At 36.8% G+C, this 143,082-nt stretch overlaps 12 protein-coding genes, 3 long non-coding RNA genes and 1 other non-coding gene across 32 annotated transcripts in view; 9 read left to right on the forward strand and 7 right to left on the reverse strand.

Moving 5' to 3' along the window:
* The first annotated feature begins 1,556 nt into the window (after positions 1-1,556).
* On the forward strand, positions 1,557-6,770 carry PPP1R15 (Protein phosphatase 1 regulatory subunit 15). The gene is made up of 4 exons (XM_033476645.2): positions 1,557-1,839; positions 2,597-2,664; positions 2,745-4,185; positions 4,261-6,770. Exons 3-4 carry the CDS (start codon positions 2,755-2,757, stop codon positions 4,468-4,470), a joined length of 1,641 nt encoding a protein of 546 aa, XP_033332536.2. The 5' UTR covers positions 1,557-1,839; positions 2,597-2,664; positions 2,745-2,754; the 3' UTR covers positions 4,471-6,770.
* Positions 6,771-7,823: 1,053 nt separating this feature from the next.
* Positions 7,824-13,108, reverse strand: LOC117223989 (uncharacterized). Its single transcript, XR_004491072.2, has 2 exons — positions 12,995-13,108; positions 7,824-12,080 (listed from the first exon to the last, which is right to left on the reverse strand). It is a non-coding gene; the product is annotated as an uncharacterized LOC117223989 (long non-coding RNA).
* A 5,385-nt stretch (positions 13,109-18,493) lies between these two features.
* Positions 18,494-28,672, forward strand: LOC117223966 (uncharacterized). Its single transcript, XM_033476581.2, has 2 exons — positions 18,494-18,736; positions 27,393-28,672. The coding sequence occupies exons 1-2, from the start codon at positions 18,622-18,624 to the stop codon at positions 27,734-27,736; spliced, it is 459 nt and encodes a 152-aa protein (XP_033332472.1). The 5' UTR covers positions 18,494-18,621; the 3' UTR covers positions 27,737-28,672.
* Positions 28,673-29,688: 1,016 nt separating this feature from the next.
* LOC117223938 (myotrophin) lies at positions 29,689-31,444 on the forward strand. The gene is made up of 3 exons (XM_033476535.2): positions 29,689-29,889; positions 30,138-30,248; positions 30,571-31,444. Exons 1-3 carry the CDS (start codon positions 29,821-29,823, stop codon positions 30,745-30,747), a joined length of 357 nt encoding a protein of 118 aa, XP_033332426.1. The 5' UTR covers positions 29,689-29,820; the 3' UTR covers positions 30,748-31,444.
* Positions 31,445-31,857: 413 nt separating this feature from the next.
* Positions 31,858-37,710, reverse strand: egg (SET domain bifurcated histone lysine methyltransferase eggless). Of its 2 annotated transcripts, none has more exons than XM_033476579.2 (14): positions 36,945-37,710; positions 36,231-36,462; positions 36,007-36,136; positions 35,775-35,918; positions 35,330-35,691; positions 35,018-35,247; positions 34,535-34,943; positions 34,215-34,451; positions 33,794-34,138; positions 33,543-33,710; positions 33,139-33,447; positions 32,790-33,055; positions 32,393-32,711; positions 31,858-32,224 (listed from the first exon to the last, which is right to left on the reverse strand). In XM_033476579.2, exons 2-14 carry the CDS (start codon positions 36,459-36,461, stop codon positions 32,018-32,020), a joined length of 3,357 nt encoding a protein of 1,118 aa, XP_033332470.1. In that variant the 5' UTR covers position 36,462; positions 36,945-37,710; the 3' UTR covers positions 31,858-32,017. The 2 variants fall into 2 exon arrangements, with proteins under 2 accessions (XP_033332470.1, XP_033332471.1); XM_033476580.2 differs by having other exon boundaries at positions 36,231-36,488.
* A 151-nt stretch (positions 37,711-37,861) lies between these two features.
* On the reverse strand, positions 37,862-46,824 carry LOC117223964 (serine/threonine-protein kinase SIK3). 2 transcript variants are annotated; one of them, XM_076521831.1, is made up of 13 exons: positions 46,631-46,824; positions 45,588-45,884; positions 45,315-45,485; positions 45,102-45,225; positions 44,904-45,024; positions 44,596-44,833; positions 44,200-44,524; positions 43,992-44,125; positions 43,763-43,922; positions 42,970-43,101; positions 42,365-42,583; positions 42,075-42,271; positions 37,862-41,310 (listed from the first exon to the last, which is right to left on the reverse strand). In XM_076521831.1, exons 1-13 carry the CDS (start codon positions 46,781-46,783, stop codon positions 40,807-40,809), a joined length of 2,775 nt encoding a protein of 924 aa, XP_076377946.1. In that variant the 5' UTR covers positions 46,784-46,824; the 3' UTR covers positions 37,862-40,806. The 2 variants fall into 2 exon arrangements, with proteins under 2 accessions (XP_076377946.1, XP_033332468.2); XM_033476577.2 differs by having other exon boundaries at positions 42,365-42,586.
* A 1,086-nt stretch (positions 46,825-47,910) lies between these two features.
* Zip102B (Zinc/iron regulated transporter-related protein 102B) lies at positions 47,911-50,830 on the forward strand. 2 transcript variants are annotated; one of them, XM_033476534.2, is made up of 5 exons: positions 47,911-48,754; positions 48,907-49,033; positions 49,411-49,637; positions 49,741-49,875; positions 49,948-50,830. In XM_033476534.2, the coding sequence occupies exons 1-5, from the start codon at positions 48,659-48,661 to the stop codon at positions 50,194-50,196; spliced, it is 834 nt and encodes a 277-aa protein (XP_033332425.1). In that variant the 5' UTR covers positions 47,911-48,658; the 3' UTR covers positions 50,197-50,830. The 2 variants fall into 2 exon arrangements, with proteins under 2 accessions (XP_033332425.1, XP_076377949.1); XM_076521834.1 differs by having other exon boundaries at positions 47,913-48,754; positions 48,852-49,033.
* A 779-nt stretch (positions 50,831-51,609) lies between these two features.
* Lkb1 (Lkb1/serine/threonine kinase 11) lies at positions 51,610-58,977 on the forward strand. Of its 2 annotated transcripts, none has more exons than XM_076521832.1 (6): positions 51,610-52,107; positions 52,935-53,055; positions 54,037-54,222; positions 54,303-54,439; positions 54,523-54,866; positions 55,930-58,977. In XM_076521832.1, the coding sequence occupies exons 1-6, from the start codon at positions 51,764-51,766 to the stop codon at positions 56,088-56,090; spliced, it is 1,293 nt and encodes a 430-aa protein (XP_076377947.1). In that variant the 5' UTR covers positions 51,610-51,763; the 3' UTR covers positions 56,091-58,977. The 2 variants fall into 2 exon arrangements, with proteins under 2 accessions (XP_076377947.1, XP_076377948.1); XM_076521833.1 differs by lacking the exon at positions 55,930-58,977 and adding an exon at positions 55,467-55,592 and having other exon boundaries at positions 51,612-52,107.
* A 133-nt stretch (positions 58,978-59,110) lies between these two features.
* Positions 59,111-64,709, reverse strand: LOC117223934 (vesicle-fusing ATPase 1). The gene is made up of 10 exons (XM_033476529.2): positions 64,597-64,709; positions 64,283-64,371; positions 63,455-63,679; positions 62,750-63,377; positions 62,442-62,666; positions 62,062-62,361; positions 61,688-61,978; positions 61,420-61,604; positions 61,195-61,353; positions 59,111-61,113 (listed from the first exon to the last, which is right to left on the reverse strand). Exons 1-10 carry the CDS (start codon positions 64,606-64,608, stop codon positions 60,996-60,998), a joined length of 2,232 nt encoding a protein of 743 aa, XP_033332420.1. The 5' UTR covers positions 64,609-64,709; the 3' UTR covers positions 59,111-60,995.
* Positions 64,710-65,148: 439 nt separating this feature from the next.
* LOC117223933 (WD repeat domain phosphoinositide-interacting protein 4) lies at positions 65,149-67,312 on the forward strand. Its single transcript, XM_033476527.2, has 7 exons — positions 65,149-65,366; positions 65,746-66,013; positions 66,098-66,338; positions 66,428-66,576; positions 66,672-66,773; positions 66,849-66,967; positions 67,078-67,312. The coding sequence occupies exons 1-7, from the start codon at positions 65,318-65,320 to the stop codon at positions 67,185-67,187; spliced, it is 1,038 nt and encodes a 345-aa protein (XP_033332418.1). The 5' UTR covers positions 65,149-65,317; the 3' UTR covers positions 67,188-67,312.
* Positions 67,017-67,565, reverse strand: LOC143259471 (uncharacterized). Its single transcript, XR_013033396.1, has 3 exons — positions 67,518-67,565; positions 67,345-67,437; positions 67,017-67,271 (listed from the first exon to the last, which is right to left on the reverse strand). It is a non-coding gene; the product is annotated as an uncharacterized LOC143259471 (long non-coding RNA).
* Positions 67,566-68,160: 595 nt separating this feature from the next.
* Positions 68,161-70,666, forward strand: PIG-U (phosphatidylinositol glycan anchor biosynthesis class U). The gene is made up of 4 exons (XM_033476526.2): positions 68,161-69,110; positions 69,313-69,515; positions 69,601-70,306; positions 70,384-70,666. The coding sequence occupies exons 1-4, from the start codon at positions 68,981-68,983 to the stop codon at positions 70,635-70,637; spliced, it is 1,293 nt and encodes a 430-aa protein (XP_033332417.1). The 5' UTR covers positions 68,161-68,980; the 3' UTR covers positions 70,638-70,666.
* On the forward strand, positions 68,173-68,279 carry LOC117224009 (U6 spliceosomal RNA). Its single transcript, XR_004491084.1, has one exon. It is a non-coding gene; the product is annotated as a U6 spliceosomal RNA (small nuclear RNA).
* LOC117223956 (putative helicase mov-10-B.1) lies at positions 70,655-74,163 on the reverse strand. Its single transcript, XM_076521835.1, has 11 exons — positions 73,896-74,163; positions 73,666-73,737; positions 73,101-73,544; positions 72,865-73,029; positions 72,610-72,778; positions 72,410-72,546; positions 72,228-72,350; positions 71,936-72,150; positions 71,540-71,816; positions 71,178-71,472; positions 70,655-71,105 (listed from the first exon to the last, which is right to left on the reverse strand). Exons 2-11 carry the CDS (start codon positions 73,716-73,718, stop codon positions 70,965-70,967), a joined length of 2,019 nt encoding a protein of 672 aa, XP_076377950.1. The 5' UTR covers positions 73,719-73,737; positions 73,896-74,163; the 3' UTR covers positions 70,655-70,964.
* Positions 74,164-76,326: 2,163 nt separating this feature from the next.
* Positions 76,327-143,082, reverse strand: part of LOC117223970 (discs large 1) — a 950,943-nt gene continuing 884,187 nt past the window's right edge. For 7 of the 13 annotated variants that reach the window (XM_076522026.1, XM_076522020.1, XM_076522022.1 and 4 more), the window contains 13 exons: positions 120,470-120,496; positions 95,816-96,029; positions 95,038-95,195; positions 93,815-94,064; positions 92,623-92,725; positions 91,882-91,920; positions 87,950-87,991; positions 86,819-86,917; positions 83,765-83,914; positions 82,303-82,475; positions 81,878-81,987; positions 81,294-81,385; positions 76,327-80,303 (listed from right to left, as the gene is read on the reverse strand). In XM_076522026.1, coding sequence (XP_076378141.1) covers positions 80,194-80,303; positions 81,294-81,385; positions 81,878-81,987; positions 82,303-82,475; positions 83,765-83,914; positions 86,819-86,917; positions 87,950-87,991; positions 91,882-91,920; positions 92,623-92,725; positions 93,815-94,064; positions 95,038-95,195; positions 95,816-96,029; positions 120,470-120,496 — 1,567 coding nt within the window. In that variant the 3' untranslated portion in view covers positions 76,327-80,193. The remainder of the gene's footprint in view (positions 80,304-81,293; positions 81,386-81,877; positions 81,988-82,302; positions 82,476-83,764; positions 83,915-86,818; positions 86,918-87,949; positions 87,992-91,881; positions 91,921-92,622; positions 92,726-93,814; positions 94,065-95,037; positions 95,196-95,815; positions 96,030-120,469; positions 120,497-143,082) is intronic. The other 6 variants (XM_076522017.1, XM_076522021.1, XM_076522019.1 and 3 more) reach the window with 5 other exon arrangements.
* On the forward strand, positions 93,097-94,962 carry LOC143259502 (uncharacterized). The gene is made up of 2 exons (XR_013033444.1): positions 93,097-93,557; positions 93,630-94,962. It is a non-coding gene; the product is annotated as an uncharacterized LOC143259502 (long non-coding RNA).

Raw genomic sequence — 143,082 nt, forward strand, 5'->3', positions numbered from 1 at the left:
CCAGCGTATTTGGGAACGTCTTGAAACGACGATCATTTTTACAATTATTAAAATGTTCGAAAACCCGTAAGCTACATTTTAGCTAATGGTTTCTACTTTATGAATCATCAAATTTTTTTTTTAATTCATCCATCACAGTACTTTTTAACTGAGACGATCAGCAATCAATATTCTACTGTACGAGAAGAAGTTTCGAAAGCAACGAATAATTTCGTAATTTTATACGATTTTTACTGTTAAAAATTTGAAAAACGAAGCTGAAACTTGCATCCATATCCTCTTACAGAGACTACATATTTAATGTAGTAATTACCTACAAAAAAATTCTCAAACTCAGAGTTTTATAGAATTAGAGTTAAGAATTATTTATTAAGTATATTACAATTATTGAAATTTTTTTATTAAAATATTGCTAATGATTTTTAGTTTACGAATCTATAGAATTTTTTAAATTCAGCCATCCCGGTCAACACAGTCACTATTATACTTTACGTGAATGAGGCTAGAATGAATTTGAGGCACTGAAAAGGGCCAGAAATTTTCGACAAAAATGAGGTATTGCGTGAAAAGTAAAAAAATTAGAAAGTTCTAGTGTAATCCGTCTTAGAAGATAGAGGAGAGTTTTTATGAAAAGTTCTTTGTCCAGCACGAAAATTTCTGAAAAATTCTATAGACATTTCTGAAGAAGAAACGACTTGATAGAAGTGTTGGTACGATTTACATTTTGAGCAGGTAAAGAAAATGCTTTCCAGGTATCAAGGACAAAGTAGGGTTCGATTGCTTGAAAGGTCTCATTCACGTGTTTTTCGTCAATTTTACGATTCGTCTTAATGACTTGTCTTCTCTCCCTCGTTGCGGGTCCGGTACCTTTTCTTTCATCCATTCTTATTTCGATCAATGCATGCTAATTGACCCATTCACTTTTACGACTTGTCCATTTTCTATTTTACCGAGACCTACAAACAACGTTTTATTATATTCCTAGTTTCGTTTATAGCTTCGATATATACGAAATTATCTGTTGCTTACGAAGCTCTTTCTCGTAGAATATAATATTGACTGTTGGCCGGGATGGCTGAATTAAAAAAATTTTGTTGATTCATACAGTAGAAATCATTAGTTAAAATGTAGCTTACGGGTTTTCCAAAATTTTAATAATTGTAGAAATGATCGTCGTTTCAAGACGTTCGCAAATACGCTGGACTGTGTGGTCGAGAATCCTATAAGGCGAAAAATGCAAGTCGAATATCGCGTCACGTGTTTTAGATGGAGCATCAGACATATGGATGCGCGAAAAGAGTGAGAACGCAAGCATGATAAATCGAGACGGCCTACGTTTCTCGTGTGGACACTCACACATAGAATCCGTCTCATTCTGTCATTTGTTTCATTCTGTCTCTCTCGATCATCCCCCACTCTCTTTTTAAAGCAACTGCGCGAACCTGGATGCGCAGTGAAATGGTGGGGATAGAAACGCTTCCTACGGTGAAGCAAAATTGCTCGCTAAGGTGAGCTTTGACTGATCATACGTGCGGGAAGGTTGGCTACAACAGCGCCACAATCGCGTGAATCACAAGTATTCTGTGCATCAACCAGATTAAAATGGCCGCTTGAAAGTTGTTCTCGAAATGTGTGCTGCGATACTCTGTCATTTTACAATGGAATCCTTTGAAATTATTGAAGAATCTAAACGAAGCATTGTGTCCGACGTAACGAGATTTATCGAAAATTCTTTGATTGAAGACAACAAGTGCATTACATCGAAGAATCAGTCGTTAAACTGCGAGCAGGATTGTCTACGTGATTGTGGTTGTCACGGTTGTGGGGGCTATCTTTGTTGTATGTATGCGTAAAAAAACTTATTATCATTGGATCATTGCATTCCCGTGTGTAGTAGTAGGTCATAATAACAGCTTCACATATGCGAAAACGAAAGTAACAGTAAAGCTTTGGTTACTCTATTTGGAATATGCATGATTCGTCCGTGGCGTGGACTGCACTGCAATTGTAAATTTTTACATTGATTCGCGAATGTTTTCAGAAATATAAAAATGCTGCTGCATTTAATCTGAATGTTTATATGATTTAGAAATGTTTAAATTATGCAGTTATTACTGAGCAAAAACAATATATGTAGAAAACAAAAGTATTATTACCAGGAAATATGTAGGAACGTCACAAGTACAGTCAGTGAAACAAAATTATGTGCAACAGAATGCCATTGTAAACGTAATGATCTTCCTAATAAATATAAAACATATGTCATTAGCTTGCATATAAAAATTAGGGATATGTTTTAATGTATAATTTTTCTCAACATACTTGTAATTGATTTATATCTTTATAAGTGTTTTTTTTTATACATTTCATGGTATAGGATATGTTTATCCTGTGATCTGCTCAAATTTTACAATGTATATTAAACAGTAAACAATACAAGTAACGTTTAATAGATATAATTGGATTGACCATTTCAAGATTCTTTAATTGGTTTTATCAATGTGTCAATATTAAGAAACCTTAACTTTGCCTTATAAATAGACTTTTGTTATTATTAGATGAAAGATGACATTAATTTTTAACATTTTGTTTATAGTGCAACAAAGAAGATTTATGAGGACTAAGAGAGGTGGTCAGGGAGTCTTAGTCTGCTGAATAAGATATGTAAGTAAATTAAACATAAACAATTTATTTAAATTCTTCATGTGATATTATTTCTACATTTGATGACATGTTTTGTGCAGTGTATTAACAATGGAAAAAATGTATTCGATGAACGATACATTGAACAGAGGAAGTAAAATGTCAAGTCCAAAACGAGAAAACATGTTTAATAGTGTGTTCAGTGCTTTGAATCTGATATGGGACAGAGTTACCAAAGTTCATGCATCATTTATGGCAGGCATTAATTACCCATTATCAGTAACAGTTGTGCATAATGAAGGTATAATTCCTCATGAATTTTTTAAAGATTTGACAACTAAAAGGGATGGATTGAGCACTGATAATGTGTACATTCATAATACTTCGATGAAAGAGTCTTTAAATATCATGCAGAATCTTCATCATAGTATATTGGAAGATCAGGAATTGTACATGGGTGATGTTTTTAATGAGAATACGATGGAGAATTTCAAATTCAATTGTAATTACATCAACATTAGTAACAAAACTATTGAGAAAGACCCAGTTGTTAAGGAGAATTTAAATCATTTATCACCAATTGAAACATCAAACAAGGAAAGTATACAAGGATTGTTTGAACACATTTATCTAGATAGCACAGAAAACATGAACAATGTACATAACTATGAATATACCAATGGTATGAGTATTCCCAATAAGAAACAGTCTTCTGATTGCATAGAGAATAATGTTAGTGACAAAATAATCGCAGACAAGGAACAATTTTTATCTACGACTAGGGCAGATTTAGAGAATGAACAAGAAATTAAGCAAACCTCTGTACGTAATGTATTGGCAAATGTGTGGCAAGTGGTTTATGGAAATATGGCAGATCGTTTTAATAGAACTGACTCACTTCAAATAGACACACTAACGAAACGATCACTCTCGCCAAAGCAACGAAGGAAACATAACATTATAGCAAAGGGCAGAGGTCGTGGTCGTGCAAGATCGCAGCTTAGGCGTTCTGGAGTAAGTCAAACTTGGCACAGAAAGGAACGCACTAAGCACGATCTTGCCGCAGATATCCAAAATGATTTCGAAAATTGGCAAGAAGAAGACTATTACAGCTTAGAGGATGACGTAGTAGACGGATTAGATACTTCAATAACAGTTAATAGTCATGAAGCGTTTACATTTGCTGATGTAGAACAAAAATTGCAAAAACCGAAATCGCATAAGACTTATAATCATGGAGTCCCAAAATTGTCTGTAAGAATGAGATGCATACCTGAGTACATAGATTTTTGTAAAGAAGACTATATTGAGGATGAATACCATTGGCACAGAAGTACATTCCGACCGCGTTTGGTATCAGAGAGTTCTGTTGATTCAGAAGATAGTTGTGGTATAGTTTTTGAAACAGAATCTGAAATAACTTGGAGAAGTAATATTGAAGACACAGATGATAGCGATACAGATCAAACTAGTGATGATGACGAAGACGAAGACGAAGATCAGACATTGAATCTTAAGAAACTTATTTCTCCAGTTCAAAAAGTAAATAGTCATTTGGTAGTTAGAATTATTTATCTAAATCCTTATGTACTAAAGAGAATGAAATTTTAATTGTAGGTAAAATTTAATTTGAATCCAATTGTTCATGTCATGGTTCAGTGGGATTATGCCTATCGTGCTGCTCGTAAGGGTCCATGGGAAGAAATGGCCAGAGACAGAGTGCGATTTAAAGGTCGTATTAATTGTATAGGACGCGTTCTTAATCCAATATTAAGTACTCAACATCGACTTCGCATTTGGCAGGAAAGATTTGCACTTGTTGATTAGAAAGTCTGTTCACTGTCCTTCTAAGGTAATTCTTTGATTAAGGTCTAAGTGCTGCGAAATGTAGTAGAAGAAGAGATGATGTGTTACAATAAAAAGAAATATGTATAATAAGTCTTCCAGAACAATAAAATAGGCTGTGAATAAATAGTGTAGAACATCCGTTTGAAAAGACATTGTTTTTCAAATTACAGTACATGAATAAATTGTTTGCTATTTATGCTACATTATTGTCTGCTACATGCTAAATAATTGTTTTCATTTAATATTTATAAAACTATAGGGTTTAAATTCTTGCCTGTAGCTAGTCCAATATTTGTAGGCATATCAAATACCAGTAGAGCTTATGTTATGTACTGCACGAATTATGTTGGGTGATAGACATAATTGTAAAAAGATGAAGTGCGTTTTATAATCATAGAAAGACATGATAACATAGGCAATAAATAATTTGATAACATTTTATAAATGAAAGATAAGATATTCTTATTATGTCACCCAACATGATTTTAGTAATAAATATTGATGTACATAAGAAAATATTAATATAGAAACACTTAACTTATGCAAGCGGAAATACAATGTTTATTAATGTATTTAAAAATTCATCTCTTTGAACGAGATGCATATATATTATAGGGAAATATACATATGTATATAAATAATAGAGAAATATAGCCAAATCTTAGCAAGTTATAAAGTTTAATAGTAAGAATTATGATTCTTGCAGAGAAATTTTATTTTCAACAAAGATTGTGCATGGTTTGGTAAGAGGTATGTCTGTTGGTCCTGGCTTAGCAGATTTTGTTACATAATGCAACTAAATTTTCTATTTGCTTTAAATTTTCAATTCTATCATTGATAGTATCAATCCTTATCTTTAGCATATTTGGTACACATCTATGTAAATAATATTTTTAATGTCAATATTTTTAGTTAAATTATCTCATTTTACCTAAATAAGGTACCAAAAATAGACATTATTATTAATGCATTAGTCAATAACGATGTATAAATTATCATTTTTTTTAATATATGAGAAAGAATTTATTGGAAGACGTTAATTAGCCATATTTCTATTTTTCAATATATATCATCATCTCTTCTACATAAGCATTTTTGCACAGAATCGATCTATTTTATCAGACACATTTAGTAAACAAATATTTTTCAAATTCGAGGGTTGAAATTATATTATGTGATTCAGACTACTTCAGTTTACAACACCATTGTATGTGAAACATATGTTAGATTTTGTATGGAACGATGCAACTTAGAAATTTTACATTATGCTTGTACAGTTGGGAATAAAAAATAAATGGACATAAGCATTACTAATGTTTTGTAACAAAGAAACGTCGTTTAATAAAATTATTGCTCTGCTTTAACCTTTCACAGTATGCACATATTAATGATTTAAAAATTGTATTGCACAAACTGATTACATTATTTCAATTATATTAGTAATACAGAAATGTTCATTTATTTTGTTTATATATGGTTGTTCTACTATAAATTGCAATCTAGATTGTTTAATAAATTTCCTATAAAATTTATTAATATTCTATGGAACAAATCATTGATAAGGTACACATTCTATAAAAGTGTTCAGGTTGTTTCACGTGTTTCTGAAAAGGTTTATTACTGTAAAAATTGACATCAACATTGCTACTGCACCAATGATAAAGAAATTTTTCAACGAGGTCTGAGAAATACGATCTTATTGTTGGATGTATAAATTATGTTCAAATGCGTGTTGTCAATAAAATAAAAATTACAATTAAAATGGAGGTTCATAATCATCAGTAAATATGTTTGTTATTAGCCTACTTAGTTATGATACAGTAAATATTATTCAGAAGTAGCAAATTTTAAGTCAAAACTTGATTTTTATTTTAATCTATACAAATATTATGTATTTTATTTTCTAATTATCCAATAATTAATTTCATTTTGTTTAGCATAAATTTTGTATAAACGATAAGAATGTAAAATATAAGAAGTTAATGTATGTATATATTATAATGAATAATCGATAAAAATCATATAAATACATTATCATAATTTAAATTCTGTAGAAATATTTAATGATAATTTTTCCATTTACATCTTAAATGTGCTTTAATTTGTAATGTCTGAAAGCGTTAAGTAATTCCTACATTTCGTATCAGTTTTAGTTTTCATTAGGGGTACCTTGGAAAATAGATTAATATTATGTATGTATTTAAAATATAAAAATATACAATATATGTGTATATATTCAATTAAATAAACAAGTTAATCTGTTTTGTAATTGATTATAATTTGTGTTAATGTTTATTTAAATTCTGTGATTTCTGTTCAAGTAACTCTCCTGTATTTATACTGTGCAGGAAAAAAGTTTATAATTGTGAATATGGTGAAATATCATCGACTCCTGAAAATTTTAATATATCGCCATTTATTACAAGTAGCGCCGCCTGTGGCAAAACGCTGTAACCGTTAACCAAAATGAATTGCTGGTAATTTTGCCTACCAGTTTCAGCGTTTTGCCACTACTTGTAATGGCGCTATTTTTATATTTTCTGGAACAGATGATTCATGCCGGATTTTACACTATATTTTTTGGAAAATATGGCAAAAATCATCCGTCCTCGATATTTGCAATAATAAATAAACTATTTTCGCATGATATAGATGCAGGGCAGTCTCCTGAACGTTTCTGTACCCTTAGAGTATTCTTTAACCGTGAAATTTCTTCGATAAATGAGATTCGGATAAATGGAGTAGTATTCCGACTGTCCGGCATTATCTCACTTCGAGGAAAGTGAGGTGTCAAGTCTAAGTCGACTGTTCTCCTAAATGACTACTACTTAATAAAGCTAATAAAATATTGTATCAGATCGTTAATTGTATGAGAATATCAGTTGAATCGTGGATCTACTGTGATTCTAACTATTAATTTGCCTGTCATGAGTAACTTGAGAAGTTTCTCAGAACACAACAATGAAGTAATAATACAATTCGAATTATGCCAAGGGCAAGTTACATGATTGTAAGTGCTTGATTGGTGTTCAGAAAACTAACGTTTGCAGTTACGGTTCCTGCTCCTTAATTGCGCACCAGCGGCTTCATTTTGAAGAACAATATTCTTTCGACACAACGTTGTCTTCTGATTGCAAGAGACCGAACGCTGGTTCCGTCGGTGAAAAGTCTTCGAATTACTAACAGAGTAATTTGTATTTATGTATTAATCTCTGTTGCGAAACCATTCGCACTTCACTACGTGATATTCACAAGACGATTATTGCGATTGGCTACGATAATTCACGATTAAATTCTAGCTCTAGAGAAAGTTAGAGTAAAGAACGCATTCATTTTCAATATTTAACATTTACATATTTTTATTTATCTCGCAAAATGTAATGTACCTGATTAAAATTGATTTAGACACTTTTATAAGGTCATCTCGTAACTGGAATACGATCAATGATTAAAACAGTAATAAACCTTTGCACTCGTTTCCTTTTTATCTCTACAACGTAATACGTATTGAAAATCTGTTCCGTTAAACGGGATTATTTAGTTGTGAGCTTGTATAACATCAGCAGTCCTCTTATATTTAAATGATTCATACCGCTAGCGCGGCCTCGGCATAGGGAAAAATATAACAATTGTTACGCGCGTTCCTGACATTGAAGCTCAGAAAAACATCTCGTGGGAAATTTTCATCGACATTCACGCGATTCTATGAAAGATCACTCGACTGCGATCAAATATACACATTATTTCCGATCGACTTCTTCCGATCTCAGATCGAAGCGCACGCTTAAACGATAACTATGATACGTTTAAATTATTCATCCGAGTGATTCATATTGAGTCACTTACGTTCTAATTGTCTACTCGTACAGATGCCGCGTTAATTAAAAATCCGTTTGAAATATTGCGATCAACAATTCGATAAGTTAATTGTCTTTAACTTGATCGACAGCGTTGATGACAACTCTTTGACAAATCGAAAACGAAAATGATGCACCCGATTGTACTGATTGCTATCTCATCGGCAATGTCTACAAAAGAGTTATCGCTATTTCGAGTAATTGCACCTCGCGTATCTCATTACTGTCGATTGCATATAAATGCATGGATTTATCGTCGAGTCACAATTCAGTTCTCCTGGGGAATAATTTGTGCAATTAAGTTAATGCATACTTTCTGAATTGCTGGAAATTCGCGTACCCGTCTGTTTGGCGTTTATGGTCTTGGTGCAACTTCATCAATTTTTCTAGCGTATCTTTAATTACGTCTGTCTCCATTTACTTTTAACAACCAACTTTTCTATCGCGGTTTTAATAATATGTATTTCCTTTCGGCCACAATCCTTTAAATCGTCGTTCGATTTTATAAAAAAAAAAGAAACATCGACCGTATTGAAATCTCGAAAAATATGACCCTTAGAGTACTCTGGTATTATGAATCGTACACATTATTATCTCAGAGAAATCGTCCGACACGTATCGAAGGACAACTCTAACAACTCTTGAAGCCGGTTGCAAAATTGTTTTCTCGGTCGTGATTTCACGAGGCGCGGCGCTTTATGACCGATGATTGTAAGGGGGACACAGAGAAGGAGAAAAAAAAGCAACATATCGTAGCATCTATTCGAGGATCATAACCGTGCGATCTGCTTTCACCTTTTCACGATCGTCTGGATCACGGGGGAGGAGCAAAGGAGGAACCGTGAAGCGTCGCGTGACATTCCGTGCGAAAGATAACAGTCTAGGAAGTCCGGCCAGAGATAATGTAGAGCGTTCTCCCAATTTGGAACTTTACGTAGAAGATAAGGTCTTGTTGGATAATATATCCTTGCACAAGCGACCCGCGTTAAAAACGTCTTTGAAAAGTTTCACTCGACGGAATTGATCAAAATAAGAGGAGAAGTTAGCAGGGCAGATAAAACTGTCCAGAACCTTCGAATACCATAATTAAATATTTCTTTTGATGTATTTCAGGTTTTCGATGATGAATATGAATGGCAGAAATCCGATATTCTGCACCGGAGGAATCAGTTGCGGTGACTTCTTAGCACCTGCTCGACTGCTTCGGAGCGATCCGAATGTTCTGGAAAAGACAGACGTGCTTTTACTTTTACTCGCAGGATCCTTCGCTCGATCTTGCATACAGTTGTAACTGTTAATTGCTGTTCAGATAAATGTCACATGGCCGTCCGTCCGTTTGAAATATTACCGATGCCCGTTTGCTATTCGTAGCGGAATTACATAATATTAGCTTATCTAACTGCACTGGACGGACGACGTTCGATTCGCTCTGGAACTTTTTTCATGATCAATGGGATTCCTGTGCAGTCTTGACAAGCTGAAACTTTTCTGAGGCGTCAGCGTCGAGCAATTAATATCTTGTTGATACTTTATCGGGATATTTTCAAAACATGCAGATAGGAGAGATATAAGCGAATATTTGCGCAACTGCAAGTCGGCGAACGGACGCGATAAACCGTAGAATCCGGGGCGAATTTGTATAAATTTCAGAAACCACGGGTTATAAATCTCGAGCCTGGTCTCCTTTCACTTTCGAATTTTTGGCATATGATAGTGTCGGTACATGCATAATTTAGGCGGATCGCGAAGCTGCACGCGCGGATCCGATAGCGATGGCTCCAAAAAATTACTTCGCGAGTACGAGAGCGACTGTAACACGGTTAGGGATATCTGCAGGTTTTGTAATGCTTAACAGAAGCAGAACTGATTCAGTTCCACTTGTTGATCCGTCTCGAGATTGTTCTAGAAGCTGGTAGCGTTCGAACGAAGAGCTCACCCTGAGCATCAGCATCTTCAATAAACGACGAGCAGGCTTCATCAGCAGAATCTCGAGAGGTAAACGTCGGTTCTCGAGATAACGTGCAATGACACCTATTCGATAATGTGCTAAGGCGACGCATTCCGTGATTCATGCGTTCGTTTCATAGGCTTTATGTCGAGTTGCAAGATTGTAAGCGTTCCGTTTCTCCCTGATTGCAAATCATAAATGAAAAATGGAGAGGTCTAATGATTTATGACCAACTGCAATAAATCATCGAAAGGGTTTCGGCAGATTTACAGCGTTCCTTTTTCTGACCCATCGGTTAATTGCATCGTCCTCGTCAAGTATGTCTTGACTCTAATCGGAGCCCCTTTTCTGGAACACAGGGATTTTTGTCGATGTTGTTGGCCTGCGCAACCGTTGCAACTTCGGTCGAATTCGATATTACGGATTAGCTACAATAATATCTGCCATGTGGCACACCGATGACGGTTCACCTATAAAGTAAAGTGGACCCGTTATAAGCTCAAGCAGAATGTAATTGAGTGTAATTGCATTAACCCTCGCAGCATCGGCGGTTGCGAATTCCCATGATTAGCTCCAAACAGACCCGTGACCTTATGTACGCGAACATTTTGAACTAAAATCTTGTTGCCATTATCGTCATTATTATTACTATTATATTGCCGTACTTCTTTTAAAAACTTTAAGCAGGGTTGTACTAATCATATAATATTGAGCAATACAAGAGTATAAATAAACGAAACGAATATAAATAATTCGCTCTAACATATTAGGGTGTCCCATAAGTTCTTTCCGTAGTTCTTTCCGAGTACGTTTCGTTGGCAACAAAGTTCCCTATAAAATTTTTTCTGCGCCGTTCGCCAGAATTGGCGATCCGACGCGGCGTCGTTTTTCATCAAGACAACGCAAAACCGCGTGTTGCGTTGGTCGTAAGACAAAAATTATAGCAGCTTCATTGGGACGTTCTACCTCATCCTCCGTACTCCCCAGTCATTGTTCCATCCGATTATTGCTTGTTCTTCTCGTTAAAAAATTCTCTCCGTGAAAAACGGTTTAAATTCGTAAGCGAAATAAAAACGCACCTTGATCAATATTTTGCAAATAAGCCTCAAAGTCGGCATAATGAGGCCTCCTGAAAGATGGAAGAAGGTAATATCACAGAATGGTTCGTATATAACTCCATAAATCAGTCTTAAACAACAAATATCGTGTAATCGTTTCGCATCAGAAAAAAGGAAGGAACTTAAGGAACACCCTAATAAATAAACGGTCAAGGCAGGCCTCGAGTTCTGGATCCGAAAAGATCCGGGAATGGTACGGCGAAGGTTAAATTATGGGATACTTTTATCACGAGACGAGCCTTTGTGTTGCTACCCCGTCGCTTATTGGCAGAGTAACCCGACCTTCTTCATTCGTCGTAAAATAAAAATACAAGTTCCCGATCAATCTTGAACAAAACATATGCGATCATCCCTTAGTCTATTCAGAAGAAACGCGGAAGTTCCATCGAATGCGAAGATCTTCGTTGCATTCTCGATGATCCGAGCTTTCGTGCACCTGGGGAACACAGTCGAGAAGCGATGTCCCCATGTTGCCGTCGCCGCTGGACAAACTTCTCGTTGGAAAGTGGCAAGGGCTCGAAGAATGTCGTCCCGTCCGCTCCGCGTGCGGAGTCATCCGCGAGGCCTGTCTTCCGCCACGCGGATAAGGTCGAAACAAGCGACCCCGTCATTTTCATCATCGGGAGCCGGTCGGGGGAGAGTCGTCCGAAGAGAAAGCGGAAGGAGCTGCGAGAGAGAAGCTTTGTTACGGGCAAAGTCGTGTTCGCGCGGCCGCAAAGATTAAGAGGAATCCATTTCGAAGGTGCACAAAATCGGTAAACGTTACGACGCCGAAGGCAGAGGAGGCAGACGAACGTTTGGCTGATCGGATCCGGAGAAACAGGATCGGCAGCACAAGGTCACTACGAATACGTGGGTGGAGAGGCAAAGATGGCGGGACGATGACCTAGAAATGGACCAGTCGGCTGGAAGACTCGAAATCGGAGCTGAAGAGAGGCTTCTTAGTCGGACACATTAGGTCCGGTATCGTTAAACTTCGTGCTTCGATTTGCCGTTCGTCATTAAACTGTCGCAATGAATTCATGCACCGAGGATATAGTAAATCCTTCAATTAACCCCTTGCCATACTTTGACGAGTGCGACGCGTGATGGAGATTTCTAGCAATAATCTGTTAAACATGAATGTTTTTCCGTTCTTTTTTGTTCGAATAAAATTCTGTTTTTTTTGTCATCACTATTTAAACATTTACGTAAACGTTGAGACGCAATAAATATAAATTATCTTTTTTCTTCTTAGAAATTATTACAATCGAAAAACTTCTAATCATTGTAACCACGAAGAAAATGATACGGCAAGGGGTTAAATAAATTAAATAAATACTTAGATTGTCACAAGACATTGCGTTGAAATACAGAATTATTATTATAAAAGCAGTTTAACGGAAACAGAGACTTTCTGGGATGATTTAACACTAAACCTAGTAAGCCGGCCAAAATGGCCGGCTCCACATTTCGTATTTCAAGATTGCTGAAATTCTATAGACTCTTTCGTAGCAAATGTTCGAATAAATTTCTTAACTCAAGTATTTACTGTAATGAAAATTGTGGTATAAATGTAGTCGATGTAAATTCAGTCTTACCATTCTTACACAGCAACACACATTCGTCACTTTCAATGCACGTGCAGTTTTAATGTTAACGCTTCGAGAAGACAACTAAAATTGAAGTGAAACTCGAGGCGGAGATAGTAGCAGATAAAAGGTTAGTTAGGTTAATTAGGAGCTAAGATGAAGACTTCGAAGTGTGCTGCCGATGTTGCAAGCCGAAGCTTCTGAACGTCGTAGAAGCATCGAGTTAAACGCAAGCGTCACGTAATTACAATTCGAAAGTTCATTACGGGGAGAATATCGATTCGTGTGCTGCCATTTCCACCGAAATTCTGCTTTGCTTGAAAAGAATATGCTTTCGCGCAGCATCTGCGCGAATTAACCGTCGTCCAGGAGGATGCCGGGCTGTTACGCTTGAAATTCCACGAACTTGCTCCGTGCCGGTGATTCAGAAGGTTACAGTCTCTTCACCTGGGATAAGGACGCCGATGGGCAACTTTCCCTTTCTCCTTCGCTTTCCTATCTCTCGCGATTTGATGCCACGGGCCGCGCTTCTCCGTTTCGTCTTGATAATTAATTTCCGTGCGAGCAGAAAATATATTCCTCCCGTCGGCCTCTCTTTTTACCTTTTATTGCCCCGCGAACAGAACATTCTAATAAAGAAACGGCCGATCTTGCTCGCAAAAAAAGGCAAATGGAAAGTGCAGCGCGGTAGAATTTATTTTCGCGAGCAAAGGATAACGGCGCTCGGGAATCAATGCGACACGGGTCATGCACAATGGGATAACTACTTTGTGTCCAGTATTCGCTGTTCTCTTTTTTCCCCGGCGATAAACATTGCGGCTCTTTGCATATTCTTTGTTTTTCGCTTCTCGATCAAATTATTCCGAGCGCGTTTGTTGCTGCCACGTGGACCGTGGATTTTTTTGCTTTGCTAGATCTCGTGCAGTAAGATCGAGCGAGCGTCGCTTGCTATTCTAGAAAACGACTGGGAATATCGTCGAACGGGTTGCTATTCTTCCGACATGCTTTTCAACAATGCACAGATCCCGTGTTTTACTTTTACCGTGTAAAACTGAACGATGCATCGATCTCTATCGGCTCGAAGTTCCGCGCCCGCCGAGTCCGCAGGATGAAGTTTCGGTTCTCCTCGTTCCGGACACCGGTGAAACGTTTCCGTTAGTTTTTCATCATACTCCGCGAGCACGGTGCTCGATGCTACCGTTAAAGTTTCTCATAAATTAGATGAACTTGTTGCGCAACGGTTATTGACCGTACACCGACACCGGCTCTCGAATCCTTCCTACACTTGTTGCTCCGAACGGACAGGAAGAAACTCTCAAAGCCATCGGTTGCCCGTGTACTTGCACGTCGGACAATGATTTTTCATACGGGACACATGCGCCCGGTATGCATGTAGTCGCATGCAAAGCTACCCGAAGAGAAGCTATTTCAACGAAATAGCGAAAGTTCGCCGCTGAGCGTGGCCTAAGCACGCTGTGGAAACACATCGACATTATTGCATTGAACCGTAAACCGCTTCCGGTCTCCATTATTTAATTTCTTTACGGGCTATCCTTCCAATCCAGTTTCTCGCAGAGTCATTAGCGGACTTATTATCCGACGATCCGTTAAAAAATTCCAATTACCTCGCCGGTATTCCGGTCAGGTTCGTGGGATTCGTGATTGTCATTCCGTTACTGGAAATCCGATGGTAAAACAATTTATTAAAAACAATATTACTATTATTATTATAAATATTATTATTATTTATTTATTTAATCGTTCTTCAGGGATCAGTCTATAACAATTTGCCAAGATATTCTTGCCTGTTACAATATTAGATAAAACTAGGTTTTATTAAATAAAAGTGGGTCACGTTTGTGTCGGAGTGTATTCTTACATTTACATATTAACCTAAGTTTTTAACTAACACTCAGTTTTTATAATTATATTATAAATAAAATATTAATTATATTATATTGTATTATACCTTATCCGTTAAGTATAAAGGACTGTATTTTAACACTAGATTTACGGAGCACAAAAAACAGTATATTAGTTTATAAAAGTAACAATAAGATATTTATTCTGATTCTTAACAAGTGTTATTGTAACACTTGGCGTAAGTAACGTATAAATTGTATAAATAACTCATAAGCGTATCTTTACGATATGATTAATCGTAATTTGACGGGATTAATCGTAATTTGACCCGCCATTTTGACGGGTTCCGTAAATCTAGTGTTAAGACTATTTACAACAAAATAAAAGATTTTCTATAACATAATGAGTCTATAATAGGTCTATAACATAATAAGATAATACAAATAGGATAAAATCATATATAATCAGCATTTACGAACAATACATCTTATGATTCTTGCCATTCTCCTCGCGCGCAGTCCGGGCCCGATGCGGCCCGAATCATTAGAGCTTCGCGAACGCGGGTCTCCTAATTGAGTCTAATTAGGCTCGCGGGCGACGATACGCTTTTACAGCCGTTCGTAATCAGGATTTCACGAGAGAGGCGCGACGGCCACGGAGAGATTCAGTTATATTCTTCGGCGAGCGCGTCACGTGCAAACACGACGAGACGAGGAACGAAAGGGAAACGAGTTCGCCCAGGCTCTCTTCCTTGTGCAATACGTTTCGAGTCGCGTGACGCGGCCACGAATGTCGTCAGTCGCCTTTGTTTGCCCGCCATAAGAGAGCCTCCGTTATCCGAACGGATACGAGGACGAACAACAGATCCTTATCGAACGAGACCACTTCGCGGCTCGGTACCACTTCTTCGACTGTTCGACTTCCTCTATCCGAGCTACGGATCTTTCTATGTAAATTCACGTTTTTATGAATCATCTCGTAGACGCGAAAATGACGCGACGAAACCGCCGTTCCGTCGGTGCCGAGATATAGAACAAATGTTGCTAGTCGCTCCGCGGCTGGAACGGTTCGTTTAGTTCGGCGTGTATTTATGAAAATCGTGGAAAGACGTATAATTCACAGATTTAGCGACACGCGTAAAACTTTCTTCAGGAAAGTAGAAACGTCCACGGTATTTGTTCGTGGAAACTGAATTTTAGACGTTTGTTGAATAATCCTCGGTGTACGGTAAATTCCCCCTAATTACATACATTGTACAGTAATTTCTCCCTAATTGACGCTCAGATTGTACAGTAAGTTCTCCCTAAGCGATAGGTGTCCTCTCGTAGATCAAGCTTTCTTGATACAGAGAAATTAATTTTTACAAAGTGTCTTAGAATATCTTCTTTAGAAAAAGATAACTTCATGTGCAATCTATACAGGATGTCCCAAAATTATGTTACTTCCGGGAAATGAGGGTTTCCTGAGGTCATTTGAAGTAACTTCTTCCTTTATAAAAATTTTCTCCGAGGCATCGTTAACGAGCTATTAACGAAAAACAGTGACCAATGAGAGGCGAGCTCGGCTAGCGCGAAGCGGCAGAGCCAATGAGCGGACGAAGACCAATTCCGCTGGCCCTGTCGCGCCAGTCGAGCTCGCCTCTCATTGGCCAGTGTTTTTCATTAATAACTCGTAAACAAAGCCGTGGATTGCATTTTCGCTGAGGGAAAAGTTACTTCGAATTACCTCAGGAACCCCTCATTTTCCGAAAGTACCATAATTTTGGGACATCCTGTATAGTGATGAAGTAAAAATAACGATGCAGTCTGGTTGCTATATTGTTCATTATAACTAAAAAACTGAGGATTCAAAGCATTTACGATCAAAATGAGTGTCGTTCGAGGAATTGAAAAATATCTTTTCGACGTACCAAAATTAATTGAAGAAGAAAATTTGTGTCCATTTCATTTCTGTTCCTGGCCATTCCCCTAGGAGGTTTTTATTTTGCACGAAGATCTAATTAAAAATCTAACAAAATTTGAAGAACCTTTTCCCCCTAATTGTACTTCTTCGTCGATTTTCGTTCCCCAGACTCTCGTCTGGTTATCTTCGTTCCGTTTCAATTGCATTGTCACAGAGAGTATTCTCTAACTAGCAGCTCGTTATCATTCTCGAATTTTTAAAGCAGTTTTGGTGAAAGGCGGAGCGCTGCCCGACATGTGCACGGAGAGAGAGAGAGAGAGAGAGAGAGCCACCGAGTTACATAAAAATAAAACAATCTAGCGAGATTGCCTCACGAGCCAGAGTACCCCACATCACAATTTGCATTTTCTCTAGAGCAACCAGGTGTCCGGTGACTTATGGACGCTGGTGTACACTCGACGTACAGATTGCTTCATAGCTCGGATAGCACTGAAAGCATGGTTTTCAGGAATCGTTCGGCTGCTTGGCTCGCGATTAGGACGCGTGCTTTGCACATTTTTATACAGCGAGAAAGAAGCCGATACACCGAGGAGAAAGTCCCATTAGCTCCTCATAAATTACACAAAAAGAATTATATCATTGAAGTACATAATCAACGGCGAAATTACGAACCGTCCCTCCCAACGATTCTCTTGTGTCTCCGTAAAACGCGAACAAAATTTTCCTACGGAAAGGTTCGATCAACCAGACAAGTCGTGTGTACAACTTTACATAACCGATCGAGATTCCCTCGCTAATTATTAGGTTATTATCATTATTATTATTACTATTATTTTATTATCATTATTATTTATTATTATTATTTTATTATCATTATTATTTATTATTATTATTTTATTATCATTATTATTTATTATTATTATTTTATTATCATTATTATTTATTATTATTATTATTATTAGTCATTAGTCCGATTTTTCATCGAAGATTATTTTATATTTTTTTATTTATCTTTTTGTTTTTTATTTCAATTATTTCGAACCCTTATCCGTTCAGTGAAAGCAAAAACTCGTTTGTCCCGGTGACTCATGGTGGGTAGAGACGAACAATAGATTCTACCTAGCTGCATCCGAAGTTATTCATGACTCGACCGAACAGCTCACAGTCTCCGGCGATTCCAATCGACGAATAAAAAAAGGCTATCCCGATTATAACATTATAACGCGACCATTACGACACCCGTGGAAAAAAGAAGGTGTACGCTGAAGGTGACCGAAACTTTCCTACGGTCCGAGCGATTCAATTAATGGGGCCTCGGGAGGGCTAGACGTGGCAGGACCAAAAAAAGAGAACGAAGGAAACCCATACACACCGAATGGTAACCCACTTTGTCATTGTATGTGTCGCGGGGACAAGCCGAATGCATTGGTCGTGGATTCGATACGATTTCCATAGTTCATCCGTGTGCGCGTGTGCCTGATCGGCGAGTATGCATGTACTCCAGGGCCAGGCCGTAGGACCCGAATGATTCGTGCCGATGATCCCGTGCCGCGGCGGGGACCGTCCGGCAGGAATCATCGCCTCCGCTTGCCGTGCATGTATGCGCGCGTGGCCGACGACGATCTAGCTTCGGACGGGAACGATTCTTTGGTGACTGGTGGTTCAAGAGGTGAGAGACCATAATGTCTGGTGGGGACCACAGAACCCCGCCCCGTGGGCAGCTATAAAATGCCGGCAAGAGAATCGGGCCCAACCAGTCTTAATCGGTACACGAGGACTCTAGATATTTTTTCCTTTTTTTCTGTCATCTCTTCCTCCTTCTTCGATCTTCGCCGGTGTCGATCCTCCTCCACTTGCAACCAACTGTCGCCATGAAGCTGTTGCCGGTCTTGTTGCTCGTCGCCGCGGTCGTCTACGCCGCTGAAGAGAAGGAGGAAGAACGACCAAAAACGTACAGGAGGCTGATACCTGCCGACGTTCTTCGCGGTAAGTCTTCCAAAAGTCTCCTTCGGAGACCCGCGAAATCTGACTCCCTTCGCGACCCTTGCCATTCTTGCGCCTGCACGAGCATATTATCTGGCTACCTGTTCGACCGGCGAGCATCTTCTTCAGCATTCTTGATCGGTGGAACACGTTTTCGAAGATCGGTCAATTCGCTCCGAAATAAAAGCGCGCATTTTAAACATTTTTTTTTTTGGAGATATTGCACTGCGAGACCACGTTTAATGACAGCCGGATCTGGGGATAAGATTCACATGTTTACAGTTCCTTGACCCATATACACGTGCCATAACATATGGAAGCGGACGATGACAGGTGTTCGTACGCTGATCTTCTTTTCAACGTCGTCTTCGTGCTTCGACGAACCTTCGAATTATCTTCGAGATTTGTCTTCGACGATTGTCTCGATCGAGTAGAATAATCAGATCGAATAGAAGTGGACCGTGTTATAATTAGACTGCGGATCTTCTTGCGAAGCAGAAATTGTCTGGGTCAATTTTAAGGAACAGTATTCGAATAAAAATCTATTTCTTGTTTCGATGATTTCAATAAATGGAGAAGAATGTAGGAATTTGTTTAATGTCTTTGTTAATTCTTTGAATTTGTTTAATTTCTTCATTGCTTGGAATTTTACCTTAGCCTTTTTGATCATAAATGATCATAAATCCGTAGTTTGGTTACGACACACCATGGACAAGTTAGCAAGATTTTAAGCACGAAGTTAATGAATCTGTAATTGAAAAGCACCTGCTATTTGAAAAGATCGTTTATCGTTATTCTCGAAGAAGCCATTTTCTTTCTCTATATTCTTGGTGGTTCTAATTTTGAACGTGTTCACGCCGAGGTAGAGTTTTATTGTATGCAAAATCCAGCTGAATTAATTTAGCGTGCACTAGATTTCGAAAAGAAATTTTATTTCTCCCGAATTTTCCTTCAACTTGTAAACAAAAGTGAACAATTTGAGAAGAGGAGATTTGATTATTCGAGCCTCGCGACTCAGTTTTATAATTACCGATTGTCGACGATTATAAAAACGAGGTGCAAAGCTCGAATAATCGTATCTTCTCTTCCGAAATTATCCATTTTTGTTAATTATCGTCCACTTTAGAAAATCGCGTTGACCAACGCGCAGAAAAATCCACGGATTCTATCGCGTTTATCTAAGGATAAACCGGAACGATCGAAAACCGGTCGGACGTAGCCTTGCGCCCGATAAATAGATTCATTTATTCCACGTTTGAGATCAAGTCGACTTCTTGTTTCCCACTTTCTTCTTCCGTGTTTTGCGCTTCGTACGATTTATTGTTAACGGCGTAACCGACGGAGACTCCCTTTCTTCTGCAAAAACACCGGGACGGATCGAGTCGCGAGAAACGCGCACGCTTGTCTCGAGAGCGAAACGATTCTCGCCAGTCGGAGCGTGAAAATAATAGAGTTTCTCGAAACGACAGCTCATTGATTTACGAGATTGAGCTATTCCACTAAGTGGAAGACCAGGATAAACGTTCGGGAACTGTAAAATCCAAAACTAAAGTATCAACTAATATTAAACGTAAAAAAGTATTAAACTAATACTAAATCAGTTGCCTGGAAATGTAAGCCAATGCATTCGTCGATTTGCTTGAAAATATTAGTACGAGAAATATTAATATAGAGCAGGCAATTACGAAACTTTTGTATAAGATTTATTTTTATTTAGTTATTTATTTTTATTTATTTTAATCCCTCCTTTCGGCTTAGGATGGCCTCTGGCTGACAACTTTCTTTTGTTACATATTACCTAATACTTAATACTAAATTGCATTGACCTAGACTAAGTTATACTATCTTTCTATAAAACTATAAAAGTAATCAATTCTTCTCTTTTTTTCTGTACATTTTTTTTCTTTGTATTCTGTATAAAGTCACTGTCTCTTCGAATTTTATTTTGGCTTTGAGCCTGTGAGTTTTCTATCTCTTTGTCTTGTTCTTCCTTTTTCTTCTCTCTCTCTCTCTCTCTCTCTCTCTCTCTCTCTCTCTCACCACTCTCCTTATCAGTTCAATTCCTACCCCCGTATCGCTCGGGAACTCCTATCGAATTTTTTTATAAGATTCTTAATGACGTAAAATCGAGGGGCTGACTTTCGAACGAATCGGCTTAGATGTCGCGCAAGGGTTGACAATGACTGCAGAAAAACGCTGACGAGACTCGGCTTCGTCGACTCTGTTAACCACTCCCGACTCCCAAGCTTTCCATTCACAATTAATCGCGGTCCTTGAAAACGGACTCTCGTCGGCTCGCCATTGTGTTCAGACGTCGTTCATCACGTTGCCCGCCGAACCGTAACTGCACCGTGCAAAGGCAAACGTTCCCTTCCACCGAAGAAAAGAATTACGATTGTCCAGGAACAAACAGGCGCGGCCCTGGATTCTTGATTCACCGTTACCGCGAAAGCACGATTTCGGCCGTGCTGCTAAATAGGAAACGTCATCTCGAGATCGACAAACCGTGAAAGTTCCGTCACGTCGCGCGACACGGGTTCCTCTTGACCATATCCCGAGATCTCGGTCTTTTCTCCTGATTCTACTTTATTAGGCGCCTCGCGGACAGGTGAGCCGACCGACGGGGCCCCCAAGGTGAATTACCTTTTACGGGATAGAGAACGATTAATTGTACCGGCGCAGCGGATCATTAGAATGCGGATTTTCTGCGCTCGAAAACGGAGCGAGTTTATTCAAATTCTTAGCTCTTCGTTCGAAATGAGGAAACAAACGGTGCGAACTTATTCAAATTCTTAATTCTTTATTCGAAATGAGGAAGTAAACGGAGCGAACTTACTCAAATTCTTAATTATTCATTCAAAATGAGGAAGTAAACGGAGCGAACTTATTCAAATTCTTAATTCTTTATTCGAAATGAGGAAGCAAACGGTGCGAACTTATTCAAATTCTTAATTATTCATTCAAAATGAGGAAGCAAACGGCGCGAACGTATTCAAATTCTTAATTCAAAAGTTAAACTGATATGAAATGTGCTAAAAAATTGGCAGAAACGCTGGGAATAGAATAATTGTATATTAAATGATCTACTATGTGCAAACATAGAAACATCTGCGAATGATAGAGTAGAATTGAATATTGCAAGGAACAAAGACATGTGGAGGACACCGAATGCGTTACAGTTTCCGAGGTCCTCTTCAAACGTTTTAACCATGCAATGTACAGTAAAGTCTCCCTAATTTTCCTTCAGCTTGGGAACAAAAATGGACAATTTGGGAAAAAGAGATACAACCATCCGGAAAATCGTTTCGAATAATCGTACCTCTTCTTTCCAAATTGTCCATTTTTGTTCCCAAGCGTCAATTAGGGAAAATTTACTGTACTTCACCGCGAATCGAATTTCACACCATCTTAGACACTTTTCACAGTCAAAATTATCTTTCAACAATTTCCACCCAAGTGTAAAGAGTAGACGCAAGAGCAGACAATTTGTAAAAAACGAGTGTTACATCAGAATTCATGTATTTTCTACACGTAGCGTTCAGAATGATCGATATCAGAAAGCAGAAAGTATGTTTGCGTTTTCGACAGATAACCCGCCGACGACCTTTTTCATGAAATCTTTGAAAAGACGGTTTCGGAAGCCGATGCTCTCTTATCCCTGAAACTGTTTACTGCAGCGTAAAGTTCAACCGAGAAATTGAAGTTGTAGGAGATCGCGTACACGAAAAGGATGCTTTGACATTTGTGCGTCGAGTACTGGAATTGCAAGGAGTGTCGTAGACCTGATGAGATATTGCACACTAAGTGCCATAAGAGGGAGATAGATAGATTAGAGAGAGAGAGAGAGAGAGAGAGAGGGACGTCGATCGGTATCGTGATCATCGATTCCACGATTCGAGGGCCGGAGGTTCTGAGACGCGTCCTTGCCAATTCTGGGTAGAAGATATCGTAGATCGGTCCGGGGCACCCTGGCCCAGATACTCCACATTTCTCGCTCCAGGCCTGGATTCCGATGAATGATCGAATCAGCCTAGTTGCTCCGGGCCCGAACACGGCGTCGCTTACATTTATGTACGGTGTCGCGTGTCTCGGACACGCTGAGGACACGCTATTTATACGCGCGCGGAATAAGGATAATGAGATTAGACCGCGTTACGAAACTTTTACCGTAAAGTGCACACAACGCTGCGTATCCCTTTTGTAATCGGAGATCCGCGTTTAGAGAAGAAGCGACCGATGAGATAGCGATCTCGATCCGTACACACAGATTCTTGCAGCAGTAGAGACACCGAGATCGAGACACTCGGCTGTCGCTGCAGTTTTGAACACGAGCTTTACGAGCTCTGTGAGGTCACAGAGGTTGGGACGTTTATATTTTAGAACCTAAATCGGGTCGCGATCAACGCTCGTTTCTAGAAAGGATCTAATTCTGAACTCATGGGCAATACATACAAATTGACACTAAATCTACCACGACCAAAATGGCCGATTTCTAATTTTACGATATTACAAATTTTTGAGACTTCTTCGTGGGAAATGATCGAATAAGTTACGTTATTGGAGCAAGTTTTGTAATTAAAACTCCACGAATTCTATCTTTTCACTCTTATGACTTAATGCACATCAGTCGCCATTATCGCTCGGTGTTAACGAACAAGTGAGAAAAATTGCGATTAAGCGGTTTGGTTTCGTAACAATTGCATGTTCGGCTCGAATCGTCTCAAAACGCAGGTGTCTCGGGTAACATCTCAGAACAATTTGGAACTTTTCCTACAAACCGATGTCTTGAATTGTTGAATAACAGTGCACCATAGCGTAAACGTGCGTGGCTCTTCGAGTACCCGTCAAATGAATTCAGCTGAAACGGTTCTGCCCGAATGGTCCCACTTTTGGGCATTCCATGCGAACAGCCGATCGATTCGAATGGTAAAATCCTCGTCGGAGTTAAGTTTCTCGATCACGAACTATACGTGTACCCGTTCCGATCGAGAATCGTCGCGGAAAGTAGGCCCGTGGGTTGGGTCGCGCCGAAAGTGGGACCCGAATGGGAATCCGCGAAACACGGTCCCGCGTCCTCAATTAAAGAAACGCCGGTGGACAATCGTTTACCCTTCGATTACCCGGTGCAACCGACGGTTGCACGACCGGCTGCTCGCCGTCTGAGAAACTTTCGAAAGGCGGCGCGCGTTGTTGAGCCTTCACGAAATAACACATCATTACGAGGAAATGTCACGTATTCATCGGAAAGACAACTCGCGGATTCGTTAAATGAATAGATACACGGCCGGGGATATAATTACCGCGATTGCCTGGCTTATCGCTTGCTTACTTAACTAGTACGGTGAATTCTCCTTAATTTTCCTTCGGCTTGTAAGCGAAAATGGACAATTCGGGGAGAGGAGATACGATTATTCGAGCCTTGCAGCTCGTTTTAAAATGAGCCGCGAGCCTCGAATAATCGTATCGCCTCTTCCCAAATTGTCCATTTTCGTTTACAAGTTGAAGGAAAATTAGGGAGAATTTATTGCAACTGACTGCAACTCGGAATTCGAAGAACAGGCACGCACTTGATATTTGGATGCTGAAGACATACTTTCATGACTACAGTACCATGGTATTAAATTTCTCCATTTATTATTGCCCGAAGAAGAAAGTTCGTCTGCACCGTCCTTAAATTATTTTATTCGGTACAAATGAAAGTTGCTTGTCGCTAGTGCGTCACTGCTCGACACTGTGCATTTATGAAAAAAATGGATAGGTGAAATGGTAAATGCAACTAAGAACGTTGATGTACTAATTTCAACTTGTTAAAATGATTTAAGGAAGGAAAAATATTGCACATGGCCCCTGTGTCTTGAAATTGTCGCAGACAATTCTTATTTTGCATAAACATCCGCAACCTGCTCGTCGCTGTGTTCAATGTTAAACGTTCCGGAAGCTGGAACTATGAGCTAGAAACCCGACTGTGCAAGCAAGAGGAAGCTGAAGTCCACGAATGTAACGTTACACCCGCTGACACGAAAGCTGACCCACGGTAGCAGACGAGTCTTACCAGTTTTAATGTCGGTGAAAGTCTTAGGTGATCGAGAATCATATTTCACCGCTTCCTTAAACACTCTCCGTCTCGAATAATGATCCGTAAGAATTACGATTCACTTGACGACGACCATTTCTAATTCCCCGTCGCTTTCGGATTCGTCGGCGCGAGCATTGTAAGATAACGGAACATCGGGCATTATTGCTGCAATTTCTGCATTATCTTGTTAAAGAATCGAAATTTCTCGCTGCCGCGAAATGTAAACACCGTGTTCGGAACATGATGAAATCGCGCACGGACAATTTTTGAAAGTTCCCGCGATGCCGTACAAGTTTCATTTAAAATCGATGGCAAATGATTGGGATCAGGTTTACGCATTTTTAAGAGAATTTAGAGGGAAGTAATTACCCGACTAGCAGACTTTTATGCAAATTCTCATTTTCTATACGATTATCCATGGTAAAAAGAACAGAGAAGTGGTGTTAGATCCAATTTATACGTTAACTTATACGTTTTCTTGCATTTTCGAAAATCTGCTCGTGCCATGTAAATGCGCAAAGATCCGCATTCCAGCAACAACGAAAGAATAGATGCATTCAATGAAAAGGCAATTGAGTTCGACAGGCAGAAAACCGATCTCGTGACACGAGACCCGCCGATACGCGCGTGATTCAGGTGTCCCACGAGAACCGGTGCTATAGCTTATGGCACCATGGCGCGACGTGGGCGTCCGTCACGCGAAACCTTCGATGGTAACGGTGGCATTGAGAAAACGGTAACAGACACGTCATTGTTTAAATAAATCAGGTTCGCCAAAGTAGGCGAGCGCTGTGCGGTATCTCGCCTTATTTTCAACTTCTCGCTTCTTCCTCGCCGCTTCGACGCCTGTTTCGTACGTGTGATTCAATTAGTGCTCGCGAAAATTACAGGGCACGGTGTACAGAGCGACAGTGAAAGTGTTCCTCCTTGAAATTTCTAACGGGCGAATTACCGGCGACAAAACATTATCGTCCTGTCGACGATACATAAACCGCGTGGTCACCGTAGAGTCGGCATGTTCCTGTCGCGAGGCTATGATGCCATAAGTCTTGCAGCGTAAGTTCGGAAAAAAAAATTGCCGCGAGAAACGCGCGACACCGGATGCACGGACAAAGTAAACGAACGCCTCCTCGTTCTCTGTCAGTAGGATGGAGACAATCGAATTGAGTCATTCAGAAAGTTCCTCAGGGCTCTAACTGTTCGCCTGGAAAGATATAAAAACTCTTCGAACGAAAGCTCAGCAATTTTCTGTTTCAGCTGCTGCAAAATTAATTTCACATTTTCGTTTAAAATATGACATCGTGACGATCGCAGAATAATTAAGGGCTTCGCAGTGTCTGAAGCAGAACACGAGAAGCTCGCGAGGATCAAGGAGATTGTTTTCATTGAAATGTTCCATTTTGTTTTAATATTATTGTCTAACGAATCAATAATATATATATAATATATAATATATATATTATAATATAAGACCGTAAAAACTTTCGATATCCATCACGCGATATACGTACCGCCATTTTGTCGGCGCAACCCCTGCGGTATGGGTCCCATCGGGCGCTGCTGATGGCAAGACAGCGCGGTTTAGCGTCAAAAGGCGTGACGAGAGGCTCGTTAAAATGATTTGTCTTGCACACGCACATGCATTAGAAAGTAACGACACCTTTCACAGTTAGCCCGGGGCCCTAGCTATCCGTGTAATGCCCGCGTCTATCCATCGTGCACACTCCGGCGACGACATTCTCAAAGAAATGCAATCTTCGCGAGCCGTTGCTCATATACGATGAGATTTTACTTTTACCGGTGAAAATGCGGCCGGTGACTTACTCGGAATGCCAAGCGTTTTCGAAATTCCCTCGCACCGGTGCAACGCAAACAGAACATTGAACTTCGTTAACCCCTTGAGTCCCCTCCAAAATTCTCGTTTCGCGAGCACTATCGGGTCGAGCTGTTGACTATCTTGGAGATAACAAGAGAATCGTTAATCCTATAATAATTACAATATTATATTATAATATATAATTATTAAATATATCATATATATAATATTATATTATAATATATAATTATTAAATATATCATATATATAATATTATATTATAATAACTATTATATTTTAAAGAACCGCGAATCGATCGAATAGTATCAACGCCTTTCTTTCCTCGAAATTAGAATCCCAGTAACCTGTCTACCGCGCAAGGAACACCGTCGCATTGCGCAAGACAATTTAGTGCTCCGGTAAACGGAACGCATCATTCAAAACCTTTCTTTATGCAATATAATTTATGTAATTCCGGAACACGCATGTATTCCACGATTTACGAACTGCCGACAATGAAACCGCCGCTAGTGTTACGACGTACCTATTGGGGTAACATTAACCCGTTGTTTACGTAACAGGACAAACGTGAATTTCTTAGGCATCTCGCTTAGGCTTGCGAGGCTTTCGGAAAACGTAATTTACGAGCCTTGCGTAAAATATTCGCACGGTCTTCGGTAAAAAAAAAGAAGTAAAACGATCGTGTTCCGTGTTTTACAATTATCGAACTATAGTTTGGTCATCTAAAAATCTGTCTGTTCCCGTAGATTTCCCGGGCATGTGCTTCGCCTCGACAAGATGCGCCACCATTGAACCAACGAAATCATGGGATCTGACACCATTCTGCGGCCGTTCGACCTGCGTGCCAGCCGATGACAATTCTGGCCGTTTGTTCGAGTTGGTCGAAGATTGTGGACCGCTGCCGAAGGCCAACCCGAAGTGCAAACTGTCCGAGAAGACGAACAAGACCGCGCCGTTCCCCGACTGCTGTCCCATCTTCGAATGCGAGGAAGGAGCGAAACTGGAGTACCCGGAGATCCCAACTCTGCCGCCGCCCACGCAGATCGTGGAAGACGAGAAAGCGTCGGAGCCTGCACCAGCGAAGGCTTAAAATGCCCGGCGAAAAAACATGTGGCCCCCGCGAGCTTGAAAAGCATCCATCGCTTTCCCTGTCCTCCGGCTTTCGTTTCGTCTCCTCCGGATCGCTGCCCGCTTCCATTGTACACCCCGAATCATGATCACAGTGTGTCGCCTGAGAAAAAAAAAACACAATTAGAATAATCGAAGCTGCTCCAGAATCCGGAGCTTATCATTTGATTTAGGGCATCGCGAGTGCATTCACTCGTGGCAAATTTTATAATTATTTTCAGCGACGCCGGATGTCGCTGTCCGAATGAGAAAGATTCGACGGAAGACGTGTTCGGGTTCGCAGAAAGATCGGTTCCGGCAGCTAAATTGTCCGCGAAAATGAAATCGGAATGCAATTGCAGGAGATCGTTGAGGAGAAAAAAAAAGCATTAGGACAGAAACGCATAGTTGCATACAAGGAGGAACGTTACTTTCGTCGTCGCGCCTCGATGCGCACCCGTTTCGTCACGAGGAGGCCACATCGCAACTTCCTGTTACCCTTCGACGCGATTCAACTTCACGCGAGGCTATTATTACATTGTATATAATTATTCTCTATGCACTTCCATGTTTCTTCGTTTTATTATTATTTTTTTCCTATTTTTTTCCTTTTTTAATGATCGAGTACGAAATTCCACGGAAAGCATTGGAACCGTTATGAAAAAGAAATTCAACGGCAGGATTATCGTTGATCGTTGCGTGAATGGCGTCGTCTTCACAGTATCGTGTCTGTTCAGTCTCCTAGTCCCGGAAATGAGATTCAGATGCACACCGTTCGTTCTTAATTCCAGCTGTAACCATCGTCCCGTAGAGTAACAATTATCTTGTCTTTTCTGGAAGTAGAAAGCTCTGCGTATATAATGTAAAAACATGTGTGATTGTAACTATATGTGATTAAATTAATACCTATTTAATTCAACAGTGGTCTACAGCCTTTCATTTCCTCGTCAACGTAATCGTTCCGGTGCGATTTGCAATTGACTTTGAATAAGATCGCGTTGTTCCCTCGGGAAAATTCGAAATTAATTATCGTATTGCTAAAATTTCAGTCGCTCGAACTGCAATTTAGGTGAAAATTTGAAATATGGATTATAAGAATGACATGTGCGTTCAAATGAAAATAATAACTGTCAATGTCACGGACGAATTTAGATTATAAAACGGTCAGATTCGAATTCAAACTCAAACGTGCAACATGAAGTTAGCAGATTTACGAGTTCAGTTGATCTCACTTTCGTACTCGAATGATAAAGATCTTGGAATTATTGTATTCCGTGAAGTTAAACGATTTCGTATTAAAGCTGAAACAGATATATTTGCAAATAATATATCATTAACAACGTTTGGAAAAAAAAGGAGAAACTTTACACAGTTTTTATTGAAACAATCAGTACCGAGACAATATGATAATTCGTTTTACATGTCAATTCAGCAACTATTGAAACATTTAATTAAGATTTGTTAACATAGTAACTGTTAGTACGTAATTTCCGCGTCTTTTGAAAGTTCCCTCAACTCGCACTAAAGTAATTTATACAGAATTTGCAAAATTTGCAAAAATAGACTTAATTTTTTTTAACTAACTAAGGAAATGTTAAACGAAATATTTGGACATACACAATTCTGGAACAATTAATAATAAATTTACAACAATGCAACTTTTGCTGTAACGAAAGTGTTCGAAAGCCTTCTTGATAGTATCATTATAGATTTGTTGAACGACCAAAAAAAATTTTATAAAGGATGAAGTTGAAATGAAAAGAACATTACAGCTTTAATTATCAGACAAATTTTTATATTTAAATGTTACAATTGGTTCAAAAATTTCGAAAGAATTATGAAATTCTCTTGTGCAGTGCCTGATGTTGGTACCGTGTTCGTGGACGCGTTACGAGTTTCGTTTTCTTGCCATATATGTTGGCAACGCGCAAAAATTGTTTCAGCGAAATTCGCTATTTAACCAAATTTAATGGACGTGAGAGCGAGCGTGAACTTATTAGAATAAACGTGGACGTTCGAGAGACTGTGCGTTCTAATCGGTGAATCTTCCAATAACCCGTAACGAAAATGAGTGAACTCGTTTGGGGTATAAAAAATGGTGATTTGGAGCAAGTGCGGGATATCGTTGAGAATAAGGCAAATAGAAGACGTTCAATTTCCTTTCGCTTTGCTTTTGACTGTCGGCTAATCGGAAATGTCATAATGATACATTACTTATAGCTTCTTTTTAAATTCGTTACACATTTTAGAATTTACTGTGTATAAAAAATTGAGCGTAACAAAAGAATGGCTGTAAAAATTATCCGTATTTTCTTTTTACATATCGAATATGCTTTTTTTTTTTTTAATTAATGTAAATTTTATAAGTACATTTCTGTTAACAGAATATTGACGTTAATCAAATGATTGATGGGAGGACACCACTGCATTATGCAGCTGATTATGGTCAGAGTGAAGTCGTCAGATACCTCTTGGAAAAGGGTGCAAATGCAAATGTAAATATGTTTTAAAAGTTTAGATTGATATGTGTGATAGAAGGGTAAGAGTGGGGTTCATATGAAATTTGTTGAGTGGACTACAAAATATAGAGGTTCAACTTCTTTCACACATGTCATATATCTTATGTATATTTGTATATACATACATACTTAATTTATTAAGTTGCACATATAGGATAGAAATATGAATCTTTTTATAAAATCTATCTAATTATTTTATTATACTTTTTTTATATCGAAAAAATGCGATACAAAAAAATTTGTACCAATGAAAGCAATATATATATATAATATTACAGTAATGTACGTTTATTTATAGGCTACAGACAAGCATGGTATAACAACATTATTAGCAGCAATTTGGGAAGGACATACAAATTGTGTAAAATTGTTATTAGAAAAAGGAGCTAAACCAGATGGTCTAACACCAGATGGAATGAGTTATTTGGATGCTGCCGAGAAAGATGAGATTAAACAGCTGCTTAATCTTCACTAGCACAAAGCCGACCAAAACACAGAGCGATAATTTTGTTATTTTAGTATTTTAATGTTCCTCATAGGAGTATCACCATTGCTTTCTCTTAATTTTCTTGCATATGACTAGACTATCGTATTTATGCACTTTGAATTAAAAGATATAGGTACACAAATGTAGTTTTATAATAATATATCGCACATTTGGAGTGTATAATCATGAACTCATAGTCTTACACAGTTATACTTAGGAATTTCGAAGTATATATAATTTCAGCTTTAAAGTAGTATATTGTACTAGTTTTTTTTTTTTTATGAAACTAACACAAGAACAAATTTATTTTTTAAAACATCTAATCACATATAGCAGAAGATATTTTGATACATTCATAAGATGCAGCATCGTATTTTAAATATTTGTTATTAATTTATGAATGTTATGAATTTCTTTTTATACATTCTTTCGTAATCTACTATCAAAATAATAATTCCAGTTTAGTTTAATACCTTTGCGAGAAAGAGTACATATAAAATACTATAAATGCTCTATTTGAGATATATACATACATAATTTAAATGAGTTCGAGGAAAGACATGTATAAATTATAGAATGAGATTAAAGAGCTATCTTTATGGTACTAATTACTTAACATGTCTGAAAAGGTTTTAAAAGGTGTACAATAATCAAAAATAATAAGCCAATGCATCATTGTTATGTATACAGTTGTACTTTATTATTAAACCCACATTCATCGTTTATTTATCATTGGATATTGATAACAATATATATTAATGAAATTTTCAGAATACTATTAGAAGTCATCCTATATATAACACGTATATATATATAAAATTTTCTTTATCTAATGTCAATTATTAAAAATGCAAAGACTGTATTATCTTTGATAGTCATAAAATATATTATAGATATATCTTTTCAGAAATATTACGTTCATTAGAATTATAAAAAATCTGTATTGTAATAGCATATTAAAATTAACTCAGGAAGAAACATTACAATTTGTAAAATGCATACAATTTGTTCTATACAACAGGTCTACTTTATTTTGTAAACTAAGTTACATTTTAAAGGATAATAAATATACTAAAAAAAGAACATAATCTTTGCATATATTTTCTACTCACAACTTTATTGTTCATTTAATCTTCTGTACAATTGAATACTGTAAATACATAACTTAAATAATAGAAAAAAACGAAGAAAAAAATTTAAATAAATCCAGATGAAAAATTTTAAACTTTTTTCTTCCTATTATCAAATATTGCATACATTACAAAAGTCGCCCTCTACAATTAGATGCCCCACACTTACATATGATAACTTTACCCGGTATACTTCCGACGTCGTAGCTATAGTTCCACGTTAATTCTTGACCTGCCCTTATGTAATTTAAAGCAAAAAATGCTACCCACGGAAATCTGACATCGTGTGTATCAACAAATACGTTTTGAACAAAGACATTGGGATCGCAAGAATGCTGAAATCATCAAACAAATATGTTTTTATTGCGCATATGCATAATGCATCCTACTACAATGATTTGTATCATTCTGAACCTAAAGTTCTTAACTGCGAATGTACAAGTATAATAATGGTAGTAAATGTAAAACAAGAGTCACTGTAGGGTAACACGTATTTTACTTACATTTAAGTAACGTCCAATATTTCCCGTCGTTTTAGCATCCATTATATAAACAGCCTCTTCCTCTCCGAAGAAATCTCTCACTGATTTAAATTTAGGCCTTTCTAATTGCGCTGGCTCAACTGTAGGATCAAATCGACTTGGCTCACGTCTACCACTTCTGTTCTCTTCTTCATCGCTTATTGTGATCGCCTCTTGGTTTTCACTCGCTGATGATTTTGATAGAACATCAGAATTTTTATTATTAATTCCATCTTCACTGTTCTCTTCAGATCCATCCTGAATATTGGTCTCTCCTCGCTTTCGTTTCCTAAGTCGTTTCCTAAATTGATATACAATAACACTATTAAAATCTCGTATAGAAATTATATCGAGTTATAGAATTTTATTCTTTATTTACCTGATTGATGAAGCACCTGATGAATCTACATTAAAGTTCGCATATTTACTAATGTCAAAGTCTTCGTCCGAATCATTTGTATTTGATCTTCCATAATCTTCATCGTCGCTTGTTATAGACTTCTTTTTATCATCTGGAGCAGATAATGGCATCTCTGGCTCAAGAACATCGCTTTCATAACCTTCTTTAATTCCTTCAACTACTTCAACGTAATCTAATTCTGCTAAATATTCGTCCCCATAATTTTTACCGCCTTCATTGGCCCCCTACAATATATAACTAACATTAAAGTGTTTCTTTTACTTAACATTATTTCTAATAATTTCAATTAATATCTATTATAAATTACCTGTTCCGTAAGCAATCTACCAGCATAAATACAAATAAAAGATCCCAAAGGAATATCATTTAGGCATCTAATGCCCCAACCCCGAGGAGCTGTTTTGAATACTTGTAATTTCAATGTTAAGGGATGTTGCACTACCCTATTCAGACAAGTTTTTACAGCACATTTACATCTTGAGTTACACTCGTAGATCCCAGTAGTCACTGGTTCTGGAAGACGTTTATACACATAACCAACAGATGTATTTGGAACTCTCCCTCCAAGAGTTGCACCTTGTATTGTTAATTGCCAGCACTGACACTTTGTCTTATCCTGTTCAATAAAAGATAACATCGTACATTTAAATGCAGAGACTGATTAAATGCAACCAACATCAATAAAAAACTGTTTTGATATAATTAACATACTTGACAATCATCTTCACAATCACAGCTGCATAGAAAATTTGGATCTAAGTTAAGATTGACACCTTCTGTGGGTTCTCTTTGAGTACTATAACGAATAGTATCTGGTTGAGTGTGGTCTAATTCATTGACACATGGTATTGGTACATTTTCTACTCCATAACTGAGATCCTAGAAATAGAATTCACAATTTAGTTGTGTTAAGAAAATGACCTAAATTCAATAATCTTAACACTCATTAATGATGCACTTACTTTTATATTAATAAAACATTTGTCTAAAACAAATTCTGCTAGACAATGTACCCAATAGTCAAAATCAAATAGATCAACAGACATTGGACTACCCGTTTTGCGGAGATATTGATGTAACTCTTCCATATTCCGTAATCTGACGCCACATGGAGCTTGATATAATGTGATCTTTTTACCTTTCGGATATTTACAAAGTTGACGATTCCAACCGCAGAGCAACGGTATTGAAAGAGGTGAATAGCCTCTTAAATCGTCAGGTGTAAAGGATATACCCTGAACACATTGTGGACCACACTTATGTGGAACAAATTTCTTTGTTTGAATCTTATTTTGTGTTTGATAATACTGAAACAAAATAAATTTTTGATATTTATTTGTCATTTGCTTGATTTATTTATATTACTTTGTTCAATATACTTACAACTATACTATGTGAGGGTTTCGTTTCGGTAGTAGGAGTATACGTATTTGTATCAACAATGGTTTGTTTTTTAGCGGTGCTCTTTCTGGCAACAGCTCGCGCCTGTTGTGGAGCAGTGGGTGTAGTCACAGTTGTGATTTCACTGACCACAGGACTTGGAGCTTTTTCTATTTGAGTAATTCTATCTTCTTCAGGTTCTACATTAGACGTATATTCTACATAAGGTAAATTGTTTTTCTGGAATATGAATAAACTCAGCTTTAGCAATTAGTGTATACGGAAAAAAGAAAACAAGTGATTTTAACTACTAGTAAACGTACACTAGTGATAGAAGGAAGTCTATGTCGAGTTGGTGTGTTAACGGAAGCATGATGCCCTTGCTGTCTAGCATTAGCCTTTAAGAGTTCAAGATACAGAGGTCCTAATCTGGCAGATCCTCTGTAAATCCACTCAGTTCTTCCATCAGCATCAAAATGCATTTGCACTAAACTTGCATCAACTTGTACTACCCTGGCAATCCACCATTTGCCATTCCATTCCGTTTTCACTACTTGTCCTGTTTGTAATTTTACCATTGGCCTTTCAGGATATGTTTCGATGTATTTCTTCACAAAATCTCGAGATTCGTGAGGTATATCTTCCCATACCTTGAGAGAAGATTCAGCAACCAAATAAATATGCCTGTGCTCAACATACTGTGCATATCCATCATCAAAGAATATCAAATACCTAAATCGTTGAAAGAAAATTGCATTAGGAAAATATTTAATTTGTAAAATCCTGTATTTAGTCAGCAGGTATACCTGTATTTGTTTGTAGCTTTTGGTGTTTCAGCTATCACACCACTGTAAAAGTTACTAGATGTAACATCTCGAAAGACTGCAACTACTCTAGTACCAACTGGAATTATTACTTGACTAATTACAGCAGGTGCAACTTGTTTGCCAAAAACAGATTTTACAATCGAATTGTACTTTTTTTGCAGTAATTTCACACGACAGTGTAGTGGACTTTTTGCAACTACGAATTGCACCTAATAAATTTCAATAGAACAACGTTTGAATGTCAATATGAAGTTATTCCAACAAAATTTATAGAACAGTTAATTCACAAACCTTTGCTCTACTCCATGGCATAAGCGGATGCTTCATAACATACACAATACTATCCACCTCTGGTACTGGCCTCACAAGAGGACCAGGGGGAGGTAAATCCAAAGCTACAACTTGTCTATTGTCTTGATCAATAGGTAATATCTCTGGTTGATTATCTTGTAATAATGCAGCTGACACTTTTACTTGTGTAACTTTCTTTGTTGCCACCAATGGATACAAAGCACTGTCAGAAATTCCATCATCTATTTGAAGCTCTTGTAACATTTGAATTTGTGGCCTGAATTCATTGTATAAATCATTACGTAATGTGTCCATGGTATTCATTAAATTACTGACTGTTTTGTCCAAAATGTCATTCTCTTCTGTTTTAAAAAATTATATCATATGATCTTATACATGTATAATGAATATATGTAGCTATAAATTCTGCAAAATAATGGTGTACCATCTATTTTATCCCACTGCATTTTTAGTATATCATGAGATTCCTTGATTTGATAATCAATATCATATTTTGTAATAATATTTTTTAGAGTACTCTCTAACATGTCCTCAACACTCTCAAGTAGTTCCTCTGGTAGATATTTATCTGCAATAGAGTACAACAGTAATCAATATTTCTATCAATTCAGTTTAAATTCAATTTATCTTAATGAAAGTATTCGTAATCATCTCACCTTCATCACTTATATCTCTCCTTCTTTCATCATCTGATTCATCACTATCAGATATTTCTACTTCCATTGTATGATCCGGAAATTCACATTTTAGCAGTGGTTTATGATCGACTAGAGCTGCAACTAATTGCTATGAAGATCAATATAATGATATTAATATCAAGTAAAATATTTTGTTCACTGTATAATTTTTTATATAGAGTAATATTTGTATATAATCATACCTTTTGGTGATCTAGTGCTGCATTAAAACACTTTTTACATATCATACGTATTTTCTTCTTTTCTGTGTTCACACCATAGTAAGCACATGCAAACGATGGAGCTGTTTTCATGTCTATCCCAGATGAACATTGAAAATTTATACAGTTGCTATTATAACTTTTAGAACTCTTACTTTCCTTTATACTATCATCTGCAATTTCTTCATCCGAGACAAGTTCGATTACTTCCATTCTATATAGAAGTAATGATAATGTTTTCTTGTAGTTACATAAAAACAAAATGGGAAAATAAATTTATATTGTTCATTTATAAATAGACTGTGGACCTTTATACATACGTATGTATTAGGATGCTACTCAATAAAATCCAATAAAAGACAATTTTAATCAAATTGAACATAGACTTAACATTCTTTTTTAATTATTGAACAATTTATTGAGATAATAAGCTGTTAGATAATTCACAGTTTTATCAAATATAAACAATAAAATTCATGAAATTATAAGTTCATATAAAAGTCCATAGTATGTCTAAAAGTAAACAACAACACTGAAAGAATAGGTTATGTTAATAAGTTTAGAGTTAATCGAAATGTAATATATGTAATACTATTTATTAAACCTTTAGTTTATTAGCGCTAAATTGAGCTAATTGCTTTCTATAAATTAGTTAATGTATTACTCTAAATGTATATATTCTACATGTATTCTTACCTGGTAGTTGTTTTGAAATTCGTTCGATTTCAATGTATCTACAGTATATATCAGTATGTATGTCACTAGCTCCAACACCTACACGAATGTACACGACACTGGGCCACAGATTGCCAAACAGTCGAAGATGGGAACAGAAATTGTTTTGCTCTCATTGGCGAACAATTCAACGCTAAAATAGCATTCACTGCGGTTTGGATATGCAGTAAAATGGTGGGGATACAAGTGTTTGCTTAGAGAGAAAGAGTTGAAGTGTATTGTATGTACAGATTACAGTGGTACTGTACATATCCTAATTGTATGAAACATAGTCCTAAATATGTTCAATATTCTATGTATGTATAATTTTTTACGCTATGTATATAGTGTTAAATGATTCTAAATATATTAAAAAACACGATCTTATCTAAGTTCATTTACGTCGGACCAATTGTAGTTAACCGGTGAAATCGATGCTTCCTAGCGAAACTATTGTAATGCGGAAAAATAAGTTTCATAAATGTCAATGGATGAGCATACACATCGACTTATAGTACTAATATTGTATTTATAATGATATTAAACAATTTAATGATGAAACTCTCAGGTTACATAATTATTAATAATTACATTCTGGCATAAAATCATATTGTTATTGAAAATTGACAATTGTAAATAATAACTATTGTTGTCAGGCTTATACAATAGTTTATTTTAATTTTCACAATAAGGTCCTCAATTTATCTAATTTGTTTACCATAATTATGAGTAAAAATTAATGTTCTGTAAAATTTACTATCAGTGATATACTAATAGGTGATAGAAATTTGTTATTATAAGGGGCATTCTAATAGCACATTATTTAAATGATAACAAGAGTTGTAATTTTATACCTCTGAAATAGTACATACTAGATAGAAACATTAAAAACGCCTATGTCTTGAATATTTCTTTTATTTTTATTTTACCATATTCAATCAATATGTATCGTATCTACCTAGCCATTAGTATATTTAAAAATCACAGTCTTAGTTGAAGAATTGACAGCAGAAAATACTATCTGTATCCTATCCATATAGCAGATGTTTATAATGTACATAGTTTGTTTCTGCATACATACATATTGTATGTATTCTAAATAAAGAATTATGTATATAGTGTTATGTACAATAACTTGGATTATGTTGACCTACACTTTCCCTTGGTATGCACTGTTGTGCGTAATTGATAGCATTACTTACCCAATTTCCATCAATACAGAAATTTTTGTTTATAAATAAAATATTTCTATGCATAAAACTTTCTATAAAATTTTGCATCAATAAGAAATATACAAAAACGTTTGAAATATATATAATTTTATAGAATAAGTCTCATAGATATAAATTATTGCTTTAGCATATTCTTTCATGAAGAATTTTGTTCTTTTTGTGATCTAGTAGTACAGTTAATATTACTAATAGGTGTGTGTGTGTATGTGTGTGTATGTATCAAATGTTCAGAACAAAATATATCTTAGTGATTTATAATGAATTATACCATCTATATCAGTAGAAAACGTTTTTGTATAGTAATTCGCATAACATTCAATAGATAGCTAGAATATATTACAATATTCAATGGTATATATCCATTATGATTCTATTAAAAATTTCACGTGTACAAGCATAATTTCATTTAAAATTATTCAGAACTGTAAACTTTTAGAATTAACAATTAAAATCATAAACAAATCAAACAATTTGTTGTTCTATAAATGATGGAAATTGGACATTACATGGTTTAAAAAGGCTACTCTCACTTAGCTAACTAATGAAATAATTTGTTCGTGTAATTAGGAAACACGTAAATTCATTTACGTTTTGATTTAAATAATGTAAACGCTGCTTCGATTTCTTTTTCAAACCGAATTACGATATTTAGATGCATAGCCAGTATATACATAATTACTATAGGAAAATGTATAGTAAAATATACTGTTAAGAGGACATTCACGTGTTAACAAAGATCCAATGAATCAGAGTATTAAAAATAGTTAGCTCAAATAGAATAGCCTGCATAGTGTTCATTTCAGAGATCTCTAAATAGTACATATCATGTATTTACATTAAATTTCGTTATTTACATAAGTGTAGAAGTATCATCACTTTCTACGAACTCAATTTAACCCATGAATAAAGTTGGAATACTCTAACAGAAAATGTATTAGTGCAAGTATGCCTTCGTATATTGTTTGCAGAATGGAGCTTATATTTCATGTGTACTATTTTTTAATTACATAATTAAAAAAATCAATTGCTAACTGTAAAATATAATCAATCGTTTTAAAAAGTTAATGCAAATGAATTTTTCAAAGTATAATATCCTTAAAAGAAATAGACACAAGTACTGAATAAAAGCTATGTATAAGTTATATTCTGCAAAATATACATTGTCACTTGCACTTCAGACGAAAACCGTTTTTACATACTTCTTTCTGTTTACTTTATAAACAAGTAAATTTAGAAAAATATCTTGTTTACATTGTGTGAATTAAATCTTCTATTTCTTCCATACACGACACTAATATAATGTCTTTTATCTAACCATTGTAACATAATAATAAGAATATGTGCCAGCCTAGTTACAATTTCATTTTGCGTTCACTAGCGATTTCTATTGGATGCACGTATCATCTTTTTGTTTTTTTTTTCTTTAATAAAACCAACTGAACTCTTTGGTTACACGAGGAGAGCTAGGTTGCATACTTTCCTTTTTAAACCGCGACAATTAAATGATTTGTACAGCACAATAGTTGGAAAGCACACTTCCCTCACACAGATGTTTCTCGATTCGAAGAATTCATAAAATAATCGAACATGAAATTATGAAGCATATTTCATTCACTAATAAATTGCAACAAATGCAATATACAGACATTTTAAAAAAGAAAGATATACAATCGTAACTCAGTCTGTGTAGTTTTTGAACTACAAACCACAATAATGTGTTTGCACTACATTTGAAAGATTATGTATACATTTCTAGCTATTAAAAATTAAATTATTTAACAAAGTGGTATTTGTACCAGAAATAAGAAGGCAATTCTTCCAGTCCCAATTAACATAAAAGGAAAACAGAAAGATTGTATGATCTTTGTAAAATAGTATTTACAAATATGGAATATGTGTATATGCATCATGAAATTAAAATGGTTGCAATGACAATTGAATAAATATAGTAAATCCCATATAAAAGATCCCTGGCTACGTCAGAAAGATATATGTATATATCATGAAAATGCTTTGCCATCTAATCCGGTACAAAAGACTTTTCCTTATCTAAAGCTAAAAAGGGCACCTGATGACGATTTAAACAGTAAATTACGAATTCACTATCTAGTAACTTCTAACATGAAGACAAACATTCTACAAAAAGGAATGGTGTGTGTGTGTGTGTGATGTACATTACGATTAAACTTTCATGAAAATCGTCCTGTTTCGTTAATACTCAAATTGTTTAAAAAATAGCAGAGCATTGTCTTGCCTGCACAAGGGTATGTATATATTCATATGTACCTTTTAAAGTCCTAGTTCTAAGGCTTTAAAAGTGCTCAATAGTAACATTTCCGTTTCTAACTTCACATTATGCACAAGAGACAACATAAGTCTTGTTCTTCCTTGATTTACATAGTTAGAATGAAAGAAAAAACAAAATAGGAGTAGAACATTCGGAAGTGAAGCACACTGAATGTTACACGTATGAATGTACCGATACAAAGAATGGTATGCTTAAAGTACCGCTCGTATGTATGCAGCATGCATGTGCAATACTGTAATGAGTGGTGTGTGTGGCACCAGGAATGTAATGTATAAGAAAACATTATATTATAAGCTGGCTGTCGTCAAACGGTAATGCACGAGATCAGCTGCTGACAAAGTTGACTATACTGCAATTGGTCCCCACTAATTCTTCGCATTTTAATGCCTTTGACTTCCTTCTCTTCTGATTCACATACTCTGAGTTCTATTTGAACACCACCTGGGTATTCTAAACTAAGCCCACTACCCTTCACTTCTTCTCTATTAAAGATAAATCCCTTCGGTGGGGCTCTCGCGTCTATAATCTGTTTGACACGACCTAATATAGCCTCACTATTTAATCTACTTGATTCGTCTGATAAAGTGACTTCGACTTCCGTCGGAATTGGTGTGTTCAATGGCCTACCGATACCACGCGTGATACTCGGTCTTAATGGATCGCATGGTTCAGAAATAATGAAACTGGGAAGAGGATTGTAATGAGGTAACGCGTCTTCTAGTGAGTCGGGTGACGGAGTTGGTGAAGGTGAACAACTGATGACAGTCACTTGTCCCCCGAGATCTGTTACAGATATCTGAGGTGGCACCTACAACAAACAATTCAGTACATTAGAATTCATTTTATAAAAATATTTAAAATATTATTAATTGCATAACTTATTGTATTAAATTGAAACATGTAAAATGAGCATCTTTTCATACAAACTGTGTACGTTTCTTTTTCTATACACAGTGTCCGACAATCCATGGTTTGACTATTTTAAAAGTAAGTCAATCTTTAAGACAAGATAACAAAAACATTAAGAGTAACAATATTTGAGTTTTAATTTCAAGTTATTAATGGTTAAAAACATTTCTGAATTATTATTGATGCACATAAGTCAAATTAGGATGAAAGACAAAGATAAAATGCATTATTGCTACTTCTGATTTTTGTCTTATTTTACCTTGTAAAATTATTTATCTTTAAAATATTTGCCACAGGTATTCGAAGGGCCAGGAAACAAACATGTCGGAAATACGAAGATACCTTCTTCTTAACATACATGTATAAATAAAAAATAAAAAAAAATATATATATAAAGACACAATTAGTATTACTTTACTAGATTAAAATATTTCAAGTACACAAAATAACATTTCACATGCATCAACCTAATAGTAAGCACAATAACGAAGTAATATTTTCTCAATGTATCATATTTACTTACTACTACACATAATAAATAAATGATAATATATTTATAACACATGCATATCCTAGAAAAATAAACGAAAAATATGTAACTGGAAGATTTCTATTTTGCTTAAACAATAATCTGAATTTTTAAATACTTTAAAAGCAACTTACTCTTGGTATTTCCACAGGATGTTCTTCTTGAATCATGTCCAAAGCTGGACTATTACTAGGCGAATAACTAACTGGTGTTGTAGCTGGTGATCTATGATGTCTCAATGGACTTAAATCTAATGGTGTTGCCGGTGGTTGCGTTGGAGTACCATGTACAATGCTGCCTTGTACCGTTGTCGTAGTCAAGCCACTTAAACCTATTAAAGAAATAAGATATAGAAATTAATTATCATGAAACATTAATTATAATAAGAAAATTTGTATGTAAATATATCCGAAATAATGTATACCTTGTGTAATTGCTGCTACCCCTCTTTCATGTACAGGAGATCCAGGTATGCTTGCAGGGCTGTGCGATGGAGATGCTAACCTTTGTAATTGCTGGTATTCTTGCTGAAGTGCTTGAATTCCTGGTCCAGATGGACCAGAACCTTCTGATGCTCTTCGAACTGGTGAGTATCGTTCTGCAGCAACATGAGCACTTGGTTCCTTATATGAATCTCTGTTACCTACTGAAATCAATAAGATAGAGATTTGAATAACTTAATTATTAAAACTTCACAAATCACACTTTTACAATGCATATATACATATAATATAATATATATGCATACCTGCATATAGATATACATCAAGCCAAAGTACAAGATGTTCTCTTATTAACTTATAAAAATATTCTACAAAGATTTAATAACACTTATGCATTTAAGTGGGACACAAATGATTCGTGTATTTAATAACTGTACAAGTTTTATTATTTCCCTTCACTAATTATGAATTCCAATCTCATACTTGTGACTGACAGTATATGTAACAATGTTAATAGTGAACAGATAACACTTAAGAACAAATATTTTCTATGTATACAGAATGCGAAAAACCACACAAAATTTACCAGTGCTAGTATGGTACAAAGAAGTCTTCCTGTGATGTGTTGATCCTCTAAGGTGAGATGGTAAGAGCCGTGATGGGAGGTAAGCTCTATTCATCCTAGCTTCCACCTCCATAACCATTTCCGGGTTTATAACTACATGCATATTACCAACCAACGAGGCATGGCAGTGCAGTAGACACAAAAAAACCATGCAAAATCAAAAATAAAATCAAATAAAACACTAAGTGAATGCTAAAATCAAAAGATATTAAAAAAGATGTGGCAAATAAAGTATGTCTATGCTATCTAAGATAAACAAATTTAATATAAATTTGGAACTTAATAATTAGAAGAATATACTGTATATAGCGTATAATAAATTCAAATAGTATGATAATATCACTTATTACAAGTACATGAATAAATATGGCGTATACAACAAAATTGAATATAGGATCATATTTAAAGTATCAGAATAAAATTACTTTAAATATCAACGAATATACATATTATGTATATGTAATAAATAATATGTATATATAATATACGTATTATATATATTTTTAAAGGAAACATGCAGAGTAACACTATACAAAACATACCAATATATCAATATCGAAATAGCATAAAGGTATGAACAAGGCATAATGATCATACTTACAGCCTCAAAAATGAAGAAATATAGCAAGCGTTTAAACTAACTGGTACAGCAAATTATAATAATCAAATCTCACTGTGGTAATATGAAGTATGGTATAATAAAGTGCACCGATATTTGTGCACGCAAATACCTGAAGGATATAACCCACAATACCTGGTCTTTGCATGACAGCAGTAAGGCCGCTTCGTCGTCTTCTATCACTGCCTCCACTGCCACTGCCAGTGTTATTGTTATTTGCATCTCCACTACCATTATTGACTCCTACATTTAACGATTGAGCACATGGTACAAGTGTTGGACTACCAGTTGGAATCTGAAGTGATATAAAATTTATTACAATATGCGTATTTAAAGTAACGTTTGATATCTATTTTTGTCTTACAGGTTGCAAGTGTTCCCTACTGCCAGGTTGACTCCATCCTCCATCATCACCACTACCGGAATTACTACCATGTTGTTGATAGAAAACATGAAGATTAGCTCCACCATCCGAAGCTCGTCTTCCAAAGCCTCCCGCTGTAACGTGTGAAATACTTATTAAAATGGACATAATCGATAACATTAAAGATGGTTCATATCATAATACTTACTTGCTCCCATAACCGGAGGCGGCTTTAACAAATGCTGATCCTTGATTTGAAAGTTTTGAGGAGGCTGATGTTGAACTAGAGGAAGGTTTAATGGCAAATTTGTATGAGGTAACACTTGAGGATCAGTATTGTTACACTGTAGTATAGGAAGGAGTCGTAGTGTTGGATCGCCCGTGTTATGATAATTATTATATGGATATGGTGTTGGTGGCTGATGAGCTGTATCACCAGGGCCAACTGTGTGTCTTCTTGTAGTATGGTAAGGTGTGCCAGGTGTAAGTTGCATCCCACTTCTCTCTTCTGTTTCTGCTTCAGTGTCACCAAACTGTAAAAAGGAAAAAATTCAGGAAATTACAAAAATAATATATTTTTAAGATGAATATTTATAATTTTTACCTTTTCTAATTGATGTGCACCATCCGGGGCATAATCTCCTGGTAAACTTTGAATACTAGGTAAACTAGGCATTGTTGGTTCTAATCGATCAACAAGAAGATTATATATTGCTGATACATGATCAAAAGCATTGCCTTGAACAGCTTTTAGTAATGTATCAGCACTAAGTCCTGGTAATCTTAACATATTTTCTATTACTAACTGATTTAGCTGTAGTGGCACATTTTCAGAATTACACCTATAAATATAAGATTAAAGAGATTTATAATGTACATTCTTCATATATAACTCAGTATATGTATATTTACCCTCCTGGTTCTGGTTCCGTGACACCATCTCCACCCATCCAAGAGTGTGCTAAAATTTGTGAAATACTTAAACGCCTTTCAGGTTCTACTACCAACATATGTCTAATCAACTTTTCACACTCTATAAAAATAAATGTATTATTACAACAGTAATAAAGTCATACATGATATACAGAAACTATATGGAACGAGATATACCCGCAGACATAAAAAATGGTATTCTGAATTTTCCTGAGATAACTACAGAGCGTAATAATTGCATTGTCGGTCCATCAAAAGGCAATGCACCACAAACTAGTACATATAAAACGACACCGAGACTCTGAAATCAAACATTTAATGAGAAATAATAATTAGAGTGTTTAGAAAACTAGTACTTCTAGAAATTGTACTAGAAGTTGCATTACATACCCATACATCAGCTCTTGGACCATCATATTGCTTCCCTTCAAAAATTTCAGGTGCTGCATATGGTGGTGATCCACACCAAGTACTAAGTGGGACACCTGGAGTATATTCATTACTAAATCCAAAGTCTGCAAGTTTTATATTATTGTCTGCATCAAGTAGCAAATTCTCAGCCTGTAATAGTTAAGCATGATAATGCATAAAACCATATATAATTTGTCTGACTCTTCGGTACTCTGGTACAATAGTATTTAGGACACAGATATGAATGTAGACCTTTAAATCTCGATGAACAACTCTTTGTTGATGAAGATAACGAACAGCAAGAACAATTTGACGAAAAATTCTTCTTGCCTCTGGTTCTGGCATTCTCCCATTTCGCACAAGATGATCGAATATTTCTCCTCCAGGTGCGTATTCGGTAACTAGATATATCATTTTTTCTGTCTCCATTACTTGATACAACCTTATAATATGTGGATGCCTTAAGCGCTTCATTATGTGTACTTCACGAAAAATTTTAGCCAAATTTTCCTCATTCAATTTTGTCTTGTCTATTATTTTAATAGCCACCTGTAATAAATATATAAATTTTAATAATCATAAGAAAACTTGAGAAACATTATATAAAATAATATATAGTAAGATATGTATGCGGTACACTGCTATTCATAAATTTGAATTATTATGAGCATGCTTAATAAATTTTTGAGAAACAATAAATATTCAGAGCTATGATATATCTACCAATAATATTTTTATTACTTGTTAGCATTACTTTTAAACATCTTTGTATTTAACAAAAATATATTTCACGTATCTTAACATATACTTTATTCTACAAATTAATCTGTGTCATCAATAGATTACTAAACAGCAGTATTTGAGTTGATTCGGGTATAAAGTAGCGGAGAATATACAAAGAAAAAAAAGCGACACATAACGAACGTAAGTTAAAAAAACATGTATCATGTACGTAGATATGAATCGCATCGATAAATTTTTCTACAAACTAACGTACAAGTTCTTGTTTTTATTTCTACAACCAATTCAACCTGGTAATAACTGGTAATAATTTGAAAAACATCGAGGAAACATATTTCAATCGATGTAGCAGTGTCTGTTGGTAATATCGTTTCTCGATGTATTTTTTGAACTTGTTAGTCTCCCTTGTGTCATGACAACTTGTTGTTACATAAAAAGCCATCGAGAACCGTAAAATAAGGCAAAATTTACGTGTCCACACCGTTATCCGAAGATATAACGACAAAATGACGGATTCCTTGTTTGCGAGAAAAATGCATTAACAACGGGCTCACCTTCGATTTCGTCACGACGTGGGTAGCCATTTTAACGACGGCGAAATTCCCCTTACCAATAGTTTTCTCCAGTTCATAATAACCGACACGAATAAGTTTGTTTACAGGAAATTCCTGCAAAACCTCATTGTGCGACGTCGTCGCGGATGCCATTTTTTAATCACTTGTCTCGCTCAACTCGTTACAAATCACTTACTGTTTAGTACATCAACATTTCCAATAGAGGCGCTGTCGATCGCCAATCCACCTGCCATCTAGCGGGATAGTTCAAATTTTCAAAAAAATGCTTGCACAAACATGCAAAGGAAATCAATTGTTGTTAATTATATTAGAAATGTTGTGATCATGCTTTATAAAAAATAATCCAGAATTATTAAATAAAATTAATTTCCCTTAAAGGTAGATTAGGTTTCTTTATTCACGTAATAAATATTGTTTGTTTACTGTTTCATGTACAGTCACATGATTATTTAGGGCAATAGCTCTATAATCCACCACTAGAGGACTGTGAATAAATAATTCTTGTAAGTTCTCCAATTGTAATATTTATAATTTTGTAAAACAATATAATCCTCTTGGAATTTAAATTCCACTACATAATATAAGGCATGTTAAGTAAATTATGACAAAATATACAATTGTATCTAAAAGTTATAGTTGTATGAATTTTTTCCCGCCAAATGATACTGTATATGTATACTCGAAGGATGAACAGAGTATATAAATACTTTAAACTTGCTAACAGTACTATGTATATGTATGTATCCGAAAATCTTGAATTATCGGTAACGTCGGGTGTGACATAGAAACGGTTAAGAAAACAATCAACAATTACGTTTCATGTTAGAATTAATCTTTCGATTCAAATGTGTAATGTATTTATGGGTCTATTGTACACACACATTGCTGACAATGCAGATGTTAACGAATTGTTATGCAAGATAAATCTAATACAAAACACAACGATGCGTCTTCGAACTTATTGTTAGACTACATCACAAACTTCGAAAAGTTCAGAAAAGCTCAAAACTTTTCATAGAAATATAGACATACCAAAGACGATTTTTTCAGCAATACAATTCAGTTCATGAATACCAATAAGTTCTACCAGATGACGTTTCAAATCTGCCGCGCTTCATTCAAAGGTTCAAACATCGCTATTACAGGTAGTGGCAAAACATTGAACTTTCAAACAAAATGATCAACCGTTGATAATATATAAAAATAAATATACATAATTACGAAAATCCTAGATGATTTACCTATGTAATCTTGTTCAAGAATCGGAAGAATGAACATTCAAAATGAAATCTTGCAACCAAATCAAATTCTAATCTGATAAAATGCAATGTCTGCATATCTGAAAATCTTGAAGTATCGGTAACGTCAGATGTGACATTGAAATGGTTAGAGAGTTTTAGATACATTCTGAATCAAGGCTAAAAAGCATTTAATGAATGATCCGAAGTCTAAATACGGCAGCAAATATTTTCCATGAAACTATAATGTATATGTATAAGCTTGAGTTCATTGGTCTTCTTTTTTTTATAAATTCAGTGGCATTGGATGCATCATCCCTGTGCAGTTTACATTCAGTGCAATTATACCATTCCTTTCATAAAATAGTACTGTTTTAATTAAAAAACGCTCTATTTCCACACTGTTTCTCATATTGTAGAACATATTCGGTTGTAATCATATCTTTTCATCAGGGAGATCAACGAAAATTTTCCTACAAATTGTATTTTACGAAACCTCACAGTGCCTATTCTATGGTTGTGAAAGTGGGTTGCTTTCGTGTCATTGCCATACGCTATACAACAGTATTCGCCGCGAAAACTGCTACGTAGACGAAAACAGATTGTGTTGGATTGTCGGAAAGCGTGTCTTAAGAAAGATATAATAATTAAAAATGGAATTGTTTCGATGAATATCACGTATCTGATTGTTCGATTGTCACGGAAATATGAAAGTATCAACTACATAAAGTAAACACTTTTCATTTACTGAGAAAATACATCTTGAAAAATGGAAGAAAGTTCGGTATTATGGATGCTTTCCTTAGTGATGTTAATTGGTTCCTGTATTTCTGGATCATTACCTTTAGTCATGAATTTGTCCGAGGTAATTTGTTTATCATTGCATGATGGACAGAAGAATAAAAGATCCCTTTTATCGATTATTTTCTGTAATTATCATGCACTTGAACTACTGGTTACAGATGCTACAAAGAACTCTCCATGATCATGAACATCATGAACCTTTAATCTTTCTAGGACAAATTACAACTGACTTCGATACTTGGTGCAGGACTTCTTGTTGGCACTGCGTTAGCTGTGATAATACCTGAAGGTATAAGAGCATTGTTTACTGGTGGAAGCAACAGCCATCAAGAATTACACAGTTAGTATTACTAATAGATTAGAATAACAACTGTAAAAATTATTATATTTTATTATGCAAACAGTATTAATGCATTCGTGAATGGATAAATTCCTGAACATATACAGTATAACTGTTCGATTAGAAAACTTTATATTTTTCTTATAAGAAACTTCAATTGCTTTTCCAATGGTGGTACTATAGATTAAACTATTGTATAACAAATTATGAAAATTGCATTTTATTTCTAGTATGGTAGGAAACATAGAAAAGTGTTTACAGTATTTTAGTTTTATTAAAAGATATGCGCTTAAGTTTTAAAGTCGATTAAACTGTTTGGAAAATTCAATGTTGTTTAATTTGAATTAATTTATTGTTTCTTATCTTTATCTTTTTAGATGATCCTCACTCCTTAATAGGCATTAGTTTAATACTTGGTTTTGTATTTATGCTTCTGGTTGATCAGTGCTCAGCTAGAAGAAGTGGAGGAAGAGAAAGAAGTGTTACTGCTACATTGGGTCTTGTAGTTCATGCAGCAGCTGATGGAGTTGCATTAGGAGCTGCTGCAACTACATCGCAAGCTGATGTAGAATTAATTGTTTTTTTAGCAATAATGCTGCATAAGGTAAAAAGAATAAGGAGATGTGCAATATAATTTACTTAGGGTATACAAGACCTGACATGAAATTACAGTAAACTTGAAAAATCCAATTAATAATGTCCTACAGGCTCCAGCTGCATTTGGTCTTGTATCATTTTTACTTCATGAAGGAGTAGATAGGAAAAAAATAAGTAGGCATCTTTTGGTATTTTCTCTTGCTGCACCCTGCCTTGCTCTTCTAACTTATTTCGGTATTGGGAAGGTAATTTAAAAATTATGAAAAATCAAACTGAAACTTATATAAATATTAACACAATTTAATTCCTTTTTGTAGGAAGGAAAAGAAACTCTTAGTAATGTTAATGCAACTGGTGTGGCAATGTTGTTTAGTGCAGGCACATTCCTATATGTTGCAACTGTGCATGTTCTACCAGAATTAATGACGAGAAATAGCAACTATACCCATTTACCAACTGCTGACAACATGACAGTGACTTCTTCAGGGCTCAAAGTTAAAGAAATATTAGTTTTAGTGATAGGCTCATTGCTGCCTTCATTGATTACAACTGGTCATCACCATTGACAAAATCATCATACAAAAAGTACATTTATGTTTCCATTGTGTATAATATAAAGTATCTCCCTTATCAGAGGGTATAATTTTTTAATAAACTTCATGATTTTTATTTGAAATCATGAGGGTGTACCTAAAAAATTTGTCTGTTTGGACATTTTTTTTAGTAATAATTAAGTGATACATTCTATGTATTGTATATAATTGTAGAAAGGGCATATCACATAATGATTATACATTTGTATAAATTTGAAAAATAGACGTATAGGATACAAATATTGTGTACAATAATAGAAAGACATTTAAATGAGTTTCTAATTTTCAGTGATACTTATTAAGTATTATTTATCAGTAGACAAATTTTTTATACAGAACTCAAATATTTTTATTCTTATATTACTCCATGCTATTACCAATTCATTATATTTTCTAATATGTATTTACATGCTATACGCTACATTTGAAACCATAAAAATGTTTTGTAATTTCACTCCATAAAAAATGGTGAACAAATATAAAGATTTCGCACATGATGACCTATATATATATAAATATATACATGAAACTGATACTATTAATTATGTTATATTAATTTCTGTTCAAATATATAACAAACGTTTCAATAAAAATTACGTCTAATGTGTGCATTGTCTTTTTTTATACACGAATTTCCTTTGACCAATCAGAATAGCTTATGACTATGTGTCCAAATCTTCAAATATGACATACATATGTTCTTTGTGTATTAATAAAACCAAATTGAAGCTAATGTTAAAGTGCTAGTAAGTTCGAAAAAATGTGTGTTTTTGAAATGTGTTACTAGTTGGATAATTATTTTTATGTAAGACGAGTCAAGGTGCTTTCGAATTTAGCCGCTAATATAGTTAATGTACACTGTTGCCAAAAAGTATCTGGACAGTAATAATTTTTGTGTTACATATGTAGCACTATATGTATGTGTTTGTATGTAATATAGATATATATTATTGAACAACGTTTATTGTCAAATTCTCTTAAGAATATGTATTTATTAGTACTATTGCGTTCAGTAATCAAATTATGTAAATCCTTTGAATGCTTTAAATGTTTTAAATAATTCAATGTTAAAAATAATCTACATTCTACATTGTTTAATATTCTGAGGTATATGTGCATAGTATATGGATAGTTTTTAAGATTTTCTTATTTAATAACTACATACATTGATGTTAACTGGATATAACAATTTAATATTTTATAATAATAAGTAGAAAATTATGTCTATTATATATATATATATATATTGTGTATTTAGCAAAAAAGTGAAAAATTAATACATACTATATAAAATTTCAGGAAATTCGTTACAAATAATTTTGTAAGTATGTATGTACATAATTGCAATTATGAAAGTGTCCACATACTTTTGAGTGGCAGTGTATGTGTTCCGGAACTGAGGTGACGATCCGAATCCTTTGTTATCACAAGCCGTGGCCGCATACAGCTGTAATTCACAACAATGGTGGTGCCGGTCGTGTTTTAGGTTAAAGTTGCGTGGCTTCAAATAACAGTTTAGTCCAATTTAGAGTTGTGAAAAATGGACAATAGGATCACAATATGTGACCCGGACGAAGAAGAAATCTACGATGGAATATTTCAAGATATCGAACCAGTCACGTGGATTAACGATGATCCAAACTACGATTTGGATGAAGTCAACATGTTCTTCCATAGGGTGGATTCTGATCAGATTATATACGAGGAGAAAAAGAAAAAATGTAAATTTATTGGTAAATATGTTATGGGTGATGTTCTTGGTGAAGGTAGTTACGGAAAGGTGAAAGAAGTGCTGGACTCAGAGACACTTTGTCGTAGAGCCGTGAAAATTTTAAAAAGGAAGAAACTTCGTAGAATCCCGAACGGAGAGCTTAACGTTCAACGGTACGATTAACAAATTTTCATATTCTTCCAGAACAGCTTTTTATATCGATTACAAGACTCATTATGAAACACTTTCAATCATTTACACTATGTACTAGATTGGTGTGTATGAAATGTCTTTTTCAATAGAATGTCAAATTGATACAATGTTTTTGAACTTCCACACATTTGATATATGTACTTTCCATATTACTGTTTTAATAATAAACAGATATCATCGTTTTTACAGTTTTTACAAATATCAAAAGTTTGAAGGCAGAAAAAACTCTTCAAGTTTTATGTCTCAGTTGTACAGAATAATTATTTCATAAAAGTTAATATAATTATACAGGAAAGTATGTTATTTGATAAATTTAAAAAATGATGTTTTTTCTTATAACCATTTGTGTATGAAAAACTTAAAATTTAAACCACTTGTGCAATATAATAGAAAAATTGTCTAATCTCATGTCGTAGCAAAGCTAATATTCAAGAAATTGACAAATCATATACATTAATTTAACATACCATGCATATTATATTATCTAAAAGTCAAACAATATGTAGGAGTTTCATGAGTATTGTATTATTATAACAAAGACAAATGTACAAAATACTATAATAATATATACAATGAAAATATCTAAAGAATTTTATAAATTAAATGTTATAAGTAGAATGCTTTTATATAAGATTTTATAACAGAAAACATAAACATTAAATAGTAAAATCTACATTTTTTAAAAGACAACATTAATGTTTAAAAACAACAAATGCTTTTGTTTTTAAATTATATATATAATTAGTTCCTATAATTCTAAATACTATTTGTTCACGTTCGTTAACAGGGAGATAAAACTATTAAGGATATTAAAACATAAGAATGTAATTAACCTTGTAGATGTTTTATATAATGATGAAAAGGAGAAGATGTACCTAGTTATGGAATTTTGTGTATGTGGATTACAGGTAAAGTTTAAAAGCCTTATATGGTTTATTTTAGAATGCATTGCGCATATACATTTGTACAAATTGATATTTTATTATAATTATAATTCTACATGTAATTTTTGTGAGGACTAATTCAAAATATATGATTGTTCATATTATTTTTTCTAAGCACTTAATATTTTAACTATAATATTACACGGGATAGAGCACCCAAATGGAAAAATCCATATTTTTTTATTTATAGCTGTTCAAAAATATTTACAAAGGTTTAAAATCATTGAGATTTTTTTTAAATAGAACCATTTACTTTTTAATGCAGTATTTCATACTGCTGTTCATCCCATATGAGAAAATATTCAACTTTTTAATTTTAATGTTTAACAAGAAGAAAAAAGCATTTGAATATCAACTTAGAAAAGATAGACCAAATACAGTAGTGCTAGCATTGCAGCTATTTGGAGAGGTATATGCTAGGAGCTACTTTTTCCAGCTCGATTGGCACTTGAGAAAAAATAACACGAAGCCAGTTTTAAGAGCTAGTGAGTTGCAGTTAAATGAGGAAAAATTATGGCAGTTATGTGGGCACCACTGTATTTGACAGAAATAGTTTAATATATTTTTATGGGAAATGGAATTAGTTATATGGTTCTATTTGAAATTTTGTGCAAAAAATTGTCCTTGAGAATATGTTTTTTCAATATATCTACATGCAATACATTGTGACAGGAAGATATTTTGCACAACCATAAAGTAATGGAGGTATTTAGATGTTCCTACTTAAGTGCTACATCCTACATAAATAATAAAAAGATGAAGGTTATCTCTAACACTGTTTAGTTCGTAACAAGCGTTTCTCAAATAATAACTGCAATAATAATTCTTCATTCTGTAGACCTATGTATTTGGAAAGGACATATTATTTCATGCAATTGTTCTTTGGAACATAAGTCTGCATGGAATTGACATCAATTAGATTTCTATTTATTAGATCTTTTACAGGATATGTTGGGAAGCACACCTCTTAAAAAGCTTCCACTTTGGCAAGCACATGACTATTTCTGTCAGTTGTTGGATGGTTTAGAATACCTTTACAGTAAAGGGATAGTACATAAAGATATCAAACCAGGAAATTTATTACTGGCTTTAGACGGCACCTTGAAGATTAGCGATTTTGGAGTTGCTGAGGTATACATCAAATTTTAATTTTGTAATTTTTAAAACACCTTTTTATATTCTATTTCCTATTTACTGTATTTTTCTATCAGGCATTAGATATGTTTTCTGAAGATGACATATGTAAAATGGGACAAGGGTCACCAGCATTTCAGCCTCCTGAAATAGCAAATGGCTGTGAAACGTTTTCTGGCTTTAAGGTAGACATATGGAGCAGTGGAGTTACACTGTAAGTTTATTTCTATTTATATGCAAATATAAAAATTGAACTCATTCATTTAATGATAATATAAATTCTTTCTTATTTTGTAGGTACAATATAACAACAGGTCAATATCCTTTTCAAGGCGATAATATTTATAAATTATATGAGAATATAGGGAAAGGTGAATATACAATACCTGAAGAAGTAGAAGAGCCTTTGAGATCTCTTATACAAGGAATGTTACAAAAAGATGCAGATAAAAGATTTAATTTACAACAAGTTCGAAGGCATCCATGGACTATATGCAGGCATCCTAGAACACAAGAAGAAGTGCCTATACCTCCTCTCAAAGGACATAAATGGCACAGTATGACCGTACTACCGTACCTGATGGACTATCATTACGGAGGTGACGACAATCCTACGTATTACACTGAACGCCAACTAAATGGTATGCAATCTTTTAATAGCTTCTATTTTGCATCGTGCAGTATGGTATTATAATTACGTATTGGAGCTTAAACGTTCATGTTATTATTGTATTTAATATTATATGTACTTTTAACTAATTCAAAGGTAAGATAAATGCATTAAAACTTGCATGTATGGAACTATGTAAAAAAGTGTAAGAATCTTTGATATTGATACACATTTAATGCTTAATACATTATTGCTGAAAAATAGCGTTTGTTTGATAGAATGTTACTTATATATTGCTACAATTAGAAAAATAATACTGTTTAGTAGTTATATGTGATTTGTTTAATTTACATTTGTGAATTGTGTTTCAATAATGAAGAGCAGAGTATTTGCATGGGAATTTTTGTGAATTAAGAATTGTAGACTATATTTTGTTATTGCAAAAAAGGAACAGATTCTGAACAGATAAAACATAATGATTATTTATGCTAAAATAACATTAAATTGAATCCAATTTTTCTTATTATACAAAAAAAAATACTATTTGGCAAACTTTAATAAATGTAAATTTTAATCATAATAACAGAAAAGCATATAGACAATGCAATAAAATATAGCTTTTGCTTTTCAGATTCTAAACGGAATAACGAACAATCTTTTTCAAATCGACTACTTGTATTCTTATCAAAGACATGCACCATTCTGTAACAATGACACACTTATATCTACCTAAGATGTTGCGAGCTGACAAAAACGGGTACTCTCTATATAGTGTATACCCTGTTTTGCCCCTTTAAAACATTTAAAACCATACATATATAGCATTGTATTGATATTTTTAACTAAGGAGTGTTTGTTTCTAATTTTCTTATGCCTTAGCTTTTGAAATGCATCATGCACATAGTAAATCATGAGCAGTAACATTTAATTTGTGTTTGAGAACTATCATTAATTGTCATATTCTACCGCTGCATGATCAATCATAATTATCAATTTTACTTACATAGGATTAGATTTAAAAAATTTTTAAAATAATATTAACCCTCAACAAAAATATGTAACAAAATATTAATTAGATTCGTTTTTTCATACAGAGGAAAAAAGGCATCAAGAAATGGCCAGAACCAGTGAAGACCAAAAAACTACATGGAATAGTCACAATAGCAAATCAAATTCACATCAGAGTAAACGAAGATGGCGCAAACCAATTTCATGCATTAGCGTTAAAAAATTTCCATCTTGCAAGCCATCGTGATTTGTCTTGCTGCCACGCTTATTTTTTAATTATGTATTTTCCTGACTATGTCAGATACAATTTTTCTCTGCAGTGGAGATGACTGAGAATCTAATAACGCGCTGAAACGCTAAGACAGTTTATCTAGACGCAGCTCGAATTGAGTATAAAATTTGAACTAATTCAAAAGCATTAAATGTAAACATTTGTGATATTAATATTAAATAGTCATAGTAGATAATTCGTCATGTCCTACTAATTATGAGGTTAATCACTCGAAGTCCAAATAAAGTGATTTTCCTTCATGTGCCATAATGAACATACAACTCTTAAGCAATCTGTTGTTAAAATTTGTGTACAACTTTCACTTTTCTTGCGTTTTGTTAGCTTCAATAATTAAAAGAAATTAATTAAATATACAGCACAGAAATTTATTAACTTGTTTTTGATATTTAGTCTTATTTTCGTGTATGAGTTTTAATTAAATGCACGCCACTAGTAAATTTAAAATATATTGTTCTCGAAGAAATGGGTATTTTATTAATTTTGACATTATTAACAAAAATATTTATATTTTTTTAGTTTTAAAGCAAGAATAGAAACTATTGTTCATGGAAGGGAAGCCTTTACCCTTCTCTGTGCTTGTAAGTCGGACTCGTTTATGTACTATATTAACAAAGTATTTGTAAAATAAGGAAATCGTGTAATCTAATGTAAGAAGAAAGACAAAGAAGATTCAAATTATTCGAGCGTGTAAGTTTGCTTGGTGCTGGTTTATATGAAATACAAGTCACAAATATCGTTTTTAATCGATATTGAAAACTTTTCTCCAGTGTATGTACATGTTAAGAATATTTTCTATATAATTGTTATTTAGAAATGAAAAAAAAAACATGATCTGTGTTTATAAACTCTGCATATGTAAAATAGTATTATATTTACGAGCCAATTTGCAAACACTTAACACAATGCTTGTAACATGACTTAACACGTAACAGGTATTGATTCGCGTATGATACAAGATTATAAGAATTGTTTACACGCATACTTACAATAGATATTATTGAGGCGTACTTGAGTATTATTAAGCATACACATGATATTGTTGATATATCTGCGTATAAACTTCGTACTAAGTGTTCCAAATTTATGTTACAAAGTTATATAAAATATTGTCAACGTAGTGTGATACACCTGGCAAACATTACGTTTCTATACAAACATGTTATACACATGTACTTCAAATACAAATGATAAATTTAAGAATTTTTAAAATGAAAAATAAGGTAACGTGCATTCGACCAATTCGTTTAGAGCAACAATGAATTGTATACTTGACACGCTTCCACACCAGAATTATTTATTTCTTAAAGAAAATATTATTAATGGCTAAAAAATAATAGACGTTACAATATATCAAGAATAAGCAAAATATTCTGTTTAGGATAAGTAAAAATCAAATATGATATCGGAATCGATATTATTTTAAATACCCCCATTTTGTCGACATAATTTATATAGAAAGAAAATCCTAAAGAAATGTTATGAAATTACGTATCATGCAGAGTTCGAAGTATAGCGAGTATGAAATATAAATTGTTCTTTCCTTGCAGGAAGTAAGGTGCCTAAATACTGCCAAGTACTCAAAGCACATGGAGAATAGTCACGCATTTTCTGATTGTAGATAAGCAAAGATAAAATTAGTATAGTATATATATATATATACACATACTAACTTTATCTTTGCGTAAATTAAAATAAAGAAAAAGGAATTATAATTGCGATCACTGGCACGACAAGAATAAAGAAAAATAATATAATAGAAAATAGTTGTTTATATCAGATTTATGTGATAATCTAAATCTTGTTTTCTCTTTTGTAAAATCTTTTTACTGTTGATCGCAAACGCTATAGCGCAGCAACGATATAATGATAATTGTATGATGAAGTAAAACATGTATATTGATGGGACGTGATAACGAAATTTGTATACTACTCTGTTAATTTTTTTACTTACCGTATTTTTTAAATCTAGAAGATCTACAGCATAACATTAATGAAACTGATAAGAAATTTAAAAAAAAGGACTTATACACAAAAATATATGCGCATTATTTTTATATATATTCGTAGTGCATTACGTTCCCCAATATCTTTTCATATGTATGTATGTATAATAATACATTTACATATATGTATACACAACGGGTATACACTTTTAATACATTCAAATTTATCTTCGCGATTGCAATTGTTAAGTTGTATAAATACCATCATAAAAGTAATTCTAACAGATTGAACTCCCAAAATTGTTTAATCATTATAGACGCCATTATTCCTTTATAATATATATGTTACAAATTTATCACATTGAAAGATTATTAATTTTGTTAAAAAATTGTTTGTTGCCGCTATAATTCCAATTAGTACGACTAATTTAAAACAGTTGCATACATTCATATAAAATTTTTATTATAATAATTACAAAGTTGTAAACGCACATAATAAACGAACATTATATAAAACATTTTCAAACTTGAGGTATATTATCGCAAGGCACTATAAATGGAAAAGACTAGCTGTGTAAAAATTGTATATTAATGTATAGAATTACAAATGTTTGTAAAAATGTTTGCTGTAGAGCATATGTAAACTCTTAGATTATGATCTGTACTACATGTAAATGTCTTGTTTTTCTCATTTCATTTTTCTTAGAATAGATGCATTAAAAATGTGCTGTTTGGAATTATATATCTTATATATAAATTTATATTACACATACGAAAATTGTTTTGCTTATGAAAATGTAAATATATGTAGGTGTGAAGTGTAAGTTAGATGTGAAATACAGCCATATTCATTTAAAAATATGAGTACAAAAATAATACAGAATAATAATTTGAAGTAAGTTATGTTTTCATTAAGCCTTATTACTAAATTAAAACCAAAAAGTGTAATTTATATTGTTAACCATCCGAGAATCCTATAGTATGTTTAAAGTAAAAATAACTTTGTACATAAAATGATTAATTTATACCACGTAATTGCAAGATATAAGTTTATTATTGCATTTTGTTAATACATAGATATTATTTTCAAGTACAGAGATATGATTCACATTATATTCCTTATCGAGCATAAGAGGAAGTGTGCTATATTGTATAACTTCCCTTCTAAGCAATTTAATGTTATATACAAACATCAAATTGAACAATTTTTTAATCATTAACCGACACATAAATGTACCATCATGAAAATGTAATTTAATATTTCTAACGTGTTAAACAATTACAGATTGAAAGTTTATTAAACCATCTGAAATTAGAACATTATGCGTCATATTCTTTTAGATGATACTAGAGAATGGAGAATATATTTGTTTAACAGTGAAATAAATATTAATATACATCACACATTTGGAATGATTTCATAGTGATTTTCATTAAAGATATTTCTAAGATGTATTAACTATGAGTCTACTAACATCAGTCAACCAAATACATATACATACATTTACAACAAGAATTACAATAAACTTCTGAGATAGTAATAATCACACACAGCAGATAGTTATATAGAGATGTACATTACATACAAATGGAGGCATAAAAATATATGTCTACAATATGTATAATAGTTCAATTTTCTGATAAATAAATAGTTGTGACGATTATTACAAAAGTTATAGTTACTGGTAACGGATCAGATCTATCATACTATAAAATGCAAAATAAATTAAAGGAAGCATATTTCTGTAACTTGCAGAAAGAAAGTTCATGTTTATGTAGACAAAAACCTACTACATCACACATATATATTGCCACAGATTTGAATACAATTAATTTTTCAAAGCAATCATAACATAACAATTTTTTATTTATTTAGTGATAAATACTTATATACTTTGAAAAGAAATTTCACTCTTCAGTTACTATATTTTTTCTTTTTTACATTTCAACTGTACACCTGTCATACAATTTTTTTCCATTATAAAGTTTTATTGTAAATTGTTAACTGTTCATGCACAGTAACGCTTCAGAAGATTCAAATATTTTATCGTTACATAATACGAATATAAAATCTTTTCATTTTTAGAAATTGCTAAATTGTTGCACATGGAACCAGAATTTTAAAATGATGCCACATAATTATAACCATAAAATAACTACTAATATCATATAAAAACATTTATGTTCCATTATATTTCATGAAACTTAATCGGTAGTACGATGGAATATGAGTCTATAAAGATACATTATAATTCTATAATACTAGAAGTGCAACTATATGTATATTATTGAAATAATATCGTATTTAAAAATTAACAAGGCAGATTGTAGTCTGCGAATCTTTTGAAGGGTTACTGTAATAAATCATTGCCCATTGAAAATTTGTAAAGAAATACAGAAAAAGTATATATACTGTACTTTTTCAATAATTACTGTAAATAAGCTGTTAAAAATGGAAATTGCTTGTAGACAACTTAAAAACATATTTTTACAAACATTACAAATAATTTAAATGCTTTTCTTGTTTTTCTCTATAACACGTACTTACATAGTTCGTAACAATAACTTTATCTGTTTTTCTTAAACTCATTTACGTTTAACATGCATTTAAATGCAAATCAATCAATTGCTTAATGTGAACTGTTTTTCCTGTAAACAACATCTAATTTGTTCCTACATAAATAATCACAATTATTTCATTAAATACTTATTACTTAATCTGCGGATTTTTTGCAAAATAAAATTTGTCTGCATTAATTGCAAGATACTGGTGCTGCAGAAACATTTATTATTGTTTTTAATCATTTCAAAGAGATCAAAATAACAACAGTATATTTTAATTGCTTAAATATTTTTACTGCTTTGCATTTGACCTACACATTTTTGCCATAAATGCAGAAAATCCACAGTCTACAGATTACTCTAAACCACCCTCTTCTTCTAATTTCGAGAGGAACTTGGGGACTCTATAGCTTGGTTCTACTTGACGTGCCATATCTATTAAACCCAGCAACTTCTTTATACCAATAAATATCCTGTAACAAAGTGTGCAACGTTTGAATTATCATATTCATAGATATATACAAAATCTTTTTAATACATAATTGCAAATATACCGTTTTCCTTGAAGTTTAGCATGCAGAGATCCCAATTCCTGTTTAGTGAAAAGGTCTACCTCCTCTAGAACACTCAAAAGATGGTCGGAAGTCGACAAGTTGGGTACATGTAAAAGTGTACTAAATGCTGATAACATTTCCATGTCATCCAATACTTGTCTGAAAGTACGTTGATCATGAATAATACGTTAAAATTTAAATTATGAAGTAGGATCGATACATTACCTGCGGCTCGTTGTGCACAGAACTAGTAATTTACGACCACGTGGTGGCTGTTTTTTCAATAAAACTAGGAGCGCTTGTAAAGTTAAATTCGAATATCGAGGCCCGATAGGTCCATAATCTAACAAGCGTTCGATATTATCGACTAGAATACAGCTAAGCTGTGAGCGATATGCATCGTCGAATATCTAAAACGATAAATGTAAAGTCATTTTTCTATGCTTTTTACTGTCCCAGTAATTTAATTAAAATGACTAAAATAATGCATTACCTTCCGAATTGAAAGACATTTTGCAGATTCGGTAAAACCAACCATATCCTCCGGCGTGCATACTTTGACAAATGGAAAATCGGAATTTTTTGCAATTTTAGCAGCAAGAGCTGTTTTTCCGCTATTAGGTGGTCCCTCCAAAAGAACTGATACAAGACCGGAGCCCTCAGTAGATCGAGCTTCTTGAATGTAAAGATTACCATCAGACAAGATTTCTGCCACTGGTTTACCCCAATTAATGATTCCGCGAATAAGAAGATGTTCCAAAGCTTCTGCACTGGTACCAAACGCCTAAAAGCAGAAAATGCATAACATGTTTCTGAAGCTGTAATTATTGTAATTTTGTTAATAGTCTCTCTTTCGAAATTGCTTACAGGTTTAACATCATTCTCTAAAGCATGAATGAAATCAGTTCTGGAAACCATAAGTTTCTCCATCGCTGCAGGGTCGACTTCTACTTTGCTAGAGGCTTTGATCAATCTATTCATAGCAGTACTCTGAGCAGCCCTAACTAAACCTTCTAATTCTGCGCCACTGAAGTTTTTAGTCAATGTAGCTAATTCCTTCAGGTCAACATCGGGTGCTATTTTTTTATAATCTCTCATTCTGGATGTATGAATATTAAGAATTTGGAATCGCCCATGCTCATCTGGTAAACTAATCTCCATTTGTACCTTGGGATAAATAAAAATATTATTAAAATGATTTTTTTCTGATAGATAGTTATGTATAAGTAATGACTATTGAAACATACTTCTAATCTACCAGGTCGCATTAAAGCGTCATCAATCATGTCTTTTCTGTTGGTCATACCAATAACGAGGATATTATTCAATTGTTCTACACCATCAATCTTTGCAAGTAACTGATTCACAACAGTATCATGTACCCCTGTATTACCAGCAACACTGCCTCTAGACTTACAAATAGCATCTATTTCATCGAAAATTATTATATGCAATCCACTGTTTGGTCCAAGCTGAAAATTATGTTTCATTTTTTATCTTACAGACAGTAGTATTTTAGTAAAGACTATTATAAAATTTGAAAACATATTCATACTCTCTTTTCCTCCTCCTCAGCATCGGCAAACAATCTTCTAATATTAGCTTCACTTTCTCCAACATATTTATCCAATATTTGAGGGCCATTGACGATTTTAGGTTCTCTGGCGTTTAACATGGTCCCTATCTGTCGTGCCATTAACGTTTTACCTGTACCCGGTGGACCATAAAGTAAAATTCCTTTCACATGTTTGCAACCTAATTGAGTAACAATTTCCGGTGGAAAAACGCGAGATGCGAACGCTCTTCGAAATATTGCACTAAATTCTTTATCTAGACCACCAATACCCATCTTTTGAAAGTCCCAGTCTGGATTTATAATTGATTGGCGAACAACTTTCCCTTTTGCTTTACCAACAAGGTTTAAGCTTGAATTGTCTGCCTTTTCAAATTGTATCACACTGTCACCTAGACAACGTCCCATTTGAGTCTTCTTAGGTGCAGTGTTTTGTCCAGAGCTTATAGCAGAAAGGTCAGCAGCTTCCAAACTTTTGACTACAAGACCAAGCATTTTCTTGTCCTTGAACTGAAACACCAGCTGCTGACCCACGGTGAATGCCTGTCCCGAAAATTGCAATAGGAAATCTCTGGCCATTTCATCGGTATTATAAGGTTCCAATGTCGTTCTAAAATAAATAAATATTGTTTCTTACCATGTTAACTAAAATACGTAACTAAATAAATATTTATAATATGTACATACGATTTCTTTTGTAAGAAATCAGCTTCCAATACAATATTGCACAGACATTCTGTACTTGAGGTAGGATTAAAGTGATAAGGTCGTACTTCAATTTCCTGATTGAGGGAAAGGGTTGCCCACTTTCTTTGAGGTAAACTAAAGCCCACTGTTCCTCTGGGTACTTCATGATGTCTTTTTACAGTGAATACAAAATGATAATTTGGTGCAGTGGTAACTTCAATGTGCCTAAAACATATGTTTAGATGAATATCAAGAGTGATTACAAAGTTGCAATAATGACTTTATTTTTAAATTATACATATATACATATAGATACAAAATACATTGACATAAATTGTAGAATTTTCCATGATTTTAATTAATAACGAAATTGTTTAATTTATATATAAAATTTTTCATTCTTATATATGTATATTAAAAATGTTTAAGTAAATTATTTGAACTAAAATCACAGAAGATTCATATCAGTAAGATTTTTGTGACCTAAAATTATTTTGAAGTATTTGGTCTATCAAAATATATAATCTTTTCTTCTATAAAAATGTAGATATATATATTAAAATTTGTGTCAAGTATAATGTAATACTCTACAAAGAGCATGTAATTTAATACATGTGATTTAATAAATCATTGTTTAAATGTGAAATAATTATGATTGACATAATATTATATGTATACCTATAGATATGTGATAAGTATTACCACACAAAAATAGTAATTGACATCATAATTTAATTGAAAGCTTTTATGTCTATGTCACGTCTAATCTTAAAATCCTATTACACATGGATATCAAATCAATGAATAAATCAGAAGATGAATCTATACCTGATTTCATCTGGATAATCATCCGGATTAATTATAGCACAGTTAGTGATACTGAGTTCATCAGTAGGACACCTGACTGCTTTCATTCTCTGAAAAAAATTGATTTTGTTGTTTAAACACTTAATGGCTTTCATACAAGCATGCAATATCCATAGTCAAAAGTATTGATGAGACTTGAAGTAAGGAGGGGTGGTTACAGGATTAGTTGTGTGAATAAATGTTTCTTAGTTAGGTCTAATTTATGCTTATTGCTTTATCTTAGTGCAACAAACAATAAAATGAGATTAACAGTCACTTTTACATTTCAGACTTACCATTGCTGACATTTTTTTGACAGAATTTTCTGAACACAGGCCCCTACACAGTATGGAACCTGCAATGCAGAATATTAGGACAATCAATGTGACCAATACAACAGGAGTTTAATTCTGGGACGTCGTTGGACTAGAGACTTTGTTCACAATTGGTAGAAGTTTGTTCTCTCAATTTTCTATTTCTTTCTCGTCGCTGTTATTATCTAATATTAATATTTTATATTATGTATGTAAAATACGGCAGAAACATTGCCTTATTCAAATTTATATCATGATTTTATAAGTATTTGTATTCAAATGTATCAGTTGCTTGTGTTGTAATACATATAAACCTAAAAAACAAAACCTACAATTTCATTAAAATTATTGTATTTTACAAATCAAGACTTATTACATGATTTTACACACTTGGATGAATTGTTACTTTTTAATCAAACACTATAAAAATTTTCTTAACAAATTTTCCTCACGTAATTTTTGAACATTCAAGATCGATTTACATTACAATAGTGAAAATCGGCCTTATTCCTATTACATCGTGCATACAGTGTATGCCTTTCAGAAAGAATGAAACAGAATGAGATACTATACCAAACATTTTCTCACAGATGATTGTGAAATAAGAATGTAAACAAAAACACGTACTGTAGTTATTAGAGGAAAAAATCGAAAAAGGCCTCAAAAAGAAACCATCTGTTTCGTTAACTTAATGTGAAATCAAATGGCTGCAGAAAAAAATATTCATAGTTTGCAATTTAATCAAGATCAAGGTGACTATTAGTTACAGTTTTAATTACTACGAATTAACTATTACGACGTACATATCCTTACTATCCTAAGATGTAATGCTCGTTTTCATATTATTTTGCTATTGTGATAAGACCAAAATCAATGAAACAATAAATTCACAATAATTAATTTTGTTTCATATACTTTAGAAGAAACTAAAACAAAATTATAGATCACGTAGTTCTAATGCATCATAATGAGAAATCTTCTTTGTTTATTTTATTCTAGTTGTCATATTAATTATTGTGAATCACGTACATTTTTTTGACTATTGAAATTATTGTAATATTTATATTAATATAAATGTGAACTTATATATATCCTAAATTAACTGTTGAAGAAATATTTTTTCTGCATTAGGTTGTTTTACATGTTGTATGGAATCTGGTCTTAGAGTATACAATGTAGAACCATTAGTTGAGAAAGCACATTTGGGAAATGATATTATGGGAAGTATAGCCATCGCAGAGATGTTGTGGAGAACGAACATCATTGCTATAGTGGCAGGTGGCACAAGACCAAAGTTTGCAGAGAACACAGTACTCATTTATGATGATCTGTCTAAAAAATTTGTAATGGAAGTTACATTCACTAGCCCTATTAAAGCTGTTAGATTACGCAGAGACAAGTAAGTTTGTTCATAAAACAAAATCTTCATTTTAGTCTATATAAATGATGCATTTACTCACTTAGGAATAATTTTAAAAAACAGAATGGTAGTGGCACTTCAACATGAGATACATGTTTTTTCATTTCCTATGCCCACAAGAAGATTATTAACATTAGAGACAAGAGACAATCCAATGGGATTGATCGAAGTTGCTACATTGGCTACTGCACAAAAGCAGCTTCTTGCTTTCCCTGGTCATAAGCAAGGCAGTGTACAGATGATTGATCTTGGAGGTACAGAAGCTGGTACATCCAGTGCTCCTGCAACTCTTGCAGCACATCAAGTATGTATATTTCACATAGATAAAGTTGAATAAAATTGGAATTACTATGTCTTCTTTTAGTATCTTATATTTACAAATAATACTATTAGGGTGCATTGGCTTGTCTCGCAGTTAATAGCAGTGGAACAATGATTGCAACTGCTTCTACACAGGGTACATTAGTTAGAGTATGGGATAGTATACGTAAACATTTACTAGTGGAATTGAGGAGAGGTGCTGATTCTGCAACACTTTACTGGTAAATGTTACATGTATTTTCTTAAAAATAAAAATATATTTTATGCAAATATTATATTTAATTTGTCAAACATAAATATTCAATATATGTTACAGTATCACATTTAGCAGAGACTCTGAGTTTCTATGTGCTTCCAGTGACAAAGGAACTGTGCATATATTTGCATTAAAAGACACTCAGTTAAATCGCAGATCCACGTATGTAACCCGAGTTCAAATTCAAAGTCATTATAAAGATCAAGCTCACAAAATTAATGAATAATTTTGTTATAGTTTCTCAAACATGGGATTTTTAGGGAATTATGTTGAAAGTCAATGGGCATTGGCTACTTTCACAGTACCACCAGAATGTGCTTGTGTATGTGCATTTGGTACAAAGAGTTCTGTTATAGGTACTGCAAACAAGCAACTCAACTATTAAATTAATATAGAACTATAGAATTTAAATATATTAAATCAAATTATTATTTATTATATGTACATATTTTACATTAAATTACAGCTATTTGTATGGATGGGACATTTCATAAGTATGTTTTCACTGCTGATGGAAACTGCAATCGTGAAGCATTTGATGTCTTCCTAGATGTTTGTGATCATGATGACTTTTAACATGAACTGTATATTATGTTCATAAAATTCTATGCTTGTAGGAAAGTTTCTAGTCATAAGTAAGAAACTTCTTGCAGCAAATATCTGTACAGTAATGTAATTACATTAATTATTGTAAAAAGAGAGTGTGAGTCATTACATTTATTGATTTTTATACCATAATATTCTAAGTGTTCTTTAGTCTGTTTTATATGCACAAATTTTCAGTGATATACATTCTTTTCGAAACTAGTGGTCCAATTATAGCATACTGTAATAAAAGATAGTTTTATACAATAGGTATTTTTCTTCACCTACCTTGTTGTACATTTGTTTAACAGCATTACTGACAGTATCAATTCCACTAATAAAAGTTTGCTTCATCATAATTAAATCTTCTTATCTGGATATTGTTCTTCTATTTGTCGCCGTATGTTTTCTAAGTAAGAACATATACTTTGGCTTGTACATTCATTAAAATAACTTAACTATTTAAATATTAGTTAAGAAAATTATGATAAGTTCGAAAAAATCATACATACTATAATATTCTGGATGAAGCGCAGGGTAAATCATATTAACATAACAGTGTGTTCCAATAAGTCCCACAAATATTCCAATAAATACAGCATATCGTCGATTTGTCAATCGCATAACTACAAAGATTTAATGGTTTAATATATTTATATTCATACAAAAATAATGAATTTGTAATTTGTTTCGAGGTTATGTAGAATTATGTTATTGATCTTTTTATTTTTCAAGGGAAACAATATACAATTGTATATATTATAGCACTATACATAAATTATATATAATTCAAGATTTTCGTGGTAAATTAATTAATTTATTTACGTTATGCTTATTTCCAAGACTTACTTGCTTCGTAAACTTTCAGACTATAGTTTCTTAATATATCGCTAGATGGCTGCACAAGTACATTTTCTCGCTAGTACTCACTGTACCTTTCGTTAGTATATAAGCAACTCACGAAGTACGTTCAGACGTACTTGCTTCGGCAGTACATATACTAAAATTGGAACGATACAGAGAAGATTAGCATGGCCCCTGCGCAAGGATGACACGCAAAATCGTGAAGCGTTCCACATTTTTTGCTATTTCTTTTGGAAATTGTAAAAAGGAAAAGAAAATTGTATTACTTGGAAACAACTGTTAACAAATTTAAGATGTAATTTTAAAAAATTTCAAAGTATATAATCAATTTAATAAAGTGTGTTCATATTTAAAGAAAGTATTTTTTAAATGTTATGTTTTTGTACTTAGATAAAATTGTAGTAAATGCGTAATTACTTAAATAGTAAATATATATGAAATATCTTAATAATATTTATTAATGCCAGGGAGAATACTCTCTGTCAATACTTAACGTAATTTAGTTCCATTGAAAACAAGGTTGGTTCTTGTAGTGATGGCATACAATGTATGACGTTTTCAAATTGAATTGTTAACAAATTCTCTTAAAGCAGCGCATTTTTCTTATTGAGAACGAAAAGAATGAAAAATAAAATGAATACATACTAGGCGAATCGTGGTCGGTTATAGTAGTACAATTTAACAGTAAACAATAAATTGTCCTCATATGTATTGTATTTCTGGTCGCGTATTGTGGTTTGCGTTTTCAGTAACAAAACGCGTGATTAATATATCTTTTAAAAAGACTTTTATTTTAAAAAATAATATATACAGCTGACGTTACTAAATAAAAGAAGAGCTCATATGACATGCTTCTTTGGATACCGGTTATGCACATTCCATATAACAAATACACGAATGATTTGTAATTTGTTAAAAAAATGTCGAAACAATGGATATCAAATTTTGTATTAGCTGCTACTATTAGATATTTATTGATGAACTCTGGATACCAAAAAGTTATCAGTGATCGTGTGGAAGTATCAACAGCGTTAAATTCTTGGAAAAGAGGTTAGAATACTTGTCACTTTCTTATTGAAAATTCATGTTCCGGTAATAAAAATTCTTACACATTCTTAAACTTTCTTACTTGTTTTGCCTACGTAATCAGGATGTTAACACTACATGGATATTTAAATAAAATATTATAATTAATTAGCTATAAAAGCAATTGCATCAGTATGTATAAATTGTTTTTTTTTGTTTGTTTCAGTGACAGAAGGTGTCCATTTATATAATTTTGGTGTAGACCCTTATATAGGAGACTTATTTCATGAAACGCCCATTGGATTATACATTTTTGATCTTATTCAAAAATATTTACCTCAATGGACCTTATTCTTTTTGTTTATCTTCACTGATTTGCTGACTGCTTTACTTCTTGCACTTACAGCCAAGCAATATGCAAGTGAATTGGTCAGTTTAATTTCTTAATATTTGATATTATAATTTTACGATAGTACAACCAATTGTAATATTCAAATAATAATAATGTTTACAGGCCTCCAAAAATGAGAAAGAAAAGTTAATAGATGAAGATATAAAAGTTCAAGATGATAATTCTACAGTTTCTACTTCCACAATGTATGTCTCAGCAGCATATTTATTTAATCCATATATAATACTAAATTGTGTTGGACATACAACAACAGTATTCACAAATTTATTGTATTCCATAGCATTAATTTCAATGACAAAATGTTCTGTATTTTGGAGCTGTTTGTCAATTTCATTACTTACTTTACAAGGATTGTATCCTATTTCACTCATGGTACCAGCAACTATTTACATAGTTCATTCTAAGAATGCAATCCAAAAACAGAATACCATAATTTCTATGATTGTGTTATTTGTCAGTATGTTAACAATCTTATTCTGCATTTCTTATTATATTATGGGAAGTTGGTCGTTTATTTGGAGCACAACTGGCTTTATTTTAACAGTTCCCGATTTACGTCCTAATATAGGACTGTATTGGTACTTCTTTACAGAAATGTTTGAGCATTTTAGATGGCTCTTCATTGCTTCATTTCAAATAAATGTTGGTTTACTGTATATAGTACCATTAGCATTGAGATTACGACATGATCCAATGCTATTAGCATTTTCTTACTTAGCAATTGCTGCAATATTTAAATCCTATCCTTGCATTGGGGATGTTGGATTTTATATATCTCTATTGCCACTTTGGAAACATTTATTTCAGTGTAAGTATCAATTTGTAAGCTATATCAAGTCCTATTATTCGTTACAGTTAGAATATGATATTTACCTTTATTTTCAGATACCCAACAAGGATTCATTGTTGGTTGTTTCATGTTATTTTGTACAGTATTTGCACCCACTGTATGGTACCAGTGGATTTATTCCAGATCAGCGAATGCAAACTTTTACTTTGGTGTTACACTAGCATTTGCAATAGCACAAATCTTCTTATTAACAGATATTTTATTTGCAAGTGTAAAACATGAATTTGCAATACGTCATGGTATTAATAAGGATGTTAGCGGAAGTAAAACAAAACTACTTTTAGAATAAAGTTGTACTGTACAAGGTTCAATATTAAATCTGTTTTATTAATGCCCCAATATAGTTTACATGATATAGATATCCAGTTTTTACTGATTCTAAAAGTAGTTACAATTTATTTATATATCAAATTGATTAGTCATACATAAACTTTTTTACGCAACAATTTTTTTGTTATAACATATTGTTATCCATTCGTAGTTAAAAAATGATAGCTACCATATTTTTTTAGTATCTGCTACTATCTTGTCGTGAGAAGATAGTATATTACTTCATGATATAAAAATTAATTTATCAATGTGTTCTTAGATATAATTAACGCTTGCATCAAGGCTACTATACCGTTAATGCATAGTTTGCATTATTCTTATTACAATAATACCACAGTTTTTTCCAATGTAAATCTTTACAGAGAACATCGGGGTTTCCTATTACTACTAAAAAATGTTTAGCTCTAGTTACAGCTACATTAAACCTCTAGAAAAAAATTTATTGTTATTAGTTTATTCGCATAAAATATAATTTTCATAAGCATTACACAATTTTTACCTTTGGGTTTGATAAAAATCCAATATGTTTTTTACCATCATGTTGAAACACTTGGGAACGTGCAGTGCTTAAAATTATAATTTCTTTTTCTTGCCCTTGAAACGTTTCTACCGTTCCAACAGTTATGTTTCGTAGATTTTTCTTATTTAGTTTCCTTTGAATCATAATTTTTTGTTGCTTGAAGGGTGTTATGATGCCAATATCATTCTCTTTAATTGTATGTGCACCAATCTTGGCAGTCATAAATTTTGATACAAAATTAGATACCATCATAATTTCTTCTTCATTGTAAACACTAAGAACATTGTTTGTTATAAATAATTATACTAAATGAAAATAAAAACTTAATACATTCCATTTACCTTCCATTTTCAGTTCTTTTTTCTGTACCATAGATTTCAATAAATAAAATGGGGAAAGTACGATTTGATAATGAAAAATTCGGAATTGACAATATCTCATTTGATTTCATGCAACATATTAAATCATTCTCGTAAAATGAAGCATTAGATACGTGTAAAATAGGTTCTTTGCTACGAAAATTGCGTATTAACTTCGTTATATAACGAGGATCGTACTGGCCTTCGGCATTTTTTTTATACAGTTCTCTTTCCATTAGTCTTTCTAATATTGATTTACCTAATATAGTAATCAAATTGCAAATTAGTGGTAATATTTATTTCATCACACTTTTTAACACATCGATTGTGTTAATAAAATATATGCAATCACGTATTAATAATAAACATGATACTCACTTAATAAGTGTTCAATTTTTTTGCACCAAACAACAGGTCCTAACTGATAAGGATCACCAGCAAGAATGATTTGGCCATGCAATGTACCTTCCTTATTCGCTTTTCGTGAACTTATTAAAGTAATAGGAATCAGAGACTCTAATTCTATACTCTGACTTGCTTCATCAATAAATACATACGAGAAGTGATTACTTTTTAAATTAAGTGATACTAATCTGAAAACGAATCATAGATACTGTTACATTATTCTTATTGGAGTAATGATACTAATAAAAATAAACTTAAAATATACCTTGTACATGTTATTAATGTTGCAATAACTATCTTTTTTAAAATAAAAATATCTTTTGGCAAGAAAACACATGCTTCATTAACAAAATTTGTAGAAGGATTAATGTTTTTGTCTATGTCCTCCCTACATATAAAGAAAAAAGGTAGTAAGAAAATAATTGCTTAGGATAACAGGTGTCTTACCAATTTCTGGATGGTGCATACATTCGAAATACGTCTTTACATGGAATAAATTCTAATAATCGTTTTGCAATTTCATCTGCTGCTGTGTTAGAAGGTGCACACACCAAAATATTCTTGGATACATGTCTTTTTCTTATCTGTAATGAAAATAAATTTCTATGCCATAATGTAATGTATTATAATAATTTCCCATGTTGTACCTGGCAAATAGTTTCAACTAATGTCATTGTTTTCCCAGTACCAGGTGGACCAAATAATATGTATGGCGCAGGATGTGCTGTTTTATGCACTATATTAATAACAGCTTCTTTCTGTTCTGGGTTGCTTTTTATATTTTTATTCACCCATTCAAAGTCACTATGTGGTGTTCTTAAATACATAAAATTACAGTGTAATTAGAAAAATGTAAATAAAAATATGAATATAGAGAAAAATTTATATTATATAGAACTTACACTTTTAATGGAGTACCATAGTCTGTATCTCTTTTAGGATACAGTGAATTAATTAAATTATTTTTACATAAAACATGCAAAACATAATGACAACACTTAATTGACCAGCTGGATGGGTAAAACTTTATGTCAACATCCTGATTCAAAAGTATTTTTTGTACCTTCCTATATAATATTTTAAAATAATTATTATATTTTTTTTTAAAAACAATCTCTAATGGGTATTTTATACTCACTTATTGCGTATATGTATAAGTACATTCTTTTCTTCTATATTTGTAATTCTTGCATAATATTTACGCTGTGGATGTACAATTTTAACAAAATCGCCAATAGTAATGAATGGATGATCTTCATCTAGGGTGGTTACATTGATAACAAAATCAGAATTTGGTCCGAGCTCGCGTACGAGCACATATTTCTTTAAATTATGGTATGATGTATGTAACTTGTATGCAGATGCTTCCAAATATAAAAACATCTTAAATAATACCAAATAATTTTCAGGTTCTATTTTCTTCATATCTGAAAAGCTATTAATAAGTTTTACATAGTCTTTGGATAACTTATCATTTCCACCACATTCTGATTGATAATTTTTCAAGGCTACTTTTAATTCACGAGGTGGTATAGAATCTCTTAAAGGTAATAGTTTTAATACCCCATAGCTAGTGCAATGCCTAAAATGAAATGTAACATTATTGTGGATTAAAGTAAGTGCCATACCAATTGTTTATCCAAAATAACTTGCGTAATTATATACAAGTGGTAATGTTTTTTTTGCTATTTTACGTTACTTACGTGCTTATTTGAACCACTGTTCTTTTATTACCCTTTGTGGTACTGTTTGCCATATTTGAGATCTTAATGCATCTATATTATTACAATTGACTTTAGAATATATATTTATACACAGCATATTATTTTATATTAAGCACTGTTTTATATTTATAAAAACTTATAAAATATAATATAAAATTAATTTCGAATACAGTACTGCTTTTAGAACAAGAAAATATTTCAATACTTACGGACAAAGAATTTAGTACGCATACGATGATGTACAAAGAAAGGGGTTTTCCTGTGAACTGATTCGTACTTGCAACTAAAGAGCAGTTTGGCCATCCCACTTATAGTTACCGCTGAATGAAAAAAATGTCGACAAGCCATGCCCGCCAACAAGACATCAAGTGATAAGATTTACAATATATACGTACATACACAAATATAAATAGTATTAGAAAAGTTATCTTATCTCACATGTTGTATGATTGTATGTAATATGTTCACATGCAGGGGGTTTCCATGCTGTGTACCAATTTTTGCACAAGCAGTCTGTACCAATTTGTAGGGACTTATCATTGCTTGCCATTGCTTGCCATTTACCATTGTTGTGTGAGCTGTGTCGTCCTCTAGCGGAGGATCTTTGAAATACCGTAAGCGGCAAAATTCAGATACAACGATACCTAAGTTTCTGCAAGAATTTCCAGCCGAAATTGCTTTGCTCTGATTGCTTGACGATTCCATGCTAACATAAAATCAAACAAGATTCACTGCGGTTTGGATGCGCATTGAAACGATGGGGACTTTTTGTAAACGTTAAGCGAGATAGACAAAGTAATGCAAAACCTGAGGTATTGCTATAGTTGAATTATCTCACGCATGTATGTATATTTAAAGGTAGCTTTAAAACTGTGAATCCATTGGTACAACCAAGGCGATACGAATTTGTAATACAGCGATTTAGTTAAGTAGAAGAAGAAACGTCTTGTGGCCAGGGTGACCATTTGCCTGTAACATAGGGGCATCCCTCGTGGTCGCACTTTCCTTTACTAGTCCATAAACTGAAGTGAAGTAATAGAGGAGATTGTCGCCGAAAAGCATTAATTATGATAAAATTGGAATATAAAACAATAAACCAAGTGTTTAGAACTGTTCACGAAAAACTGCTGCATCGATATCGTGCGAAAAAGACAGATGACAAAATATAAGTAATTATAACCAAAGTAATTATATACGTAATTGTAACCAATCAAAGTAATTATATACGTAATTATTAGTAATTGTAATCAAATTTCGAAAAGTAATGAATTATATGTCGCAATGTTGTCATTTGTTTTTTGTATGATGTCGATGCAGTGTAGATCTTACTGAATAATTTCGTTATACTCTCGATTTTTAATTGATACCTTTTAGAGATAATTAATACTTTTTAGCGACCCTGTATTATGCATATGTGGACGATGGTGATCTGTATTGCATATTCGCGTAGAGAAATGTCAAAGCATTCAACCAAAGATATTACGGATGGTAAAATAAACTTTATCTCGAAAAGAAAATATAAACTTTTATTTATCACATATGCGCGTTAGAGATTCTATGTATCCTCTGTTCAGGGTCTGTACAGCACCAATTAATAAGTGGTAAAACGCAGAAACTGCAAGCCAGACAGTGGCAACCTCTTGCAGAGAAAAAATGAAGCTCGATTCGAGGTCTGTACAGCGCCAATTAGTATGTGGCAAAACGCTCAAGTAACTAGCCAGATTACCGACAGTCGATTTTGGTTAACAGTTTGAGTGTTTTGCCGCTACACTAATTGGCGCTGTACGGACCCCCAAACCGAGCTTCGAAGTTTCGCCACAGAAGAGAGCCACCTGATACAAGTGGCGCTATTTTTAAACTTTCAAAGAACTTCGCGATTTATGAAGTTGAATTGCTATACGATCGGAGAGATATTGGAGGGCAGTGAAAGTAATTTTATTCTTCTCAATTTTAAAATATTATTTTAAGTAATTCGGTATTTTATTTTAGAATTATTCGAAATAATAATGTGAGATAATTGTGATATTCTTATTGGATTACGAAACGTTTCTAAAGGTTTCAGTTAATAATAATAATAATATTGTTAATATTAATATATTAATAATAATAATAATATAATGTAATATATATAATAAATATATATAATAAAAATAATATAATATAATAATAATATATAAATATATATAATATATTAATATTAATATATTAATATATTATATAATAATAATATTGTTAATATATTATATTAGTATAATACATTTTGATTCTACATTGTTATTTGTAGCTCTTCATGAGATAAGAGTCACTTCACTTTTCATACGTAATTAAACTCTTTTTATCAAATCAACCCCAAAAAGTTAAAGTGAAGCATTTGGCAATATAAGACTATTTCATCAGGAATACATAAGTTCACATTTCGATTTCGTTGACGGTTTCTAGGGGTTTCTTACTTCACAGTTGTTGCTAGATACTGAATTAGATCTTAATTCGATTCATTTATTGTTGGAAAGCATAGAATTGTTTGATTGTATGCAAACTTTTTTCCATACAGCTAACAAAACGTCGCAGAATCATTCAAATGCTATTTCTATTTTACTTTATCTTATTATACATATTGGGCGATGAATTGGAAGCGAACAATTAAAATTGGTAAAACGTTTATTAACTATTTAAAAACGATGAAACAAGGTGAACATGAGATTGACAATTCAATAAGTAATATTATTAAATAGACTATAGAGGTGTATAATAAGTGTCTGTAGTAATTATTCTCTTTATACGTTCCTTTACATCGAGACAGACGTCACTCCCTTCGTCGTTACCGTCATTTTTTTCAGTTTTTCTTGCTTAAACATTTTTTTCGTATTTTTTAACTCGACGAAGCCTACTGCACTCTCTCTCTCTCTCTCTCTCTCTCTCTCTCTCTCGTTCTCACTCTCAATCTCTCACTCTCGCATTCTCTTCAGGCACGACCTGTGCGAATTATGGCGACGCGTCTCGCCACTTTTCAGGCATCCGCCGGCGAACACGAATCCTCGGTGGCAGCGGACATTTGTCAGCGAAGGTTTTGCCAACGACTCTTTGTCGCGGCTCTTTGCTTTATCAGCCAAACGTCCGCTGTCGTTGCCGATATTCGCGTTAGTTCACGGTGGCCTCTCTCATTCGGCTCCTGTCAAACTATAATACGGCGGTCGTTCCCTCTTCGTATATAATACGTGCGACGGCTGCTGCGTTAACGACTCTAAACACAAGGATTCTGTCGTAGGAAAAATAGCTCGTAGAAAGCGTACCCATACTAATTATACCCGATTAATCGCTGGTTGCCGCGCGACACGTCCTACGGAACGAAAGGAAACACAAAAGTCTCGTCTTCCGCTCGTTCAATCAAAAGGGGAAAGCAATCGCAGGCTTGGATCGAATCGGTGACATCTCCGCGGAACAATGGTAAACGAAAACGGTACACGCGTGCGGTCATTACGATATTACATCCCCGCTAGAATGAAACCATCGTCATCCCTAATCTCGCAACCTCTCACTCCCGATCCTTGATACGTTCTCCTTCCCCGCCCTCGCTCCTAAATACCATTGCGAAACAATCGCAGATTCTTCTCCCTTCGTCTTCGTAAGTACTGTTCACAATGAACGACGAATTGATTGTTCCATGCTACGACATTGTTGCTCTTTGCTTACGATCGCGGGCCGTAGGTTCTTCGCGGAGGATCTCCTCGGCTTGATTCAGCATTACAGAATCATCCCTCGCGTGTTCCCGATCGGTTCCATCGGTCGACACGCTTCGCTTCTCTTTTCGCCGACACGCGAAAGTACCATCCGCCCACGACCCTTCTCCACCCTTCGTCAACGTTCTCTTCGTTTTTCCTGATTTTTCGATCATCGGCGCGTCGATCCGGCTTTCTTTGGATTGGCCGGGGGCCAATCGTAGAAAACGACGGTCGAAGGTGAACAGCCACGTTCGAATTCGAAAAATATAGAATCCACGGTGCGCACGCTTCCACCCGTTCTCTTCCATCATGCTCTCGTGACAATTCGCATCCGGCCGCTTTCGATTCACGATAACCGCCACCATTATTTTCCATCTCGATTACCCGGGTACAGGTATTTACAATAATACATACCTACTATCGTAATAATAATTTAGTAGTGGTATTTAAATTACAATAGAGTTCATTCTTTCTCCCCTTACCGCTCTTCTCTTTCTTTCTTAATCTTTCTCTCTCGCTCTCTCTTTCGCTCTTTCTTTCTCTCTCTCTCTATATATATTTCTTCCTGTGTATACATATGTATATATGCGATAGCGTGGTACATATACATACATATACATATGTATACATGTATATTTTTATATATATATATATATAATGTTGCACATAACCCAGTACTGGCTTAGTAATCTAGCTGTACAAAACATTATATATCGCTATTCTAGCATCTAGAGATTTGTCCTGTGAGGTTTGATGAATCGTGAGGTTCTTAATATGCGACCGGGTTTCTCTCAGTTTCTCCCTTCTCCGTTTCGGTTATTCTTCTTGGTTGCAGAAGACGCGTGTGTGTGTGTGCGCAAAACGAGTACACATATAACGCGTACGCGACACATATCGCACGTGTACACACGGTTTATACACGACGAAAACGCGACGAGTGCTGCTCGACGTGTGACAGTGGTTCTCCGTAAAGTCGGTTCGTTTCACGTTTCCATTTTATTTAGTGCATTCTACAATGGTTAAATTCCCTTCGCTTGGCAACAAGCGACAATACTAAACGAGTCATCATCCTCGGCCCACGGCGATCCTTCTCGCGCCACTTATTACGATTAAGTACATTAAAAAATACCGCGCGCTCGCGCTACTTCGCGTCAGAACGAACCGGACAAGCTATAATAGTGTGTGATCGGTGAAGCCAAGTTTTTATTTTAATTCGTGTCTCCCCCATTCGGATATCGTCCGTACGAAATGTGTTTTCTCCACTATTCTCGCGTCCTCGGTCTGTCCCGTAATCACCTCGCGAATTCGTCGCCGCGATTTTGCGCGCGGTTAGGTGGGGTTCAGGGAAACGTCTGTTCGAAAGCGTCTAGCGGTGCTGTGCGCATCTTGCGAACGATCGCGACGAGAATCCCGCGACAACTTCTCTCTCTCTCCCTTTCTCTTTCTCCGTTTATCTCCTTCATTAAATCCGCTCGACTTGTTTTTTCGCGTATCATCCAAGCGATCACTGTACACAACGCGACTAGGTCGCCGGCTGATCGTGCAGTGACCGCGGCGCGGCGAGGCGCGAGTCGCATATCGTAAAACACGGGACAATCTCTCGAACACGTCGCATTCAGAGTCGAGTCGAGTGGTCGGTCGCGCGTTTGTAAATCGCTATCGGGACGAATACACGACGGTCTTCTACGACCGGGCTCTCTTCCGCTTCTTCCGGTTCGAGTTATGCGACGCGAAAGAGGAATTTCCGGGGGGTGTGGTGGGGTTGGGAACGGGGGCGTGGGCGTGCGGTATAAATTACGAAGCACGAGCGATAAAGTTCGTCGCGGGAGAGGACCGGGGAGGAAGGTTTCAGAGGGCGCCGGGCCCGAATACCGGCGTGTATTCGCCGCGCGGCTTTAGTCCCGTAATTAAAATCAATAAGGAGACTGGTGTACGCAACGGTGGTCTCCGTGTTCTCGCCTCAACAAACCCGTTAGATACATGAAAAACATCGTGGTACAACGAAACACTTCTGGTATTTAACACTATAACACGAACCCCCCGCAACCTGGGGGGATTAATTAACACCTTAAATACTCTTTCGGAAACGATATCTTTCTCTCTCTCTCTCTCTCTCTCTCTTCTTTCTCTCATACACTCTTTCTCTCTATCGGTCAATCGAAACATCCGATCAATACCATCTCTCGTCACCTTCGCGGCGTCTGTCCTCTATCTCTTTCTCTTTCTTTCTCTCGCCTATATCTCTTTTTCTGTTCATCTCGTTTATCCTGCGACCGGCGTCGCCGTTACAAAGTTTACACGACAGCGCGAAGGAGATTGAACACGTCGAGAAACAATGCGATCTATTATTATACTTATTTTCCTGTTTTCCTTGCGTTGCGGTTTCTCCGTTTCCTTGTTCGTGTATCTTGTCGATGACACTCGAGGCTGTGCGCGGTGCTCGATCAAGCTTTTTCGACGAGCGTTGCGTGATCATTAACGCCTTAACTGGGACATTGTGTTGCTCGGTTGGACGTCTATGCGTGTGTCCTAGGTGTGCGCGCGCGCGCGCGTGTGTTTATTAGTGTGTGTATGTGTGCCTGCGCACGTGTGCATGCGAGCCTGAGAGTTTGTGTCTGCCTGCTGTGTTTATTCGTGTTTGCTTGTGGATTTTGTAACGGGGACAGGATGGGGGGAACGGGGAAGGCATTAGAGTGTTACTTGATTATTTTATTTAGAGTAATTAAGCTTGACGCCTCGGTGGTAGGGTCCAAGCGTTTGGACCGGGCTGAGCGTGGGGGGCAGGACGTCACAGTTGCTGGTCCCTGCACGGTACCCAAATGTTCGGACCAGATTGCTCGGAGATCACTTCCTTTACTTTCACGTAGATCTCCTCGGGAGTGTCGCCTTGTACTACGGCTGCAATAGAAACAGTAGTTTAGTCGTGGAAAACGCTAAAGGTAAATATTAGCTCCTATCATATGTCAGGCCTGAGCAGTTGGTCCTCAAACAACTACCTCCGCCATCGTCGCTCTATATTACTGTCACAGATTACCCTGTTTTAAGGCCCGTCGTAAGTAGACTGTGGATTTTTTGCATTCATAGCAAAACTGGGCAGATTAAATATAGTAAAAATATTTAAACAATTTAAAAATGCTATCGTATTGGTTTCAATTCAATAAAATAATTAACCCATTAACCGCCACGATCCCCATTTTAGGATTTTGGAATTTTACGGACACCATTTGGCGCGAAGGATACATCAGGCGCGTTTGACAATTTAATGTTATTTTATATATATCAGACAGTATTGTTTATAGACGGCGTGTATTTCCTATTTTGTTTCTTTCCAACAAGTGAACAATTTGGAAATCATCTGTAAGTTCAACACAACAAAATTATCATATTTGAAACACGATATTTTTTGTTTGATTTTTATATTATAATTAAATACTATACACACACATAGATATGTAATTTCGAGATTATAGTAACCATGCGTTACTTACTCAATCTTTTGTTTTTCATACGATAAAAATTTAATTTATGCAACCTGCCACAATTCCCATTTGGGACTTTTAAAAAAATATAAAATATTGTAACAACAAAACATAATCTGAATATAATTATATCGTTACACAACTTTTTCTGTATATACACAACTTTTCCAGTCAAAAATTAATGACAAAATTTGCCAGTTACTGGATTAAAGAAAAAGAAGAAATATTTCTATAGTTCTTGTATCTTGCAAATTAATGTAAATAATTTCTATTTCGCATAAAAATCCATAGTCTAGTCATAAGAAACGCCAATTTTTGTTCATAAAAATTTCCTTGCGAGACGACCAGATACTTAGCGTCAAGGACCATAGCTTAAAGAATTGACTCGAGATCACGGCGAACACGTTACCCGTGAAGTATTCTCCGAATTCTTGTTCCATCTTCAATGCTCGTTCGTACGTCTTTTTCGCTTGCTCCTCGGTCATTCTCTTGTTCATTTCCCTGGAAGAGTAGAAAATAAGATAAATAATAATATAAATAAAAATAAGATAAATAATAATATAAATAAAAATAAGATAAATAATAATAAAAATAAAAATAAGATAAATATAATTATAAAATAATATGATCCTTTCAGATAATAACACCGAGTAGAATCGTTCTACAGTAATTTCTCCCTAATTGAAGCTCGGCTTGGAAACAAAAATGGACAATTTGGAAAGAGACAATTATTCCAGCTCTGCGTTTCGTTTTTATAGTTATCGATTGTCAACAATTGTAAAAACGAGCCGCGAGATTCGAATAATCGTACCTCCTCTTCCCGAATTGTCCATTTTTCTGCACAATCTGAGCTTCGATTAGGAAGAATTTACTGCAACACTGAATGTTAAACTTTCAGAAACTGTGAGACAGTGACTCGCAGGTGTTAACAAGGTGATAACACGCTGGAAGATGGTGTAATATTACAATTGTAAGTGGAGAATGGCTACTCACATAATCGACTCTACGGATTTCGGTTTAATGAAGATGGCGATGGGGTACAGCTGTGCCACCTGTAACCTCTTGATAGCGTTCCCACTCACGTCTAGGATACAATGTTTTTCCTAGAACGACGAGAATGCTAATGTCAGACACGCTTAGAGAACTAGTTATGCCATGGTTGCGCAGAGTTGCCGATTTGCTATTCTTAGATAAGTTAATGTATGGGTTGTATAAGAATGGTCTGGTCAAAACCGATCGAACCTATTATACTTATTGCAAACACTGGGGCAACTGACGAGTTCACAGATTAAATTTTCTCGCCAATCAAAGATAATTTGATTCGTTTATTTTACTTATTTTTGCAAATAGAAATCACTGTACGCTCGTCTGTGCCACTCGTTTCGAGATAGTTTCTACACGATGGCGTGTTTCATTACCCTTTCGGCAACTTCCCGAACGGACGCCACAGAGGTCCCATAAAGATTGTCATTGTACTGTCCGGCCTCTATGAACAAGTGGTTCTGAATGTCCCTCTCCATCTGCTCTCTCGATGCCACGAAGTGGTAGTCTCGCCCGTCCTCTTCGTAATCTCTTCTACTCCTCGTTGTGTCTGCCAAATTATATTCGATATAACTCTCGACGATCTTTCTTATTTCACCTTCTTACCAAAAATCTACTCTGAAAATACATTTCCAACAATTGTCTATCCGGTTCTAGGTATTTAACACGTTCCGTGCCACGTGTACCATCGATGGTACACGCTTGCATGTTTACTTAGTGAACTGAACAAATTGTTTACAAGAAATTTAGAACCGAAGAATCAATTTCCACCGCAAGAATGGTCGTTGATAAGTTTTTGTTACGTTGTTATGTGTACGAGAATTAATAATTGCACGTAATACATCAAGTTTTAGTAAAATATCAAAGTGTGAAGATTCGAGTAAAAAAAGCTCGGCACGGAACGTGTTAATAGCATACTTCATAGCATCTACGCCCAAGTTTAACGCTGAACCCGCCACGGCGGTCAAAATGACCGGTCACACGTTCTTTATTCAAACGTTTCTGGTATCAAAAATAACGTCAGTTTTCTAAACGAAGATTAAACTTCCCTTTTGTCGATCCGGTTCTAGGTATTTAATAGCATACTTCATAGCATCTACGTCCAAGTTTAACGCTGAACCCGCCACGACGGTCAAAATGACCGGTCACACGTTCTTTATTCAAACGTTTCTGGTATCAAAAAAAAAACGTCAATTTTCTAAACGAAGATTAAACTTCTCTTTCGTCGATCCGGTTCTAGGTATTTAATAGCATACTTCATAGCATCTACGTCCAAGTTTAACGCTGAACCCGCCACGACGGTCAAAATGACCGGTCACACGTTCTTTATTCAAACGTTTCTGGTATCAAAAATAACGTCAATTTTCTAAACGAAGATTAAACTTCCCTTTCGTCGATATATCCGCCGCGTTTTTTAATCAAACCTTGGACCAAATGGATAAACTAATTGCACCAGCGACAGACGCTTCTAATTGAACGCGTAGTTTCGACAATACGACATCATAAAACGTAACGCTAAACGTAAAACGTCAGCCGAGCCGAACGAGAAATTACAATTCACGCTAAACGAGCAGGTGTACCGATACTTCTTGAGGGACGCGCGTATTTCTCGCCGCGCGTCGACGAAGTTCAAGCGAGCTACGCGATGCATCGCGACGCTCAATTCGATGGAGAGAACGTATAAAAATGACTGGTTATCGAGGTAGAACTTAAACGCGCGAAGACGTTCCACCGTTCCGAAAGCCCGTAAAATCCTGGGAAATCTCGCGATCCATCCGTGGCACGTGACGCCGCGGCACGTCGTTAAGCGAAATGACAGATCCGAATGGTTTCACTCACGTGGCACACAGCTGCCGAATTTGTCGGGGAACTCCGAGATGAGGTCGTCGTTGATGCGATCCTTGAGAGGACCGAGGATAATGACAGGTCGGGTGTACTGAATGGTGAGCTGTTGGACAGCCTCGTACGACAGCACATTTTCTTCGCTGCCTGCAATTCACAGTATAAGTACTCCGGGCGTTTCCACGATGAAGCGTCTTTGCTGCGAGCTATGTATATTCCCGGTTAGAACGTTTACACTCTCTCAAACACGGGGGCAAAAACGCTTCTCTCGTTAAAAAACGCGAACTCGAAGCTTTCTCTCGGACGGGACACCCGGCAGATACGTGTCTTCGGCACAGCTTTGTTTCTCGTTCGCGGAAGAACGTGGGCGAGTGTGCAGAGTGTCCCGAAATTATGGAACATACGGGAAATGCGGGGTTCCCGAGGTCATTTGGAGCAACTTTTTCCTCGGCGAAAACGCAATCCGCGGCTTTGTTCGCGAGTTATTAAAGAAATACAGTGACCAATGAGAGACGAGATCAGCTGGCGCGAGGCGGCCCAGCGGAACCGTGATTCGTTCGTTCGTTGGCTTGCGTCAGCCTCCCTCGCCTCTCATTGGCCAGTGTTTATAACTCGTACGCAAAGCCGCGGATTGCATTTTCGCCGAGGAAAAAGTTGCTTCAAATAATCTCAGGAACCCCTAATTTCCCGCAAATACCATAATTTTCGGACAACCTGTACACTCGAAATCAATTTCCTGCAGGAATTCGTCTTTATCTATTGCTTGCTAAAGATTTGTTACAAAATGATGGATCGTTGCTCGAATTCGTAATTCGTAACATTTCGCAATATTTTTATTTTTATCGCAAACAGGTTTGAACATTTGGCTAAAGTATCTCTTGTGATGAAAATTAGGCGACGTAACGGATAGCTAAAAATTCGTATTTTTGTAAATTGATCGAACGATTGTTAACGAATCCATTGTTACGTCTATAAATCAAAGGATCGGATCAAGATCTACGCTGCACAAGTAGACTCGTATCACGGAGCGTCTCCTCCGAGCTTGGCCAAGCTCGTATTATCGGCGAGCGATGGTCAATAGTAAGAATTGTCAATGAGAACCGTCCGCGAAATCGGACGCAGAACGGTTGTTTGATTAGGTATCGCACAGAAACCGCGGCTGAATTTTATTAACTTCACTCCGGACGAGCCACGATCCATGCTTCAGCGCTCAGGGGATCGAAGCGAGGGAAGTAGGTGGCTAAGCTCTCTAGAGTCTCTAGAACTTAGGCGATCGAAGGGTATCAAGGTCGATTCGGCATTAGTAACAGGCGGCTATGTTAGTACTTGAAGCTGGAAGGGTTGGGCTTTTGTAATCGATATATGTACTCGGTACTGCTACGTAATACTGACTTTAACAATGTTACTTGGACTGGTCGCTCCTTATCGCTCGCGAGAAATTCGATGTGCGAGCACTGGGAGTTCGAGTATCATCTAGCGGCCTTGTTTCTCAGATTCGGACCTTCGAGCGTCGATCGCTTCGACTATTACGATTAGATCGCGTATTTTATGCGTTTACGACGAAAATGACAAAAATTTTCAAAAAAAAAAGAGTAGAAGTATTGAAGAGTATCGATACGTTGCTTTGAACCTACTATAATTATCAAACAGAGGAAGAAGTTTCCCGATTCTTGCAAACAAATGCACTCAATTTTTATTTCGTACAAAGAATTGCAGTCTAATTACGATGATTCGTATTAACAAAATTGTCGGTTTCGAATACTCGAGGCAATGGATTAACTCGTCGAGTGCCGAAAATCAACCCCTAAAATTACTACAAGATTCAAGTAATTTGTTTAACGAAACTGTAACTCGATATTAAAATTGATCATAGTGGATGATATTTTAACCAGTTAGCTGTTTTTGATGAGCATACAGAAAATGCCTATTTTTTCGCGACGAGTATACTCGTCAGAAACAAAAAAATAATTAAGAATGTTTAACATGAAATTACATTTTCTATAATTTATACTATATTGTGTTATATTATATTAATCATATTATTTGTATTAATTATACTATATGAATTAATTAATATAATTATATATCTTAAACGAAATATGAACAAACATACGAGCATACAGTACAGTTAAAATAACTTACTTTTCGAAGAAAAGTGCAACGACTAAACTGGTTAACTATTCTGCGCTCTAAATGCCCTAGTAAAATTCAGTCTGTTTATAGATAAAAATATTTATAGATAATTATAATATATATATAAAATTTAGATACATATATAGATATATAATTTATAGATAAAATTCAGTCTGTTTGCGATAAACACAAATTTTCAAAACTAATAAAAAAAAATGTCGGCGCTCAACGCGTTAAAAGATTATCGCACATTTCCGTGCGCAGCAAATGGACTTCGAGTTCGCGATACAGTTTCGTAAGAATCGGTGCGCTCGATTGTAAATGATCGTAGAATAATTCCGGAAGAGTTGCCGCGGCAAATGGCGCTTCTTGCTCCGGGTCCGAGACAAGAGCCAATTAGATTCGATCGTTACGGTATTCTTGGAAAAGCCTGTTCCCAGATCTCCGTCGCAGGAGAATCAAAGCTTTTCGCTAGCGACAAGAAGCGACGGGGGTTCTAAACGTCTACCCAGCGTACCAGCTCGTTACCAATCTACAAAAGGGGGCGGGGGGCGGGGTGTAATTAGTTTACAGAGATCAAACGGCAGACAACAGATAGACAAAAGCACGTGTCGCGACTGTCCCAAATGCGCGAAGCGTATCTCGGCGTTTTTGTTAGTGCTCTTTGGTCTGTGATGGAAGTGAGGAGAGTAATAAAAAAAAAAAGAAAAAAATGAATAAAGAAAAAAAAACAAAAGAAAGAAGAAGAAGAAGAAGAAGAAGAAGAAGAAAGATAGAATAAAAATATACAAAAACAGAAGAGCGTCGATCGGAGGATGTCGATCGAGATAAATCACGGTTCGACGGTGTTAGTCGGGACCTATAAAAGGGTATCTCACTCCGGGCCACACAATGACTCTCCTGTCGGTATTCACTTACTAAGCTCTTCATCATTCTCATCATCGTCCTTTTCCAGATAAACTAACGTCAGTTCCTCCATATAAGGCAGTTCAACACGATACAAAATTTCTTTACTCCCTGCGAGCCAAGACAGATCTCGTTGTGAATGGCAAACATGGTAGAAGCGCCGGCGTTAATAAAAGCGGGGAGGACAGTGAACGCGACGGACGATGATAGTCAGATGAATCTTCGTGGTCGACCGCTTTTGTATTAGTCGCGTTCCATTATTTCTTTATTTTTACCTTGAGAAATGTGTCGCGTCGGACGTTCCACGTTAATCACGAATTATTGAAAAATACAGGGGTGGCTCCCACATTCGATCATGCTGTTCAATCTCTTTGCAAAGCGTTCCTCCCGATTTTACCGAACAGTTGTACGTCTTTACTTCTTTCAATAATTATCGTTCAATAACAATTATCGTTAAAACTATACATATATCGAATACTGAATTTCTGTGAAAGAAATCCGAAGTCTAAAACGAACAATGAAAATATTAGCACAAAGCTGAGCATGTTTCTTTCCTCGTCGAGCAATTAATTTATATTTAACGGAAGGTCTTTCATCGCGTTGAGCAATTCTTTCAACGTTCTTGCCACAGACGGAATAATTAGGAAACACATAAATTTCATAATTAGCGGAACAAGGATCGAAGTTGCCCGTCCATTGCTATTCTAGAACCCGGCGGAGCACTTAGGTATTCGACGAACGTTGAAATTCGGGAATCCAGTTGGCGAACAATCGTGTTCGACCCGATCCATAAGCGCAGTCAGCTCGAAAAGTTTCTCTGTCGGCGAATCGACGATCTGCGGCGAAGGCCGCGTTCCACAAAAGTGACAACGCGCCGGCGACAAAAGGACGTGGCCGAACAATGGGGTCGTGCCGCGCGCGCGCGCGCTCGCTCGCGCGCCGATCGTTATATCGCGGTAATGAACGTGTGCTTTGTTAATTGATGCGACCGAGATGAAACGGCGAGAGTTTCGGCGGTGGGATGCATTATGGGGATCGAAACGGAAGGCGGACAGAGAATAAGGAACTGGCGCGGTGTGGCTGCGAGAAGGGGTGGATTGAAAATGTAGAATGAGAGACAGAGACAGACAGAGACGTGATTACCTTCGGTGTTAGTGTCGTCCTGGGTGTAGCACAGCATGAATGCTAAAACATAACAAGTTCAATATTTCAGTATACGTTGCGTACTAATAAGCGGCCGTTAATAATTGCTAGGATTAATTATGAAGCTTTAAGCACGAACACCTCCTACCCGTCCAGGCTGCTCTCGGATTCTCTCGAGCCTGGCCCGTGATCGAAAACCCGCGGAAGCGATCTATCCATTTGCGTTCAGCGTTCTATCAGAGTTTGCACGCTTCCTATTTTCCTTTATTCGAATGAGCGAACGGACACAGGGTGTCCCAAAATTATTGTACAAGCGAGAAATGAGGGATTCCTGAGGCCATTCGAAGTAACTTTTTCCTCAACGAAAATGCAATCCGCCGTTTTGTTTACGAGTTATTAAGGAAAAACAGTGACCAATGAGAGGCGAGATCAGTTGCCGCGAGGCGGTCGAGTCAATGGGCGGAACTGGGCTTCGGCCGCCTCGCGTCAGCTGATCTCGTCTTTCATTGGTCATTGTTTTTCTTTAATAACTCACAAACGAAGCCGCAGATTGCATTTTCGCTAAGGAAAAAGTTGCTTCAAATGACCTCAGGAACTCCTCATTTCCCGCTTGTAAAATAATTTCGGGACACCCACCTCAGTTAACGAGTCGACTGAATATTATGGGCGACAATGGTCCTTTTAATCGACGAGTATAGATATCAGAAACAGCTAACTTGTCGAGGTGGATCAGAGTTGGGCAAAATTTTATCCGGATGGTGGATAAAAGATAAAGACTAACGAATAAAATTTTATTCGAATGAGAGATCATTCGAACGATATTTTAATATCGAATAAGAAGTTATTTGTACAGGAGAATAATTGATTTGAATAAAGATGATAGAACATAAAGCATACTTTTCATCATTTATCGATATATTTTTTCCATATTACATTTTCGAATTATTCGGATAAATAGATGGAATAATTTGCGACGAATTATTTAATTGCTCGAATAAAATATTCGACCGGAAGGAATTCGTTCTTAAATATTTATCCGAAACAATTCGAATAATGTCCAACTCTGAGAAGAATATGTAATTTGATATTCTTTATTAAATTATATATTTTATGAAAGTGTCGTACTGAAAGAAAATATAAAAAACTCGACATACATGTACAATATAATTACAGTAACTTTCACACTTTTCAAAGAGACTGCAACAGCTAATTTGTTAAGAGTTGAATGTTTGCAACACAGGAAGCGACAAAGTGTGAAAAATCTTTTCAGATGTAACAATAATTTATCATCTATTTATATTTTTGTCTGCAACGATGACGTTGCATCAGTCAATGCAAGAGATCGAAGTAGTAGCCAATCATAAGAAATGACAACTGCTTTTCATTGTCTATCAATACGATCCCAAGTGAAAATAATTTTGTTTCTTTCCAATGAACATCAAAGATGAAGAATACTCTGAATACATTATCGAAGAAATTTTTTCTATTGGGAACCACTGAATTCTTCAATGTTAGAGGACACTGTCGTACCATTAGACGTTCGCCACAATGGAAGCTCCCTCGACAGTCAACCCGTTAATCGTTGTAAAGACTCGCGATCCACGAAAGATGGTCGTTCCCGGGCATATAATCATGCTTCCGCGAAGTGTCAGAAGCGATCCGAACTCTAAAAGCTACTTTCCTACACTCTTCCCGCGAAATGGCCTCGCTATTAAACGTCATCCACAGTCGGCTTCTCGCCGATGACGACGTCGCGACGTCTTTACTCGAGCGTGTCTCGAACGCGAAAATAACCTATTAAACACCGAATTGTGCTCTGCAGAGCGAAACAATAACGCGGAGTCCCTTCGATTATCTCGTATAGAACACGTTAGGAAGAAAAAGAATGTAATTTAGCGATAGGCCGAAAGTGAATTTGAGGAATTTAGGGAGAATTCAATTGTCAATGAAATAAAAGATACGCAAAAATGATCCTCGAATAGCACACAAATCTTTAAGCATACGTATATAATCATAGTACTAAATATTAATTAAATGTCTGCTCCTTGAATATAATTTTTTATAAATAAATAAGTTGTAACAATTAATATAAAAGTCAATCTTGAAATATAGAAATGTAGATTAGTCTAAATATTAATAAAATATCTGTTCCTTGAATACAATTTTTTAGAAATAAATATTATGTAATAATTAATATAAAAGTCAATCTTGAAATATAGAAATGTAGATTAGTCTAAATATTAATAAAATGTCTGCTCCTTGAATACAATTTTTTACAAATAAATAAGTTGTAACTATTAATATAATAGTTCATCTTGAAATAAAGAAACGTATAATTCTCGATTCTTTCTTTTTAAATTATAGTTTAATATAATTGAAAAAGTTATCGAAGAAATTTCTAACAAAGTCCATGAAACAAATAAATTATTTATATAAATTGCAATGTATCCTCCAATGAATAGAATTACAACATGGAATATATTAAATAATGAACATTGAATATATATATTTTTTTATATACTATAAGAGTATCAATATGTATTGTACATTTAGAACGAGAAATTTTGACTCGTCCCCATTTTTGTATCTTCCGGACAAATGAATTCTCGAGCTCTCTCCACGAACGTGTTAAACTCTCCCTTAGCGATTACAATAAATTCTCCCTAATTGACGCTCAGATTGTACACAAAAATAGATCATTTTGGAAAAGGAGACACGATTATTATAAAATATCCTGAACCGCAAGGCTCGAATAATCGTATCTCCACTTCCCAAATTGTCCACTTTTGTTTCCAAGCTGAGCATCAACTTGGGAAAATTTATTATAGTTCGCGAGACCGTAGACGATCTGCGATCACAACTTCGTTGATTTCACCCTCTGAACACGACGACGTTTGCCAAAAGTAGTACGTGCAGAATGCGACGGTCCTCGCGACGGTACCGCGAATCGCGATCGAATCGTCGAACCGTCGAAGAAAAATGATACATATTTCCCATGACTGGCGCCGAAACTTTCGTCCATCGTGTAGCTACGCGTGCAGGACAGCGACAGGCATTCGAGAGAAGCATCTACGCAATTCTACGAAAGTCCACAGATAGGTTTTTGGTCAGTTGGAGAAGCGATTCGAATGAGAACGTGTAGATCGTGCGCACGGTGATAAATCTGGGTTTGTAAGATCGCAAGCATGAACTCTCGATGCAACGGCGAGGTCGCGGCATGCCAAGCGGATAAGAGTATATACAAAGAGACAGTGCACAGTAGAGAGAAAAACCAAAGATCTCTCGAGAAGTGTACAACACGTTGATACGGGGTCGCTGTTACGATCGTTACTCTGTCCATTTTTCCATATCGTTCTGTATCCTATTGTTTTCGTTTAGTCGATATACACACACATATGTATAGTATATATACAGGGTGTTCTAAAAACGTTTCGCAATCCGGAAATGGGGGATTCCTGAGGTTATTCGGTGCAACTTTCTCCTTAGCGAAAATGCAATCCGCGGCTTCGTTCACGAGTTATTAACGAAAAACAGAGACCAATGAGAGGCGAGCTCGGCTGGCGGGAGGCGGCGCCAGCGAGCGCGCGGAGCTCAGTTCCGCTCATTGGCTCGGCCACCTCGCGCCAGCTGATCTCGCCTCTCATTGGTCACTGTTTTTCTTTAATAACTAGTAAACTAAGCCGCGGACTGCATTTTCGCTAAGGAAAAAGTTACTCCGAATAATCCCAAGAATCTCCCATTTGCAGCTTGCGAGACATTTTTGGGAGACCTTGCGTATTATATAGACGTGATGAGAATAGATGTGTGCGCGTCCGCGTGTGGTACGTGTGTGTATGCGTGATCGTCGTGTATGCCGCGTGTGAACGATATCGTGTTCTGATTGTTTATCCCTTTCGGTTTGCGTGTTTGATCAACTCTGGAATAATACTTACGTGTAGGATCGTTTTCGTTCTCGGGTGTCGTGGGCGACCCTACACAAGCAGGCAAAAACAAAACACATGTCACGTTTCACAATCATGTAAAAAAAAACACAAAAGCTCAATCGGAGGAGGTCGGGCGTAATCGTCGCACCTGTCGCGAATATCTAATAATAATATCGAAACAAGATTCTACAGGAAATTATGTTCTCTTTTTCTCTCGTTCTCTCTTTCTCTCTCTCTCTCTCTTCCTCGTTCACCGACACGGAATCCTCCGTTTACCGTGCCTCGTACGACAATAATCGCTACGTTAACATCGAGAAACAAGATCAAGGGTAAAAGGCAAACCATAAAATACCGATAACTACCATAAATGTTACGAACTCGCTAAAGGAACACATCGAACAAAGAGATATTGCGTTTTTTTTTAGGGACGACTCGAATACAGTTACACGATTATTGTTCAACAACGGAGAGAAGATCAATCGAGATAATAACAAACGAAAATGATAGAACGGGGGTTGCATTGCACACGTGTGAACAAAATGCTAATTCGTTCAATGTTCAAACACACGGGTCTAAGATATACGTAATAGTGGCTGAAGTAATACGACGAGAATTTCAATTGATAAGTAAAAATAAAAAAAAGGAATACCACGTAAAAAAAACCACAATAGATAATGGGTCTGAACATGCACAGAACGTGCAGGATACTATCCGATCGTTTCTTTCTTTTTGGGAGGGGGAGACACTCACGTTCCTGGTCCGAACCGTCCTCGGATTTGTCGTCCTTGCTCTTCATGAACGGGAACTTCCGGCTGAACGAGAAGTTCTTCTTTTTCCTGTCCAACGTCGATTGCTGCAACCAATTCATTTTGCTGTCGGTCTCGCTCGAGATTCGGGGGAAATAAAATAGTCGCGCGTGTTCACGGTATCCGGTCATCTGCATCGATCGGCCGATGAGAAGCAAAACCCTGAGTGTTATAATTAGACTGCAAAGATATTAAAATCTCAGACTGGCGTTACATTCTTTTCGAGTGGAATGCATTACTGTTGCTTAGATTAATTTGGAAGATAATATGTTCATTTTGCGGAAAAATCTGCTGTCTATACAGCAAATTCTCCCTAATTGATTAATTAATTTCTAATTAATTCTCCCTCATAAAAATGAACAATTAGAAATAAAAGAAATAACAGAAATAAAAATGGACAATTTGAGAAGACGAGATACGATTATTCCGGCCTCGCGGCTCATTTTTATGGTTACCGGATTGTCAACAATTATAAAAATGGGGTGCAAGGCTCGAATAATCGTATCTCTTCTGTACAATTTAAGTGTCAATTAGGGAGAATTTGCTGTAATTAGATCCTCGTGCAAAATAACAACATCCTAAGCGAGTGGCCAGAAACAGAAACGAAACGTAAACATATTTTCTTCTTCAATTAATTTTAGCACGTCGAAAAAATATTTTTAAATTCTTCGAACGACACTCATTTGACATGCTTATAACGAACAATATAGCAACCAGACTGCATCGTTATTTATGCCCCATCATTATATAGGTTGCACATGAAGTCATCTTTTTCTAAAGAAGACAATCTAGGACACTCCATAAAAATCAATTTCACTGTGCCAAGAAAGCTTGATCTACGAGAGGAACACCCTATCGTCAGAAGAAATAAACTTGCCGGTAACTATTCTTCGTTCTCAATGCTTCAATTTGCTGAAACATCTGATAAAAATATTTTCTTTGCACACACAGATCGATCTTGGGTCGGCTGTGGAAACTTCGAAGATTTCTCTGGCAGAGTATATTGCAGAACAAATGGCCAATTCGGCGATCATTAATAATTCCAGCGTCTGATGCCGCAGAGCGGTTTATCTAAAGACCGTCGTCGGTGTAGGCGAGATTGATTCTTCGAGGAGTGGGTCGATAGGAACACTTACCTTGTCGAGGATGACCGGCATGTGACCTTGGAACTTGACGGAACGATCCCTGGCGCGTTGCTTCCGTTCCCATCGTCTGCGCGACGGAATTATACCAAGGCCTTCCTCCACCCCCTGAGGATTCACTCTCCGGGCCTGCCACCATTCGTCGTCGCTGGCGTTCGTCACGTGCAGGATTTCACCATAACGGAACGCCAAACCGCGGCTTGGCAGACCGTCGTCCTTGTTGGGATCGTAGTCGAACAACGCTCTGCGCGGCAACGAGTGAACATGGAATCAGTTTCGTCGTTATTCGTTGTCTTCGGTAATTGTTTATGAAATGTTCTACAATTTTTTCAATTTTGATATTTCTTCAATATGAATTTTATTAGAAATAAGTGAAGGGTTAATTTCATCTGCCAAATAGTAAATAAGACTTTCAAAAGGGTTAATTTGATTTGTAAAATGGGAAATAAGACTTTCAAAAGGGTTAATTTTGTTTGCAAAATGGGAAGTAAGACTACCAAAAGGGTTAATTTTATTTGCAAAATGGAAAGTAAGATTTTCAAAAGGGTTAATTTCATTTGCATTAATTTTGTGTTTATAGAATGTCCGCTCAAAATTAATGCTAATAAAAGTCTTATTCGCCATCTTGCAGATGAAATTAACCCTTTAACAAGCCTTATTTTCCTTATTACAAATGAAATTAATCCTTTAGCAATTCTTATTTACATAGTTCCACATGAAATTCACTTATTTGTAATTATTTGTAATAAAATTCGTATTAAAGAAATATTGAAATTCAAAAAATTGTAAAACATTCTATAAATAATTATTGTTGATTCATGAAGGAAAATTTGTAATGAAATTTACATTATTTTATAAAGACGTACACAAAATCGTATTAATTTCGAAGATTGAACAAAACGTTGCCAATTTTAATCTCTGAAAAGGCTAATTTTATTTGCAAAAGGGTAGATTCGATTTGCAAAAATATAAATAAAAGCTGCAACATATAATTCGATTTGCAAATTTGAATACGATCCATAAAAGTATTAATTAATATTGAATGCAAAACCTGCAATGTCGTATCAACTACGAAGTAATTAGCGAAAACGTAGGGTTGATCAATTTGGATTTATTTATGATTATAATTCTTGATCATTTTATTCAAATTTTTTTACCGAAGCACTATAGTATTTTATTCATCAAGTGCGTCCGAAAGATGGATTCACTCGGCTCACCTGACATAAAGTGATTTCTTCTGCGAGGTCCTCATGAGGGTGCCTGTCATCATATTCTGCTGGGAGATCTGTTGTTTAAGATCATGGATCTTCGCCTCGAATCTGTTGTAGTCTTCGGGCTTGTACTGTACCACGATCGTCACTGTCTGGCCGGTACCCTGGGCGGAAACGTAGAAATTAATCGAATTGATCAGTCAGGAACACTCCCCGGGGAGTAAATTCGACCGATATTTTGTGCTAACGATTTCTCTATGATTGCACTGCAATTCGATGCATTCGGAAGATCGCGGAACATTCGGTGCATTCGGAAGCTCACGAAACATTTGATGCATTCAGAAATTAATTAATTAAAATTAATCGAACCGATTGATCGGAAACGTTTCTCGCAAGAAAATTAGATCGATTTTCCGTACTTCGATTTCTCTACGATCGCGCTGTAACTACTCGATGCATTTAGAAAATCGCAACTAGACAGCGGATTTTATACATTTCCATAAAAAATGAGTACATCGATCAAATGCATTACATTTAAAAAATTACATTACATTTGAAAAATTTAAAATTGCTCTCGCATTAATTTTGACCAAATGATTGCGAAGAGAAATCAATGTATCCGGAGCATGCAATAAGTGCCGACAATTTTTCTTTCGCATAAAAATCCGCTTATCGTTAAGTAGCTGGCGGAGGGTTCGAGGTTTTTATGCAGCGTGCCCGCCACAAAGGAACGAATGACGGAAACGCTGCGGCGCGGAAACGCGAGAGCGTAATTTCGACGTACCTTGAGGGCTGCGGCGGCCTCTTCATGGGTGGCTGTCCGAAGATTAATGCCATTGACACTGACTATTTGATCACCGCGGCGCAGCTCGCCGCTAAGGTCAGCCGGACCTCCGGCTAGGATGAAGGAAATGAAAATTCCCTCGCCATCTTCGCCACCGACGATGTTGAAACCCAGCCCGGATGAGCCTTTGTTGAGCACGACTGTGCGCACCTCTCTGTAAAAAAGCAACGGGAGATACCTCGTCATTAAAACGTCCAATGATAGACCAACGCGTCGCACGGAATTAACCGTTAACACTTTATCTAGCCGCTGTTTCCCAACGGGTCCTTCAAAATCGAAGAATTTCTTGAAAAATTGTTTTAAAAAACTGCAATCGTACACAATCCATCCATCGAGTTGTTAAGTCATAAATAACGTCCGTTTCTTTATCGGACGTTTATTATGTCTGCTTATTTTTATTTATCTTCTTTGCTTGCTTCTACCAAGCTGCATTGGAAATTGTTTATTACTCGACCTAATATTTAGATCGATTATATTATGATTGTATTTATTATGATATTTATGATATTATGATTATATTATATTATGATATTTAGATCGCGATACAAGGCAACGAGTTCTTTGGGAATTATTATTTAAGGGAGAATGATCGAGCTTCTCTCAGTACACATCTCGGTTATTAAAAATCTATACAAAGTGTCCTAAAAATGTCTCGCAATCCGAAAATGTGGGATTCCTGAGGTCATTTGAAGTAACTTTTTCTTTAGCGAAAGTTTAATCCACGGTCATCGTGTTTTTGCTAATAACTCTTAAGCAAAGCCGCGGATTGCATTTTCGCTAAGGAAAAAGTTACCTCAGGTGGCCCCAGGAACCCCCCATTTCCGGATTACGAGACATATTCAGGTCACCTTGTATATAGTCTTCAGGTTAATAAAGCGTTGATCGAAGTTTTCATTCGATTTATCAAGATTTGTTACTCGATAACGACCGATTTAACTATAAATTTGCAGAGGAACGCGGAAACGGTCGAAAAATTTTCTCGGCAACGGTGAAGGACGCAGTGATTTTCCCACGGCAACGCAAGCGCAGAATGCAACGAGTCAGCTGAAATGCTTCTTTCAGCGACATTGTTTACGCGCGACGAGCGTTATTAAACGTTCGATAATAAACCGTGGCCGCGTAACGTCAAACGTCGATAGTCGCATCGGGGAAACCGTGACGTAGAGAAGTGTCGTGCAAACAATTTCGACCTACAAACACCGATGATTACGAAGCGATTCGTAGTTGCGATCGCTAAATCCTTTTTCATCGCGGCGGAAAGACACCGGGGCGATACTTGCACGGTCTCTCTCTCTCTGTTTCCCGTTCTCATCTGTTGCTCCCGAAGGAATAAAGTTTTTTCATTACCGCCATTAATTGCACCACTTCTCGTGATGCTTTAATTAAAGTCGCCGCGCCGAAATAGACGAGACGAACACGCGTTAAAGCAAGTTTTATGGCGGCGCTGCGCAATCGCCGCGAAGTTGTAAAGCCGAGTTCTAATTAAATATTTGTAATTCGTCCGCGACGTGTTGATTAAACAATATATCGGACTCGCTGTTTAAGCCCCGACAACGTGGGCCATCGATCAACATCGTTCAAGCATTTGTTTCGTACTTGATTCTCCAATCTTTGGTGCCTTTTTCCAAACTTTTCCCGATTTTAACAACTTTTGGAAACATTATCTAAAATTTATTATCTAAATATTATTATTATTATTATATTATCTAACTTTATTATCTAAAATAGTATCAAAATATTTGTGACCTTCATTTTGACACTTTGACGGCCGTTGTCACGCGCACATGACGTCGCGAAAATTTCAATTGTGAAAATAACAAAACAATAAAAATAATAAAACTAAATAATAATAACAAAACATAGCCCATTATATAAATAACAATGTATATCATAATTGTACTATTAAAACAGTGTGTCATGATTATGCTGATCCACTACAACTTCATACTTTTATTTAGATTCGTAAGTGGTAAGAATATTGAAAACGTAATTATGTTATATAAAACTTTGCTTTGTAATTTTAATTCAATTGAATGAAATACCCTAATTTTATGAAATTTTTTAGACTTTTGGCGCGGCCGTCAGAGTGTATACTTTGAATGTATACTTAAATTCTTCTGATGTTCCTGCTATTTTATATGCTAGTAGAATTTAAGAATATTAAAGGAAACAATACATTTTTATCTAATTTCATAATCAAACTTGTCTGCATGGATTATAAGACGTACAATTACGCGACCAAGTACAATTTTATTTCTCTCTTAAACAATTTTAATAAGTCAGAATAAATACATCACTAGACAGTGATGTATTCACTCAAAATAAAAATTGTCTATCTAAATTGTAGGAAATATAAGGTAGATGTAAATTGTACTTTTCCTCTTTAAATAATTGCAATAAGTTGAAATCAACAATATCCTTAAATTTGTCTAATGTTTCTCCAGTTCAGCATTTGACCTATGCATTTCTGTCTCAAATGCAATCTTCTCCCCAATTCGTGTTTCATTCATTCGTTTTAGCCATTAAAGCGTAAAATCCACTGTGTCTAACAATAAGACGCACAAACATATTTTTATTTTAATAATGAAATGAATCATCGAGTAGATTTCATAGATTTATTTTGATTGTTGAACCTCGTGGGATATCAGGCTTGGAGAAAATACGAACGCAAGGTGAGCCATGAAATGCATTCCTGACGGAACCCTGATAACCCTGCCAGTTAATCACGAAGTAGCAGAATCGAGTTCCCGTAGGCATTATTCTGTCACGAGATACAATTCTCCCGTTGACGGGGAACATGAAACAATTTGTGAACGGAACCTCGTTTTCCCGTCTGCCCGATCAACTGTACACGTCGGCACGACGTGATTTTAACGGTTTTGACGGGGAAAGTAGTTCGTCGATATTGGACGCCTGAGAGTCATAAGTTAGCAAGCGCGCAGTATCGGCGCATGAAATTAGCCTTCTCTGTTTCAGGTTTCGCGAATTCGATCGTAAAAAAATCCGTCGACGGAACGCCAGCGGATGCATCTGTCCTGACGGCCGTACTAAAAAGATCCAATTGCTCCGCAAGATAGCGAACCGCGTTTCGAAAATTTTATGTAACAGTTTCTGGGTCATCCGATCGAATAGCTTTGCGGTGTTCTTGCGGAGTTTTAAGGAAAACTTGGAAAGGGAAGAATTTAAAATCTATACTCCATGTTGTTTCAAATGTAAATACTTATCAATCGTAACGTTACAATTTTATGCGTTTGTGACAAAATTGGCTGATTACAATTTAAAACAGTAGGAAGATAAGAAGAATTTAAGAACGTCGATGCCATATTTCGAACTTATAGGTCTACGAAAGACATTTTTTAAATTTTCGTTGCAGGCTCAGATAGAAAAGTTAAAAGACGAGAGATGTTTATTTTTTTGTCATTCCAAGTAGTAGCAAAATTAAAAAGAAAATCATTTCAGTTATCGTTTAGTAGATTAGTCCCTCTGTCATCTAAACAAAATTCGAGTCATTTAGTTCAGCTTTGAAATAGTTAATGCATTTTAAAAGGTGTACAAATACTTTTGTGCGCCGCTGTACATGGTAAAATGTTGAGAAGGTAAGTGAAATAAATTCTCAAATAACTCAACATTTTTATCACTGACCCAATTCATTGTTAAGAGTTCGAAGTTACTTTAAATTAACTTGACTCTAAATTATCTTAACAATGTATTGGGTCAGTGAAAAAAATGTTTTAAGTGAACAATAGCGGTCCTCGTTTCTTACAATGAGGAAAATATGTCTTACGCCACCATGATTTTCACCCACTAATGTATTAATCTAAAACGTCGAGAGATCGTTTTTATTTAGACATCTTCTTTCTTACGAAGAAGCCTTTTCGAGTGCGACGATTTGAAAATTGGATATACGAAACCGGCCATTTTGCCTGGCACGGTGGTGCCGTGCATTATTGTTTCATTAATAATGATAATATAATAATATAATGATATAATGAAATACTAATATACTAATATAATGATTAAATGATAAAATGATATACTAATATAATAATATAATGATACAATAATATATATATATATATATGATTATATAAGAATATAATAATATAATGAAATACTAATATACTAATATAATAATATAATGATATAATGAAATACTAATATACTAATATAATGATTAAATGATGTAATGATATACTAATATAATAATATAATGATACAATAATATATATATATATATGATTATATAAGAATATAATAATATAATGAAATACTAATATACTAATATAATGATTAAATGATATAATGATATATACTAATATAATAATATAATGATATATAATGAAATACTAATATACTAATATAATGATATACTAATATAATAATATAATGATATAATGAAATACTAATATACTAATATAATGATTAAATGATGTAATGATATACTAATATAATAATATAATGATATAATAATATAATAATACAATAATATAGTAACATAATAATATAATATAATAATAAAAATATAATAATATAATAACTTAATATATTCTTACATTGCACTACGCGGAATTGTCGTCTAGTCTTCATGAAATGTCATTGTGAAATGAAATATTATTAGTCAGCGCGCATCTGTTCCTCCGATTGTTCCGCAATCGGCAAGAAATTGCGACACGTGGCGCTTAAGGCGCATCGAGATCGGCAAGCGTCAATTGGATAACGTCCCCGGCAAGTTTCTGATTTCCGAGTCATCTGCATCGCGGGTCTCCCGCGACTTCAATAGCTCTGTCACCGTACTCGCGGCTACACGTGTCAGTCAACCGGTTGACGCTCACCCGAGGCGCCTCGGCATTACGCGCCATTGAGCCTTCTGCTCGCGGGAGCAGGATGTTTCCGCAAAATAGTGCTCGACGTGTTCCCGTCGCATTTCCGGCGGCGAGGAGCCATCGCAGTGCGCAATGGGCGCAACCCGGCGAAATTATCGCGTTAATTGAGGCGCCCATTGAAATTCGACCGTTCGAGGGCTGACTAGACGCGCGAATTTCTGCGGAAACGACAGACAGCCGTGATGCTTCTGTCGCGCGAACGCGGGAAGCTGTTAGACGATCTCGGTCGTCTTGCGTCTAGACGACTCTGCTTCGCTCTGTCAACCTGCGATTTAACTGCAGACGCTTGTTTACCGATACTCGATATCGAAATGTCAATTTGGGGAGTGCCGAGTCGCTTCGTGCCATTGATTGCGGAGAATTTGTCGGGATGCTAATGATTCTTATGGACGAATCGATTTGTTCCGCGTCTGCGGCTGTTTCTTGCTGGTAATTGTGTCAATTTGATTTTATCGGACCAACATTTTTAGACCGAATTTGTACATGTTATATTAATCGAACTGTGAGCGTTTTTTTCTTTAGCAAGATTTTTGAAAATTGTTCTAAAATGTTTGACGTTGTTGTGCAAATTCTGAGAAATTTTTTAATTAGAATAATGAGACGAATATATTTATTGTGTTAATATTATTATATTATATTATATTATATTATATTATTAGATTAACATAATAAATATATTCGTCTCATTATTCTAACTAAAATTTTTCTGAAATCTGCACCACAGTGTCAAACATTTTAGAATTTTCATATATAATTCTATGCGATTATTTACGTGTTATTTTCATGCTAATAACCCAGTCAGGGTTTCAGTAGCGTAATAAAAAAAGAAAGAAAAATTATAATATGTTTACTCTGGGTCTAAATGGGCCCTGGCTCCGCCGGACGAGCATTAATATAAGTGGCGTTAAAATTATAAACGAATAAAAGTATACACAGATTTAATAACGGTTTGTAACGTGTAACAATCGTGAATAATTAAAACGTGTCTATGCCTGGACAACCAGCGGTAACATTTCGAATTTTCGTTTCGGGGAAACGCCCGGTTTTTCGTGAAACCGGGAACGTGGATGGTAGCAAACAGAGTCTTGATCCTAATTAAAATTTTCGTGGGAGTTCGCGCTTATTCAGAACGGTTCATGTGAGCGTTGCCCGACGGTATCTAGGGGATGAGACCTGCCCCCGCATCGAGACCTAGATTCACCCCTGCAACCCTTCTCCGGATTTTAGCCACGGCAGGTCGATTCCCATTCCGTTTCAGAGGAACCACTCAACGCACCGGGCTTCTCGGTTGCGTTAACAAAGACCCCAAATTAGTGGTCGGTCGGTGCAGCTGCGTTTTCAGGTCTCCATTAAGGTCGCGTCGCTATGCACACGGCTGATAAACCGGGAGCTGGCGAATTTACGATAAATTTAGAAGCTTGCCGACCGTCCGCTCGCCTGTTTTTTGCCTGTTTGAAAAATTCGTGACCGGGGCTTCGTCACGATCGGACTTGTCCAACGCGTCCCGCCGCTGTAGTCGTCTGGTTTCGTTCGTGAAAAAGGCAAATCAATTTTTATATGCATTGTTATTTGCATTCGCGGGCCGTCCGGGTACGAACGAAAGCTTCGTCACGTTTCCCAAAAATATTTTGTGCAGATTTTTTAACGATTCGCGTTCGGGGGGTACATACGTTGCAATTTAACGCGACAGTTTTCGGAAATAGTGCCGCGGGCGTCGCGGTTTCAAATAAATAAAATGTTGATTAATTAATTGTTGGCGACATTAACCAGTTATTATTTGCTGTCGACAAAATTCATTGGTTTAGAAGGATCAGCGTTGGGAAAATTTGTACGAAGATAAAAGATAAAAAGTCTAACGAGTAAAAATTTATTCAACACTATTGGATAAATATTCGATCAAATAAAAATGTTTCTAGATAAAAATTTATCCGAAAAAGAATTCATTTGAATAATATCTTAATCAAATAAGAATTTATTCGTATAGAATAAATAATAAGAAAATAATTGATTTGAATAAAAATAATAGCATGTAAAGTGTTTTTTAGTAATTTATCGGTTTATTGCTCCCATATTACTATTTTCGAATTATTCGAATAAAGAAACTTTCGAATTATTCGTATAAAAAATATTCGAATTATTTGTACAAAGAAATATTCGAATAAATAAATGGATTAATGATGTCCAACTCTAAGAAGAATATGTAAATACTTTGATATTCTTTATTAAATTATATATTTTATAAAAGTGTTGTGTTTAAACGAAATATGAAGAAAATCGAACATATACAGTTTAATTGTTTAAAGAGTAGTACCTACTAAAAATTTTAAAAATTCTTTCCTCGTGCAGAATATTTCGGGTTTGACGTAACATTTTAATTGTCCAAAGCACGTCGACGTTTCATTATGTTCGTTATTGTCCAGCGCTGCGTCCTGTTCAAAGTACATATTTCAATGAAAATGGACAGTCGAACCGCAGTTGGGAAAGGAGCCGTTTAATCGGCATAGTGGGTGATTGACATTATAGGAGAGCCGATCAATTAAAAAAAAAAACGAGCGGAGAACAAAGGAACAGCCGGTGAGCACGAGTGGCGTTCTTTAATCAACAGAGCAACTATATTTAGCCAGTAGCTAGCACACAGCACGAAATGTCAATACTCCGTTGCTGAGCGCCATAAAATATTGCAATATCAGGCCCTCTGAAATAGTATCGCGACCAGGTCCACTTGAACATTTTATAAGTTCACGTTCCTCCTTGAGTGTTCAATAAATCCGAGCTTCGCCGACCTTTCTGTTCTATTATAGGGAACGGCCCTTTAAACATTCAGCGGAGCAACCGATCAAATGATTGAATTCTCGAAAGAACGAAAATTTCAACGGAATTTTATTTGTTCCTGTTATATATATACTGGTGATGAACGAATTCCGGATGTTCACGCACTTTTGCGACGCATCCGCGGATGCAAAAGTAATGAAGAAACCTTGAATAATTTTTGTATTATTCTTGGTGCATTAAAATTTCATGCGGATACGTTTGATTTTCATTTTACACTGATTTTAAAGAGTTTGAAGCATGGGAATTGGACAAGTGTCGTAATTAAAGGGTGAACTCGTTAGCAAAATAAAGACGGTCTGCGTCAATTGCAAATCCGAATCTTGATCTTTTTTACTGCTTCATATTTTATTTACTCGTATTTGTTATATGTGCACGACATTTGCACTCCACTAGCAATTATTTCAAACTGTAACTTTAACAGTTGCTTTGGAAAATGTTTTCTGTAAATACGTAGCTTGCGAAGTTTCCCTTCTGAAACGCTATTTCCCGTGGACTTCATTTTATCTTTCTGTATGTTCCACGCGTCGGGGAAGTTTTCAATGGTATTTCTCGCTTCTGGACGTTAAAACTGGGTCATCCCACGCGAAACCGAACACTTTTCGGAGTATCTACTGTTTCAGACTTTGATGCAATTCGAATATGTTGTACTCTTTAGCGGCATGCGAACGTATCCCAGAGGATTTCTAAACATTTTCGAAACTGTTGATTTTACAAGAAATACGCTAGTAGAGTCGATTATTGTAGTATTACCAATTACTGTGCCTGCGGTTTGTTTCCGAGCATAATTAACTTTATATTTATCGGATAAAACGTATTCAATTTCTTTATTCTTTCATTTCGTTTATTTCAGAATGAAAAATATTTTCTTCTCTTATTAAGAAGTAAAAGTAAGAAGTATTTAATTACTAAGAAGTATTTACTTCTTTTTCATTCTTCCACGAATCATTCATTTTGTTCATTTTTTAATAAAAAGATTTAATATTTCTTATTCGATGATCTTAATTATGGCCGAAAATAAACCAAAGCCACAGTAATTAGTCGGCCCAAAGTAACCGGCTCCGCTACCCTAAACTGACACCAATGTTTCAGAAACCTAATCTGATCTAATAATTGCAAAATACTGATCAGACACCCTTATGTTTCATAACTTCCATAATTTAATGACGAAAGTCTGTATCTCAAATGCTCGTAAAATCACTGTTTTTGATAATTTCCTAAAATCCTCTGCGACGCGTTCGCGTACTGCGGGCGTGTTCGAACTCCAATTAAAAAATTCCAAATGTGTCCGACGTCGCGCGGAATGAGCCAGCCGAATACGAAATTAGAAGCTGTCCAACGTTCGCGCACGCATCGTAATTATTTACGGCGTGTTCGGGTCGGTGCGCGCGATGCGCCTTAATTGCATACAACCTGTTGGAAACGTTTCGCTCAAAGCTCGCATGAAACGATCACTGTCACGGTCGAGGACCCGACGACTGATCCGGATCATGAAATATTTATAACGACAGTAACGGGAGAGACGGTTTCATGGTTAATTGACTGCGCATAAGACCGGCGGTCCTCGTTGGCGAATTCATGAATGGGTCCGTTTGGTTACCACGGGTTTGCGCGCACGGTTTATCGCCGGGATCCGGATGTTTGCGCATCCGATGCGCCTGTCGCCGTCGCACAGTTGGCGCGCAGTTTTCGCGTTGCATCGGTTCGGGCACGCTGGAACGCTCGCGGGAGGAAACGTGTTATCGTCGGAAATTCAATTTTTCGAAACTGCGAAACACAGTTGTCAAGCTCTCGTCCGCATTATGTCGCGTTCCAGCGAGCCGAGGGGCCGCCACTGAAAGCAAAACGACCACTTGGCCGAGCTCACTGTGGAATGCAGCCTGTCGAGAACATCGACGCAATCGCGGAACGATGACAGCATTCTTTCGCATCTCGGAGAAATGCGTTTTATTTTTAGTCCCGGCGACACCTCGAATGCTATGATACTTTGTATGGTCCGACGCAGGATAATTCATGTTTTCAAAGGTGTTCCCGTATTTTGGGGATGATTAGAGGTGGGGGGAGACTCGTGCGAAGCGTTCAAACGAGAAGCAATATTTGGCATTTTTTTTATAGCATAAGACCTTGATGAAATTTTTAACTAATTGAATTTGTAATTGAGCCGCTGGGCTTAAAAAATGCAAAATTGTCTAACTTAATTATGGAATAAATATAGTCTAAATAATTATTATTATGAAGGACGTTAGTTCACACACACACGCGACGCGTAAGTATTATTATTACAAAGAAAATGTCCTTTGATTTTTCGTTCTAAATTGAAGGAAAAAAAAAATACTAGACTGCACGTCGTCGACGGGGAAGAGGTCCATAAGGAATAACGTGTACCATTTCCAATAGAAGTCGCTAAAACGTAACGGAAAAAAACATTTTGTATCTCGAAATGTTGAAGAATATATGTGCCAAGTGGCGATAAATATTATCGAGGTTTTGTGTTATAAAAATATTGCCAAATATCCACCTCTCGTTTGAACACTTCGCATGCAAAATTCTTTTAAGACACAACGGGGAACTCGTTTTACAGGATATAGGGCTAAATGGCTATGATTATATTATCAGACTTTGTATACCATCGCGGAAATTGCCACAGCTACTATAATTATGTTAACGCTGACATATTACGAGTCATTGGGCACACCTGTGACAAACTGCATCGAATCGCTTCTACTTCATTCTCTGCAATCTGTATGCACTTCATTAACTGCTCCACGTAAACATTTACAATCCACTTGAAACAGTGTAATTTCGCTATGAAATTCATTACATAGAAATCGTCGAATAAAATCGACTCGTAACGCCGTTTTAACGAAATGATTTATATCGGTCGTTGGGAAAGTAATTTCGTTCTTTGATCGACGGAGTTATTAGCTCTGTAACTTCGCGAGAAAAAATCGTAGTAACTTCATTCGGCCCTCAAATTAAAGGGGAAAGTCCGATCTTTACGATACTATGAACGGCATACTCGAACAAAATTTTTTCGGTTCCATAGAGGGCGTTAAACTTTGCACTTTTTTGGTATCACGAACATTAGAACGGTATCCTCAGATTTAGGGCACTGTCGTGGGGATGCATGATATCAAAATTAGAATACGCTATCATAAAATAGAGACTTCATGCTTTAATTTAATAAGAAAATCATGGTTTTATGACAGTTTTTACCCGAGCTACAGCTGTTCAAAGATCGACAATTTTTGGTTGATCTTGTTTTCTCGCGAATTTACAGAACTAATTCTTCTGTTGGTCAAAAAATGAGATTAATTTTTGATGCAACTAAATACAGCACTTTCGATAGTGTCTTGTGTTATAAAAAAATGGTCAAATATCATCTTTCGTTTGAACACTTCGCATGCAAAATTCCAATCTAAAACGGGAAGGCAATAGAATTCACGAGGATAGTCTAAAATAATTGCCAAACATTGAATCATTTATTGGCGATACGCATGAGAGCTGACGGTCTCCCCCAAGTTCAATCGTAGAGGGGGCAAAAATACAACAAAGCAACGAATGTACACAGATCAAGGTAGGGGTTCCAGCTGATTCAGCTCCGCCTGCGCAGTCCGCACGGAGCTGCGGCGTCGATGCGTGCACATTTCACGCACCTGTTCGCCACTGTTCCGCAGTGACGTAATATCCGCGGATTCGGCAGAGACATACAAATTGAGAGAGAGAGAGAGAGAGAGAGAGAGAGAGAGAGAGAGAGAGAGAGAGAGAGAGAGAGAGAGAGAGACAATAAGAGTAAGAGAGAGTAAGAAAACGAGACAATAAAAGTGAGAGAGAGCGAGAAAGCGAGAGAATAAGAGTGAGAAAGAGTGAGAAAGCGAGAGAATAAGAGAGAGGAGAGAGAGAGAGAAGGAGACAATAAGAGTAAGAGAGAATAAAAAAACGAGACAATAAGAGTGAAAGAGAGAGAGAAAGCGAGAGAATAAGAGTGAGAAAGAGCGAGAAAGCGAGAGAATAAGAGTGAGAGAGAGCGCAAGAAAGTGAGAGAATAAAAGCGAGAGAATAAGAGTGTGAGAGAAAGAGAGAGACAAACAAAATGTCACTAGGTCAAGAGAAGCTTAACACGTTCAGGTCCGGACTGACAGACTCGGTCACGAGATAAGCGACGTTCCAAATAAAACTTTAAGGATCGGCGCGACTGATGTCCCATAAATTAGTATTAACTACCCTACGCGAAGGGTGCCGCACCTCGAGGTGTCCCTCGCACTGGCAACGATAACCAATTGCCTGGCTCCGCCTTTTGTCCCTACAAATAGCAAACGTGCTCAGTGGAGACGCAGTGTCGCTCTGGGATTTGAAAGAACAACCCCCTAAGGTGTTAACCAGGGAGGACGAATCAACTGATCGTTCGTCGTTATTAATTCAACTAATCATTCTTTCGCTTTAGTATGTCGTTGGAACATTGTTGCTACAATGTCGTGTCTAACTCGTTTGAAAGCTTTGCAAGTTACTGATTCGGAAAACCAATTGGTTGACATATTAAGAATCATCTGAATTGGTGTCGTTTCTGTTTTAACCACCTGTCCCTGTTTTAATCACCTGTGTACCTAACACTAGAATAATTGCTTTCGTAATTCTTTCATCTTATTATGTCTTAATAACTAAGTTAGTACAATATTGTAACTTGTTTTAAAGCTTCGCAAGTTATAGACTTGGCAAACCATTTACTTGTCACATCAAAGAATCGTCAGAATTGGTGTCATCACAGTTTTAGCCACCTGTCCGAATTTGCATCTCTGCGACCTTCTCTGGAATGATTGCTTCCGTAATTCGTCTGACGATTATTACGATATTGTGTTTAACTTGTTTTAAAGCTCTGCAAGTTGTAAAGTTGAAAACCTAATAAAAATAACCTAGAATCATCGGAGTCGTCCTTATGATTTGAGCTATGCATCCCAATTTGCGTCTGTGCAGGCAATTCTGGAACAATTGCTTTCGCAATTGATTTCGTCATTCAATATTATGATGAATATTACGTCCAATATTGTGTCCAATATTGCGTCCGACTCGTCTGAAAGCATTGCAAGTCGCGGGCTCGAAAACTGCCGCGACTAACAAGCTAAGAGCCGGCCATCAGAAGCCCCGCACCTTTAGCATCTTATCAGCCTAGCGCCCTGGTGTCCCCGCGTATCGCGATCGCAGCTCGGTTCGCCGTGTCTAAACGTTCCGCCATGACGTCCGGAGACACCCGAACGTGTTAATCGCAGCGACAAGAGCGGATTCCGATCGGAATCGAGCGGATCGAAGCCGGTGGATCGTGGCCATAGGTATCGTCGTCGCGAGAGGACACGGTCCGGAGTCCGGTTGATGAATGACCCGGGATCTCTGCACCGATACGTAATAAATTCTCGGCGGACGGTCTGCTTTCTCTGATCCCCGTCCACGAGTCGTGACGATCCTCCTCTCTTTTTCCGAACCGACCGGACCATCGCAGCCCGTTAATCACGCGATACCGGCCAATTTCCATTAATCACTCGCGCGTCTGGACTCGGCCCAGAGAACGTTAGTGGGTCAAGGGAGCCGCGCAACTTTCAACTTGACAGAGCGACGACGCCGCGATTTTACCTCGAACTCGATCGATCGGCAACAGGAGATCCTCGGGCGCAAGATGGATCGCCATCGCGAACGGATCGGAGCCTCTAAAAAGAGACGAAGCCCCTTTTTTTCCCCGCTGCGCGGTAGAAACTGGCACAACTGTCGCACAGCTCGTCGGGTGTCGATCGGAACCCGATTCGATCCGGCACGTGCTCGTTGGGCTAGATTCTACCTGTCACCGAACATCCCCTGGAATAGATCCTCGAGATCTCGTCGATCATCCGCCTGGAAACGGCGAACCATCGGAGCCGTCCAGAAAGAAGCTCACCTCGATCACTGCCCGGAACGACCGCACTCGGCACAGATCCAACACGATCACCAGTTCACGACCGTCGGTCTTTTATCGTCGGTCGTCGTCGCCGTCGTCGTCGTTTTTATCGTCGTCGTTATGTCCCGTCGCGCTTCGAGAAATACTGCGCGGACATCGCGTGGCGGATTCCGCGGGACGCGCGGCCACGCTTGGTGCGTGTGCCCGCGACGCACCTGTTCTCCGGCAGTGACGTAACCTTCACGGCATAACACGCACGGCGCCCCGATTTTCAGGCTCGCGGCGGCGGGGCGGAGCGGAATTGCGAGCCGATTGCGGGCTAAACTCGAGCGGGAGAGGAACGTGCGCAGCTGGCCGAGGAAACGAGCGTTCGACGAGCGAGATGATTCCTAGAGGGTGGCGAAAGGTAGCTCCACGTCTCGGACACGTCCCGACGTCGGGGGCGTCGCGACGGATTAAAGGCCGCATAGGTGGCCGTCGTGTCGCCATGCGCCGCGCCGCGTCGCGCCGCCGAGGCGGCCGGCCCCCGCGGCCTATCGCAGATCGATAGAAATAAGCTGAGACTCGCACACTTCCACTACCTCTGCCACCCCCTACCTTGCAGCCGCCGACGCGGACGCCGACGCCGACGCCGACGCCGCGACGCCCCTTCGACGGGGATCCACGATTCTGGAAATAGGGCAACGCGCGGCCGAATACGCGTCGCTGAAGCTAACGCCGACGGTTCTTACTTTCGATTTTGATTCGGTTACGCCGGATCATATGCACGCAGCCACCCCCGGCTCATTCTTCAGGTGGTGGAAGCCTTCCGGGTGAACCGGACCGCTCGGTGCGCCGGAATTTGGCGGGCGACGAAGTTAACCCTTGTGTCGATAATCGACGTTGTCGACGGTGTTCTACAACCTGGGATCCGGCCACCCCTATAAGGAGCTCTTATACTACGTTATTGTATTATATAATTATATAAATATTAATTTTTATTTGTTTTACATTTATTAACACGATAGAATTTTTTATCGATTGGCTGGAGAATTTTTATTTTTTCCTACCCTCATTATATTTACATATAGGGATATATTTACATACATACACCCTATATTTACATTATAGGGATACTTATACACCCCTGTCGTTCAATTTTAGTAATTTTCTGATAAGAAAATTGTAGACTCGAAACAGATATCGATAGGAGATGTGCCAAATAACGACGATCTGACCGGATATTGAAATATTTGACCGGAAACAGCAAATGTTTTGGGGAGAATGTGTAGAAAAAATTGCATTTTCAAGTAACTCATATCATTAAGTTCACTTGCCACGTTAGGAAATGATAAACTAGAAGTGCAACCCCTATAGATTTCGAAGAAATCGTTCAGAACAGACATAATCATTAGACCGCGGATTTTATGCATTTATTGTAAAAATTATTAGATGAAATTTAAAACATCGGATGAATTTTTCAGATTTGACAATGTTTATATATTATTTTCAACTTACTGAAACGATTGAAGAAGGAAAGAAACTACCACTTTGCTCTTGTTCAGTGCAATTGATAAAGAATAATTTAATTATTAAATAATAATTAAATAACGTTAAATAATCATTAATAATCTAATAATAATAATTAAATAACATGTCGCGATTAACGTAAATACCATAATAAAACGATAGCAAATTATTCGAATTATTCGTAGAATTCGAAAACGATAGGGTTAGGAAATGATTTTAAAGAAAGCATTTCACGAGTTATTAAAGTGCTAAACCAGTCACTTTCGAGTCACTTTCGATTTCAATTTGCTCCCTTGCTATTTCAACCAGTACTCCAACCTGCTGCACGAATGCATTTTTCTTAATTTTCATTGAATGTTCGTTATCTGCGACGGGAATCAGAATATATGATTGGAACCTGCTGGGAACGCAATGAATAATCGGTCACTTTCGATTGCGGTTCACGTTCATTGTGTCACCGTCTTTTCCACCCGTTAGGTTACCGCACCCCTTCTGAATTTACCCCTCGTTTCCTTCCGCGTGGATTCAGTTTCACAATAATGAAGGTAAACTGCTGAAACTTGGGGGAGACATAATGAATAAACAGCCTTCCTCGATTTCCATTCATTTCCATTCATTTCCATTCACTCTCAATGCACCCTTCTCTTTTTCAAAGGGTTCCCGAATTGTTTTTTTGTTCTCATCGGCTGTTAATCGAAATCGGCTAGAAATAAAGGGCCTTTCAGTAGGGTCGCTACATTTTTTAATTGCGCTCGTATATATGTATTTGACATGGTTTTTCTTCTATTTCTTTTCAGATTCTCATTTATTACTTTATTTGATACTTTTAATTGTTATTTTTAGAGAAATAAAAAACTACACACTCGAACGAATTTATTACATTCTATTATCAAGGAAGACAGTCGATTCTCTGAAGCAAAAATTCGGCGAAATGATTATTTCAAGAAACGGAGTTATCAGTCACCCCGTTTACGCGATTTAATGAGCTTTCTCTTTTATTTAACAAAATTATTGCAGCTTCCGTAATGAAAAATTCTAGTTTTGTATCGATCGAGCCAATTGTTCTATTTGTTATATTCAGCGAACCCCGAAACAACGCGAGTTCTTGAATTCACTAATTTTCCCGTTCTATTCACCGTGCGCTCCTTTTGAAACGGGGCCAACTAAAATTTGTCGAGGGAACACGCACCCACTTTCGACGTTGGCCCGTTTTCATGAATAGTTTTTCGCGGGACGTTTCAACGGCTGATGGAGAGCAACATGTGCTCCTGATGCTGGCACTTCGCCAACATTTGTTTTTATTTATTATATTTTAATGCGCGCTGGCTGTTCGCGAAACGCGCGCACAAAACAAAGAAAAATGAAATGTTCACAGAGAGCGGTATTTCTTAATTACCCTCAAATCTATTATAGTGCATAAAATCTGCCGTTAAACTCTGTGCAATCGTATGTTGTTTGAAGTCGGTAAATATTCGTACTATTTACAAAAACCTTCCGATCAAATATCTTCGAAACTAACGAATTCTCGACGTAAATAGCTCGCTACTTTTCTTTTTTGTAGTGAATAACGGGCTGCATCGGCGAGTGCATTCAACAAATATACAATTTGCCTTTTAAGGATTGAGATATTACCGAAGAAACAATTTAATTTCATTTAAATCAATTAATTAAACAATTTTTATATTATACATTGTTCTTTTCGGAAAATTGAAGATATTATTTTACCCCATTTTCATATTTTATTACTTTCAATTCATACTATATTAATAAATAATCAATTTATTACTAGAATTACCAAAAGTCAAAATGACTGGTTTCTGATTTTTTCTTTTACAGTTTCTGATGCTATAACAATGTTTTTGTTAGACATTTTTGTCTTCATTGAAGCAGATATTATAATAAAAATCGTAGGAAGTATAAATAAATCTAGCCTTGTCATTGTTATAAAACAGTAATAGTTCTAGTTAATTTAATGTTTTATTATCTTCCTATAATCATCTAGGAAATTATACCTGAATTTTTGCACTATGTTTTGTTTTTTCGCAAAATTAAAAATACGAGTTTATCCCACTTTAAGGGGGTTGCATTCTTTCTTTAATCATTTTAGTAGGTCGAAAGTAACACATTGATGTTACTAAATGTTTTTACTCTTTCTACGCTGTTTAACAATATGAATATTCATTTTTGCCATAAATGCAACAATTCCGCAGTCAATTCATTTCAATTCATACCACGTTATCACGGAATCAATTTCATTTCATCTTACATTAACAGTAAACCTACCACGGTCAAAATGACCGACTTTTTATTTTACGATACTACAAACTTTGGAGACTTCTTCGTGGAAAATGATTGAATAAATATATATAATAATATACTATTGAAACAAGTCTCATAATTAAAACTTTACAAAATCCAAATGAATTCTACCTTTTCACTCTTATGAGTCAATGTACGCTAATCATCATTACAGGTCGGTTGGTTTAGTGTTAAAGATAATAATCATCTACAAAACTACATCACAATTTTTATGTATGTTATTAATATCTTTATCTCAGACTTGTAGCTATGAATTTTGCATACTTTGACTAACTTTGCATTGAGATATTTAAAATTTTTATTTTCAATTAGCAATATCTTTAAATAAAAGTATTTAAAATCTGCAAAATTAAAAATCCTAGTCTACCCGGTGTCCGACAACAACAACAATCCCGAAGAACACACTGAAAGCCGATATTTCCAAAGAAGCGCACCCCTCAATCTATCAACCAGCCGACGAAAGACGTCTGCTCTAGCACCCCAAGCCCCGACAAATCTTTCCACAAGATTGTCGCGCGAATCCCATATTTCCGAGCCGACAGCAGACGTTGCTAAAATCATCGGCGCGGCCGGGCCGCGGAATAAGTATAATATGAAATCCGAATTTGCCGAGGGGATCGTGTACGCGTATCGCATCGGCGCGTAGGCGCGGCCGTGGATCGAATTTCAATAAAGCAGCTGCGGCGGAGGGAGCGGATCTGCGAGCGGATTCGCGACGCGTTCCCAGAAATCGCGATCGGCGCAATGATTTCCCTCGCGGGGGTGGCTCGCCGGCAGGCGGCGTCGATGAAATACGGCGAGCGGGCGAGCGTGTGCGACCATCGCATCGCAACTAGGTCAATCGAAGAACCGATACGTTCGAGAGAAATTTCCATTCTCGCAAGGCTGGCTCCGATTACGCTTGCCGCTGCAATTAGCCGCGCGATCCACGCCTGTACGAATCTGATACGCGCGGCTCCGCGCCGCGCCGTGTCGCGTCCTCCGCCGATACTCGTCGTCAAAGCGGAAGGATACAAGCGTATCTGCGTGAGCCCCTGCCCAGAAAATCCCGGTCGAGGGTGTATCTGACGAGGATATCGAATCGATGCTTCGATTCGACGATCCCGGATCATTCTGCTTTCTCTTACGAGAGGATCTTGCGAAAGATGCTCTCTTGCAACGTCAAAATTGTAACATATTCTATCGGGATTATGGCTTAGATTATTTCTCAAATGAATACGATATTAATTCTTTTTCTTAAAAAGCTTTATTTTACTTATACGCGGTACTGGGATCACTAACAGTCAGAGCGCGGTGTGTTCTAACGACACCGACGATGGTATATCGCGATATCTTTGATATACAGTTTACATCACCGTCGGTGCGCGCTGACGGAACCGGCGGAAACATAATCTGATATTTTCGAATCTCAGTCCAAAGTAAACTATAGATTAATTTTTGTCCGAGGCTAAAGTTTCTTTTCGATATATTCAATAATGGTGAAACTGCGAATCTTTGTGCGAAATAAAAACGATCTTGGGTCGTTTGGACAACGAAGATTGGTCAAGTAGAAATTTTCTTTTCCCTTTAATAATTTCAGTGAGCTATGAATAATACACAGATGTCCTTAAATTTTTTTAGATTTTATTTATTACTTTTATTTTATATTATTATTATATTACTATATTATTTTATATTATTATTATATTACTATATTATTTTAGTTATTATTATTATATTACTATATTATTTTAGTTATTATTATTTTTATTAAATCATTCTTTTAAATTTCAACTATCCATTTTTATTATAAACGCATCAAATCCGCGGTCTAGTCATTAACATAGAGATACAATTTCTTGTATAACAGAAGTCAAATGCAATTTTTTTTCCCTCTTATTGCCAAAATCAGAGCGGTAGAATAACTACTTTTTAAACTTTGAGCAAGATTTTTAAATTCAACGTTTCCGCTTTTCTTCAATTTATCGAACGACTTCGTTTATTAGTCTGCCTATAATATACAGTTACTAAATTTTTCAATATTTCTCTTCCTTTTCTGTTTTTTTTTTTTGGTTCATAATCTAACGCTCTCTGTCGTCAGCAACTGTGCGCGGTCTTTCGTTGGAAGAATTGACGAACTTTCGTCGTAAACGCATAAAATCCACAGTCTTTTGTAAGTAAACTCGACAAAATTTTCCGGTCGGAGATCCCACTTTCGAGATTTCTGGGACTGCGAGCAGCGGATCGATGCCCACGGCCATCTGGCCCTCGAGAACGGCACGCGTTACACCGAGTCACCATGTGTGCTCCATCGAGCGTGTACGAAATCGGAAGCCGGCGTGGAACGGTTCGACGAAGGAAGAGGAGCTCAAGGACGTCGGACGTCCTTTAATAAAGAGCAGGGTCGAACGGCACTCCTTGTACGCGGCCGTGACTCCGCGCGTCGCGTTTTATCCGAGGCTCTTTTTGGGTCAAGTCCAGGCGTGATTAAAGTTCGTCCGCGGGACAGGCTATCGGGTCCCCCGTTTAATTAACGGAACACCGAAAAAGGCGGCCGTGGAACGGCGAAAGCTTTCGACTGTTCCGATCCGGCACGTTACAAAACAGCCGGTCTCATTTGCTTAATGAAATGACAAGTTTGTTTGCCGGTGATCCGACGTTCGCCGGCTGAAAGCGAGCCGGCCGGCTCTCCCTCGTTCGACGGCAGCTTTAATTTTCGGGATGAAAGCAGCCGTTGTCTCCGATTCGCGGACTTTTTGTCCAGTTTTCGCCGAGTTTCCCCGGGAAAATTAAGACTGCGCGGATCGCCGGCAGATTGAAACATTCGAGGCCGGAGTTTCCCGCTGAAATCGTCGCCGAAAGATTGCAAAAGCTGTTGCGCGCGGAATGCATATGCTGCCTACACCGGCCGCCTTTTCTCGCTTTCGTTCGTGATGCAACGGAAATCCGCGCAATCCTGTGCGACGCATCGGGAAAATTGAAGAAAATAAGCTGCTACGTCTTGCGACGCTCGCGAAGAAACATTTGTCCAGAACGTCGAGTGCGGTTGCGTCGTGTAAACCGGGCTGGAAAATAATTATTTGTGCATAGGTACGTTCAGTGTCGATATTCATAAATTGGATAAGCCAAGCTTCATGCAACTTAACGGTAACAAGGTACACTAATTTAGAGACGAATGAACTATATTTAAATAAAACATGCAGCATCGTTCGTCATTGTACCAGCAAACGATATTTCCCATTTTGCTTCATTTTCTGTAAATGTTATGTGTCAGGTTCGATTTGAATTTAAATTAATAGGTTGAACATATATGCTGTTAGGGTGAACAATATTTTCTGCAAGGAAATATGTGTTACATAATTGAAGGGTTAAAATCGTTGCACTAAATTCTGCGATAACTTGTTCGGATAACTTGTTTAATCAATCTTGTTGCGCTTTGATATAATTTTTCTGTTGCTTCATAAGCGACGAGATAGACGTCCGTATTAACCTTTACTGTACACCAATGAAATTTTATTGCAAAAGAAAACATTTCTCGCGAGCTCTTTTCGTCGATCTTTTTTTATACGTAAGTTACAATTTTAAAGAATTTTAAATAATTTTATATTTTAAGGAGAACACTGTTACAATTTTAAGAAAAATACTGTTACGATTTTAAGATAAACACTGTTACAATTTTAAGAAAAGCACAATTACAATTTTTAAAAAAGCACAATTACAATTTTTAAAAAAGCACAATTACAATTTTAAGTAAAGCACAATTACAATTTTAAGAAAAGCACAATAAGAATTTAAAAAACGACGCATCTACAACTTAAAAAAAAGACACTGTAATTTTCATAAAATCCTCGTTCTCTCTTATTTTCGAACGTCTGAAGAATGCCCAATAATTTGCCGACCAAAAATAATAGATACCTTAAACGTGACTAGCCGTTTGAAATTGTTGCGGTGTGGGTGTCGCACCCCTTCCGTGCTCCGCGGAATTTTTATGCGACGCGTACAGCAAAGGTTAAGGACGTAGAAAGTGTCGGATGATCGTTTTGAAAATGTCTGTGACCAGAATCGATAATCATTCCCCCGGACAAACAGCTTTTTCAGTAGCGAGTAACACATTCGCTGTGTGCTTAACAAAGATGTCGGTCAGAAGGCCGCTCGAAGCGGCTTGAAGAAAGTCGCCATAATTGTCCGGGCAACTATACGGCTCCTTTCCCCGTCGTCCGCTCTGTTTGTCAAACATGGAAACGCACTCGGGTACGTTGGTTCGGTATCGAGCCAGGCCGGCGAAAAAGCACGTACAAGCGAAAGGCGGCTTTCTGCAGTCCGGGATACCGTAGACAACGCCGCGGTGCGAGCGATGCCCGCCACTTCCGGTGGATCCTTTGTTAATTGCGGATGGCACTTGACCTTGTTCCTGCTTGGAGCACGTGGCTCGAGTTACTCGGAAAAAGTGATCCCTGTGTTAAACACGCCGACCGAGGACGGTTTAATTAGCGAGCCGGCGAGTGTCTTCCGACTCGGAATATATCTCGTCGCACTTTTCCTCTTAAATTCGCGGTTCGCGCGGTGCTCCCTCAAAGGCATCGCCTATCCTCGCCAATTTAGAATTTAGAATGAACTTTAGAATGAATTTTTATTTGAAACCAGCTTCAAAAACAGTTTGTTTCAGACAGCGCCTCGGCATTTGTGCATTTAAAACGATTACAAAAAAATGGCTTGTTTCAGGGAGCGCCTTGTAATTGTTCTATTTGAAACGATCCCAAAAAGTAGTTTATTTTAGAAAGGTCCTCCCCATTTTTTGACTTGGAACGATTACGACAAACGCATTATTTCAGCCATCTAATTAAGAGTTCAACAATTAAATCATTTATACGTACACAAATTTCAATTTATATTAAAAATTTGTTACAATCCACATCACTTCTATCTAAAATCAACGAATTTAAGTTTCTATTAAAAGTCTATTACAATTTAAATATCTGTTCAAATTTTTATACTGTTCTACTATAATCTAAATTCTCACAAAAATCTCTTTTACAACGTCAATTCCTAATAGAAATCCATTACAATTAAATTTCATATTAAAAATTTATTACAATTGACGTCACTCGCGCTTAAAAGGCAGCGCTAAAAAATTGGAGAACCTCCAAAATACTGCAAGCTAGAAAAATCTGCGCAGCCGTTGCGTTGTTGGCGGGAAACAATGCAACCTTCGGCCAGTTCATTTGTTCTGTATACTTATCATTTGCGAGAAAAAACGTCGGCTAACGAGTCCGTGAACACCGGCACATTCTAAATATTTGATTACGAGTTCCGTCGTAACGAACCGTCGGCGGCGTATTGTTCCGTTTCGAAGCCGAAAATGATTCGTTCCGAATTAACAAAGTTCGCAGTTCCGCGGGTCCGCTTACTGCCGTTTAAAGGCGCGCACGGCACGCTGACAAACGGCTGACATTCTATTTCTCAACGTCAGCCGGGAATCGCGGATATAATTTAATCGCGCAACGACAATCCGGCGGAAAACGTCTTGCCAGGTAGAGAAGATGGAAATAGATCCGAAAATTCGAGTTCCGTGCCAGTTTCGAGACTTTAATAGGATTACAAGGAGCCGTCCGCGAAGTTCGAATATGAAACGCTTTGGCGATCGAAGGCTGTCGACAGGAACGGTCCGTGCCCGCACATAAATTATTCCGCCGTCCGTTAAAAATCACGCCGAACGGTGGTACCGCTCCCCAAAAAGTTGGCCACATTTCATAATTTTGATACGATTTTTATGGAAATCGGTGTTCTTACGTTCTCGGGACAGGCTGCGAATTTCATGTATTTATGACAAAAATTAAGTCGGAAACAAAATTGCGAAAACAATTTTTATATTATTTACAACCTATTGATATTATTAAAAGGGAAATAAAAGTTTCATCGGGCTTATGTCTCTTGCAATTAACTTAACTTGTATCTCTTGCAATTCCTTCAGAAATGGGGAATTCTAAGTAAAAATAACAATTGTCTGCGTCAATGATAAACAATAGAAACTAAACAACATATTCAATCTTTCTTTAATTGTTCTAAGAGATTAAAAATGGTTAATATTTTAAAACTTTCTTTCAATCCTTCTACTATCTTAAATTTCAGCTACCATAATTTCGCCATAAATGCATAGAATCCGCAGCCCGATTATTGTAGTCGAAAATTCGAATCATTATAACTATGAAGCGAGAGAATTGGTCAACTTTGACTGCCTATAACTCGGTAACAATGCGAGATTTAAAAAAATTTCAAACAGCACTTGATGAATCGAAATGGTACACGATATACATATGTGCTACGCCGGTTTTCCGCCACAAAAGCTGCATTTCGGCCAACTTTTTGGGAAAAAGAACGGCGCGCCGTGTTCCAGAAACTGGAACAAACGTGTCGATGAAACGGATTCGAACGCGTTCCCTCGTTTCTACAAATAACCAATTAACGACGGAGCTCCGAAATGATCGATGCACGTTCGCGGCACCGAATACGTATTCTCCATCGTCGAGGCCCATCAGCGATGTCGAAGTTTCTATTTTAATACACTGAAAAAGATTCATGCTGCAAGCGGCAAAAGCATTATTAATTAAGGATTGCAAAACGCTCGGCTTCTATCGCGGCTTTAATTAAAACAAAGAAATGAAAAACCGGTCGCGCGGCTCGCGATAGGAACGGAGAGAAAAAACACGGGAAAAAATGCCGAATAATATAAACGGAACAATATTTGTCGGTTGTCGGCGGTGGATTTAATTAAAAACTTTGGGGTGGGAAAAAAAAACAGCGAGCGCAGACACGCGTAACGAATTTAAAAAAAGAAAAAAAAAGCCCGAACGGAAAGAGATCGGCCGCGCATCGATATATGCGTGTATCCAGCGTTTGCGGCGCTTTTGTAATTAGAGTACAAAGAACAAAACGGAACCGGTTCGGCGAACATTTTTTTTTTTTTTGCCGCGACTAGTCGCCGGAGCAGCCGATGCAATCGCTAACGCGAACGTGCCAGTAAATCGTTAATTTGCTGTTTCCGGATGCTTCATACGTAAAAAAGAAAGAAGAAAAGTAGAACAAGTAAACAAACGAAACTGTAAAAATGGTGGATAGATAAATAAGAAGTTCCATTGAAAGTTGTCAATAACTCACCCGTACAATATATCAGGAATGTATGAACTGAAAAAAAGTAATTAAACGAAGTTGTAAATCTGGTAGTCAAGGGCAGAGAAATCGGAAGAGAGAAAAACATGTGTGTTCGTATCCTATGTGAAGTGTGGCGTGGTAAGAGACAAATAAAGAAAATAGAAAACAAATCAAGAATGGTGTGCAAAAGTGGAAGGGGTGTCCTGTTCGGTGTTTGTGTTCAATGTTGATGAGTATAACGCCCCCGAAAATCGAACAGAAAATCGTTCACTCTCCATCCATGTTCGAACAGCTTTTACATGTACCACATACACACGGCTTGATATTCGAGCTTTTTCTTCACAATTGAAACGTCTTCGTTTGTTTCTACACGAGATTCTGACCTACATTTTTCTAACGGAGACGTGGAGGCGTGATATCAGATAAGAATAGCAATATTCAACTTCTACACTGTCGTCCGGAAAATTCTCAGTGGGTGAGAGCAGCGCATTAGTACGATTAGGTTGCGGATTTTCTATATTCGTGAGAAAAAGTAATGATAGTAGAAATTTGAGACACTAGATTTTTCTGAGACACTAGAATTATTTTTATTCTAGCATAATTCTTATATAAAGAAAGAAATTCCAAAGTTGGTGATATAATTGCAATAGATGCATTTTTATTGGCATAAACATCCGCAGTCTAATTATGATTAGTATGCAAATTATTAGATCACGTGGAGTTAACTGGCACAGTTAACATTGCAACGGTCACACGAAAGTGAAACCAAACGGAAATTATTCATGTTAATTTGCATAAACGATAAATCGTGTGTTAAATTATTGTGCATAGCGTTTCATTGAATACAGTTTCTTTGGTTAATAAAATGGTTATGTCAACAGATTGTTCAAATCGAATTATACTTTCCTGATTGCTCGATTCATTAAGCTAAAAATGGAGTAAGAAATTCACAGAATATTCGAAGAATTTGATTGGTTGTTGAAATGAATCGCGGCTTGCCAATGTATTATAATTAGCATATATTATAATTATATATTATATTATATTATATATTAGAATATATTATAATTATATATTATATTATATTATATATTAGAATATATTATAATTATATATTATATTATATTATATATTAGAATATATTATAATTACAAGGTTCGCCAGTTTTTAATTTACTTTTAACACACTATGTGCACCATTTAGTTGCGTAAACGTTACTCCATAAATTATGTGCTTCATTTACTCTCTGTCACGAGTGTCATAAACAAAATAAATATTCCAGTAAACTTTTGTTCATTAGATATCATCAAGATTGCCTATTAAATAATTATAAGAAGGTTCAGATAAAAGATTAAAGAGCAAAATGTAACCGAAAACTTATCCGAATAAAGTTGAATAATACCGATCTCTGCTGTGCATAAATTAAAATGCTATAAATATCATCGTAGCCGATATTCTAGAAAACTCGGTGTTCATAAAAATCCGATAAAGTTTCGATACTTTAACAAATCCCTATCCACGGGTTTCTCTTTTTGACGAAAAATGAGTTCAGGAAAACTGTCCTGTAACAGTAAAGGGAGAAGGTTTACGAGTCTCTCTCTCTCTCTCTCTCGTTCTCTCAGTTCGAAAAATATAGTCTTCCATCGGGGCGGAATGTTTCACGATCGTGGACTCGTGAATACAGGAATTTTCCGGTCGAAGGGTCCCGGAATAAAAGACTCTCTTTCATGGTCATCGATGTCGTAAGTACCGGGTCTGTTGATCCGGAATGGTGGCCCGGATCCCATAAAATCACGGCCGTGACCTCGCACGAGATTAGGGGATCGGGTTTCCACGTCTTTCTCAGCGTTCGCCTTCGAAGGGGGAGATCTTTCTGCGTGCTTGACCTGGGCCAACTGATATCCGTTGCCAGTGGAACGCCCAAACAGTAATATGACGTTTCGCAACGAAATCTTCTAGCGTATTCCGTCGAGGGTCGGGGCCAATTTGTTTCAATAAGACTACAGAGAATATGGCAGACGATATTAGGTTTCAAAAAGAATGATTGCGGTCGCAGCATAATCCTATTTCAAAGCTTCGAGGATGAATGTTGATATAGCGATGTCGAGATTGTACAATGTGCTCCGGAAGTTGCACATTTCTTTTTCGATCATAAGTGGACCACGGATTTTATGCATTCATAATAAAAATGATTAGTTGAAACTTTGGAACAATGAGAATATTGAAAGAATTTAAAGACATCTATGTATTGTTTTTAACTAACTGAGATTATTTAAGGAAGAAAGAAATTTCTATTTGACCCACGTTTGTTGCAATTGATGAAGATCGTTTTTATTTTGTATAAATTTCGTAGTCTAATTATAAGTATTTTAACGTTAGTTTTAAAATCATCTTACTTATACTAATATTTCATTTCCAACATTATTTACCAAGCTATCGGATTAATTTCGATGCCAACTTGGCAGTCGAGTTGGAAATATGAGAAACGAAAGACGAATAAACAATAAATCTTCGTTGAAAAGGATACTTTTTTACTTGATCGTAAAACGGAATCAAACACGAATTATTCACTGCTACGAAACAATTGCAAGTAGACTGTAGAGATATTTGTGCAAAAAAGAACTCCGCATCGATATCAATAAATAAAAATTATTTCTTCTTCGACTGATAAATTCTTGTAATATTTTCATTGCTTTATATTTCATTGGTTCATTTTTACCGTATAAAACTCGCAGCGCGACCATTAGAAACTCACCAAAAACGGGGTAGCTTTGCGGAAATTTCGGACAGTGTACGACCAACGAGGAAATCGCCGGGTTTTCCGGCGGCGGATACATTTCAAGAATAAATTGCGGCATCGATCGACATCGATTTGCGGATTGTCGAGACCCCCCGCGCGGATACACGTATTTTCCACGACTATCGAGTAGAATTAGACGAAATGTCGGTGGCGCTAACGTTTAATGGCCGTGGTCGACCGCACGCGCTGTAATTTGCATCCTGTCGTTTTCTCCAGCCGGCTTGTCGCTCTCTGTTCACCGGGTGTCCCCGATTCCCGTCTCTCTCCCGCACGCGGCCGATCGTCCGTCACAATTACGTTGCCATTTCGCCGGCCGACACGTACCCGACTTCCCCTTTTTCCCCACGTTTTTAATGTCCCCGTGATTCTACTCTATGAATCAGACACGGCTAGTAAACACCACCTTGTTAGCTCTGTTACTGGGAAGTATTTTGTTCCCGCGGTGGGAAACTATACTTGTTCAACCCGATGAACTATACGTCATCTACGCCGTGAAAGAGGATTTCCCGGTTTTACATGATTGACGTTGACACTTTGACTTGCTTTCTTCTCTGATTCACCTATTTACCGAGTCAATGGTTTAGCACCTCTGGACTTAGTAGACTTATGCGAGAATTATTGTTTGCGTTCGAGACGTGAAATCGTTGCTTTTCCCACCCACACGTCTTAGTTTGACGAAGTAGGAAAATATTGAAGTTTGACAGAATATTACGAGATTGAAGTTCGATGAAGTATTATGAAGATGAAGAGTTCGACAAGATATTATGATCATTATAATTTAACCTATTTACCGAGTCAATGGTTTAGCACCTCTGAGCATGGTGGACTTATGCGAGAATTATTGTTTGCGTTTGAGACGTGAAATCGTTGCTTTTCCAACCCATAGGTCGTAGTTTGACGAAGTAGGAAAATATTGAAGTTTGACAAAATATTACAAGATTAAAGTTCGATGAAATATTACAAAGTTAAAGTTTGACAAGGTATTACAAAATAAAAGTTTGACAAAGAAGTATTACAAAGATAAATTTTGTCAAAAAAGTATTACAAAGATAAACTTTGACGAAGTATAACAAAGACAAAGTTTGAGAAAGTAAGACAAAGATAAAGTTCGGCAAGATATTACGAAATTAAAGTTTGAGAAAAAGGTATTACAAAGATAAACTTTGACAAGAAAGTATTGCAAAGATAAGCTGCAACAAAATATTACAAAATTAAAGTTTGACAAACTACTATAAAGACAAAGTTTGACGAAGTATAACAAAGACAAAGTTTGACGAAGTATAACAAAGACAAATTTTGACAAAGTATTACAAAACTAATGTTTGGCAAACTATGACAAAGTTTGACAAAAATTACAAAGATAAATTTTGACGAAGCACCAAAAAGATTGAGAAAGCATCACAAAATTAAAGTTTGACAATCTCCTGCAAACTGAAAGTTCGACAAATTACTCAAAAATTAACGTTCCAATTGAAATTCGACCTAAATTTCAAAACAGGCTAGGCCAAGTAAATCGAAGCAGACGAGATCAGCTGAACGGGGTCAATAGTTCCGCAGGTAAAAAGTCATAATTGCAGTTTCCACGAGAAATGTTCACGACGACAGCGAAATCGGCGTGGCCGCAGCAGGGTTAATGCATTTTCTTAATATGGCGCAGTGCTATCCATCTCTTCTGGACCTCAGAAGGCGAACTGAAACGTTTGAAAATCTGACTTACGTCCCCTTTGGCTCTCAGCCACAGATATTTCCCGAAGCAACGTGTCCACTTGAGAGTTCCACGTCGAGAGTTGCCGGGACATGGACTCGAGGGACATTCTCCAGCAGTTTACTCTTCAATTACCGTCGCATCCACTCGCGGGAGGTGAAACTTGCTGCGGTTGTAAGTTGCTTAACGTACAGATTAAAACCGCCTTCAATTAGGTAAACAGCACGTTACACACGGCGACGTTCCCATTGATTTTTTTCGCCTGATTTATTGGCCGTTCCGGCGAGCAGAACGCAAATAGAGTTTCAGCCATTAATACGCCCCGAATGAACCCGAGTGATCAAAGAGAAACGGTGAAACAACAATTAGGATCGCCGGCCGCGTCGACGTCGATTCTCTCTTTATTTTCTTATCGGATTAGTTCTGCTATATAATTTATACAAACTGCGCTTTAAAGCACGCACCGTTCGAGCGACCAATCATCTCGTTTCGAATACGCGATTACCAGGCGAAACCGCGCCGCAGATCTAATCACTGTAATACTTTAACGATTGTAAATTAGAAATCTATTTTCCTGCAATTACCGTCGGAAATTCTGTGCTCGATTGTGATTATCCTATATATTTCTGCGTAATTACCGAACTGGGTGTGTGCCGAGCGTTCAAACTAAGATCGAACACATTATGAATTATTATTATACATATTACCGTCATTTTTTCGACCGTCAATATTTTATCGAATGCAATTTTCTTGAACGACTGCAACGGTGCCGCGCGAACATTTTGTCCTTTCTTTAACAATTTCATTGAAAATAATATACCGAAATCAAATTCCTTTGATCTCTCGACTGTTATTAAATATCGCCTATTCGTCCGAACTGCGTCAAATCTGTAGTCCAGTAATAATTAAGGAATATTTAAACGCACGTTTTTTTAACAAGCGATTAAGTGCCGACGAGAGATTCAATAAAAACGATCACGAACAATAAGCATTTCTCGCATCAATCAAAATAAAAATGTTCAAGTGTCTAGCCCTAGGTGCTTCGCTCGAGGCTCTCATAGTCTTCTCTGGCCCGTATCACGGCCGAGATTGGTCAGATCTGATTCAATTGATCCAATGAATCGTAATGCAACGTGATTAGATAATCCAAAGGGTCCAGCGAAACAATAAACGCGAAACGACAGCGAACGGGAACACCGAACGGCGGTGCTAACAAGAAACGAAAGGGTCCGGAGAGAGAGAGACGGCTCGGCGAATAATTTAGCTGTTAAATTACTCAGTCTAGTTTTTATCGGCCGTCGGTCTTGATCCGAAACGTGATGAGCATCTCGCAACACAAGCGAGCCGCGGCGTCGTTCGCCTTTCATAAAGTGCCACTGCACGCGGAATCTGGGTTAAACGATCGCCCGTGAAAGGAGAAGGGTTATTAGTGGCGAATTTTCTCGAAAGCGCATCGATCGGAGATCGTTACCGGCCCTCCCGTGATCGACAGTTTATGGGACAGTTTCACTCACAAATTTAGGTAGAGACTTTCAGAAATGCCGATCTAGCGGAACGCTGTAATTGGGGGTCGTCGTGCGCCGAGCACCCACGTAACAAGGCGTAGAACAATCAGGAGAGCCGGGTTAAATAGTATTTAAAACGATGACCAGCGAATAGATATTTTATTTTAGATCGTGCAAGTATTTCGGGAAATATTGTAATTTATTTTATTTGTTCGGAAGAATGTACCTTTAAACGTCAAATATTTTGTTTGTTCGAAGAAATACACTTTGAAGAATGAAATACTTCATTTGTTCGAGAGAATGTACGTTCAAAAATAACACGTTTTATTTGTTCGAAAGACTGTACCCTTAAAAGTGAAATATTTTATTTGCTCGAAGGAATATACTTTTGAATTAAAAATGAAATACATTATTTGTTCGTGAGAATGCAGGTTTAACAATCAAATATTTTACTGGTTGTAAAAAATTGTGATATTTCACGGAGTATTTTAATTATTTAATTTCACTTCGTAACCTCGCGATTCCCTAAAAATGAACTGCGCCATTGAAAAAAGGTACTCGTCGAATTTTCGAGGTCTACACTTACACAAAAAGTTAGAACAGAGTAATAGTCGCAATTAAATAATTACACCGCAATCCTGTAACTCACGTAGTACATACTTGTCTGGAGTGCTTCGAGTAGAATTTCAAGCTATTATGAGCATTCGCATGCCGCAGGCTTTTCCATCGGTAGAACAGGTTGCTAACTGTACTTATCGTCATAGAACCAGATAAAATTCCTCTTTTTAGCGCCTTATTAATAATCCTGTTCCAATAACGACGTTATTCCGTCGTTTAATAATTGACCACGCGGCGCAACTACAGCTACATTTCAATAACCATGACTTCTACCTACTAACTTCCTAATGCCGGATGAAAATACTTGTCCGCGGCTAGATTTCGCGGCGCAGTAATGAAACACCAACTAGGGAATGAAGACGGCAACCCGAATGGGAAACAACAAGAACAGCCTACGCAACAATGTACGTACACCGAGATCGCTATCTTTCTTGTCAGCAGCGGGAATTCATCCAGCGGTCGCGGATAATTCCACCTGTTCGCGAACCGAGCACAGGTGGATAGCTCGACGGCTATCAACCGGACAAGAAACGAACGCTAGCAATTACAGGCGGCAAAAATCCGTGATCTAGAAAATGGTCGAAGCGATCCAGTTCCAGAACGATCCGATTTTTCTTCTCGCTGGAGAATACGTTATGTAAAAAAATTTACCCGGTATTCCTACTTCTGAAGTCCCCCGGCGCATGCACTGACACAATTGTTTGTACGCGAGCAGACATCGCTGTACTCGATCGTTGCGGTCGCTCGACCGCGGATCTTTATGCATTTCTAACAAAAATATGTAGATCGATCTCGAGACAGCAAAGACAGTTGGAGAACTTGAGAACATTGTTGTATTATTTGGAACTAAAAATTATTGGGAAAAGAGAATTAAATGCGTATGCAGCTCCCGCTTCTTGCAATTAATGCAGGCGATATCTATTCTGCACAAAGATCCGCGGTCTCAGTTATGAGACAATTGTGTGAAAATACTCGTCGGAAGCTGTCAGATCTAAGCGAAGACGATTCTTGGGTTTTGGATTCAAGATAACGTTCTCTTCGACGCGTCGATCTTGGTGCGCGAATTTTTGCCCAAAAACCCAAGAAACGTCGTCGATCCAGCTAGATATTGCTTCGTCTGGTCTTCTCCTATTTCGTAAACGGAAATTAGTACCTCAAGAAAGGCGTTTCGAGTCGACTTCGCGGACAGAGTTGGAATAGATGTAGACCTTCCTCACCGCTCGGGAAACGTATCGAAATCGAGAAAATCGACTTCGACGGACAAACAAGCGGTTCGTGTCTAATTCACAAACACCTGGCACCTTTCTTACGTAACGCAGGCGCCAAATCTCGGCGACCGGCTTGACGTACCTTCTGTAGAGCTTGTCCCTGAGAAGCCTGCGCCCCAGGGTGGCGAACGGACGCAGCGGGAAGATCTGCTGCCTGTTCCTCGTCATGGTTCCTCTGTCCTCAGTGTTCGCAGACCGACGGAGCACTGTTTTCACACTTGGGTTTTCACATCGCGGGAAAACTTCAACCGGAGGTCGTCGGACGTCCGGACATCCCGCGGATCGTCGGCACGGGGCACGTCCCTCGGAACAATCGCCGGTCGACGGGGCCAATTACGACAACCGGCAGCTTTCTATCTGCCATTCGTTCAAGCTTTCAGAGAGCCGGCGCGGCGCGGCTCGCGGCAAAGCGCCGTAAATCTCGCGGGCGACAACCGGCGAGGCTGACTAATCGTCGAACGCGCGCGGCCCGATTTAATTGATCGATTTATGCCGTTTCATTAAGTCCTCCTTAAACGTCCAGGCCCCATTGAATTTCCCTCGTCGCCGGCGCACCGCCGCCTCCTACGGGTCACTTCTCCGTGTTCCTCGTGTCCCGTTCCTCCTTCTCGATCACTCGCTCTCGCTCCCTCTCTCTCTCTCTCTCTCTTTCTCTCTCGCTCTCTCGATCGTTCGCGATCTACGGCCGCGTGTTCGGCGCTCTTTTCCGCCGGCGAACTGGTTCGTCCGGAATGGGTATTTTTAGTTGGCGACCGTTCCGAGCCTGTTTATGGGGTCAACACCACGTGAAACACGCGCGCGTGACTGTTCTGGGGACTTCGGCGGGACTAATATTTGCCGGAACGCCGAGCCAGCGCCCCCGTCGACACCCCCGCGCGAACCGGAAGCCAGTATTTCACGACCAAATGGCCCGATGATCGGCCGACGATCCTCCACGATCTGCTTCCACGCTCGTACACCGGGCTCGCCTAACCCCGGCTTTTACAGTTCGGCTCGCACCACGGTGTTAATCGAGTCGTCCGCGAGAGATTCAGACCGCGAGCCGCTCTTCCGCTGTTCCTTCGACGGGTTCCGTCGTCTTCCGTGTTGCAGATATTAACTCGTTATGGTTTACGTCCGCTTCTCTGTAAAAGATTCGGATCTCCTGTGTTTTTTCCTTCGCTCGAGAATATTCCGCACTTCGGAGATGTGTTTGGACGTCGTTTTATAGATCGTTCGATCTTAGACGAATCGCATCTCGAATTCGTTTAAGAGCTGCTCAATTAGCTGCGACTTCGATACTTTAATACCACTTTCTGTGCGACGAGTCAGGTTTATGATCGAGACTTTAAACGGTGCCTAATAAATATCAACCCTTTGCCGCGTAATAACGAGTCAGGATCGTGGCGGATAGTTCAAACGGAGTCTAGGAAATATGAACGTTATTATTAGGTTGGTGCATATGAAGTGTCGGATTTTCTTTACATGTGAACGTTTGTCTCTCTGTTTTCGTTGTGCTTTTGTTTTTGGCATAGCCTCGTTTATAGTCGTATCTGTCCATTGCCAGAGTCACGTTTCAACGGAGAAGATTTTCTCAAAAGTGTTCCATTTTGTTGTTTGTTTTGAATTTCGTAAGGATATGAATTCAACCGATATTCGTGTGATTTTTTTATATGGGTATAAACTTGGTAATAATGCTGCAGAAGCTATATGCAATATAAACCAGGCGTTTGATGAGAATACTGTTAACGATCGAAAAGTGCAACGTTGGTTTGAAAATGTTCGGTCTGGTGATTTTTTTCTACAAAATGAACTGCGTGGAAGACCCAAAACGTCTGTGAAAAATAGTGTTCTCCTTCGAACTGAGAAGACAATTACAGCCGAAAAGTACTGCCAGTATATTCATGAAATGCATGAAAAATTGAAAATTATACGCCCATCGCTTGTTAATCGGCATGGCCCAATACTTCTCCACGACAACGCTCGGCCGCGTACGTCGTACAAAACAATTGCAAAATTAAACGAATTAAAATATGAAATTTTGCAGCATCCAGCTTATTCGCCGGATCTTTCGCCAACCGACTTTCATTTTTTTAAACATTTAGAACAGTATTTACGGGCTAAACGGTATGAAAATGAAGACAGTCTGAACAATTCCATATCAGAGTTTATCGATTTCTTTAAGCCAGGCAATCTATGCATTAAAATCTCGTTTGGAAAAGTGTATTGAAGCAAATGGAGCATATTTTGATTAAATAAACAGCTTTTGAAAAAAGATATGCAGTTTTGTATGTTCACTTAAAAATCCGACATTTCATACGCACCAATCTAATACTTCATTTCTCTGTCACCGATATTTATGCATCGAAGCGCGGCAGAATTTCGATTGGCCGAACCGATCACGAGACCCAGATGTTCAGATAATAGAACATTAGATTCAATCATTAACTGGTATGTGCAATATAAGTCGAATCGCTGGTCGATCAACGCTAAAAAGGCTCGCTTATGCATGCAACAACAGCGGCGAGTTTCATCGCGTCGGCGAGCATCGAGCATTCAACAGAGGATCCGCATAATCGTTGCAAATATTTTCGAGTTCCGCGCGGCCCGGATAAAAAGGGAAACAATTTAAACGCGGCGATCGCGGCCGTCCGTACTCGCGCAAGCAAACAGAATGCAACAAAAAAGAAAAACTGGGGAGAGAATCCGAATTGCAAAGCGACTAAGGCGATACTTCCGGCGCCGATGGAAAAACGAGCAATCGCGACCGGCCGGACAAATTGAAAAAGTAAATGCGCCGGTCTCGTAAATTCGTCGGAGTTTTGCGGGCCGTGCATGCCAACGCCGGGCGTTCGGGGAAATTAGCCGCGTCGGCGATCGACCGGACTGAAAACACGGAACAGAATCACGGATAAAAGAAACGCCCGTTGAAATAGAAAAATAATCCCACGGACGCGTCCCGGAATTAATTAACGATCTCGTCGGCTCGGTTTCACTCGGGATACTGCGTTTTGCTGCCGCCGCGGCAGCGGCGGCGGTGCTCAAAGTGTCGTCGATTCGACAAAAATCGCGCTTTCTCGGTGGACCGTCGGGATGATTAAGTAATTTCGAAAACGTTAGCGAGCCGTTCGAATCAATCATCTACGCCTGATCGGTAGAATCCTCGGCGGTTCGATCAATCAACCGCGCCGGGAAACGGAAAAATCTTTCGAAACGATTAAGATATTTCTACGCGGAATGCGTTCTGCGTGCCTTTCTCTTGAAAAGTGCACGCACCGATGATCGCCGGCTATCTGCTTGGGAAGACTTTTTCCACCTTTTCGTGAAACTATTTTAGAAACGAGCTCGATAACGATTTGAAGTTCGCCGATAACGGTTACGGTGACCACTGGCCACTTGGAAGATGCGATTGATCAATAAAGTTATGATCATTCGATTATAACGAATATCGATCATTAAACGTCGAACGAGGAAATCGTAAATGTTCTTCCTACATTTTGCACAGTACTGTAAAGTACTGTTCTTCGATATTACAACGACAGAAGGCTGACAGCTACTGTCTCTTACATTAATTATAAAACGTCATGTTTCCAAAGGCTAACACTTTCTGTTGCAAATGGTTGCATTTATTGCTTGCATTTCAAGCATTAATTTCTGAATTTGAAATCCATCTGAACCCTAGAAAATACGTTACACGAACTATATATTAGAAAACATATCACAAAAAGATCCTCGGAGGTCAATAAAATACGATCAGAAACGTCAATGGCACTTTCATAGAATATCGATATTTTGTAGACCAAAAATCGAAGCAGAAGATACGAACATGAATGTGCTCCCCAGTAATGAAGACAGGTGAACAATGTTCTAAGCACGTATTACGATATTAGATTCGAATCTATTATATTCTTATTTATAATCATGCTACAAGGAACAGTCTAAACACTTTCAGAAACGTTTAATTAATTAAGACCGTTCCAGAATGTTCAAACAATTTAGACGATTCAAAAACGTTCAGATAATTTCGAACGTTTTAAAACGCTCAAATAAATTCGACAGTTGTAAACGTTCAAATAATTTTGAACAGTCAGAAACGTTCGAAAGGTTCAAATAATTTCTTCCGTTCAAAAACTTTCAAATGATTTTGATCATTGAAAAACGTTTGAATAATTTTGTACCCTTTGAAAACGTTCAAATAAATTCTACCCCTTAAAAACGTTCAAATTATTTTGAGCATTCAAGAACGTGCAAATAATTTTGAGCATCCAAAAAACGTTCGAATAATTTGTGCCCTTTAAAAACGTTCAAATAAATTCTACCCTCTAAAAACATCCAAATAATTTCGAGTATTCAAGAACGTTCAAATTATTTTTAGCATTCAAGAACGTTCGAGTAATTTGTGCCCTTTAGAAACGTTCAAATAAATTCTACCCTCTAAAAACATCCAAATAATTTCGAGTATTCAAGAACGTTCAAATTATTTTGAGCATTCAAGAACGTTCGAGTAATTTGTGCCCTTTAGAAACGTTCAAATAAATTCTACCCTCTAAAAACATCCAAATAATTTCGAGTATTCAAGAACGTTCAAATTATTTTGAGCATTCAAGAACGTTCAAATAATTCTGAGCATTCAAAAACGGTCAAATAATTTTGAGCATCCAAAAACGTTCGAATAATTCGTATCCTTTAAAAAACGTTCAAATAAATGCTACCCCTTAAAAACGTTCAAATAATTTCGATCATTCAAAAACGTTCAACTAATTATGAACACATTTGGCTACCTAATAAGATCCGAAGCCGAAGTATGAGATGATTCGAGCACTCGTGAAAAATTCTCGGAGTCCAACGAAACCCACTAAACACACAGAAACATCGCGTTTCTCGAGACGCGGGGCACAGCCGCATCGACCGAGAAGAGGTTCCCGAGATCGCTTAACGAATCGGCCGGCCAATTACGAGCCGCACAGATTCCCAGGAGCGAACGGGAGCAAGAAAGGCCGCAGCCGCGATCGCTTTCACGAATTATCACATCACACCGGCCGCGCTTTCCTGCGGTTTCGTAACGCGGTCTCTCGCTGCGATTTCCTCTGTCGGTGCGCCGCGGGAAAACTCGATCGGAAACGCGTTTCGTTCAAGGACCTTGCCGCGTCTGGTCGCTCGTTCCCCGAATGACAGATACCATCGGCTTTCCTCTCTTCCTGCCCCCTACCCCGTCGCGCGCCGCAAGAGAGGCGAGATGAGCCGTACGCGATTCGTTCGTTCCTTCTACTCGAACGACTTTCCTATGCGTCACCGGTACGCGACCGTAACCGATCTCCACCCACGTTTAACCGGTACGGGAACGCTCGGCGTTCCGAACCCTGACCACCGGCTGGCTCTTTGTGTCTTTGTTGCGACGTCGTCGCCCGGCCCGGGACCTGGCCCTGTTGGAACTTCGAAACGATCCCAAGATTTCCGGGAGTCCGGGGACTCGTGTACGGGTCGAGGCTCGCGGCTCTCGGAACCGTTGGAATTTACAAGTTGGATGTGTTCGACAGGGGTTGAAGAGGTTCCGAAGATAACTGTGTCGCGGAGGCTCGGACCGAAACAGTTACGGATGCCATGCATTCTTCACAGAAATGGCTGGATCGAAAATGAAATTGTAAAGAGACACGAGAATTTAAAAATATTTTTATATTGTGTACAACTGATTGAAGTTATCGAAAGAGGACAGACATTTTTATCTGATTCAAGATTCTTGTGATCAACTTAGATAATTTATATGCTAAATAAAAATAGCCTGCAATGATTGCAAGAAAGAGGTGGCAGATAGGACTTTATCTTCTTTCAATACTTTTAACGAATTTAAATTGTAAAGATATGAAAAGAATTTCAGAATATTTTTATATTATGTAGAACTGATTAAAGTTATTAAATAACGAAAGACATTTTCATTCAACTTGTGATTATTATGATCAACTTAGACAATTTTTAATGCTAAATAAAAATAAGCTACAGTGATTGCAAGAAAGAGGCGGTAGATAGGAGCTTATCTTGTGTTTCAATAGTTTTAACAAATTTAAATTGTAAAGATATGAGAAGAATTTCAGAATATTTTTATATTATGTACAACCGATTGAAGTTATTGAATAAGGAAATACATTTTCATTTGTCTAGTGATTATTACGATCAACGTAGACATTTTTAATGCTAAATAAAAATAGCCTATAGCGATTGCAAGAATAAAGAGACAGACAGGAGTTCATCTTCTTTTAATATTTTTAACAAATTGAAAATATAACAATATTTTTACATTCTTCTGATATCTTCGCTGCTCCGTTCAGCTATCCATTTCGTCACGAAAGCGTAAAACTGTTTCAAGACCGGAAACTGATATCATAACTGTTTTCATCGTTCTATGAATTGGTTTACATTGTTGCAACGATACCTCCGTTGAGTCAGTGAAGCGTGTTACGCACCTTTGCGATTTGACGAGACAAGAAATGTAATTGACGGTGCGGGTGTTGCAATCCACGAGTTAGATACTGCGGGACATTCGTCATAAGTGATAATGGTTCAGATAAATTGTTACAGCGGTTTGACTGCCCTGGCAAGAGATCGTTCACGACTACCGGTATAATTGACACTTACAAGCGATACTAATAGTATACGATTCGCGCGAAAGTCTTTGCGTATATCGACGTATATTAATTTCCGCATATTAAAATCGTTAAGAGAAGGAAGAGATTTCTATTCGATTTCTATTTCTTGTAATCGATGTACATAGTTCATTTTTAGTTTGCATAAAGATCCGTAGTCTATTTATGACCGACCAGCGTTCTATCGAACGTTCGCAGCTTTTCTATTTTTACGATTAGATTAGCAGAACACGTGTTCATTGTAATGGTAGCCTAACGCGCGCGCTCGTGGCTGGCGACGGCACTGCCATGCGTTGAAATCACCGGTCGGAGGCCGGGCCGTATGATTTCAATGCTGACACACAATAGCCATACAACAGTAATGATTCGAGGCCGCTGTTATATCTTCTGCTCATTAAAATTATTGTGCGGTTAATGCAACCTTCGCAATTACGTAGCATATTATGACTCGATCAAAAGAATTGTAAAAAGCGAAGGAACCTTATTATAATCGTCATCAGAGGAGACTGAGCTAATGATTTCAGATTATCTGAGAAGGAATAACATTTTTCCAGTAATTATTCTTCACTAATGGTTAACTGGGGTCCATTTGTTCGACTCATGTTTCATCGGAGAGTATTCTAGAGGTTAATAGATTATTAAAATAATTAATAAATTGTGGGTCTTTACGCAATTATAGCTCAAGAAGATTTGTAAAATACAAGAAAATTAACCTCTTAATTGGACGTCGGTGTGCTGAACCATGCTATACTCCACTAATTTTGAAATTATCAATCTGTTTTAAACAAGATGACAATAATAATAATAGTACTAATATTAATAATAACAAGAACCATGCATAACGCATGTCCTTGTATTTTTATAACATTATTGACGAAAGAATTACTTCAATTAAAAATTTCCTTATCAAAATAATTTTTTAAACATTGACAACTGATTACGAAGACAGTGCACATATCACAGATCCTACGATATACAGTTTTCTTCAACAATTTCTTCTAAAATTATTCTAAAATCATTCTAAAATGTCGAACACTTACGAGGACATCCAACAAAAATTTTCGTTAAAATAATAACACAAATATATCTGCTGTGGGACAAAAATTGTTCCTTCTCCGTAATAAATATACTCTTCCTTAACAGCTAATAATCTTTACATTACATTTTCCTCTCAAAAAATTTCCCTGTCATCGAAATCCTGTCCCCTATCCTAAAACATCCCGCGCAAACATAAAATTGCAAAGTCGACGGTTTGGTATCCGCCATAAAAATTGTATCCAATCACTCGATGAATACTGTGGCGGTTGTACGTCTTTTAATCGAACAGGCAAAGTTCGATCGAACGATCCGCGCGAGTTTTAAACGATCTTCCGCCTGTAAAATGTCTACGCGGAGACGAGAGACGACACGGAAACGAAGTTGACGGTAGCGCGTTAGGGACGATGGGAAGGCTCGCGATTTATTTTACAGGGCCGCGGGAACTGCGTAACGAACGCGAAACTAACGCCGTAAATTTGTAACCGAGTTGCCGGGTGTGTTCGGTTGATCCCAGTGCTGCCCACGTTAACCGCTCGGGCGTATACGCCTTGTGGATAACCTTCGTCGCGGTCGTTAATACGGGAAAATTGCTGCGGAGGGACCGCGAGTTTCTGCAATGTTTCTTGCTCGTCCCCGTGAAGCATCGGTCTGCAGAGCTGTTTTCTGCCGGGGCCGGGGCGTAAACGTTTTTCATTTAATTTTAGAGCGAGCCGCTCTCACCTGTCCGCGTTGATTACGGGGCGAATTAATATTAACGGCGAGTCGAGTGGCTGTTTAACTTAGCGTTGCATCGTCGCAGTGCGATGCTTCACGAGGCCGTCCACGATGGCCGATGAAACGAAATGATTGGAAGATAACACGGTGCGGATAATTCCCGGGTGTAAATCTAAACAATCATTGTCGATGCTCAACGATGCAAAATGCTGATTTTCTTCGTCGATTGCAACGACTGTTTTATGTTCTTCGCATTTTCTCGTTGCAGATGCAGCGAATTCTCCATAATTGGCGCTCGGCTTGGAAACGAAAATGGACGATTTGGAAAGAGGAGATACCGATTTACGGCTCGTTCTTATAGTTAACGATTGTCAACAACTATAAGATCGTACCTCCTCTTCCCAAATTTTTCATTTTTGTTTCCAAGCTGAGCATCAATTAGGGAAATTTTTACTGTGCTATTCCTGTATCGATTCCTATCTAAGTATTAGAATAAAGAAATTTATCTGAATCTTTTTATAGAAATATTGTTGTATGAGGTCACGTAAAAGAGGGATCAGTCATTTTGACGGATAATTATGGTGTATTCTAAATTAACAATTTTCGTTTCATCAAATCTATATCGATACAATCTTCTACCACATTTGATTAAAACAATCTAATTATTTCTGAACTGTATATAACAGAATACGTTCCATATATCAATAATTATATGTCGATAATTCGTTGTAAAATTCGTTATACAACTCAGGTTTATTCTAATATTGATAATATAGTAATTATAATATTAATAATATATAATTAGTATTTATTCTAATATTTATTCTAATATTCTAAAATTGAACAACTGTCCTACCCGATTGGTTCGGATAACAGACGTCCTACTATGTTTGAAAATCGAATGCAAACGTTCACATTTGCTATTTTGCCAATTTGCCAATTTTGATGGACGACGGGAACAGGTTTATTTTGCAAACCAGAAAATCCCTTGCAGCTAAGTCGGAACAGAGACGTCTTTGCGAATTAAACACCGTTTGAAACGCATTTGAAAAAATGCGTAAATGTCATAAATAAGTGGAGGTAATAGTAGACAGAAGGAAATAGGTGTCTACAGGCTCCCAAGGTTTTGGCTCTGGTGAAACAGTCATCATCGTGCTACGTGATCAAGGAGTAGGAGCGCATCCAGACGCCATTTACGGATCAATGGAGGGGCGGAGAAGTGTTACACCAGTCGGTGTAACCGTGCGGGTCAAGGAGAAACGAAACCATCCCGTAATAAATGCAAAGGAGGAGACAGAAGACCGAATTCTTGGCTAATTAGGCGGATTAACATGGAACTCCTTAGGAGCCACGCTCATCAACGCGATGAAACAGAAGTAGGTTATCCGTTGACTGCGGATCTCCGCGCAGAATAAAAACGGCCTAGAGCTAACAATTATCCGACAAGAAGATGCGAAAAATTGCCCGAAAATTATGCATTTTAATTCATCTTTTTAACACTCGAACGAAGGATCTTCTTGAAAAATATAACTATAAAAAATATAACTATAAAAAATATAACTATAAAATATAACTTATTTTTCAATTTACGTATTTTTTAAGGCAGTCCTTTTTGACAATTTCTTTTTATAGACTTTAAGGAAATATGTACAAATTGGAATTAATTTTTTGTTAGAAACTGTTATAGACAGTCAATAATTACACTCTGGGTCCAAAGGGACCCAAGTCTCGCCGTCCAAGTGTTAACAATGTAAACATACAACATTGAAAAACGAATAAAATTGAAGTTCTAGGTGAAATGCTTCGAGAAATTGCTAACGAATTGTGTAATTAACGCTAGATTTCAGGAACATTAAAAGCAACTGTATTCTGTTTTCTAAATGTAACAAAATTCTGTTCATACAGACTTTCAGCGGCAATGAATGCGCAAAGAAAAAACAGATTGAATCAATTCCCGTTGGAAAGTATGTTAACAGCTTTTCAAATGGAATAATTTTTTAAAAATTGATTCAAATGACTCCGATCTCCTCGGGACGTTAGATCGACCGATTTTCTAAAGAATGATTGTACAAAAATCTTTTCAGATTGGCAATCGGTTGGATCGATAAAAGAAGGAATCGGTTTTATAGATCCGAGTAACTTATATTCGAGAAAAAGTTGTTCCGTTTGGAAAGTTGTTAATGCAGTTTCCGACGCGAGCGTATACGCGTTTACCATTTCAATAACCGTAAATTAAACAATTTGGAACCACAGTTATTTTCGATTCCCGTAAAGCTAGCGTTCAAATTAACAAGTCCCTCGCCGGCGCGCATAATTGGCGATCCATCTCGCGGCTGCAACAGCGCTTGAAAAGCGAATTCCACGAGCGCTCCCGGCAGCCGCGAAAAGAAATTGATTCCCGCGGCTCGTTAGGAGCGCGCGAGTCCGGGCATCGATTTAAAATTCAAATTGGCGAACGTTGAAGAGTCGCGCGTTCATTTTCCTCGACAAAGACATTATCCGTTTCGAATCACCGCGGTTCCGCCGGTTTAACGGGCCCCGTCCCGCGCGAAACGTTCCTCGCGGCGCGGATGAGACGCGAAAGTTTCGCCTAACCGTGGTCGGGACGATAGTGAAAGTAATACGCGAGCGTAGCAGGGCCGAAAGAAACGGTGCGGCGAGGCGGAGGCGCGCGGCGAAGAGGCCTCGCCACGGTCGAAGGACCGCGAATAATTTACAATTTACATTTACGGGACGATCTCTAACGGCCGCGTAATAATTGATAACGCGTGGTTCGCACGCGCCGCCGGTCCGAGCCGCTCCGGGGAGGAACGGGGCGAGTCATTTCGAGTTTCACGGAGCGTATAATCGGCGAGCGGGCGAATCCGCTCGGCTCGCCGCCGTCGCGAATCGCGGGCTAACGAGACCATTAGACGCACAAAACCGAGGAAGAGAGCCGCGGCCGTCGTCGTAATTTGACGGAGAAACCTGGAAAGAGTAGAAATCCGTCAAGATCTCGTTCACTGAATCACGGCTCCGGTCCACTTGCCGCGCTCGAGCGCAACTGTAACAAGTTCGTCGCCGAGGCCTGCCAGAAAATTGCTGTGATTTCATACGGGGAAATCGCGGTGAATGGGCGACACACGCGGGAAATAACGAGTCCACCAGACCGATGGAATTTGTCACAAGTCCGTTAGGAGAAATTGCTACCGCGTGTCCTCTATGCGGCATTGTCTCCGCGCTGCGATCAGGCAGCCGAGAGGTTCCTGCGGTCGCGAGGAAAAACGCCGCCTGTCACGATCTCATCAAGCTTATGTTTATGCGATAATCGAGCAGCGCTCGTAGAAAATGCAAGCGCCAAAATTGTAATTTTCTAGCAGGAAGGGAATACAGTAATTTCTCCCGGAAGTACCAAATTTCGGGTTGCTGGGAATTTCCCTGTACTAGCTAATCCTACGCTATGTCCAAAGAATCGCGACTTAGTATTCTCAGATCTGCCGGTTTCAGTTCCGATCTCCGAGCATTTCTGAGAAAAATTACTGCGATCTTTACACTATTAACAAAACTTGATTCATTTTTATTTTTACATCTGACTAAGACCGCAATAGCTTGAAAAGGTAACGAAGTTTTTTTTATCTTTTTACAGTAATAATACACGAATTTATGAAAAAAGGAATTTCATCCATTTATGGTAGAATTAAAGTACAAGACATTAAAGTGGCTAGAACTTTCTCCATCGCAATAATTAGATCGCGGGTTTTTATGCAAAATAAAAATATTCGAAGTTCCAAATTAAATAAATAATATATGTATCTTGTTAACCAGTCATTCGAATAAATCAGAAACAGTGTTGCAATATTCTTACATTGGGCTCTCGATCGCAATAATTGGACCGCGAGTTTTTATGCAAAATAAAAATATTCTAAGTCATTTGTAAGAAATCCAAATTAAATCAATAATATATGCATCTTGTTAACCAGTCATTCGAATAAATTAGAAACAGTGTTGCAATATTCTTACATTGGGCTCTCGATCGCAATAATTAGACCGCGGGTTTTTATGCAAAATAAAAATATTCTAAGTCATTTGTAAGAAATCCAAATTAAATAAATAATATATGCATCTTATTAACCAATCATTCGAATAAATCAGAAACAGTGTTGCAATGTTCTTACATTGGGCTATTAGATAACGGCTTCACAATTTCGTATTCCACCAATACATTTTGATCATAAACGCATCGAATCCGCCGTCTAGTAATAATTTATTACACGAAGAAAACGCTCATATTCATTGTACCACCGTTTATTTGAGTGCTTGAATATTGTTGACAAGAGAACAGAATTTTATACTCCATGTTGAAAGAACAGGATAACATTCGTACTGAACAGGCTATTACTAGAAATCTCTATCACGAGTCAGGCACGTTAAAATCTGGGTTAAAAACACGATTAAATGCAACACCCGTTTCTTGCAGCTAATGCGATAGATTTAAACTTCGCACGAAGATCCATAGTCAAGTTATCAGCTTATAAAGAACGCTATAACGTGTGCGATTTTCTGTTATTCTTCGCGCAGGCAACGCTAGAAATTGGCGATGTTCGATGACAGCAAAAGAATGAATGCGCGCGATGCTGCCGCGGATTGAAAAGAATCGCATGTGTATTAATAGACGTCGTTTAAGTAGATGTATATCCAGGAAGAGCCATGGAGTTGGAACGGCTCATAGTTCCTGGTTCGTGAAAGATACATGAATGTGCTAGAGGTAAGAATCGAATGATACACCGTGCCTGCAGTTCTATGGATTTCCTAGTTTTTGCGGCGATGTACCGCTAAGAGGAAACTGCATTGCTTTTAAATTTTATAGATAAAAGATACGGCACGGCATGTGGCGACCGGAGAACTTTCACTCTGTAATGTCACACTCGGTCTATTATTAAAATGCTTCCAAATCACGGATTTCGGGAAAGCTCGAGTTTGCAGACAATTTGAGAACTTTCTATCGTGCGACGTTCAATTTGCGCGATTTTATTTAACAAAACTGTCTCGTTGCGCGGACTGTAATTAGTAGACTGCGGAGTGTTATGCAAAATGAAAATTGTCTGCATTTATTACAAGACGCTGGAGCTACATAGATATTTATTTCGCGTCTTGTTTACTTTAGAAAGTTGAAAACAGCTCGTTAGTGTTTTTGAATTTCTTAAATGTTCTCGCTGTTTTGTGTTTGATCAACGCGATCTTGTTACAGATGCATAAAATCCGCAGTCTAGTAATTAGATGGTCTGGTCACGAAGTTCCATAATTTTCTGAATCCACAGGATCCTAATTTCTCTCGTTTTAAGCAGTAATGTTTATACGAATTGTTTCGAATATATATAAGTATTTATCTAAAGTAATTATTCGAATGAATTTTTTCTAATCGAATAAAATTTTTATTCGAATAAAAATAATTCATCATGCCATCTATTTATCTGAACAATTCCATACGTCATATTCTCAATATTATGCCATTATTTCAATATGCTGAACTAACTATCGACTAATAATGGGTAATCGTTAGTCTGCAAATATGAAAACATTTAAACAATTTAAAGGTACTATTGAGTTCCGTACAATACATTATATTTATTAAGAAAGGAAATCAATGTTTGTCAAGTTCCTTGCATTTTGCATAGAGATCCGCAGTCCAGCAATCGTAAATATCACTTAAAATGTAATCGTGATTAACGAAGATAGTTCAGCCAGACATGACTAACGAAAGCAGTTACATCGGAAGAAAAGAATCGTGACTCAATGACTAGTTTAAACAGATTAACGCCAGTCATTTCCTTAGTCATCGGTCGAACTTCTTCGAACGCGTCCAACCTAAGACTTGGTTTCAATACGTTGCAACGAGATAAATGAAAATGCAAACAAAAAATGATCTTCTGTTCTCCGCACACCATGGATAATGCGAAACGAATCGCGTTTCATATCCCCATTGCGAAAATTCGCAGGGAACCGGCATGTGGAATCGCGAAGCGGACGATTCGTGCAAATTGGCGAATCGCGTGCCGCGAACAAATGCAGTAATTTCTCCCTAATTCGCGCTCAGATTCCGCACAAAAAGGGACAAATAAACTCGCGGCTCGTTTTTATAGTTACCGATCGTCAACAACCATAAAAACGAGACCCAAGGCTCGAGTAATCGTATCTCTTCCCAATCTCATCCCAAATTGCCCATTTTTGCGCGAAATCTGAGCGCGAATTCGGGAGAAATTGCTGTGTTTCTCGCGGGTCGAAAGAGAACCGAAAAGGAAAGCAGACGAACGTCTGTGTCCGAAATCTTCGGGGTCGTTCGAACGTAGCTGCGGGTCTCTTGTAACGTTCAATCTT

Source organism: Megalopta genalis, chromosome 5 (genome assembly GCF_051020955.1).
Source record: "Megalopta genalis isolate 19385.01 chromosome 5, iyMegGena1_principal, whole genome shotgun sequence".
Classification (NCBI taxonomy): domain Eukaryota; kingdom Metazoa; phylum Arthropoda; class Insecta; order Hymenoptera; family Halictidae; genus Megalopta; species Megalopta genalis.

What these genes read in the sequence shown, in the direction of transcription:
- LOC117223934 (XM_033476529.2), bottom strand. An exon ending in TAGAGAATGATGTTAAACCT is followed by an intron (nt 61,979 to 62,061) that starts GTAAGCAATTTC and finishes TTCTGCTTTTAG; the next exon opens with GCGTTTGGTACCAGTGCAGA. An exon ending in GCTAAACTTCAAGGAAAACG is followed by an intron (nt 61,114 to 61,194) that starts GTATATTTGCAA and finishes ACTTTGTTACAG; the next exon opens with GATATTTATTGGTATAAAGA.
- egg (XM_033476579.2), bottom strand. Translation starts at nt 36,461, where the DNA reads ATGGAAGTAATCGAACTTGTCTCGGATGAAGAAATTGCAGATGATAGT. An exon ending in GAGAGATATAAGTGATGAAG is followed by an intron (nt 35,919 to 36,006) that starts GTGAGATGATTA and finishes ACTCTATTGCAG; the next exon opens with ATAAATATCTACCAGAGGAA. An exon ending in AATGTTTTATTAATATAAAA is followed by an intron (nt 33,711 to 33,793) that starts GTAAGTGCATCA and finishes TTCTATTTCTAG; the next exon opens with GATCTCAGTTATGGAGTAGA.
- LOC117223933 (XM_033476527.2), top strand. Translation starts at nt 65,318, where the DNA reads ATGGCTGCAGAAAAAAATATTCATAGTTTGCAATTTAATCAAGATCAA. An exon ending in GCAATTTAATCAAGATCAAG is followed by an intron (nt 65,367 to 65,745) that starts GTGACTATTAGT and finishes TTTCTGCATTAG; the next exon opens with GTTGTTTTACATGTTGTATG. An exon ending in GTTAGATTACGCAGAGACAA is followed by an intron (nt 66,014 to 66,097) that starts GTAAGTTTGTTC and finishes TTTAAAAAACAG; the next exon opens with AATGGTAGTGGCACTTCAAC.
- LOC117223966 (XM_033476581.2), top strand. Translation starts at nt 18,622, where the DNA reads ATGAAGCTGTTGCCGGTCTTGTTGCTCGTCGCCGCGGTCGTCTACGCC. An exon ending in ACCTGCCGACGTTCTTCGCG is followed by an intron (nt 18,737 to 27,392) that starts GTAAGTCTTCCA and finishes CTGTTCCCGTAG; the next exon opens with ATTTCCCGGGCATGTGCTTC.
- LOC117223956 (XM_076521835.1), bottom strand. Translation starts at nt 73,718, where the DNA reads ATGGCAAACAGTACCACAAAGGGTAATAAAAGAACAGTGGTTCAAATA. An exon ending in AAAAATTGAACACTTATTAA is followed by an intron (nt 71,817 to 71,935) that starts GTGAGTATCATG and finishes TTACTATATTAG; the next exon opens with GTAAATCAATATTAGAAAGA. An exon ending in GATTTTTATCAAACCCAAAG is followed by an intron (nt 71,106 to 71,177) that starts GTAAAAATTGTG and finishes ATTTTTTTCTAG; the next exon opens with AGGTTTAATGTAGCTGTAAC.
- PPP1R15 (XM_033476645.2), top strand. Translation starts at nt 2,755, where the DNA reads ATGGAAAAAATGTATTCGATGAACGATACATTGAACAGAGGAAGTAAA. An exon ending in TTATTTCTCCAGTTCAAAAA is followed by an intron (nt 4,186 to 4,260) that starts GTAAATAGTCAT and finishes TTTTAATTGTAG; the next exon opens with GTAAAATTTAATTTGAATCC.
- Lkb1 (XM_076521832.1), top strand. Translation starts at nt 51,764, where the DNA reads ATGGACAATAGGATCACAATATGTGACCCGGACGAAGAAGAAATCTAC. An exon ending in TGGAGCAGTGGAGTTACACT is followed by an intron (nt 54,440 to 54,522) that starts GTAAGTTTATTT and finishes CTTATTTTGTAG; the next exon opens with GTACAATATAACAACAGGTC. An exon ending in CACTGAACGCCAACTAAATG is followed by an intron (nt 54,867 to 55,929) that starts GTATGCAATCTT and finishes TTTTTCATACAG; the next exon opens with AGGAAAAAAGGCATCAAGAA.
- Zip102B (XM_033476534.2), top strand. Translation starts at nt 48,659, where the DNA reads ATGGAAGAAAGTTCGGTATTATGGATGCTTTCCTTAGTGATGTTAATT. An exon ending in TAGTCATGAATTTGTCCGAG is followed by an intron (nt 48,755 to 48,906) that starts GTAATTTGTTTA and finishes TAATCTTTCTAG; the next exon opens with GACAAATTACAACTGACTTC. An exon ending in CAGCCATCAAGAATTACACA is followed by an intron (nt 49,034 to 49,410) that starts GTTAGTATTACT and finishes TTATCTTTTTAG; the next exon opens with ATGATCCTCACTCCTTAATA.
- PIG-U (XM_033476526.2), top strand. Translation starts at nt 68,981, where the DNA reads ATGTCGAAACAATGGATATCAAATTTTGTATTAGCTGCTACTATTAGA. An exon ending in GTTAAATTCTTGGAAAAGAG is followed by an intron (nt 69,111 to 69,312) that starts GTTAGAATACTT and finishes TGTTTGTTTCAG; the next exon opens with TGACAGAAGGTGTCCATTTA. An exon ending in TTGGAAACATTTATTTCAGT is followed by an intron (nt 70,307 to 70,383) that starts GTAAGTATCAAT and finishes CTTTATTTTCAG; the next exon opens with ATACCCAACAAGGATTCATT.
- LOC117223938 (XM_033476535.2), top strand. Translation starts at nt 29,821, where the DNA reads ATGAGTGAACTCGTTTGGGGTATAAAAAATGGTGATTTGGAGCAAGTG. An exon ending in GGGATATCGTTGAGAATAAG is followed by an intron (nt 29,890 to 30,137) that starts GCAAATAGAAGA and finishes TTCTGTTAACAG; the next exon opens with AATATTGACGTTAATCAAAT. An exon ending in AAAAGGGTGCAAATGCAAAT is followed by an intron (nt 30,249 to 30,570) that starts GTAAATATGTTT and finishes GTTTATTTATAG; the next exon opens with GCTACAGACAAGCATGGTAT.
- LOC117223964 (XM_033476577.2), bottom strand. Translation starts at nt 46,783, where the DNA reads ATGGCATCCGCGACGACGTCGCACAATGAGGTTTTGCAGGAATTTCCT. An exon ending in ACGTCGTGACGAAATCGAAG is followed by an intron (nt 45,885 to 46,630) that starts GTGAGCCCGTTG and finishes TATTTATTACAG; the next exon opens with GTGGCTATTAAAATAATAGA. An exon ending in GTAGGGAACACTTGCAACCT is followed by an intron (nt 43,923 to 43,991) that starts GTAAGACAAAAA and finishes ATATCACTTCAG; the next exon opens with ATTCCAACTGGTAGTCCAAC.